The following is a 107,530-nucleotide window of genomic DNA, read 5'->3' on the forward strand; positions in this document are numbered from 1 at the left end:
CATACTACATGCTACATACATACCACATACATACTACATACATGCTACATATATACTACATGCATGCTACATACATACTACATATATACTACATGCATGCTACATACATACTACATGCTACATGCATGCTACATACATACTACATACATACTACATGCTACATACATACCACATATATACTACATACATACAATACATTCATACAATACATACATAGACATACAGTACATATAACATAGAGTAACATACTTACCAATACTTGTCACATTGTTCCCCGAAGCCATTGTCTTTTCCGGAATAAATATTAACATAACAAACCACAAAAATACTCACCCACGATCCGAAGCAGTCCACGAGTGTGTCCCACGACGATCTTGGGTAGAGAACTGCAGCATCAGATGATGCTGCCGTTCTCTACGGGCTGCAGGAATCCAATGACGGAAGGTAGGTATCCTTCCGCACTGTATTCCTCCGCCACTTAAAAAAAAAAAAGTCCCTAGTCTCACTTTATGCCATTGCTGCGTGGGAATTTCCCACACAGCAATGGCATAAAGTGAGACTAGGGACTTTTTTTTTTTTTAAGTGGCGGAGGAATACAGTGCGGAAGGATACCTACCTTCCGTCATTGGATTCCTGCAGCCCGTAGAGAACGGCAGCAACAGCTGATGCTGCAGTTCTCTACCCAAGATCGTCGTGGGACACACTCGTGGACTGCTTCGGATCATGGGTGAGTATTTTTGTGGTTTGTTATGTTAATATTTATTCCGGAAAAGACAATGGCTTCGGGGAACAATGTGACAAGTATTGGTAAGTATGTTACTCTATGTTATATGTACTGTATGTCTATGTATGTATTGTATGAATGTATTGTATGTATGTAGTATATATGTGGTATGTATGTAGCATGTAGTATGTATGTAGTATGTATGTAGCATGCATGTAGCATGCAGTATGTATGTAGCATGCATGTAGTATATATGTAGTATGTATGTGGTATGTATGTAGCATGTAGTATGTATGTAGCATGCATGTAGTATGTATGTAGCATGCATGTAGTATATATGTAGTATGTATGTAGCATGTAGTATGTAGCATGCATGTAGTATATATGTAGTATGTATGTAGCATGTAGTATGTATGTAGCATGCATGTAGTATATATGTAGTATGTATGTAGCATGTAGTATGTATGTAGCATGCATGTAGTATGTATGTAGCATGCATGTAGTATGTATATGGTATGTATGTAGCATGTAGTATGTATGTAGCATGCATGTAGTATATATGTGTTATGTATGTGGTATGTATGTAGCATGCATGTAGCATGCATGTAGTATGTATGTAGTATGTATGTAGTATATATGTAGTATGTATGTAGCATGTAGTATGTATGTAGTATGTATGTAGCATGCATGTAGCATGCAGTATGTATGTAGCATGCATGTAGTATATATGTAGTATGTATGTAGCATGTAGTATGTAGCATGCATGTAGTATATATGTAGTATGTAGCATGTAGTATGTATGTAGCATGCATGTAGTATATATGTGTTATGTATGTAGCATGTAGCATGCATGTAGCATGCATGTAGTATGTATGTAGTATATATGTGGTATGTATGTAGCATGCAGTATGTATGTAGCATGCATGTAGTATATATGTAGTATGTATGTTGCATGTAGTATTTATGTAGTATGAATGTAGCATGTATGTAGTATGTAGTATGAATGTAGCATGTATGTAGTATGCATGTTGTATGTATGTAGCATGTAATTTTTTTTTTTTTTTTTTTTTTTTTTTTACATTTAACACATTAGCCGGATGATGGGACTACTACTGTCCCATCATTGGCTAATGTGTCAATCACTGTCATGGTAGCAGGCATCGCCCGATGGGACTTGTAGTCCCATCGGACGATGCCTGCACAGACCTCCGGAGTCTGCACAGACCACCGGCAGGCCGGCACAGCCCCCCCGGCAGGCCGGCACAGCCCCCCGGAGCCTGCACAGCCCCCCGGCAGGCCGGCACAGCCCCCCGGCAGGCCGGCACAGCCCCCCGGCAGGCCGGCACAGCCCCCCGGAGCCTGCACAGACCACCGGCAGGCCGGCACAGACCACCGGAGCCTGCACAGACCCCCTGGCAGGCCGGCACAGCCCCCCGAAAGGCCCGTACAGACCCCAGAGAGGCTGTACAAGGGCAGGAAAGGGTTTTTCTTATTCCGATACCGGAAGTCCCATAGACTTGAATGGGACTTCCGGTATCGGAATCGGCGATACCGATACTTTTTTTAAAGATCGGCCGATACCATCCGATACGATACTTTGAAGTATCGGACGGTATCGCTCAACTCTAGCTAAGAGTGATCAGGACGTAGCTGTCACGTGCCCCATCCTGTGTGACACGGCCTGCAGGCCTGCAACTAATACAACAGGACACGTCACGTGTAATTGTCCAGTGTGATGCGGCTCGCAGGCCAGCAACTAATACAACAAGACACAGGGGATAGGGAAACATTTACAACGGTTGGCCCTGCGATAGGGAACGGGGGACGTGGAGACCTCCTGCACTCCCCTGAGTCAGTGTCCCTAACACTCCTAACGTTCCGTTTACAGGCTCACCTGTCGCTGATCAGGATACCTGTCACCCTAGCACACCCTACACCTATTCCTTACTAGGGAGCTGGGTGGTGCATGCACTGGCCCCACCACTGTACTAACACCAACATGAGGAAAAGTGACAAATAGGGAAACACTTAGCTTTGCTCTGATGCACTTACTCCTGGCAACAGAGTCCAACACCTGAGTGCATCTTCCTCCCACCTTGTCCAACACCTGGGTGCAGCTCCACAGCAACAGCGTCCAGCACCCGAGTGCCGCTTTGGAGCAACAGAGTCCAGCACCTGAGTGCAGCTGTCCAGCAACAGTGTCCAGCACCTGAGTGCAACTGTCCAGCAACGGAGTCCAGCACCTGAGTGCAGATTCCAGCAACAGAGTCCAGCACCTGAGTGCAGCTTCCAGCAACAGAATCCAGCAACTGAGTGCAGCTCTACACCATAGCTGCCACTCCACCAAGCTTTGCAAGGATTCTTCACTGACAACATAGCTGCCACTCCACCATGCTTTACATGAACTTCTCGCTGACACCATAGCTGCCACTCCACCATGCTTTACACGAACTCCTCGCTGACACCATAGCTGCCTCTCCAGGACTCTCCTAGCCCCTTCCTTCACCCAGGATGTTTGGAAAAGCCCAACAATATCTCCAACGTGAGTGAGCACAACTGACACACCTTTATTGAGTAAACGCACCTGTTAGTGATTCCTGTTATGAACGGGTTCGCCGAGGAGGAAATAAAAAACTACACAAGCTAAGTCCCAGAAAACCAAAGAGGTTGGTAACTATGCAGACTGCAGACCCCTGATCCTAACACGCAACTAGCAGCAGTCGTGGAGCGTTCCTACGGTGGTCCTAGACGCCTCGTCACAACCGGAGAACTAAATAAGCCTAAAGCAGGAAAAGAGGAAAACTAACTGCCCCAGAGCAGACACCAAAGGAAAGACAGCCCCCACATGTATTGACGGTGAAACAAGATGAAAACACAAAGGCAGGAAAATAGGCTGAGCAAACGATGGGGCCAAACTAACTAGAAAGGACAGGAAAGGAAAGACACTGTCTGCAATCTGCCAAAAACGCTACAAAAATGTCCAACACAACTGATAGCAAAATTAACGCTGAAGTCACTAGACTTCTCCTACTATATCAGCACTCTGAAATATTCTGAGACAGAGCAAAAAGAGGCCAATCTAATAAGGGACAAAAAAAGGCAATTTGGCAAATACAGATAAATAAGAGTGGAAATTCAGCACAGCCCAGTCGGGCTGGCTGACCACACAAAAAACTGAACTGACCAACAAGAGCAAGTGTGAACATTAGCAAAAACAAACTTAACTTGAGAAGACTGGAACAGAGCTGAGTCCAATACCTGAGAAGCAGACTGAATCACCAGCACCAGGATAGGGCATCGGCTGTCTTATATCCAGTCTGATACTCCAGAGATCCAATCGTTATCTTCCTCATCAGGTGGCAGATCACTACCAATCAAACCAACCTCACTATCTCCTGTCACCACCAAAGGGAGAACGGAAGGGGAACTCTCAACTGGTGGAGCAGAAAATGAGCTCATAACAGATTCCCATGCAATTACACTAACCACCACCGGGGGCAAAACTATCTCTAAAAACACCAGTGCAATGACCATACTGGCCACCAGGGGCAAAACTATCTCTAAGCACACCAGTGCAATGACCATACTGGCCACCGTGGGCAAAACTATCTCTAAGCACAAAGCTTAGAGAGAGAAAAAAAAAGGGTTACCAGTGCTTTTATCTGACATGATCCAGCATGGATCATGACAGTACCCTCCCCTTAATGAGGGGCCTCTGGACCCTCAAAACCGCTCCTCATCAGGAACTACCTACAGAGGGGACGCCCAGATCCAGAGTTCACCCCAGGAACCACCTGCACTTCAGGTTTATGACAAACGCACCGCTGGTATTGGCAATATAAGTTCTGGAGGCACCACACATCTCCAAAGCGCCATCCTGGGGAACGAGTTACATACAGTGGGGAAAAAAAGTATTTAGTCAGTCAGCAATAGTGCAAGTTCCACCACTTAAACAGATGAGAGGCATCTGTAATTTACATCATAGGTAGACCTCAACTATGGGAGACAAACTGAGAAAAAAAAATCCAGAAAATCACATTGTCTGTTTTTTTTTCATTTTATTTGCATATTATGGTGGAAAATAAGTATTTGGTCAGAAACAAAATTTCATCTCAATACTTTGTGATATATCCTTTGTTGGCAATGACAGAGGTCAAACGTTTTCTGTAAGTCTTCACAAGGTTGCCACACACTGTTGTTGGTATGTTGGCCCGTTCCTCCATGCAGATCTCCTCTAGAGCAGTGATGTTTTTGGCTTTTCGCTTGGCAACATGGACTTTCAACTCCCTCCAAAGGTTTTCTATAGGGTTGAGATCTGGAGACTGGCTAGGCCACTCCAGGACCTTGAAATGCTTCTTACGAAGCCACTCCTTCGTTGCCCTGGCGGTGTGCTTTGGATCATTGTCATGTTGAAAGACCCAGCCACGTTTCATCTTCAATGCCCTTGCTGATGGAAGGAGGTTTGCACACAAAATCTCACGATACATGGTCCCATTCATTCTTTCATGTATCCGGATCAGTCGTCCTGGCCCCTTTGCAGTGAAACAGCCCCAAAGCATGATGTTTCCACCACCATGCTTTACAGTAGGTATGGTGTTTGATGGATGCAACTCAGTATTCTTTTTCCTCCAAACACGACAAGTTGTGTTTCTACCAAACAGTTCCAGTTTGGTTTCATCAGACCATAGGACATTCTCCCAAAACTTCTCTGGATCATCCAAATGCTCTCTAGCAAACTTCAGATGGGCCCGGACATGTACAGGCTTAAGCAGTGGGACACGTCTGGCACTGCAGGATCTGAGTCCATGGTGGCGTAGTGTGTTACTTATGGTAGGCCTTGTTACATTGGTCCCAGCTCTCTGCAGTTCATTCACTAGGTCCCCCCGCGTGGTTCTGGGATTTTTGCTCACCGTTCTTGTGATCATTCTGACCCCACGGGGTGGGATTTTGCGTGGAGCACCAGATCGAGGGAGATTATCAGTGGTCTTGTATGTCTTCCATTTTCTAATTATTGCTCCCACAGTTGATTTCTTCACTCCAAGCTGGATGGCTATTGCAGATTCAGTCTTCCCAGCCTGGTGCAGGGCTACAATTTTGTTTCTGGTGTCCTTTGACAGCTCTTTGGTCTTCACCATAGTGGAGTTTGGAGTCAGACTGTTTGAGGGTGTGCACAGGTGTCTTTTTATACTGATAACAAGTTTAAACAGGTGCCATTACTACAGGTAATGAGTGGAGGAAAGAGGAGACTCTTAAAGAAGAAGTTACAGGTCTGTGAGAGCCAGAAATCTTGATTGCTAGTTTCTGACCAAATACTTATTTTCCACCATAATATGCAAATAAAATGAAAAAAAAACAGACAATGTGATTTTCTGGATTTTTTTTTCTCAGTTTGTCTCCCATAGTTGAGGTCTACCTATGATGTAAATTACAGACGCCTCTCATCTTTTTAAGTGGTGGAACTTGCACTATTGCTGACTGACTAAATACTTTTTTTCCCCACTGTATGTGTATGATTGATATGAGCTGGTAAGACTCCACAACACACTTCCACTAGATGTTTTTTGGTGGGACCCATACACACTCGTTCACACATAGGTCCGGACCTGAACGTTTATTGCCACACATACGTTTGTCAATAATCAGGAACTCTCTCTGGGATTGACAACAGATGCGTCCCCCTGTGTCACCACACTCACACCCCCACAGTCCACCAAGGGGTACACCACCCCCAACCCTTTCCACCACGAGGTCTGCGCCTCCAGGGTCGGCCAATGGCGAGGGCAGAGACCTGCCCCTACTCCCCCGCAGCACACCTGCTGCTCACACCGGAGAGGGAGGGACCTGGGATATGGAGGAAAAATACACTCCCTGGTCGCCTTCCTCCACACGACCAGGAGGGGGTGGCTTCTTCGGTGGTAAGGAAGATTTGGCGTGAGCCCTGTGGACCATATCACCAGTCTGCTCAATACAGGGACGCACCCCTTCACCTCGGGGAACCCCAGACAGCACCATAGGGACACCAACTCTACCCACCTGCCTGGGTACGTCCAACTGTATGAGCAAGTTCCGCTCCCCAGCAGGGACTCTAGGGGGCTTCTTTGCCAGAGCCGCGAATTGATTTTCTGGTTGAGCTAGGAGGAAGGCCCCAGACCCTGATTACTGCTGCTGGAACTGCTTCAACACACCATGCAGCTCCTCACTCACCCTAGTAAGGCCCAGCAGCAATTGCTCATATGTCTGAACATGACCAAAGGCTCACCAGAGAAAATGTATGGTTGGTGATAAAGTCACGTGCCCCATCCTGTGTGACACGGCCAGCAGGCCGGCAACTAATACAACAGGACACGGCACGTATAACTGTCCAGTGTGACACAGCCCGCAGGCCGGTAACTAATACAAGACACAGGGGATAGGGAAACATTTACAAAGGTGGGCCCTGCGATAGGGAACAGGGGACGTGGAGACCTCCTGCACTCCCCTGAGTCAGTGTCCCTAACACTCCTAACGTTCCCTTTACAGGCTCACCTGTCGCTGATCAGGATACCTGTCACCCTAGCACACCCTACACCTATTCCTTACTAGGGAGCTGGGTGGTGCAGGCACTGGCCCCACCACTGTACTAACACCAACATGAGGAAAAGTGACAAACAGGGAAACACTTAGCTTTGCTCTGATGCACTTGCTCCTGGCAACAGAGTCCAACACCTGAGTGCATCTTCCTCCCACCGTGTCCAACACCTGGGTGCAGCTCCACAGCAACAGCGTCCAGCACCCGAGTGCCGCTTTGGAGCAACAGAGTCCAGCACCTGAGTGCAACTATCCAGAAACGGAGTCCAGCACCTGAGTGCAGCTTCCAGCAACAGAGTCCAGCAAATGAGTGCAACTGTCCAGCAATGGAGTTCAGCACCTGAGCGCAGCTTCCAGCAACAGAGTCCAGAAACTGAGTGCAGTTCTACACCATAGCTGCCACTCCACCAAGCTTTGCAAGGATTCTTCACTGACACCATAGCTGCCATTCCACCATGCTTTACACGAACTCCTCGCTGACACCATAGCTGCCACTCCACCATGCTTTACACGAACTCCTCGCTGACACCATAGCTGCCACTCCAGGACTCTCCTAGCCCCTTCCTTCACCCAGGATGGTTGGAAAAGCCCAACAATATCACCAACGTGAGTGAGCACAACTGACACACCTTTATTGGGTAAACGCACCTGTTAGTGATTGCCATGCAATTACACTAACCACCACCGGGGGCAAAACTATCTTTAAGCACACCAGTGCAATGACCATACTGGCCACCGGGGGCAAAACTATCTCTAAGCACACCAGTGCAATGACCATACTGGCCACCGGGGGGGCAAAACTATCTCTAAGCACAAAGCTTAGAGAGAGAAAAAAAAAAAAAAGGTTTACCAGTGCTTTTATCTGACATGATCCAGCATGAATCATGACAGTAGCAAAAAGGTCGGGAAGCCGGAGATAGCGGTGCCGTACAAACGGGGCACAGGTGGGAAGTTAGACTACCAAGCCGAAGGTCAGAGCCCGAAACAGACAACAAGCACAGTCACAAGGCAATGCACAGAACAAGAAAACAGACCGGGTCATACACAAGAAAACAATCGGACTAAACAGTATTCAAGTACACCAGGGGATCAGACACACCGCCAAGACAGATGTATCACTGACAAGGATCCCCAGAGGAAGGCAGGTAAATATAGCCCTTCCCAAACCAAAAGGAGGCCATACAAAGTTAACCCTGAGGGGACAGGGAAGGAACCCTGTCTACAACCATGACAGGTTCTGTCTGAAATGCATTGCTCATAACATCCTCTTTGGTGGTTGTGACATTATTTGAATATCTTTTTGCACATTTATGCTTTTTATACTTACCTAATTTTAATGAAGCTCTTGACGCTGAAATCCTCATTCTTCATTTATCCCTCCTGTGGCACTGCCGGCCTCTGTGCATCGGACTTCTCATGTGGGTGAGCTGACTCTTTTTTCCAAATTTTTTACAGATTTATACAGGTTTATGGAACATAATTTTCTTGAAAGTGTTTCTTTTAAATGACTATTGCTCCACTCTGCAACTATTACACATGCATCTGTTAGAATGTTTTAGAGTATGTGCCAACAATCGAGAAGTGGCAGAGCCTTGGACGCAGTGAATGTTCCCTGCATCCAAAACACTGCCTTCTATTGAACGCAGATTAATCTGCATGTGATCATTGAACCGTGTGGATTCACCATGTACAATATATTTTATGAGTGAAATTTCTCTTGCGGAGGCTCCCGTCTCCACAATAAAAATAGACATGCTGCGGTCTGGAGTGATGGCTGCATGTCTGTCTCAGTGGATGAGCTGCGGGCATTTCTGGACACATAGTGGGCATGGGATTTCTTGAAATCCCATCCACTATGCTGTAAGAGCTGGATGCTGTGGGTTGCGGCTGCCCAAGTATGCAGCATCCAACTCGCAGCGCTTACTGATCATGTGCACATAACCCTTAGTCACATGCCCACTGCTTGTGCAATCTTGCAATACAGAGCATGTCTGTTAAATTATTTTCTTCTTATTTTGACAATGTTTCATTTGATTTGTAATTGTGAAAACAAATGGAAATTCTAAGTATGAAGGTAGTTTACATATTGACCACTAGATGTCAGAAAAATCCAAAGTTTACTTTACTCATTTGTTGTTAGAAGTAGAGATGAGCGAATTTGTTCGTATTCGATTCCCAATACGATTGAACTCGAATATTGTTTTTGCAATATTCATCGAAGACAGCCAAACATCATTAGAGTCAATGGGAGTAGGAATTACCGGAACCGATCATAAGACAAACATTTGGCACGACTGTGAGCCCTCGCGGGCAGGGTCCTCTCTCCTTCTGTACTTGTGTGTGCCTTGTTTTGCTCATGTTTATTGTACTTGTCTATATTTGACCCTTTCACATGTAAAGCGTCATGGAATAAATGGTGCTATAAAAAAGGGGAAAACACCAAAACACTTATCTTTCTCTGCTGCAGTCACTAGGCTGCAGAGTGCATCAATGGATAAACTTTCAGCAGTGGCTCGACACCTCAGAGCCAGCTGCTACCTTCACCATCTTCAGCAGTGGCTCGACACCTCAGAGCCAGCTGCTACCTTCAACATCTTTCTCTGCTGCAAACACCGGGCAGCAGAGTTCAGCACCAGTTTCAGCAGTGGCTCGACACCTCAGAGCCTGCTGCTCACTTCACCATGGTTGGAATCCACAAATGATCTGCTATCACCAACACCTGCTGATAGACCAGCTGACCTCATATAGCAAATGAGGAGCGGTCACACCAGCAGGGGCCAAAATCATGTAATAATCCCAGTGACCACCGGGGGCAAAAGGTAAAACAAAGAAACTATCAGATGTAATGACACTTATGGCCACCGGGGGGCAAAAACACATATTAAGCCCCCAGAAGCCTGAAAATAAAGGTTTTAATGAGGGAACCCAGAATATGGCACAGATCCAAGAATTGGACTGTGACAGGATCGAAATGCCTTTTTGCTGTTCAGAGGATTTTGTTTTGGGGATTCATTTTGTCCCCATCTGCTACTGAAATGGACCCGGCCAAGGTGCAGGCCAGTTATGATTGGGTTCAGCCCACTTCTCTGAAGGCTGGGTTTTGCTAATTTCTACCGTAAATTTATAAGTAATTTTTCTGTTATTGTTAAACCACTGACTGATTTGACCAAAAAGGGTGTCGATGTGGTGAATTGGCCTCCAGAGGCTGTCTCAGCATTTCAGGAGCTTAAGCGAAGATTCACTTTTGCCCCTGTTCTACAGCAACCTGATGTTTCACTTCCATTTCAGGTGGAGATAGATGCTTCTGAGATTCGTGCAGGAGCCGTTTTGTCTCAAAGAGATCCGGTAACCTCTAAGATGAATCCCTGTGCCTTCTTTTCTCGGAAATTTTCTCCATCTGATCGTAACTATGACGTGGGGAATCGGGAATTGTTGGCCATGAAGTGGGAATTTGAAGAGTGGAGACATTGGTTGGAGGGAGCTAGACATCAAGTTGTGGTCCTCACTGACCACAAGAATTTGATTTATCTTGAATCAGCTAAACACTTGAACCCTAGACAGGCTAGATGGGCCTTGTTTTTCATTTTTTAATTTTGTAGTCTCCTTTCTTCCGGCCACTAAGAATGTTAAGGCGGACGTTCTTTCGAGGAGTTTCTTTGCTGATTCTCTTGATATGATCGAGCCTACTACCATTCTAAATGAGGGTGTCGTTCTTTCCGTCATCTCACCCGATTTGAGACGTGCCCTGGAGGAAATTCAGGAGGACAAACCTGAACGAAGCCCTATGGGAAAATTGTATGTCCCAGACCAGTGGACAGGAGTAATGTCTGAAATTCATTGCTCCGCGTTAGCTGGTCATCCAGGCATTTTTGGTACAAGAGATTTGGTGAGTCGGTTTTTGGTGGCCTGCCTTATCTCGTGATGTCAGGAATTTTGTACAGTCCTGTGGGACTTGTTCTCGGTCCAAGCCCTGTTCTCATTCTAGTGGTTTGTTGATGCCCCTGCCGGTACCCAGGAGGCCATGGACCCATATCTCAATGGATTTTATTTCTGATTTCCCTGTCTCTCAGAGAATTACTGTTATCTGGGTGATCTGTGATAGATTTTCTAAAATGGTCCATCTTGTACCACTCCCAAAGTTGCCATCTTCTTCTGAGTTGGTGCCCTTGTTTTTACAACAGGTGGTTCATTTGCACGGGATTCCTGAAAACATTGTGTCGGACAGAGGAGTCCAGTTTGTTTCCAGATTTTGGAGAGCTTTTTGCTCCAAACTGGGAATTCAGTTATCTTTCTCCTCTGCATTTCATCCTCAGACCAATGGGCAGACAGAGAGGACAAACCAGACTTTGGAATCCTATTTGAGATGCTTCATATCTGCTGATCAAGATGACTGGGTCTCATTTTTGCCCTTGGCCGAATTTGCGCTAAATAGGGCTAGTTCTGCCACTTTGATGTCTCCTTTTTCTGTAATTTTGGGTTCCATCCTCGATTTTCTTCAGGGCAGGTGGAAGCTTCGGCCTGCCCAAGTGTGGATTCTGTGGTAGAGAGAATGCAGTAGATTTGGGACCAAGTAGTGGATAAGTTGTCCCACTCTCAGGAAAAGGTCCAACGGTTTTCCAACTGGCATAGGACCATTGGTCCCCGGTTTAAAGTGGGTGATATGGTTTGGTTGTCCTCAAAGAATATTCCTATGAAGGTTGCGTCTCCAAAATTTAAGCCAAGGTTCATTGGACCTTACAAGATTTTGAAAATCCTTAACCCTGTTTCTTTCCGTTTGGCTCTTCCAGTTACGTTTAAGATTCATAACGTTTTTCATAAAGCTTTGTTGAAAAGGCTTGTGGAGCCAGAAGTTCCAATGATGGCGCCCCCTGACCCTGTATTAGTTAAGGGTAATTTGGAGTACAAGGTAGAGAAGATTTTGGATTCTCGTCTGGCTAGAAGGAGACTCCAGTACTTGGTCAAGTGGAAGGGTTATGGCCAAGAGGATAATTCTTGGGTCTCTGCTTCTAACATTCATGCCGAGAGATTTGTTCGTGCTTTTCACCGGGCCCATCCTGATCGACCTGGTGGTGTGGATGAGGGTTCGGTGACCCCTCCTCAAGGGGGAGCACTGCTGAGAATTCTATGGATCTGACTTCTGAGTCGGGGCTCTCTCTGGTGGTTACTGTGGGTAGTGGAGCTGGCCGGGTTGATAGAAGTCTGCCACCTGACGATGATTGTAAATCAGGTGGTACTGATTGGAAGCATATAAGTGAGCAAGCTTCCCTCAGTTGTTGCCGGTGATTAGTTTCTTTCAGTGCATTTTGAGGTCTGCTGTCTCCTGCCTGATCCTGCATCTGCCAGTTAAGTTGTTCTTTTCTAATCCTTTGCATCTGATCTGGTTTTGCCTCTTTCTGCTTTGGTGTGAGGGTTCAGCGTGCTCCCTGCTGGGGCCATGCTGGACCCCGCTCCATATATTACAGCTTGTGTCAGTTTGTTCAGTCCCCTGTTATATTAGTCTCTTTTGCTTTGCTGCCAGTTCACACCAGAATGCTAAAATAGTGGGGGAGAGGTCTTGTGACCTCAGTGTTTTTTGTACATCAGACATGTTGGATTTTTTAGAGTTTTTGCATGATTGCAGAGAGTGTCTTTCCTTTCCTGTCCTATCTAGACAGTTTGGGCCCCACCATTTGCTCAGTCTATTTTCTGCCTGTGTCTGTGCCTCATCTTGTCTCACCATCAATATATGTTCGGGGGCTATCTATTTTTTTGGGGTTCTACTCCGGGGCAGTTTAGATTTCACCTTTCTTGTTTTAGGTTTAGTTAATTCTCCAGCTGTGCCAAGGCGCCTAGGGCAACGTAGGTACACTCCACGGCTACTGTTAGTTGTGTTGTCAGGATTAGGGGTCTGCAATCCGCTAAGTGACCAACCTTTCTGGTTTTCTGGCTGCTTGATCTATTTTGCCATCCTCCTCGGTGACCCATTCATAACATAGATAGATGATAGCTACAGTCATATGTTAAAGTTTGGGCACCCCTATTAATGTTAACCTTTTTTCTTTATAACAATTTTGGTTTTTGCAACGGCTATTTCATTTTCATATATCTAATAACTGATGGACTGTTTTATTTCTGGATTCAAATGAGGTTTATTGTACTAACAGAAAATGTGCAATCTGCATTTAAACAAAATTTGACCGGTGCAAAAGTATGGGCACCCTTATCATTTTCTTGATTTGAACACTCCTAACTACTTTTTACTGACTTCCTGAAGCATTAAATTGGTTTTGTAACCTCATTGAGCTTTGAACTTCATAGCCAGGTGTATCAAATCATGAGAAAAGGTATTTAAGGTGGCCACTTGCAAGTAGTTCTCCTATTTGATTCTCCTATGAAGAGTGGCATCATGGGCTCCTCAAAACAACTCTCAAATAATCTGAAAACAAAGATTATTCAACATAGCTTTTCAGGGGAAGGATACAAAAAGATGTCTCAGAGATTTAACCTGTCAGTTTCCACTGTGAGGAACATAGTAAGGAAATGGAAGAACACAGGTACAGTTCTTGTTAAGCCCAGAAGTGGCAGGCCAAGAAAAATATCAGAAAGGCAGAGAAGAATGGTGAGAACAGTCAAGGACAATCCACAGACCACCTCCAAAGACCTGCAGCATCATCTTGCTGCAGATGGTGTCACTGTGCATCGGTCAACAATACAGCGCACTTTGCACAAAGAGAAGCTGTATGGGAGAGTGATGCAAAAGAAGCCGTTTCTGCAAGCACGCCACAAACAGAGTCGCCTGAGGTATGCAAAAGCACATTTGGACAAGCCAGTTACATTTTGGAAGAAGGTCCTGTGGACTGATGAAACAAAGATTGAGTTGTTTGCTCATACAAAAAGGCGTTATGAATGGAGGCTAAAAAACACAGCATTCCAAGAAAAACACTTGCTACCCACAGTAAAATTTGGTGGAGGTTCCATCATGCTTTGGGGCTGTGTGGCCAATGCCGGCACCGGGAATCTTGTTAAAGTTGAGGGTCGCATGGATTCAACTCAGTATCAGCAGATTCTTGACAATAATGTGCAAGAATCAGTGACGAAGTTGAAGTTACGCAGGGGATGGATATTTCAGCAAGACAATGATCAAAAACACCGCTCCAAATCTACTCAGGCATTCATGCAGAGGAACAATTACAATGTTCTGGAATGGACATCCCAGTCCCCAGACCTGAATATCATTGAACATCTGTGGGATGATTTGAAGCGGGCTGTCCATGCTCGGTGACCATCAAACTTAACTGAACTGGAATTGTTTTGTAAACAGGAATGGTCACAAATACCTTCATCCAGGATCCAGGAACTCATTAATAGCGACAGGAAGCGACTAGAGGCTGTTATTTTTGCAAAAGGAGGATCTATGAAATATTAATGTCACTTTTATGTTGAGGTGCCCATTCTTTTGCACCAGTCAAATTTTGTTTAAATGCAGATTGCACATTTTCTGTTAGCACAATAAACCTCATTTGAATCCAGAAATATAACTGAGTCCATCAGTTATTAGATATATGAAACTGAAATAGCTGTTGCAAAAACCAAAATTGTTATAAAGAAAAAAGGTTAACATTAATAGGGGTGCCCAAACTTTAACATATGACTGTATATAGAGAGATATATTGTGATATAGATACATAGATAATAGATAGATAGAATGATGGATAGATGATAGATAGCTAGATAGATACATATTGTGATATAGATACATAGATAGTAGACAGATAGATAGATAGATAGATAGATAGATAGATAGCTGGATAGACAGATGAACAGAAAGATTGATAGATACAGGTATAGAGAGATAGTGAATTATAAAGCCAAAAGGTGACTTTATTACATATACACTACTGGACTTTTATTGAAATATAAGGGTATGTTTCCACGGTCATGATAGCATCCGGATTTGCTCATGATTTTACGCAGGTAAAATCTGCACCAAATCTGCACCAGAGGTCACTTGCAGGTCACCTGTGTTTTTGATGCGTTCTTACTTGCAGTTTTGATGCGTTTTTTCATGTGGACTTGCATGTGTTTTTTGGTAAGCTAAATGAAGATATATTATTTAACCCCCCCAAAAAAGAATTGTAAATTGCGATTTCTGGTCCAACATCCTCTCCAACCCACACTCCATTATACACACAGACAAATAAATAAATAGATAAGGGATAGATAGATAGATAGATAGATACAGTGCCTTGCGAAGGTATTCGACCCCCTGGAACTTTTCAACCTTTTCCACATATCATGCTTCAAACATAAAGATACCAAGTGTAAATTTTTGGTGAAGAATCAACAACAAGTGGGACACAATTGTGAAGTTGAAGGAAATTTATTGGTTATTTTAAATTTTTGTGGAAATTCAAAAACTGAAAAGTGGGGTGTGCAATATTATTCAGCCCCTTTAACTTCATAATTTGTTGCGTCACTTTTTGCCGCGATTACAGCTGCAAGTTGCTTGGGGTATGTCTCTATTAGTTTTGTACATCAAGAGACTGAAATTCTTGCCCATTCTTCCTTGGCAAACAGCTCGAGCTCAGAGAGGTTGGATGGAGATAGTTTGTGAACAGCAGTTTTCAGCTCTTTCCAGATTCTCAATTGGATTCAGGTCTGGACTTTGACTTGGCCATTCTAACACTTGGATATGTTTATTTGTTAACCATTCCATTGTAGATTTTGCTTTATGTTTGGGATCATTTTCTTGTTGGAAGCCAAATCTGTTGTGAATTCGCTTTCTGGCCTCCCCCTGGTTATTACTGAAGGTAGTGGAGCTGGTCAGATCGACAGAGGGGTTGCGAGTTCTCTTTCTGGGCTCCCTCTGGTGGTTACTGGAGGTAATGGAGCTGATCTGATTGACAGAGGCTTGCCACCTGATAATGATGATGACGATTGGAGATCTGGGGTTTCAGATTGGAATTTAAGACAGCCGACTCCCTCTATCCCTGCTGGTGATCTGCTTCCTGTTTCTCCTGAGGTCTGATTTCTCCAACTCTGTCCCTGCATGTTCAGCTAAGTGGTTTATTTGCTATTCTGTTTGCATTTGATCTGGTTTTGTCTATCTCTTCTTGGTGCGCATCAGCCAGCTCCGACTGGGGCTGTGCTGAATCACCGCCCATATGTTTCTGCTTGTGCCAGTTTGTTTTATCCCATTAGATTGGTCTCTTTTTGCTCTACTTTTAGAATATACCAGAGTGCTGATATAGTGGGGGGGGCGAAGTTGTGTGAATTCAGTGTTTTTTGCATCAGACGTATTGGACTTTTTCCAGGGTTTTTTGCGTGATTGCAGACAGTGTCTTTCCTTTCCTGTCTAGTCAGTGTGGGCCCCATCATTTGCTCAGCCTATTTTCCTGCCTATGTTTGTGTTTTCATCTTGTCTCACCGACAATATATTTTTGGGGGCTATCTATTCCTTTGGGGTCTGCTCTGGGGCAGTTTAGATTTCCCCTTTCATGCTTTAGGCTTAGTTAGCTCCCTGGCTGTGCCAAGGCGTCTAGGATCATCGTAGGTACGCTCCACGGCTACTGCTAGTTGTGTGGATAGGTTCAGGGGTCTGCAATCTGCTTACGTACCAACCTCTCTGGTTTTCTGTGGCTTAGCCTGGACCTGCTCTCCTCCTCAGTGAGCCATTCATAACACAAATCTCTGTCCCAGTCTCAGGTCTTTTGCAGACTCCAACAGGTTTTCTTCAAGAATAGTCCTGTATTTGGCTCCATCTTCCCATCAATTTTAACCATCTTCCCTGTTCCTGCTGAATAAAAGCAGGCCCAAACCATGATGCTGCCACCACCATGTTTGACAGTGGGGATGGTGTGTTCAGGGTGATGAGCTGTGTTGTCTTTACGCCAAACATATCGTTTGGCATTGTTACCAAAAAGTTTGATTTTGGTTTCATATGACCAGAGCACCTTCTTCCACATGTTTGGTGTGTCTCCCAGGTGGCTTGTTGCAAACTATAAACGACACTTTTTATGGATATCTTTGAGAAATGGCTTTCTTCTTGCCACTCTTACATAAAGGCCAGATTTGTGCAGTGTACGACTGATTGTTATCCTATGGACAGACTGTCCCACCTCAGCTGTAGATCTCTGCAGTTCATCCAGAGTGATCATAGGCCTCTTGGCTGCATCTCTGATCAGTGTTCTCCTTGTTTGAGATGAAAGTTTAGAGGGACGGCCGGGTCTTGGTAGATTTGCAGTGGTATGATACTTCTTCGATTTCAATATGATCACTTGCTAAGTGCTCCTTTGGATGTTTAAAGTTTTGGAAATCATTTTGTATCCAAATCCGGCTTTCAACTTCTATACAACAGTATCACGGACCTGCCTGTTGTGTTCCTTGGTCTTCATGATGCTCTCTATGCTTCAAACAGAACCCTGAGACTATCACTGAGCAGGTGCATTTATACGGAGACTTGATTACACACAGGTGGATTATATTTATCATCATTATTGCAGTATACTGATTTATCATCATTAGTCATTTAGGACAAGAAAGGATCATCCAGAGATCCACAATGAACTTCTGGAGTGAGTTTGCTGCACTGAAAGGGGCTGAATAATATTGCACGCCCCACTTTTCAATTTTTGAATTTCTACAAAAATTTAAAATAACCAATACATTTTGTTCAACCTCACAATTGTGTTCCACTTGCTGATGATTCTTCACCAAAAATTTACATTTGGTATCTTTATGTTTGAAGCATGATATGTGAGAAAAGATTGAAAAATTCCATAGGGGCGAATACTTTCGCAAGGCACTGTAGATATGGGAGTTAGATCTATCTATAGATAGAAAAAAAATATTAGGCCAGGGTCACACATTACAAGACATTTGCACGAGTCTCGCACCTCAATACCCGACACTGCTGCCGGCACTCGGACCGGAGCGTGCGACTGCATAAAAATACATGCAGCTGCACACTCCTGTCCAAGTGCCTGCAGCAGTGGCGGGTATTGATGCGAGAGATTCGTGCGAGCTTCTCGCAAGTGTGACCTCGGCCTAAAATACAATGTTTAATTTAAAAAAAAATTGCGTGGGCTCCCATGCAATTTTCAAGTCCAGAGTGGGAAAGCCAGGGACTGGAGGACGGTGTTTATAGCCTGGGAAGTGAGTAATACTCATGGATCTTCCCAGGCTATGAATATCAGCCCACAGCTAATATGTCATGATCCAGGACGGGGTCTCGCTTTGGCCTATCCTGGTCAGAAAGGGGGTTAATTGCTTCTGCCTCTCTCTGGCAGAGGGCGGCTATTTAATGCTCACTGGACCTGGGTCCGGTGTCAGTTATACTCCTGCCCTCGGCTGAGTTAAGTGACCTCTTGTGTACGTGTGCCTTGTGCCTGATAACTTGTTGCTTGTTTGGTTGTGATCTGGTTCTGTCCCTGTTACGAGTTCTGCCTGACCCTCTTGTACCGCACCGTCCTCTCGTGTATGACCCTCTGCTTGTGACTCGACTGCTCTCTGCTCGTCCCTTTTGTACCGCACCGCCCACTTGTGTATGACCTTTGGCTTCGTCTGACCTCCCATCTGCTTGTCCCTCCAGTACCTTGTTCGCCCGTATTGTGTATGATCTCTGGTTTGCCCGACTCTGAGTGTTTTTCCATCTTAGCAAGCATGATGCTAAGCCCCGCCCCCTTGTGGTCACATGACCGTAGGTCCTGTGCCTGCTTGCTAATACTTCAGCGTTCAGGTCCTGTGCGTCCGTATTTTCCAGCTGTTACTGTCCCCGGGACCCCTACAGCACTGGTGAATCCCTGCTCACCGAGGGCTGTACGCCGGCGCTTTCAGGATCCTGACATTATAACTGACCATTACCATTTTTTTTTTCTCTGCTCCCATTCACCTGTGTATGTGGTGGATCCTATGCACGCTCTTTCTGAGCAGGTTAAGCACCTAACTCTGATGTCTCAGAAACTCCTTGGAGAACGAGTCCTGGCTCAGTCTCAGCAGCTGATCGTTGACACTGTGCAGGGGTTTTTTTCATCGGGGGCTTGGGATGTTACATTAATTTCCCCGGAGTCTCCGGTTAAGTTACCAGATACCTTTTCTGGAGATAAAAAGGGATTCAGAGTTTTCAAGGAGGGATGTAAGCTTTTTTTTCTTTGAGACCACACTCATCTGGGAGTGAAAGCCACAGAGTGGGGGTCATTATATCTCTGTTAAGGGGGGCTCCACAGGCTTGGGCTTTCTCCCTTCCGACCACGGCCCCTGAGCGTATGACTGTGGATGCATTTTTTGAGGCCCTGGGGCATATTTATGATGAGCCTGATCGGATGCGTATGGCTGAGGACATGGTGATGAGTGTGTGCCAGGGGAAACACTCAGCCGAGTGGTTTTGTTCAGAGTTCAGACGCTGGGCTGCTGAGGTCTGCTGGAATGATACCGCCCTCCGTGGTTTGTTCCGTAGAGGCCTGTCTGAACATCTGAAAGACGCCTTGGCTCTCCACCCTCCGCCTGATTCCCTGGAGGAGGCTATGACACAGGCCATCCGAATGGATCGCAGGCTACGGGCGAGGGGAGTGATACAGATTGAGACACCGTTATTCTTCCAAGGAATGGGAGCCAGTCCTACATTGGAGACCATCAACCTCAAAGAGAAAGAAAGAAGACTACTCGTGGGAAAATGCTGTTTTTTCTGTGGCGATTCTGGACATTGGAAAAAAGATTGCCCCTCCTGTCCTCTGACCAACAAGCGACTGAGCCCGGGTGATTGTCGTGGAGATCACCCAGGCTCTCAGGTACCCTTTTCTGCATTTTCAAAAATGTTGTTGCAAGTGGAACTTTGTTGTGGGAGTGTCTCCACATTCACTTCTGCCTTCGTGGATTGCGGATCGTTATTAAACTTTATTGACTCTGACTTGGTATCCAGGTGTAAGTTAGGGGCAGTCAGGTTGGAGACTCCTATTCACATTGTTGCCATTGACAAAACACCACTGGTTAAAAATTTTGTTATGTTTCGTACAGAAGAGTTTCTCCTTAAAGTGAGTTCCTTGCACCAGGAACATATTTCATGTTTTGTTATGGACAACCTGCCTGCGGGACTGGTGTTGGGGTTCCCCTGGTTACAAGTGCATAATCCAGTGATTAATTGGGAATCTCGGGACATTGTTAAATGGAGTCCCTATTTTTCTGAGAAATGTCTTGTTACTGTGTCTGTGTCGTCCGTGGGTCTGGAAGGTATTCCGGAGTGCCTGAAAGACTATAAGGACGTTTTCTCCGAAAAAAAGGCCGAGGTTTTACCTCCACACTGCCCATTTGATTGTGCCATTGACCTGGTTCCAGGTGCTAAATTGCCCAAAGCCCGCTTGTATAACCTTTCAGGTCCAGAACGGGCTGCAATAAAGGAATATATTTCCGAGAGTCTCCGTAAGGGACACATTCGTCCTTCTGTTTCTCCCGTGGCGGCGGGGTTCTTTTTTGTAAAGAAAAAAGACGGTGGTTTACGCCCATGCCTCGATTTTCGTGAGTTAAATAAGATAACTGTGAGGAATACGTATCCCCTTCCATTTATTCCTGATTTATACAACCAATTGTCCGGAGCTAAGTGGTTTTCGAAACTAGATCTATGGGAAGCGTATAACCTTATCAGAGTCCGGGACGGAGATGAGTGGAAAACTGCTTTTCTCACTACAGAAGGGTTGTTTGAAAATTTGGTCATGCCTTTCGGTCTGACCAATGCGCCAGCAGTATTCCAAAATTTCATAAACTACGTGTTCTCTGATTTTATTGGACGTTTTATGGTGGTATATTTGGATGACATACTGATCTACTCTCCTGATAAACAGGCTCACATTGGTCATGTTCGGGCAGTTCTCCAAAGGCTCCGGGAGAACTGTCTCTTTGCTAAACTTGAAAAATGTCTATTTTGTGTTCAAGAACTGTCGTTTCTGGGGTTCATTGTGTCTGCAGAAGGGTATTGCATGGATCCTAATAAGGTGCAGGCCATTGTCGAGTGGGTTCAACCTTGTGATTTGAAGGCTCTGCAGCGTTTCCTAGGGTTCACCAATTATCGTAAATTTATAAGGGGGTTCTCACAGGTGGTTAAACCCCTCACAGACATGACTCAAAAGGGGGCTGATATCAAGAATTGGTTAGCCACAGCGGTAGCGACGTTTCAGTTTTTGAAAAAATGTTTCATGTCTGCCCCGGTTCTTATTCAACCGGACCCGTCTGAACCATTTATTGTCGAGGTAGACGCCTCAGAGGTGGGGGTGGGGGCGGTATTGTCCCAGGGACCCGCCACTTTGACCAATTTGAGACCTTGCGCCTTTTTCTCGAAGAAATTCTCTCCTGCGGAGAGAAGCTATGATGTTGGGAATCGAGAACTTCTGGCAGTAAAGTTGGCCTTTGAAGAATGGAGGCATTTTTTGGAGGGGGCTGTCCATCCTATAACCGTAATTACGGACCTCAAAAACCTAGCTTACATTGAGTCAGCTAAAAGGTTGACTCCCAGGCAGGCTAGATGGTCACTTTTTTTTTCCCGGTTCAACTTCTCGATCACTTTTCGGCCAGGATCCAAAAATGTCAGAGCTGATGCCTTGTCATGCAGTCTAGATCCGGTGTCCCCCCCGGAACCTCCATCCTCCGTTCTTCAGCCTGGGGTGGTGGTGGCAGGTGTTTCTAACATGTTGGAATGGGAGATTCGGGAAACCCAGTCTCTTGCACTTCCGGCTAAGCCGGTGGATAAACTTTTCGTGCCAGCTCAGTTTCGTCTCAAGGTCCTCCGAGAGTTCCATGACTCAGTTCTGGGTGGACATCCAGGGATCTCGGCTACCCGGAAGGCCATTGCTAGAGTATTCTGGTGGTCTTCTTTAGCCTCTGATGTTGGGGAATATGTGTCTGCATGTGATGTTTGTGCCCGTGCGAAAACCCCCCATAACCGGCCGGCCGGGGAATTGGTACCACTGCCAATTCCTGAGAGACCATGGACCCATTTGTCCATGGATTTCATCACCAACCTTCCCCCCTCCAAGGGTAATACCATCGTTTGGCAGCTCTACCTAATGCGGAAACATTGTCCAGATTGTTTGTTGAGCATGTGGTGCGGTTGCATGGGGTACCCTTGAATGTGGTGTCTGATAGAGGAGTGCAATTTGTTTCCAGATTTTGGAGGGCTTTTGGTAAGAGGTTGGGTATTGGTCTGTCCTTTTCATCCGCTTATCATCCAGAGTCTAATGGGCAGACCGAGCGGACCAATCAGTCTCTGGAGCAAATTCTGGGTTGCTTGACCTCAGCCCGACAGGATGATTGGTGTTCTGTGTTACTGTTAGCCGAGTTTGCATTTAACAACCGCATTAACCAGTCTACGGGTACATCTCCCTTTTTCTGCAACTATGGGTTTCATCCACATTTTGGAGAATTTTCCCGTTTGAATTCTGGGTGTCCTGGGGCGGATGAGACGATCCAGCAGTTGGAGTAGGTATGGTGGGAGGTCCAGAGTAACATTACTAAGGCTCAGGATAAATTTAAATTTTTTGCAGACAAAAAACGATCCGTGGGACCAGTGTGTTCAGGTTTGGGATAAGGTATGGTTATCCACGAAGAATATAAGGCTCAAGGTCCCCTCCGCGAAGCTTGGACCCAAGTTTATAGGTTCCTATGAAATTACCGAAGCAGTTGTGGCTTTTCGGTTGCGTCTCCCGCCATCTCTGCGGATCCCAAATGTTTTCCATAGGGCCCTTTTGAAACCTGTGAGGTCCGGCGGGGAGGGACCATCAGCTTCCCCGCCACTGGTTTTGGTAGACGGGCAGTCCGAGTATGAGGTGGAACGAATTGTCGACTCCAGGTTGATCCATCGTGCCCTTCAATATCTGGTACATTGGAAAGGCTACGGTCCGGAGGAACGCTCGTGGGTTCCTGCTCAATCGGTTCATGCGGATCGGTTGGTCCGGGCCTTTCACGCCAAGTATCCTGAGAAACCTGGGGGTCCGGTGGCCCCCCATTGAGAGGGGGGTACTGTCATGATCCAGGACGGGGTTTCGCTTTGGCCCATCCTGGTCAGAAAGGGGATTATTTGTTTCTGCCTCTCTCTGGCAGAGGGCGGCTATTTAATGCTCACTGGACCTGGGTCCGGTGTCAGTTATACTCCTGCCCTCGGCTGAGTTAAGTGACCTCTTGTATACGTGTGCCTTGTGCCTGATAACTTGTTGCTTGTTTGGTTGTGATCTGGTTCTGTCCCTGTTACGAGTTCTGCCTGACCCTCTTGTACCGCACCGTCCTCTCGTGTATGACCCTTTGCTTGTGACTCGACTGCTCTCTGCTCGTCCCTTTTGTACCGCACCGCCCTCTTGTGTATGTCCTTTGGCTTCATCTGACCTCCCATCTGCTTGTCCCTCCTGTACCTCGTTCGCCCGTATTGTGTATGTTCTCTGGTTTGCCCGACTCTGAGTGTTCTTCCATCTTAGCAAGCAGGACGCTAAGCCCCGCCCCCTTGTGGTAAATTACCGTAGGTCCCGTGCCTGCTTGCTAATACTTCAGCGTTCAGGTCCTGTGCGTCTGTACTTTCCAGCTGTTACTGTCCACGGGACCCATACAGCACTGGTGAATCCCTGCTCAGCGAGGGCTGTACGCTGGCGCGGTCAGGATCCTGACATAATAATAGTAGAAACAACAAGGCACCCAAACTAGTAAGTCTCTGATAGGTGCACAAGGAGGGTATCCAGCCCGTTTGTAGAAATAGTAATGAACTTGGCACTCAATATTTGTTGAAAAAGAAGATTCAATTTTTATTGGCATCCAGGTAAAGTTTAATTCTAAACGTTTTCGGTCCAACATAAGACCTTCATTAGAGAATCTCTTTAAGATTACTGTTCAGGCAACATACAAAGAAAAAATAAAATTAGAAAGAAAAATAAGGAAACGTAGTCGAATATCACATGATGCATAGGAACAAAAAATAGGGGGGAGGGGGGTTGTAGACAAAAAACAATCATATCAGTCAAAATGGCATGTTATAGAATACGGACATAGGAGATCGTTCCACATTAAGTGTGACCCACAGGAGTACACGTTCTACATCTCTTCACTGATTGATATGTAAAGAAACCGTGTTAAGGAGAAAAGACAAACCATTTTATATCCAATTTAGGTCAATGGTGTTCATATAGTGAAAATAAATTCAAGGTAGTGAAAGGATATAGGTGCTCCAAGACATTGAGTACATAATGTGGCACATTCAGAGAGGTTTATAGTGATGCTTATTTCATATGCAGATCGATTATTCTGGTCCTCCTGGGAGGAGAGAAAAGAGTGAACATCAGGCTGGTATACCATATGTCAAGTTGCATAGTGAAGTGAACACTCCTAATGCAGAGAAAAACCTTAGTACTAATAGTAAAGTGAATATTCCTGTCAAGAGGAAACCACATTACCGTAATAGGAGGGTTAAAAGGAGAGAGGGAGAGGGTGTCTCTATATTTACCTGGATGCTGTGTTTCATGGGTATAAGCTAAATAGTGCTAACGTAAGGCGACTATTGATTTGCGCTGAAAAAAGATTGCATAGGGTGAGCAAAAACAATGTGAGCCACAAATATGTAAGTTTGAGCCGAGCGCCATGTAAGTCATTCAAATACCTGAAATGATGGCTCCTCTGGCGTGCGGTCTGTACCGCTGGGCTAAATAGCGCTAGGAGTATGGCGACAACCGTCGCTATGGAATTGCACTGTGAAGAGGATTGCATAATGTGAGCAGTCTGTGTACGTTCAGGCCACGTGCAGTGCAAGCCATAAGCCATCTATATTACCTGAGGTGGTGGCCCTTCTGGCGTGTGGTCAGTACCGCTGTATGTGGAGGAGGCCATGTGTACAAAGGACTTCCGGGTTTATATCCCGGCAGGGATGATGCGATGTGCCGAGTCATCGCAGTCACGTGATCAAATGGATCGCGCCTGCGCTGTAAGCACAAGGACGCTAGATTGGTCTGCAGCATAGCGATTGTGTTTTTTACATTAGAGCGACTGCGTGTAAATGGAAGCACTGATTGATGTGTACATCAGTGTGCATGTATTATGTGAGAAGCACTCAGTTGATAACCTGCAGGCAAGCTCTGTAAATAAATATGGCTAGCCGTATTACTCGCCCTTGCTACGTGAGTGTTACCAGAACTGGTAGAGACACCCGTATTCATATATATCTATAGGGGAGAGTCCCTTGGTCATCTATAGGGGAAAAAGGGGTGATATAAAAAAGGAGTATCTCTGCGAAACATATATGGCATAAAAATATGGGTTGTATACTATGAGATTATTATAAATTGACCCAATATGGACAGTGAATGAACAGATTATTCTGGATAGCTCACTATAAATAACTATTTGTGAACTCTACTGTATATACTGTACCGAGTGAACAGGGGTGCCTAGTAGGAAGGTGAGAAGCAGATCTAACGGTTCTATTATGGTACTGTCACACTTAGCGATGTACCAGCGATCCCGACCAGTGATATGACGCGGTCAGGATCGCTGGTACATCGCTAAGTGGTCGCTAGTGAGCTGCCACATAGGCAGATCTCACTAGCGACATCGCTGGGGATGGGGGTCGCTACTTACCTGTCAGACGCAGCGATCCTGCGTCCTCCCGCCCGGCTCCACGCGTCGCTCGTCTTCACAGCAGGAAGCGCCGCAGGAAGCTGACGACGAGAAATGGTCCTGAACGTTCTCGCGCGATCAGCGATAACCAGCGGGGGAGCCGGTCGTAGGTAAGTATCAGACACAGCGATATCGCTAGCAATATCGCTATAACGTCACTAGTTATAGCGATATTGCTAGCGATATCTCTTAGTGTGACATGCCCTTAAGAGAGAGTAAAAAGGAGAGATCAAGTTAGTGTTTACACTTGTACTGTTAAACAATCAAAAAACAATACTGCACATGTTCTTTGGTTAAAATCCCCTTGCCTCACAGAAAACTTAGAACATCATATTCTCTGTTTAGTACTTTTGGTTCCAAGGTTTGGAGTCTGAAAATCCAGTATGCTTCCCTCCTTTTGAGGGTTTTGGTCCTATTTTGACCTCTTCTGCTGGGTTCCACTTGTTCCAAAACTTGGAATTTGATTTGAGAGATGCTATGTCCTTTCTCGAGGAAATGATGGGGTAAAGGAAGGTGTGTTCTTATACACCTAATGTTCGATTTATGTTGGGATATTCTATCCCTTACCATCTGTGTTGTTTCGCCTACGTAGGCTAGGCCACATGGGAATTTGATCAAGTAGACCACGTGTGTTGATTTACATGTATAGAAACATTTGACCGGAATGGCTTCTCCAGTCTGGGGGTGAAAGATTCGATCCCCTCTCTGTATGTTGTTACATTGCAGACAGGGAAAAGTCCCTTGTTTCTGTGTCCGGAGGAATGTCAGTCTTGGTACTAATGTACCTGAATCTGCATCAGCTCTAACTAGTTTGTCTCTCAGATTCCTGGGTCTACGATAGCACAGGAGAAAGTTTTGTTGGAATTCTGGAATTTCAGGGTAGCTACTGGATAGTATCTTCCAGTGTCTATTGATAGTAGCCTGGACTTTTCTTTAGTAGGACAGCCCGCAGCTGTCTGTGTAGCCTTTACTGGCTATTAAAATAGGGGTACCCCCCAAAAAATGAAGTGGGATCCCCATATAATTAATAGCCAAAAAGGCTATGCAGACAGCTGGGGGCTGATATTCATAGCCTAGGAAGGGGCCATGGATATTGGCCACCCCCTTGCTACAAACACCAGCCCGCAGCCGCCCCAGAAATGGCGCATCTGTAAGATGCGCCAATTCCGGCACTTAGCCTCTCTCCCACTGCAGTGTAGTGGTGGCATATGGGGTAATAAGGGGTTAATGTCACCTTTGATTGTAAGGTGACATTAAGCCCGGTTAATAACGGAGAAGCGTCAATATAAGACGCCTATCCATTGTTAATCGTATAGTATGAAAGACACAGCCAGAAAAAAGTATTGTATTGAAATAAAACACTAGTTTTCCATTTTTTTTTTTTGCATGCCCAAATCCAAGCAAAGCCCTTGATCACGACCGTGAGAACTAGCTTAGTGTGACCAGAGATAACCCCTGTCATGTGCATGGCAGTTCTCGCGATAAGCTAAGTTGTCGCGAGAACTGCAGTGGACGGGGGGACTTCAGGCTGGGGGGCAGGTAAAACTTTATGTAAATTATTAGACATGCGTAGTAAGCTGTAATTACGCCGTTACTACGCATGTGAGTAATCATTAGATGCGATTTTACCGCATCTAATGATCATCTATGGGCAATTTACGCTGTGGCGACGGAGCGTCGCCGCATCGTAAACAGACATGCTGCAGCCTGGAAAGACGCAACGCATGTCCCTTTACGCGGGTCTGCCGCCTGTGTCCATAGTGGAGACGGGATTTCATGAAATCCCCTCCACTATGCTATAACATCTGGACGCTGCGTGTTTGATGCTGTGGCTGTACTATACACTTTTATATACAAGAAACGCAGCGTTTATTGACCATGGAAACACACCCCAAAATTAACTAGCGAATTTGACTTTTAAACACCTTAGTCTGCGGCGCTGACCTGCCTGTCAATGAGATCCTGTGTTTGGGAGCTCAGCTCACTACACGCTGCATGCCAAGGGAGGAAAAAGGAGGAAGGGGGAGATGGGGACAGGCACAGAGACAGAGGCTCACTACTGCGCAGGCACCAGATACCCAGCCCCGCAGTGTGAATACATCATAACACACAGCGGGGCGGGATCTGGGGCCTCGCGGCGAGAGCATTCGATCAGCACATGATGTCAGTTCCCGGGCAGCGCGCATGGCTGAGAACTGTTGGCAGAGTGCAGGCGCCGGGCATGTAAGGAGCAGAGGAGGTGGCGAAACATAGCAACAAGGAAATGATTAACGGCTCTAAGACACTGGACACCGTGGGAGAAAAAACACCTCCCGGACTCACAAGAGGTATAGCGGGGAATTTTTAAAAAAAGTCAGTATTTCAGAGTTACTAGGGATCAGAAACATAAGAGACACCTTCACAGAATGCAGCCTTAGTGTTGCTGAAGGTGGCTCTTTTACTTAAAAACACCCTGGGGGGGGGGTGACAGGTTCCATTCAATGACCAGGCCAATTTTTACAATCCTGACCACTGTCACTTTATGAGGTTATAACTCTGAAGCGCTTTAATGGATCCCGCTGATTCTGAGATTGTTTCTTATTTTTAGTAACATATTTTACTTCATGTTAGTGGTAAAATTTCTTCGATATGACTTGCCTTTATTTATGAAAAAAATGGAAATATGGCAAAAATTTTAAACATTTTGCAATTTTCAAACTTTTAATTTACATCAGCACAATTTTGGAACCAAAATTTTTTTGGTTAGGAAGTTATAAGGGTTAAAATTTTACCAGTGATTTCTAATTTTTACAACAAAATGTACAAAACCATTCTTTTAGAGCCCACCTCTCATTTGAAGCCACTTTGAGAGGTCAATATTACAGAAAATATCAAAAAGTGATACCATTCTAAAAACTGCACCCCTCAAGGTGCTCAAAACCACATTCAAGACCCTTTACGTGCTTCACAGGAACTGAAGCAATGTGGAAGGAAAAAATTAACTTTTAACTTTTTTTTTTACAAACATTTTACGTCAGAACCAATTTTTTTTATTTTCACAAATGTAAAAAGAGAAAATGAGCACAAAATTTGTTGTGCGATTTCTCCTGAATACGCCGATATCCCATATGTGGGGGTAAACCACTGTTTGGGCGCATGGCAGGGCTTGGAAGGGAAGGAGTGCCATTTGAATTTTCTGGCTGGAATTGAGATTGGACGCCATGTCGCGTTTGGAGAGCCCCTGATGTGCCTAAACAGTGGAAACCCCCCACAAGTAACATCATTATGGAAACTAGACAACTTAAGGAACTTATCTATATGTGTGGTCAGCATTTTGAACTCCCAACTGCTTCACAGAAGTTTTTAACGCAGAGCCATGAAAATAAAAAATCAGTTTTTTTTCCTCAAAAAGGATTTTTTAGCACGCTATTTTTTATTTTCACAAGAGCAAGAGGAGAAATTGGACCACAAAAGTTGTTGTGCAATTTGTCCTGAGTACGATGACATCCCACACGTGGGGGGAACCATGGTTTGGGCTCATTGGAGAGCTCGGAAGGGAAGGAGCACCGTTTTGGAATGCAGACTTTGATGGAGTGTTCTGCGGGCATCATGTTGCTTTTGCAGAGCTCCTGATGTGCCTAAACAGTACAAACCCCCCCCACAAGTGACCCCATTTTGGAAACTAAACCCCCCAAGGAGCTTATCTAGATGTGTGGTGAGCACTTTGAACCCCCAAGTGCTTCACAGAAGTTTATAACGTAGAGCCGTGAAAATAAAAAATCATATATTTTTCCAGAAAATCTATCTTTTTCCCACCAAATTTCTATTTTCACAAGGGTATCAGGAGAAATAGGACCCCAAAAGTTGTTTTGCAATTCGTCCTGAGTACGCTGATACCCATATCTGGGGTAGAACCACTGTTTGGGCGCATGGTAGAGCTTGGAAGGAGCGCCGTTTTGGAATGCAGACTTTGATGGAATGGTCTGCAGGCGTCATGTTGCGTTTGGAGAGCCCCTGATGTGCCTAAACTGTAGAAACCCCCCACAGGTTACCCCATTTTGGAAATTAGACCCCCCAAGGAGCTTATCTAGATGTGTGGTGAGCACTTTAAACCCACAAGTGCTTCACAGAAGTTTATAACATATAGCTGTGAAAATTAAAAAGTCATATTTTTTTCCACAAAAATGATATTTTTGCCCCAAAATTTTTATTTTCACAAGGGTAACAGGAGAAATTAGACCCCAAAAGTTGTTGTGCAATTTGTCCTAAGTATGCTGATACTCCATATGTGGGGGTAAACCACTGTGATCGCCTTACTGCGACCTTTGGGAGGCAGAATGAAACAAATCCACAATAGGTGAAGAATTGGTTTTATTTTTTACGCCGTTCCTCGTGCGGTATTAGTGATTAGGTGACTTTATTCTTCAGGTCAGAGCAATTACAGAGTTACCAGACTTATATACTTTTTTCATGTTTAGCTTCTGTCACACACTAAAAGACGCTTTTTTTGGAAGAATTTTTTTATAAGAAATTTTTGCATCACCATATTTGGAGAGCTATAATTTTTCCCGATTTCGGTCGACAGTCATGTGAGGGCTTATTTTTTGCGGGACAAGCTGATGTTTTTATTGGTACCATTTTCAGGCACATAACGTTTTTTGATCGCTTTCTATTCCAATTTTTGTGGAGGCAGAATGAACAAAAACCAGCAATTCAGGATTTTTTTTTCTCCGTTCCGCATGTGGTAAAATTAGTAAGGCAGCTTTATTCTTCAGGTCACTACGATTACAACGATACCTCATTTATATCTTTTTTTTTGGCGTTTTTTACACAAGAAAACCTTTTATAGAAAAAATAATTATTTTTGCATCACTTTATTCTGAGAGCTATAACTTTTTTATTTTTCCGCTGATAGAGCTGTATGACGGCTTGTTTTTTTTGCGGGACAAGATGGCGCTTTCAGTGATACTATATTTATTACCATTTGTTTTTTATCGCGTTTTATTACCCTTTTTCAAGCGGTATAATGACACTGCTTGGAAAAAGAATAATTTGCTACTTTTTTGTTTTTTTTTCACGTCGTTCACTGAAGGGGTTATCTAGGGTGACACTTTTATAGATGGGATTTTTACAGATGCGGCGATACCAAATGTGTTTTTTTTATTTTATTTTTTTACATAAAAATGTGTATTTATAGGGGATTTTCTAATTTTTTTTACATATTTTTTTAAAAAATGTTTTTTTTTTACCTTGTCCCTTTATGTTATGGGACTTTCACTTTGATTTGCAGGCATAATACATTGCAATGCTCCAGCACTGCAATGCATTATACCTATGGAGAAAGCTGCTGAGACAATGCTGTGAGCATGGTCTCAGAGGCTTTCCGTAGCTGGATGACCCGGGGGTTGTCATGACAATCCTGGGTCATCATGGCTGAGATCGGGCCAGCGATTATATCGCGGGGACGCCGATCTGAGGCAGAGGGAGCCCCTGACCCTCTGCCTCCCCCATGAACACTTCGATCGCAGCAATCAGGACGTCACTCCTGACTGTTAGTGCAGGAAGCTCAGCAACCGGCAGCGCTGAGCTTCTGCACTTACAGGGCAGGAGATGCTAAAATTTCAGCATCTCCTGCCCGATCATGCTGCGATCGGTCAGATTGACTGATTGATCGCAGCGTTCTGGGTGCGGGGACCGACAGCATGGGTCCTTGCACCCCTTGCCGTGCCTGTCAGCACTGAACTACCACTGTGTGTTTACACGCAGTGGTAGTTCAAAGGCATGACGGGCATAGCCCGTCATGATGCGGGAACTGACATCATGCCATGACCGGCTTAATTGGATTACATTGGACACAGGGAGTATATTGTTTATTATTTAAATTTTATTTGCAGATGATCCATGGCTTTGGGGATTAGGTGTATATGGTAAGTATACTGTATGTGATTTTTTTTTAATGTTCAACATATTAGCCCAGATGATGGGACTACTACTTTCCCATCATTGGCTAATGGTGTCACTGTAGCAGGCATTGCCGGATGGGACTAGTAGTCCCATCGGTGGATCCCCCCGCACACAGATTCACGCAGACCCCACACATAGTCACCGCCCACACACTTCCCTCCTCCCGATCTGCAGCGTTTCTCGCACTCACATCCGCAGATCTTTTTTACACCTGCGGTTTTGCTGCGGATGTGCCTGACTCAAAGCAAGTTGATGGGTGCAGATACGCAAAAAGAGCCTGCTGCGGAAAATAAAACGCTGCAAATCTATACTGATTTTTCTGCAGCATGTGCACAACAAATCTCCATTTCCCATAGATTAACATTGGCTGTGCACTACACTACGGATCTGATGCGAAACCGTGCGGCCAAAAACGCAGCGGATCCACAGCTAATCTGCAACGTGTGCACACAGCAAAGAAAATCAGTGTTTCCTGTAAATCCGTCATCTCTTTAAGATCCATTCTAGGCTTTGGCTGATCAAAAGAAATGTGTGACAGAAAAGCAATAAAACTATTTGTAGTGGCTTTCTCTAAAGAAGATGCTAAAAAACTGCAAGAACAACAGTGCACGGTCCTCTAGGGTAGCTGTCGCTCCTGAGGTGACATTTGGCTGTTTCTCTCTCAGACTCCGCTCAGAGCTGTACTATCCCGTCCCGGGCTGCAGACAGATGAGCCGTTTGCTCTGTAGCCACCCCGCCCTCCTCGGTGGGCCTGGCAGCACAAAGGCGGCTCAGCCCCGCCCACAGCTCTGCCCCAGGGACTCTAATCTGTGAGAGGCCGCGTTGTGATGTCTTTTTTTAAAGGCCGCCCACAACCAATCCCCGCTCGCTTTGCTTTCCCCGGTAGCCAATCGCAGCGCGTGTTATTGTTTGGCATCCCGCTTCTTCGTCGCGCACACTGCGGCCGTTACCAGCGTGCTAGTGTTTCCGTTCCCAGCTCGGGCACAATTGCCATCCCTTTGTCAGGGAGGTGACAGGCGGCTGGCTCTGCAGCGAGCGCGGGGACTTACTAACGGCTGGGCGGTCTGCATGTGCGCGCCATGTCGGGCTATCTAGAAGACCCCTCAGTGCTCACCAAAGAGAAGCTGAAGAACGAGCTCATCGCTAATAAGGTGGTTCTCCCCAGCGGCGAGCAGCGCAAGGACGTCTACGTGCAGCTGTACCGCCTGCACCTCAGCTCCCGCAACCGCGCCACTCCAGACTTCTCCAGCGACGAGGAGAGGGAGTCCACGCCGGTACGGGGCCGAGGCCGGCCGCCGGGACGGGTGAGCACGGGGAAGGGCTGAGGGGCACGGGGAGGAATGAAAGGGGCTGCACTGCCACTACCTGCTTAGGCCTCTTCATGAATATTCCATGAGGGAGCCATGGCGGGCTCTGGCAGTAACTGATCCCAGCTGCGTGGTGTTAGGTAACGGTTCAGCAAGGGACATGCCGGCCGGATACACCGCAGCGTCTTGTGTCCGGTCTGCACATTACCTCAGGGGGTTGTGTGTGCTCAGTGCTGCCGAGCCCGCTGCAGCGCCACCTGGAGGAGCTCGCGGGACGCTTCCCGCCTTTTTTCTTAAATATTGTCATGGTTTACACACTCTCAGCATGTCACTGCTAGCCTTAAGGTACTGTCACACTTAGCGATGCACCAGCGATATGACGCGGTCAGGATCGCTGGTGCATCGCTAAGTGGTCGTTAGTGAGCTGCCACATAGGCAGAACTCACCAGCGATATCGCGGGGGTCGCTACTTACCTGTCAGACGCGGCGATCCTGCGTCCTCCCGCCCGGCTCCACACAGGAAGCTGACGACGAGAAACAGTCCTGGACGTTCTTGCGCGATCAGCGATAACCAGCGGGGGAGCGGGTCGTAGGTAAGTATCAGACAATATCGCTATAACGTCACAAGTTATAGTGATATTGCTAGCGATATCGTTCAGTGTGACAGTACCTTTAGTCTACCCTAAAGGATACAGACATTTTATAAACTACGCACTGAGCCAACATCATGGCAGAGTGTACATTGGGCTCAGAAGCTTGAGTTGGTACAGAGGGCGCTAATCATTTTTCCCCATTTAGCTACATGGGAAATAAACTGTGACAAATGCCAGCCAGGGGCATCAAGGGTTAATTATCTTGTTATCCATCCAACAGAAGATTCTCCACACAGAATGTTTTCTTCTGTTCTTAATAATGCGGGCCCATTAAAGGGAACCTGTCATTCCCCCCCGCAAGGCGTTTTCAAGTAAAAGAGCCTCCTTGTGCAGCACTAATGCTGCATTCTGTCAAGGTGGCGTTTTTAAAATTAGTCACAAACCAGAATTTTGTCCGGGGGGGGGGGGGGGGGCAAGTCTTTCCCCCTCGGACACAGACGCCTCACATCCATCAGTCATTTCCTCCTTCAGTCTTTGCTCCGCCTCCTCAGCGGTCATTTCAAATCCTACTATGCAGCGTCATAGGAATCGTCAGCTCATCACTAATTCCTATGACGCTGCACAGTAGGAAAGAGGCGGAGGGATTTGAGGGAGAGCCGCAGAGAACTACTGCGCATGCCCAAGATTCCCAGCGCCGCAGTGTGAATAAATCAGGAGACTGCGGGGCGGGATCTCTGGCCGCGCAGGCTCGATAGGAAGGACATGATGTGATGTCAGCACGGGCAGCGCTAACCGCGCCAGGATTTGAAATGACCGCTGAGGAGGCGGAGCAAAGACTGAAGGAGGAAATGACTGATGGATGTGAGGCGTCTGTGTCCGAGGGGGGGAAAGACCTGTCCACCGGACAAACTCCAGGTATGTCTGACAAATTTTAAAAACGCTTATTTCTGCTGTGGAAGGGATGCTAAATAAGAGCCACCTTGACAGAATGCAGCATTAGTGCTGCACAAGGTGGCTCTTTTACTTAAAACTGCCTGGGGGGGTGGTGACAGGTAGCAGATGTTCTGGCTGTGTGATACCCTGGTGTATCCTTTTTATTAGTTTATTTGGATGAATTTGTAGGTGTAGATCCTATAACATCCACACACTGTAGGCTAGACCATGCAGCTTAAACTTGTCACTATTTGGTGGCCATGGTTGTCATGAGTTTCAGGATCTGGCTGTTTCCTGAAGTGGCATTGTCAAGGAAATTCTTTGCGAGTCCGCCCTCGTCACTGTGTGGACATGCCCGAATACTGTCTTTTTATGTTGTGCTGGTCAGAAGCAAATAGTCCTTGGTGAGAAAATCCTCTGTATGGGAAAATATCCTAAAGTAAAGTGGACCATAAACAATATCTATGACCTATTCGCATGTTGGTGATAAGTGTATCTCTGGGATCCCCATCAATCCAAGAAATAGCCCCTGTCCTAATGACATGCGAGCACTACTGCTGTATTCATTGGTCATGTGCCTGACAGGGATAGCAGAGTCCTGTACAGGTACTGAATGGGCTGCCAATAGTGATGACCAGATGTGCGTAGATAAGGCGTTATCCCAGCATGCTTGTGTGCTCAGTGACTTTTGCTTGATCAAAAAATATGTCCGAGTCCACACGCCTGCATGTCTCGTGAATGTTCAACAGCCGCAACACATGAAGGGGACAAACCTGAAAGTACTGCAGCTGTCGGAATAGCTGAGGGGGGATTCAAACATATTTTCAAGCACGCCGAAGTCACTCGGTGAGCAAGATCGCTCATGACCACTGCTCTGTTTGAATGGGAGATGCAGAACGTCCTTCCTCATGATCGGTGGATAACCTATGGTTAGGTAATTAACGTTTGTGTTCTAACCCAATTATTTTATTTGAATGCCCATCAGTCATGTCAGTGGATTTTGCCTCATTGTGGGACAGTGGTCCCCAAACAGCTATTAAGAGTAGATCTCCAGATGGTGACTTTTGTGTGTAGCCCTGCACAGAAAAGCATATCAGGATGGTGGTAAGATGGGAAACCCTTGAACTTGGCATACTGCGTTGGTGTGATTTCAGTGGAGAAGCTTTGACTGACATTATACCGGAAACTGGGGCCTCTGGGTGTTGCTGTGAGTGGGGCAGGAGCTGTGCGACCATTTTTCATAGCTGAATGTGGCTCTGAAGGATGGGGATCTATGGTGCAAGACATTGCCTGTGTAGTTTAGACTCCTTTCGTACAGTGCTGTGGTGCTTGATTTCTATATCTACTGTTTTCAATCTTTTTCTGACCTCATAATTGCATGTGTACCCTGTTGGTCTTGGTTCACATTCCAGTTGTCACTGGCTACAGAGGCGATGTCCAAATCGGAAGAGTGCTGCCACATTCTCTTCTGGCTTTGGCAGCAGTGCTGATATTTTATCGGATAAAATTTATCCTTCTGTGGCCGTCATGGGCCATTTACAAAATGTAAAAGCAGGCAACACCTTTCATAAGCAGGCTGGGAGTTGGCACCCTCATGATATAGACCAGCGTAGAGACAGTAAGATTGACCTATACTCCACTTTTTCTGGCCTTCAATAAGGTAGAGCAGTGCATCTGTTTTGCTTTTGAGTGCACCTTTTTAGCATGTGATTAATAATCTGCTGAATTGCATTCTATGCTATCTTTCTATTTTTTAAGAAAGCGACAAAGAAGACAGATAAACCAACTGTAGAAGGAAACAATGAACAAGACATAACTTCCCTCAGTAATGAAGCTCTCAGGGAGCAACTGTTAAAATATGGAGTGAAGGCTGGTCCTATTTTGGGTATGTGTCCTCAATAAAGCATTTTAGTTTCACCGCTTTTAAATTGTATAAGATAGCCTTCGAGTGATGAGCGAGTATACTCGTTGCTCGGGTGTGCTCCGATTATTTTGGCATGCTTGGAGATTTAGTTTGTATCTAAGCAGCTGCATGTTTTGCAGCTGCTAGACAGCCTGAATACATGTGAGGAATGCCTGTTTGTTAGGGAATTCCCACATGTATTCAACCTGTCCAGCAGCCGCAAATCATGCAGCTGCGTCGACACAAACTAAATCTCGGAGCACACCAAAATATTCGTGAGGACACCTGAGCAACGAGTATACTCGCTCATGACTAACTTGCCTTACACAAAGTCACTGCAACCTAGTTTTCTTATGTTTTCTCGTTTACAGACAGTACAAGGAAAGTTTATGAACAAAGACTTTCAAAGGTGAAAGAGCAGCAAGAGGTGGTATCTATTTCACCTCCTGTAGCAGACTTGTCAACTGCAGACAACAAACAGAATGGAAACACAGATTCTGGACAGTATAGCGACAATGATGGTAAAGCTTCAATTAGAATTTCAAGTCTTCAATTCGTTGTCAGGCCGTAGGCTACACATGCCTGCAGAGAGATTATATATATATATATATATATATATATATATATATAATATTTTTATTAGCTAAAGAGCCCGGCGCTGCCCGGGCATAGTTAACTAACTGTGGTTAGTTATAGCAAACTATAATTATCCTCCATTCCATAGTCCGGTGCCGATATACCCATCATACATATCCACGATCCCATAGGCCCGTGCCCATATACCCATCATACATATCCACGATCCCATAGGCCCGTGCCCATATACCCATCATACATATCCTCCATCCCATAGTTCCGTGCCCATATACCCATCACATATCCTCCATCCCATAGTCCCGTGCCCATATACCCATCACACATCCTCCATCCCATAGTCCCATGCCCATATACCCATCATACATATTCACCATCCCATAGTCGAGTGCCCATATACCCATCACACATCCTTCATCTCATAGTCCCGTGCCCATATACCCATCATACATATCCTCCATCCCATAGTCCCATGCCCATATACCCGTCATACATATCCTCCATCCCATAGTCCAGTGCCCATTTACCCATCACACATCCTCCTTCCCATAGTCAACCATTATGACATGAGTGGCGGGGCTTGCAACCTATGCTGACATCAGCGTCGCCATGGCAACTATTATGACATCATAATGAGGGGCGGGGCTTGATACACACTTTTTTCCCTATTATGTAGATAGGGGCAAAATTGTTTGGTGAATCGGAACGCGCAGGGTTAAAATTTCACCTCACAACATATCCTAGGATGCTCTTGGGGTCGAGACGTGTGACTGCCAAATTTTGTGGCTGTAGCTGCGACGGTGCGGATGCCAATCCCGGACATACAAACATACATATACACACTTGAGCTTTATATGATATATATATTTTGTTTTACAATGTATGTGTGCACTTATGCCCCAAATAGTTTTCATACATTGTACATTTATAGCATACCATAGGTATGCTGTGGAAATATGAATTGCGGTAGACTTGCTTGATGAACATAAAAATGAAAAATTGTTGTTTGTGATAAAATGGGATTTGCCTCACTCTATAGGGAAATTCAGTCCCCATATAGGATGCCTCTCAATAAATAAGCATACAAGAAAAATCCCACACACTTTATAATGCAAGAATGTGCGTTTCATTTTGATTGCTCAAAATACCACTTCTATAAACACTTTTTTCTCATGCCTATTTATAGAACCCAGGACAGACCAGACTTTTGAGCCTAGAGAGCCAATAAGAAGTAAATCAAAGGCTCAAGTTACATCTCGGTCCAAAAGACTGGAGCAAAATGAGGTATGTGTAAAAGGTGGTTCTTACATGAATAGGTTTTGTGTTATGATTGGGTCACTGAGGAGGAAAGCAAGACCAAGCTAAGCCACAGAAAACCAGAGAGGTTGGTAACTAAGCGGATTGCAGACCCCTGATCCTATCCACACAACTAGCAGTAGCCGTGGAGTGTACCTACGATGATCCTAGATGCCTCGACACAGCCAGAGAACTAAATAAGCCTAAAGCAAGAAAGGGGAACTCTAAACTGCCCCAGAGCAGACCCCAAAGGAATAGATGGCCCCCAAACACACATTGTCGGTGAGACAAGATGAAAACACAAACGCAGGTAGGAAAATAGACTGAGCAAACGATGGGGCCCACACTACACTGTGTTCCAAATTATGCAAAAAGTTTAGGAGTGATAAGGTTAGAATTTTTTTGTTTGTCATTTAAACTCATTGATGGTGATATGTGTCAGGGCTCTTTATATCACTGAAAGCAATTGCAGATACCTGTGCAAATTAGTTTAGCAGGTGTGTCCAAATAAAGGCAAGACTACATAAGAAGGCTGTTCCACATTATGGCTGTTCCACATTATTAAGCAGTCTACATTTTTTGCCAAAATGGGAAAGAAAAAGGATGTGTCGGCTGCTGAGAAGCAACAAATTGTGCAGTATTTAGGTCAAGGCATGACTACAATCAACTTTGCCAAGACACTTCATCGTGATCATCGCACAATCAAGAAGTATGTAGCTGATTCCCAGCACACACGTGTGCGTGCTGATAAGGAAAAATTGAGGACTCTTTCCAACAGGCAATTGCATCAGGTTAAAAGAGCAGCTGCAAAAATGCCTTGTCATAGCAGCAGACAAGTTTTGAAGCTGCTGGTGCCTCCAACATCCCCCGAACAACAAGATGCAGGGTCCTTCAGAGGTTTGCAGCTGTGCGTAAGCCATCCTGTCGACCACCTCTATCCACTGCACACAAGCAGAAACGGCTCCAGTGGGCCAAACGATGCATGAAGACTGACTTCCAAACTGTTTTGTTCACCGATGAGTGCTGTGCAACGCTCGATGGTCCAGATGGATGGAGTGGAGGATGGCTGGTTGATGGACACCCCATGAAAACACGGCTAAGGCGCCAATAAGGAGGAGGTGGAGTAATGTTTTGGGCTGGAATCATAGGGAGAGAGATCATCAGCCCCTTTAGGATCCCTGAAGGGGTAAAGATGAACTCCATAATCTATGTGGAGTTTCTAAAACAGCACTTTCTGCCATGGTTCAAGAGGAAGAACCGTGCTTTCTGCAGCAATATCATTTTCATGCATGATAATGCACCGTCTCATGCTGCAAATAACACATCTGCATCTCTGGCTGCTATGGGCATAAAAGAGGACAAACTTATGGTGTGGCCACCATCTTCCCCTGACCTCAACCCCATTGGAGCATCATCAAAAGGAGTGTCTATGATGGCGGGGTGCAGTTCACATCTAAGCAACAGCTCTGTGAGGGTATTCTGTCCACATGCAAAACAATTGAAGCACAAACCATCCAAAGTTTTGACTTGAAAAATGTTTGATTTCATTTTGTAATAAGCTGATAATGCTTATAATTTCACAATTGACCATTTTTTTGTTCCAAATAAAAAGGTTGAAAACTGTGCATAATAATTTGGAACATGCATTTTGAGTGTTTCTTATTTTTAAAAATATTCTTTTTCATAGGCAGTTTGTTCAAAAACATTGCAATTATACTAGAATACTAGATAACTGGAAAATAACAATGACTGCAATTCATATAGGTAATTTAGAGAAAATATGAGGAAATATTTTTTGGATAATTTGGAACACAGTGTAACTAGACAGGAAAGGAAAGACTGTCTGCAATCACGCAAAAAACCCTGCAAAAATGCCCAACACGTCTGATCAGGGCTGTGGAGTCGGTAAGCCAAACCTGTGACTCTGACTCCGACTCCTCAATTTCTCTTACACCGACTACGACTCCGACTCCCACACATATTGCTTATATTTAAGTGAAAAATTTATTGTAGTACAATGTGAACCTCAGACATTTAATCATTTTTATGATCCAATAATCAAGATATTTAGATAGAACAGAATATATATTGGTGTACTACCCGGTTTTCATTCTTTTTGGTACAGATACGATATGGATAGACAGATATGGATAGATAGAGCAGATTTCTAATCTGCTTTTGCTATTGAAAACATTATCTATGAGCTCAAAAACCTTTCAGGTGATGCAGTTTTTTTTAAAAAGATGATCAGCTTTTGCAGCTGAAAAACGTATCCTCAAAAAACACAGGAAAAACGCTGTGTGTGAATGTAGCCTTAGATCAGGAATATAACAGCCATTTATAGGACATTTCAAAACTTTCCCAAACTCCTATGAAAAAATATTCAGCACATCCTGCATTGAATTACTGTACCCAATTTATTATATATTTTAGGAGTCTGAGTCGGTCCATTTTACACCGACTCCACCAAAATGAGCACCGACTCCGACTCCACGACTCCGACTCCACAGCCCTGCGTCTGATAGAAAAATACTGAAGTCACTAGACTTCACCCACTATATCAGCAGTGGTATATTCTGTAAGCAGAGCAAAAAGAGGCCAATCCAATAAGGGACAAAAACAAACTGGCACAAGCAGTAACATAAGGATGGAAATTCAGCCCAGCCGGAGCTGGCTGAACACACACAACTGAAATAGACAAAACCAGATCAAATGTGAACAATAGCAAAAGAACACTTGGCTGAGCATGCAGGGACTGAGCTGGAAACTAAAGGGCATGTCACACTAAGAGATATCGCTAGCAATATCGATATAACTTGTGACGTTATAGCGATATTGCTAGCGATATCTGTGTCTGATACCTACGACCCGCTCCCCCGCTGGTTATCGCTGATCGCGCGAGAACGTTCAGGACCGCTTCTCGTCGTCAGCTTCCTGCTGTGAGGACGAGCGACGCGTGGAGCCGGGCGGGAGGACGCAGGATCGCTGTGTGTGACAGGTAAGTAGCGACCCCCGTCCCCTGCGATGTCGCTGGTGAGATCTGCCTGTGTGGCAGCTCACTAGCGACCAGTTAGCGATGCACCAGCGATCCTGACCGCGTCATATCGCTGGTCGGGATCACTGGTATATCGCTAAGTGTGACAGTACCTTAAGACCCCAGGAGGCAGGAAAAAATCACCAGCAGGGATTGAGGGAGTTGGCTGTCTTAAATCCAGTCATCCTGCTCATTATTAGGTGGCAGGCCTCTGTTAATTAGATCAGCTCCATTACCTCCAGTAACCACCAGAGGGAGCCCGGAAAGAGAACTCGCGACCCCTCTGTCAATATAACCAGCTCCACTACCTTCACTAGTAACCAGAGGTAGGCCAGAAAGCGAATTCACAAGTTTTGTAAGTGTTTTATTTCAGTTTATTTTCTTTCAGCATACAGTATTGGAGATGTATTGTCCAAATGTTGAAAATTTGAGTGTAGCTACAATGCCTTAAAGGGAACCTGTCATGTTAAAATGGTGTGGGGTTAATCTGCAGGTGAATAGCGTTCTAAATCTGTCGTCACTGCACTGAAAGCCCTGCTGCCTGAAGGAAATTGATCTCCAAGATCCTATCCTAATATGTAGTAGGTGTAATAATATTAGCAATTATCTCCTATTAGAAAAGTAGTATTGTTTTTCTAATTTGCTGTCTTCCTCATGTGTAGTGCATTGCAGGACCTTGGGTATCCATGGTTACGACCACAGCAACTGGGTAACTGTCACTATATCAGTGGTCATAACCAGGGCTGTGGAGTCGGAAACCCAAACCTGTGACTTCGACTCCTCAATTTCTCTTACACCGACTCCACTACTCCGACTCCCACATATATTGTTTGTATTTAAGTGAAAAATTTATAGTAGTACAATGTGAACATCAGACATTCAATCATTTTTATGATACAATAATCAAGATATTTAGATAGAACATAGTATATATTTATTGGAATACAACTTTAGAACACAAACTGTAATAAATTGTAAATATGTAATATCTTGTGTGTGTATGTATGTGTGTATATATATATTTATATTTCACTATGTAGTAAACTATGTAAGTGGGGTTAAAAACAGTTTTCAACAAAAACATACTAAATAATATTTGTGCAGTCTGAATTTGTTCTAAGAAATAGAATTGCCTCCATCGGATCCTCCTTCATAGATGACCTCTAATCTGACCTAATAATGTTAAGGCTAGAGAACAACCTGTCTACACTAACTTGGGTTGGAGTCGAAGCTGTAACCACATGGGCAACATCTCTAACAATTTCCCGTTATAAAGGAATTGCCTCATGCACAGTCAGTTTTGATGAATGGTTGAATATTTCTTTGAGAGCAAGTGAAACATTTTGCTGAAATTTGGTCAATCTGCTTGCTATAGGAGACATAGTGAAATATTTTTCCTTGCGGCAACGCTTTGCCTGCTCCATGTCATCCAAATGCTTGTCAAAGTCAAACTCCTCATCTGATGAGGCTGAAGATATGGCAGCAGTAGCACTGTCAAAACCCAAGTCCTCTTGTGTGTGGCAGTCCTCCTGTAGGCCACTCATCCTAACTGCTACCTCAGTCAGAGCTTCTTTTCCTTTAGTAAGCTGTTGATCAAGCAGTTTACGATGACTTGGGTCCACATAAACAGCCGCCAGAAAAATTTTATTTTCCAATAGCTGTGTCTCTCTCCGTTTCATTGAGGCAGAAATGCCATCTGCGATTGAACCTCCTCTTTGGGACAGACAAAGTAGCAAGTTCCTCCACTCCCTTATGAAAATGCCAAGAGTTAAATCCTCAGCTTGTAATTTTTTTAGTCACGGTAAATGGGTGATTTAGCAATTCCTTAAATTCAGCCACCTGTGTCCATTGACCTTCATTTAGGGTTACCTGAGGGTTTGCCATATCTATAAGAAACGGTTTTAGTTCAAGCAATCGTTCAATTATTAACAAGTGCTGCCCCACCGAGTGGCTTGATGGACAATTGCCCCTTTCCCAGCACATCTCTTCAAGATAGAATCAATTTTAGGGGTTCTGGCGGCAATAACCAGTTTCCGCATGTTTCCAGTCAGATTTCCAGCATTTCCCTCTTGCAGTCTCTCTTATTGCCAGCTGCAGCGTTTGTACAACAAGCACATGTGATGAATATGAAAGTGTTTTGAAGCAGCTTCAACAAGATCATCTATTACTACAGTATAATTTTGCTTTTCTTCTGTTGTAATATCTGTTTGTTCCTCAGTTAAATGAACAGCACTGTGGACTTCCATCTGAAACATGCTGAATCCTAAATTTTCTTCTAGCTGTTGTTCATTACTCTCATTCATCAGTTTAATTGAACTTGTCATGTTTGAAGCATTGTCTATTACAATAACAAGAACCTGTTCTTTTTTGAGTTCGTAATCTTGCAGAACTTTTTCCACTAAAGGCCCTGTCACACAAAGCGATCTCGCTGCTGAGTCGCAAGGTTTGTGACGCAACAGCGATCTAACCAGCGAAATCGCTGTGTGTGACACTTATCAGTGACCGGCCCCCCCTGCTGGGTATCGCTGATTGTGCTCGAATGGCCTGGACATTTTTTTGATCATTGGACTCCCGCTGGCCAGCACACATCGCTGCGTGTTGCAGGGGGGAGATCAGCGAGCTGGAGCTGGTAACCAAGGTAAGCATCGGGTTTCTAAGCGCCGTGCGGTGCTTAGAAACCCTATGTGTACGTTAGATACCAGGGAGCTGGTAACCAAGGTAAACATCAGGTTTCTAAGCGACGCGCGGCACTTAGAAACCCGATGTTTACCTTGGTTATCGGCTCCCTGCACCAGCACGCTGTTATTAACGTACACTGCGGGTAACTAAGCGACGTGCGTCGCTTGTTACCCGCGTGTCGCTGTCCTGATTGCTGCTGAGATCTGCCTGTTTGGCAGCTCACCAGCGATCCTGACAAGTTCATATCGTTGTCGGGATCGCTGGTGAGTCGCTATGTGTGACGGGGCCCTAAGGCCTAGAGAAACTGGCTGCTGTGATGAGCTTTAGTATCTTTTACTGCCAGTGTCTTGGTAACAATTTCTTTGTTGTCACAAACATATTGAACATTGATGGCGAAATAGTTCACTCTGTGACGTGTGCAGGCATCCATTTTAAGAAACTTGAAGCGTCTTTTGAATCTTTTTAAGATCTTCCTTTTGTTTAAGGGCTTCTTCAATCACTAATTTTCTAATACATTCTCTTTCCAGAGAAACACCAAGATTGCGGGCCATTTCTCCATTAAGAGCTGTAAAAGCTTGTCGTGCAAATAATGATATTGGTACACAGTCCTTCACAACAAGCTGAATGAGCTGTCTTCTAAACAGATCTGCTGTCATTGTTACAGTAACTTTGTCACTTACAAATTATCTTGTTAATGATGTTTGAGATGCTCTTTCCTCCTCCTTTGTCTGGCAGGAAGTGCTGGGCGCGGGTTTCTTGGTGCCGCTGTTATCTTTCTCAGTCACAGCTTTAAAAACTTCTTGGTGAAAGCGTTGTAAATGTCTTTTTAGATTGGAAGCTCTTGTAGGAGCATTTTTATCACTGCCTGAGTATGCACTGATTTTGGCATCACAGCATTTGTTTTCCTCTGGGTCACTTGTCATACATTGACACAAAATATTTTTCATCTTGAGTCCCTGTGAAATGCTCAAATACAGCTGACTTCATGGGGAGCTTCTTAGACATTTTGTAATCATATAAATTCACTCTCAAAATAATTGTGTCCTATAAAATAAAATGTATTTTATAATTCAAGCAAGAATAGGGAATCATGTACAGTGGGGAACATAAGAATTTGATACACTGACAATTTTGCAAGTTTTCCCACCTACGAAGAATGGAGAGGTCTGCAATTGTACACTTCACCTGTGAGAGACAGACTAAAAAAATCCAGAAAATCACATTGTATGATTTAAATAATATGCATTTTATTGCATGAAATACATATTTGATACAATAGAAAAACAGAACTTAATATTTGGTACAGAAACCTTTGTTTGCAATTACAGAGGTCAGACATTTCCTGTAGATTCTGTTTCTCTCAGTTCAAGTGTACCTATGATTACAAATTTCAGACCTCTCCATTCTTTGTAGGTGGGAATAGACAGTGTATCAAATATACTTTCCCAACTGTATAATTTTAGATAGAAATAAAACAAACTTTGCATAAATCAATAGTACAGATGACAAATATAAAGTTTGTAAAATATGTTATTAGATAGCTTTACTTTGAATTTCCAATCTCAGGCTTTTCTTAGGGTACAGCTCACTAAATGCTTCAGTTTATGAGGAGGGGAGGGAGCAAGTTTGTTGTGTATCATACTCCAGGAACAAAGAAACATAACAGAGCTAATAACTTGATGTTTTGGCTTCTATACCTATACAAGTCCTCATATAAGTCCTCATCAATCCTGTTGCTGTATTCTCCCTGTATATTGTATAAAAGCTAACTTCCCAAAAGTATATGAACTCAAAGAAAAAACAAACAAGCATACAGAGAGAACATACTGGACTATTGATTTATGCAGTTGAAAGTTTAAATTTGCAGTAAGAAGTAATTACTTTAAGGCTCCGTCACACACAGCGAGATCGCTGATTTTGTGACGCCACGGCGATCTCTCCAGCAATCTTGCTGTGTGTGACGCATATCAGCGACTGCGCCACCACACCCCCCACCGGGTATCGCTGATCATGCAGGAACGTCCTGGGCCGTTTTTGATCATTGGTCTCCCGCTGGCCAGCACCCATCGCTGCGTGTGGCAGCAGGAGAGCAATGATCAGCGAGCTCCCAGCGCTGGAAGCTGGTATCCAATGTAAATATCGGGTAACTAATCGTGCGCGTCGCTTAGTTACCCGCTGTGTACCTTAGATACAAGTGTGCTCGCGCGAACACGCTGATATCTAAGGTACAGGGCGGGTAACTAAGCGACGCGCGCGCTTAGTTACCCGATATTTACACTGGATACCAGTGACCTCGCTGGTCCTGATCGCTGGTGAAGCTGCCTGTTTGGCAGCTTGCCAGCGATCATGTAGCGATGCACCAGCGATTCTGACCAGGTTGTATCGTTGTTGGGATCGCTGGTGCATCGTTTAGTGTGACGGCACCCTTAATCTTGTTATCCTGTTCACTCTAGCAATTCTTCTGAGATGAGTGCAGGCCTTCCTTCTTTCTGAGTATGTTTACTTTGTACCCTTGTCTGTAGAGGAGGAGCTTCACTGGTGCTGGAGTGCAGCACTGTCTTATCTCAGCTAAGACAAAGCCTAGATCCTCAAGCTACATTCACTCCATGGGCGTAGCCAGGATCAAACCTGGGGCGTGGGGGGCAGAACCTCATACTGCACACCTCAGCTGCTGCAGAACCTCATACTGCACACCGCTACACTTGAAAATAAAGCCTGCACCTTAAGAAAATGTGATGAATGCAGTCTATTTATTACAACTATCAATTGATGTTGATGTGTTACTTAAGATGAGCAATGCCTGTCCTGGGTGTCCTTTTGGGCAGCTATGAGGTGTACCTGACTGGTGCGAAAAAAAAGAGCGTGGCCTGTGTTCTACCCGGCTTTCATTCTTTTTGGTACAGATAAGATATGGATAAACAGATATGGAAAGATAGGAAAATGGAAAGGTAGGTAGAGCAGATTTCTAATCTGCTTTTGCTATTTAAAACATTATCTATGAGCTCAAAAACCTTTCAGGTAATGCGGTTTTTTAAAAAGCTGATCTGCTTTTGCAGCTGAAAAACGTATCCTCAAAAAACGCTGTGTGAATGTAGCCTTAGATCAGGAATAGAACAGCCATTTATAGGACATTTCATAAATTTCCCAAATTCCTATGAAAAAATATTCAGCACATTCTGCATTGAACTACTGTACCCAATTATATATTTTAGGAGTCGGGGTTGGTCTATTTTATTCCGACTCCACCAAAATGAGCAACGACTCCGACTCCACAGACCTGGTCGTAACCATGTATACCTAAGGTCCTGCCTTGTCTCCACATGAGGAAAGAAACATATCAGAAAAATAACTATACTACATTTTTAATTGGATGCATTTGCTAATATTATAGGATTTTGGAGATGGGAACACCCCTTTTTAACTTTAATCCTCCAGGCAGCTTTCAGTCATGGAGGCGCAGCTGGCATGTCTTCAGTCACTACTTATTACATAGTGCTCAATGACTGTAACCATGAGCTGACTGACAACTGGCTTATTTTCTGCCAGCAGAAAGGCTTTCAGTGCGACGGCTGCACAGCTTTAGAATGGGAGTAACCTGCACATTAACCCCCATATATGCACGTTGTCTCTGGCCGACGGACAAAGAATTTGACGGATCCGTCAAATGACGGATGAAACGGACGACGGGCAAATTTTCTGGATCCGTTTTTTTTTCACAAAACTACGGATTTTGACTGAAACAAAGAGACAGAAGTGTGAAAGAAGCCTTATACAGAAAAGTTGGTTTAACGATTTTAAGTAATATACAGCCTACCCTCTTTATGCATATAACTGACCCTTTGCGATTATGCTGTGCTGCAGCGCAGGTGCCACGGCTGGCACCTGCCTGCGGAAGGGGTTTTTTTTTTTTTTCATTATGTGTGGATATAATATTCATTGTTAACTAGAGGGCAGGGCACTGAGACTGACTTAATAAACCAAGGTATCATTTTAATCAGCATAATGGCGCCGACCTGACACTGTAAGGGTACCGTTACACCTAGCGATGCACCAGCGATCCCGACCAACGATATGACGCGGTCAGGATCGCTGGTGCATCGCTAGGTGGTCGCTAGTGAGCTGCCACACAGGCAGATCTCGCCAGCGACATCGCAGGGGTCGGGGGTCGCTACTTACCTGTCAGACGCGGCGATCCTGCGTCCTCCCGCCCGGCTCCATCGCTCGTTGGAGCCGCAGGAAGTGGCCGACCTGGAATGGTCCAGGAGCTTCTCGCGCGATCAGCGATAACCAGCGGGGGAGCATGTCGGAGGTAAGTATCACATGTAGCGATATCGCTAGCAATATCACTGCTGCGTCACAAAATCGGTGACTTTACAGCGATATTGCTAGCGATATCGCAGTGTGTAACGGGGCTTAAGTTACTGTGCACTATCCTGCTGACAGGTTCCCTTTAAACGAGTTGTAGATTGTATATTAAGTGCAATTTTATTCTTAAGTATGTACAGGTGTTTGTGTTTTTGGCCTTTTTGAATGTAGATAGCTGAAGATACGGAAGTCTTGTCAGAACTAAATGTCAAACGAAGTAGCAGACTGCTTCCGAAGGATTTTCTGCCTGAAATTGAGGAATTATCCATAAATCTAATTGTAAATTTTTTTTTTTCTGTCTTCTTTCCACCCAGTGTTTGCACATTGCACAAGTATTCTTTTTATGTTTTCTTCTGAGCTACTCTTCACTATTATCTCTTTCACTGACTTGCTGTTTCTGAAATAAGGGATTTGGTGGTAGAGCTCACCATATTGTATTTTGATTGTTCTGTTTTTTGTTTTGTTTTCATTGTAGTAGTGTACTTTAGGAAAGTGTCTCACCTAAATATTTGTTTAACACTTGACCAGAACATTTCCGGTGATTCATTTTCTGAACTTCCAAAGATGTTGGAGTCTGAAAAAGGTGGTCGACTGCAGGCTGTTTCTAAAGAGTCAACAACTGTATCAAGAAGAACACCAAGAAAGAGGGTGATTGCATAGTTAATGTTTACCACCATGATTTGGGGTTGGGATGGGTTTCAGTACACTGCAATGCTTAGATGTTTTTCCAGTACGTTCCTCCCTAATGCACACCAGGAAGTAGTCCTTCCTTGACCTATGACGGGACAGGATCACAGAGAAGTTAAAATGCCCCTCCCTCTTCCACCATCCAGTGCTACTCTTGTCCCTACAGGGGATAGTCGTATGAGAGGTGCTCTTACAGTGAAGATATTGTATCCTGTGGAACTTCATTGCACAGACTTGGGAGGGAGGTTCCCTGACTGATGTGAATCTTTGACAAGCAGCCCGGGGCCAAAATTTTTAGAAGTCCCTCAGCCATCAATCGTGGTATCAGTGTAAAGACTCAAGGTCTCGGCCTTCTCTTCCACTTGTCAAGAGGTCAGTGTCCAACACCTCTAGGTAGAGGTTCCTCAGCCAGTTCATCTTCTGCACTGATGCAGTATGCCAGGTTGTGACGCCGCTTCTCTCCATGGTGGGCTCTCAGCATTACCAATTCCCCCTGTTCTTCTAATAGCATCTGTAGGCAAAGGTTATGAGGATGGCAGGGGTGAAGCTACAGGATGGGTTGGAGGCAGCACAGGTAAGTGCACTGTGTAAATGTTATCTCATATGTCTAGGCCTCTGGGCTCATACTAGCCTAGTGCCCTTATGCGAAGCTGGGCCTATGGCCCAGGTACAGAAGTCAGGCCTTGGACCTTTAGGCTAAATTTAGGCCCCATGTCTGGGCCACATTTCATGATATGAATTCAGTTTGCTGCATGTCATGTCTGCACAGGGCCTCATTATTGGGCTTCAGAGTTTAACTTATGCCGAGCATGTTTGTCCTCATTCTGTGGTTTAATAACATGCAGAAGTTTTCAGTTTTGTCCACCATTCCAGTATCCGTATAACTGCTCCATCCATAGCAGGGCGCATGGTATTAATACAGCATATTATCTCTGTGAAAACTGCCCTCCAGCTGCGCCTCATTAATTAGATTCTTCAGGTGGGTCTAGTCAGACAATTGAGATGTACCACTCAAAGCAAAGGTTTATCCTGAATTCAGAGGAATTAATATATCAAATGCTAGTCTGAGCCTGGTCTTGTGTCTTGCCTCTTCAAGCCCGGCCCTAGCCTGTGCCTTGCAGGGCCTCTGGCTTTGTGCATCATGCCTGTGTCCGTGGTCTGTCTAGTCATAAGTATTCATACTTGGCCCTTAATTGCGGAGTTCATTCTATAACACGACATACTGCTGATAAGTGACAGTCCCATACTGCTGGTACTCTTAGGGTCCCGTTTCACATAGCGACGCACCAGCGATCCCGACAACGATACGACCTGGTAAGGACGTTGGTGCGTCGCTACATGATCGCTAGTAAGCTGCCAAACAGGCAGATCTCTTCAATGACGGGGCAATCCGACGGCGATCTGTATAACAACCTTGGTGGTTGTTGGTACCTTGTCACATAGCAGCCTTTCTGACGACTCCCGCTGGCGTTGCCAACGAGGTCGCTCGTTGGTGTTAAACACAGCTATGCGAGTTGGCCAGCGGGACGCCGATGATGAAAAAACGGTCCAGGACATTCAAGCACGATCAGCGATATCCGGGGGGGCGCCGCTATGTGTCACATGTAGCGAGATCGCTGTTGCGTCACAAAATCGGTGACGCTTCAGCGATCTCACTGTGAGACGGGGCCTTTACAGTGCAGAACTCACATTCTTAGGGCCCTTAACTAAAGAATCAATTGTCTGGGCTCTTACAGATAAGGATCCATAGTCTCACTGTAGATAATCACCCTCTGTGATTGGAAGAAACCTTCTTTCCTCCTAAATGTAGGGGATCGTCCTTGTCTCCCATGGAGTCCATGTGTACAATTATCATTGAAAAGATGTTGTGCAGTTCCCTCATTTATTTGCACATGGTAGTGGGATAGTCTTTTGGGCCTTTATTTTCTCCAGGCTGAGTGAGTCCAAGTTTTACCTTGTCCTGGTTACCAAAAGAAAATTTATACATAGTATGTCTGCATTAATGACTTGTAATAGAGGCAGTTTCAAAGGGGGTCTCTTGTGGGAAAGGGTTCTTCATACCTGCCCTCAAAGGTTTACCAGGTCCTGTGTTAGGAGCCAAACGTGGATATAACAAATCAGTGTTCATGATTTTCTTCCTATCTATGTATATGGCATGAATGATAGGACATTTATTTAGGCCACTTTCATCAATTCCAGAGTTCAGACTCCTTGTAATTAACATCGGCACCACAGGAAAGATGATCCACGCTACTCTGAGCAAAGGGTTGGTAATGACAGGGGATCTTATCTGTCAGACTGCATATTTCCTTAGTTTCCATTGTGCCCAGCTGCTTACTTGAGGCCTAGAGATGGATTCAGAATAAATGTCCAAGGGGCTCCTGGGTGTGTAATATAAAGTGTCACAATGCTCTGACCTTTTATCCATATACTAAATCTAATTGGCTTGCTTTTTCAGCAATCCAGTGCTCTTTGTTTTGCAGGACTCCTTGTGCTATGGTAAGCTGGTCTGAGACCAGGAGGACCGGTTAAAGAACAGTCCTGTGCACATAAGAGTTTATTATTGGCCTGCAGCAGTCCTCACTGCATTTGTGGAAGCGGCTATCGCCATACTTTTCCTGGGCAGTAAGGGTGTGTGTACACTAGGGTGACCGGGTCTCATATGGGGGGGAAAAAATGTCAGAATCTTGTTCGTCTGGACCCCACAAAAAGATTCACCTTTCCAGATATTGAGAGAGCCAAAATTTGAGCTCGATCAAACGACGTTAACCCGTGCCGCTCGTCGCTCAAAGTTTGAAAAAATCCAAATTGAGGTATTTTAAGATTTGGGTATTTTGCATAGTCTGTTAGACTATAAAGAATGTGACAACAACATTGCAGAAATAGCCCTGACCAAATTTTCGAACCATTTGTGGTATTTGAATGCAGATTTGGTGGGATTATCGTTTTTTGATCCCACCATTACAGACAATGAAAAGTTGTTAATGGCTAATAAATTGCTCAGTAGCACAGATGAACCATCAGAGCACGCTAACCTACATGAGTTGATAATTTTACATAGTTATCTAATCTATTCTAGAGCTTTTGTTAAAGTAGTTTTTGAAACGTCAGAATATAATGCTCGGCATTTGCTTACAACTTGCAGGACATATTGCTTTTGTTCTTCATCTTTTGTCAGAAGGTCGTTAAAGTCGGTTACTTCCTACCTCTTTTAATTTTTCTTTCCTAACTTTTGGATTTACAACCCTAGCGTGCTCTGATGGTTCATCTGTGCTACTGAGCAATTTATTAGCCATTAACAACTTTTCATTGTCTGTAATGGTGGGATCAAAAAACGATAATCCCACCAACTCTGCATTCAAATACCACAAATGGTTCGAAAATTTGTTCAGGGCTATTTCTGCAATGTTGTTGTCACATTCTTTATAGTCTAACAGACTATGCAAAATACCTAAATCTTAAAATACCTCAATTTGGATTTTTTCAAACTTTGAGCGACGAGCGGCACGGGTTAACGTCGTTTGATCGAGCTCAAATTTTGGCTATCTCAATATCTGGAAAGGGGAATCGTTTTGTGGGGTCCAGACGGACAAAATTCCGACATCGATTTTTTTGCGGTCACCCTAGTGTACACGCTGCGGACTTATCTGCGCAGATTTTGCAAAATCCGCAGATCAAAAGACCTGCAGCTTATCTGCGGATTAGCCTGCGGTTTGACACCTCTACAATGAAGCAGGTGTAAAACCGCTGCAGATTCCGCACAAAAGTGACATGCTGCGGTTTTGAAATCGCAGCAAATCTGCGCGGAAAAATCCACACTGCACTGCAGTTTTGGATTTCCATAGAATATAAAGGTACTGTACACCGCAGCAAAAACTGCTGCGGATCCGCAGGACCAAAACCGCTGCGGATCCGCAGTGTGTGCACACACCTTAAGGCTATGTGCCCACGTAGCGATTCTGAAGCGGAATAAACCTGAGCAGAATCGCACACCCTGCTCCCAGGAAAACGCATGCGTTTTTTACGCGCTTTTGTAAGCGTTTGTCAAGCGTTTTTGCATGCGTTTTCCTAAGCGTTTTTGCCCACATAATTGATGGTATGCGGAATCGCATGCGATAACGCAAAATTAATGAACATGCTGCGTTTTTAATCGCTAAGCATTTCCACAGCGGTTAAAAGCGCATCATTGGCACAACATGTGCGTTTTTCATTAAAAATCATTTGGATGCTTTTCTTAAGCGTTTCTGCAGCAGAATCGCTTGTTAAAAAGCGCTGCAGAAACGCTACGTGGGCACACAGCCTTAGAGTTGTTTAAGCTCTGCTTTATGGCTGCAATGTTTATAGCTATAATTTATCTAGCAATCACTTTGGTTCGTTATTGGTGTTGAGTAGAGCAGGAGAGTTCTCACTCAGTTTCGGCTGTATGTGTTTACCACATTTATACTGAATATTTGGAATTATATACATATCAGGCACTCGCTATGGTGTTTTCTCTTTGCAGATTTCTATAATTTATATTTTCGTCTGATCTTACAGATTGGTCACTCTATAAAGCCTAGTTCTTGCCTGGGACTTTGGTCCTTTTAGGGCTTCTGTACCCACCCTGGTGCCATTTCTCTGGCACTATTCTGGCTGTGCTGTCCGGAGGGACATCCTAGAAAAAGGGAACTGGACCTACCAGTAATTTTGGTTTCCAGCTATTCCCTCAGGACAGTACCCTTATTTCTCCTCCCTTATGTTCATCTTTATGCTTACACAAGATCGATCTTCCTGCAGATCGTTCATTCATCAAGTCACCATGGATCGAGATCATGCGGGGCCGTTAAAGGGTTTATCTTGAATATGAGTTTCTAGTGGCTCATATAGACCTTTTACATATAGCCTTCTGTGGTACTTTGAAAAAACCACTGGAAGTGGGAGGGGCCTTTTATCCTCTGATCCTGTCCCATCATAGGTCAAGGAAGGACTACCTCCTGGTGTCAAGTCCGGAGGGACTATTTGGAAATCAAATTACCAGTAGGTCTAATTACCTTTCTTCTCACCTTTTCTTTAAAAAAAAAAAAAATAGGTGGTAGCTACAGACCCTACTGATGAAACAGATAACTCTGAGGCTGCGCCTATATCCGAAACTATATTGGCTTCAAGCAACATAACTCTAGTATGTTTTACCTGCTTCCGGTGAAGTCTTAAATTAAAACTTAATTTGTAACTGAAAATATATTTTCTTTTTGCCCCTGATGACCTGTGTAGGCTAATGCAGAATTCTCTCAATTTAAATCCCGTCAGGTTGATTATCAAGTGATTGAAAATTTCAAGCATTCTAACGCATTGCGATCAGTCAGTGAGTTCACAGATTTGTCAAGAAGGACACCAAAGAAACAGCTGATCAGTGAAAAAGTAAATACCCCTAAGTGAATAGTAACTTGTTTTTTTAAAACACTGACTCTATTTAATGTAGTGTGAACTAAAACAATTTATCCTTTATAGTGAATGATAAATGCATATATTTTGTTTCCTCATATGTAAAACATTGGTGCCCCTATATGTGTAATGCAATATTTTTAAACTTCCTGAAGCATACTGATGAAGCTTCTTTTTTAATAAGGTCATTGATGTTCAAAGTGTTGGTCATTCAGATCCAAGTGATCTCCTGAACACAGCAGTGATTGAGGTGACGACTTAATCTCTTTCAGCTTTCCTCTTAAATGTTTGACCTCATTAGATTGTCAAATTAAAATAGTATTGCTCACATTGAAGGATACTGGAAATCTGAGTGAACATCGTCTGGAAACGCCAAACAAGACAAGACAGTTGAAAATAACAAAGTTTGTTACTCCCATTAAAAAACAGGGAAGATATTTACCTAGCACTTGTGGTGATGACTTTCCTTTAGTCACATGCCTAGTTGGGTTTCCTGGGGCCTATATTCCATTTCTTCACTATATTATAGTGAATATTTTTTTTTTCTTTGTGTAGGTTATAGAAAAGACAATTACAGAAGAAAAACGAGAAGGAAGGGATATTTTGAAGGACATGTTTCCATATGAATCTTCAACTCCTACAGGAATAAGGTGTGTGTTTTTTTTTTTTTTTGTTTGTTTTTTTTTTCTCCTCCCTTTTAGCATGTGTGCAATAAATTATATTCAAAAAGGTTTAAGCATACTGCCTAACTCATTTTTTTTTTTTTTTTTCCTTCCAACACAGTGCAAGTTGTCGCAGGCCGATAAAAGGAGCTGCTGGTCGACCTTTCACTGTCAAAGATTTTAAAGATTACAAGTTGGATGAAAGTTATTCTACTAAATATATCTCAAAATACCATCCAGTTATTGAAGAGAAACCGATTAAAGGGAAAAGTGGGCGTTCAATCCCCATTTGGATAAAGCTACTTATTCTTCTCATTTTGGCTGTGCTTTCCTTCTTGGTTTACCAAACAATGGAATCCAATGAAGGCAACCCGATTATGAAATGGTTCCAGGGCAACCAAAATTTAAGCAAAGATGAAAACTGATTTTCAGTGACTCGACATATTTTTAACAGTCCTAAGTACACAAACTGCCATTTTGTCAGGAACCTGCAAAAAATGTGACCCCCCCCCCCCCTCAAACCCATTTGTACATAAATAAATATGGTACATATGGACATCTGCAATCTCTACTGTGGAAAACTAGAAGAGGACTGTGCCATAACGAGTAATGTTATTTTTTATTAGACATCAAGCATTTTGTAGTATTTCCTATATTTTTAACAGGAATACTTTAGTTACAGTAATACTTAATTGACAGAGGAAATCATAAGGCGATGTGAATTCATTTCATAAATTCACTCAAAAACAGATCATGCTTCTAGGTGGCTTTGTGTGAAATTCTAGAGATCAGCTAATCTATTGTTAAATCATGAAGAGGAAATGTTTTACTATAGCTATGTAGTTTAGCCTGCTACAATTATGCTGATAAAATGACTGCAATATTTTTTTAATAACGTTGCACATTCTGTGTTTCAGAGTAACTCTTAAGTATTCCTTCCTGCCGCAAAAATTTATTTTCTACTGTATCTTACACTTGCCAATCTATTGGACATATGATCTTTCAAAATATCATGCAATTAAATAAATTGTTAGATGTACTGTGTAATATACTCTTCAAATGAAGTTCTGAGCAAATAATTAGAGACAATATTTTGGGTAATATATGGCTTGCTGCAGGAATATTATGTTTGCTGTTTAAACAGTCTTTTCACCTATACGGTGAATATTGTCACTGACTAGTTGTTGGCTTTTATGTCAATGTTTTCATAGATAAAGCAAAGCATTCATGTAGCAGTCTTCTCTTTATTAATACATTAATAATCCCCAATGTGCCTTTTTACGGTGGTCATTAAGGGGCTTCTTACAACAGTGCAGAATGAGTAATTGCCACTACCATGAAAGCACAGTTGGTATCTGCTGTATAGGATAGTGAAAATCTGCTGCATTGGCCACTATTGGTGTTAGAATCGATTCTACTCGTTTAACCCCCTAGATGCTGATTTTATCAGATTGGGGCAGTACTCTGATAGGGGGTCCTATTGGTTAACATGGCAACCCAAGGCCAAGCAATAGGCTCATTACAGAGGCCTGATAGGCACTGCGGTTTCACACCTCTACTATGTTAAAGGTGTGAAACCGCAGCGGAATCTGCAGAAACAATTGACATGCTGCGGTTTATAAACCGCAGAAAAAACGGCAGCGTGAGCACTGCGGTTCTGAAAACCCATAGGGTTACATGGTACTGTACCATGTCTGCGGAACTGCTGCGGTTCCGCAGGGCCAAAACTGCAGCGGAACCGCAGCAAAAAAACGCAGCATGTGCACATAGCCTAACAGACCAGTTATCAATATGAAACTGACAGGTCTCATGCAACATAATATAGTATTGCAGAAAATGAAACCAGTGATCAGACCACTGCAAGTACAAGTCCAAAAGTGAGACTAAGGAAAAAGAAAAAAACAAAAATATGGAAAACTAAAAACACAGCTTTTATGTAAAAATACACACATAATTGGCATTGAAGTGTCTGGAACAACCCAAAATATGAAAATGTTGTATTTACCCAGTATAATAAACACCGTAAATGGAAAAAAAAAAAAAGTTCTAAAAATCGAGGTTTTTCCTCACTCGCACTAAAAAGTGATCAAAAACCATATACAAGTATCACTGAAACGGTCAACCTGTCCAGCAAAAAAGCAAGCCCTCATCTGTCTGTCAGCAGAGAAATAAAGTTGGTTATTTTATTTTTTTTTTGTTCATTCTGTATCATAAAAAAACCTTGGAAAAAAAGTGTACCAATAAAAACTTAACTTGTGCTGCAAATAAAAGAACTCGTACTGCGCTGCCAGCTTTAAAACCATTTTAGTTTGGAATATGGCAACAGGAAAACGAGCTCGTTTAATGAGCAAAAGTAGCAAAAAAGCTATAATTCTTGTATTGCGGAACTACCAATTACTCTTGCTTGCTGTAAATATGTGTTCTAGTTGCATCTTTGTGCCCCAAATTTGGGGCACAAAGAAATATTTAGTAGAAAATATATATAGATAGACATATCTATCTCTGGCTAAAATTAAGAGACCAGTGCACAGTTATATAAAAATCAGCCCCTCCATTCCAGTGTCAGTTGAATTCCAACCAGAGTACACCTCATTCTGCTTAATATGCTTCTGATTAGGTGATCACCTGAACCAAATCTTATTTAATGAAAAAGTATAAAAAACCCTGCTGTGGTGTTCACAATCCTCTTGCAATAGGCCAGGTTGGATGGCAAAACAAGTGCTAGTAATATCCTGAAAAATATGAATGAAAAAATAACTTTTAACCATGCCAAAGGAGTTGAAAAGTCTTGAGTAGGGAAAAGAAGGGTTCAATTCTGGCTTTACTAGCAGAGGGATACAGTGAGCGTTGTGTTGCCTCCATCCTTAACCCTCAACTGGTGAGGTGAGGTTTGCCACACTCCAGGGAATTTTCGTTCGGCTGCCATTCATTGAAAAATGCTGGTATGAGGATACGTGTCTCACTAGCTTCCATCCATTTCCTTGTCAATAGGATGTCGTCAAGGCCTCTCTCTTCTGGCCACGCATAGCCGAGCTAGCTGTCGCTAAGTGCTGTCTTGGCCTTGCTGAACCCCACATCACCACTCATGTAATTCTTTTTCACACATTTTCAAATTTTGAAAACTTTATTTTTGCACAAATTTATGACTGAGTTTCTGTTTGTGGGTGTCAAAAATTTGTTATACTCATGTGTAATCAATCGCCAATAAGAAAACGATTAAAACAAACATGATCTTTGCACTTTCTGTAAATATAAGAGATTTTAAACACTGGGGTATAGGAAACCCCATATCACCAGTTGCACGACAAAAACCCCACCTCACCAGTTCAGGGTTAAAATTTCTAAGACGGCAATCCATTACATCAAGCTCAAGCAGCAGACATTGGGGGCAACAAAGATACGGACCGGCAGAGGGTGAAAGCAACTCTTGACTGACTGGAATGGCCGTCATCTTATTCAAATGTCACTCAGCAACCGCACGATGACATCAAGTGACCTACAAAAGGAATGGCAGCTGGGGTGAAGTACACAGCCAGAACAGTGTGTAACAGGCTCCTAGTGGCAGGGCTCAAGTCATGTAAAGCCTTTCATTAATGAGAAGCAAAGGAGAGCCAGGCTGAAGTTTGCCAAAGACCATAAGGATTGGACCATAGAGGACTGTAGTAAGGTAATCTCCGAGTCTAATTTTCAACTTTGCTCAACACCTGGTCGTCTAATGGTTAGACGGAGACCTGGAGAGGCGTACAAGCCACAGTGTCTTGCACCCATTGTGAAATTTGGTGGAGGATCGGTGATGATCTGGAAATGCTTCAGCAAGGCTGGAATTGGGCAGGTTATTCTTTGTGAAGGACATATGAATCAAGCCGCATACAAGGGTTATCCTGGAAAAACAGTCGATTCCTTCTGCTCAGGCAATGTTCCCCAACTCTGAGGACTAGTTTTTCCAGCAGGACAATGCACCATGCCACAAAGCTAGGTCAATCAAGGTGTGGATGAAGGACCACCACATCAAATTCCTGTCATGGCCAGCCCAATCTCCAGACCTGAACCCCATTGAAAACCTCTGGAATGTAATGAAGAGGAAGATGGATAGTCACAAGCCATCAAGCAAAGAACAACTGCTTAAATTTTTGTACCAGGAGTGGCATAAGCTCACCCAAAAGCAGTGTGAAAGACTGGTGAAAAGCATGCCAAGACGCATGAAAGCTGTGATTAAAAATCATGGTTATTCCACAAAATATTGATTTTTGAACTCTTCCTGAGTTAAAACATTAGTATTGTTGTTTCTAAATGATTATGAACTTGTTTTCTTAACATTATTAGAGGTGTTAGGCATCAGGTTCCTGCCTCTGCACAGGAGGAATCCCGAGCCTTGCCTTCTGCAGTCTCCCATTCAGTCCTGACCGCAGAGGAGGCTGTTCAGCAAAGGCGTTGTTACCGACATCTTGCTCAAGCTAGTGCTGTCAGGTTGGTTGTTGCTGCCACCTCTGGTTCAGCTCTAGCAATCCGCACTAGCCAGCAGTGAGCAGCTCCAGAGGTTGTCCTCTTTGCAGCCTACTGAGCATGCCCATGGGACGAACTCATTGGAGGTCAGAGGTCACATGCTCAGGTCCTCGAGCGGCTCGGATTGGATCATCAGGAAGGTCATGGAAGGACGCTGCTATAAAAGTTTAGACTTTTTATGGTATTTTGTGTGAATGATGATGGATGCATGAAACTGGTGACTGACTCATTTTAACACCTCTCCATTGTATACGCATGTTTGTAGGGTGTAGAGTCAGCGCCTAGTAGTGGCATTGTCTATGCGCCACTGCACCAGTAGTCTGCACACACTAGCGTCCGATGGTGTCGCCCACTGCAGGGCACTATCGTACTGCGGCAAATGACAGTTACCGCCTGCGCAGCGCCGTGTACAAACCTGTGCGCTTATCTGGCCCAACCCTGGGCGATTAGTGGGGGTCTGCCTGAGCGGCACTGTTCACACTTGCACGCTTGTCTGCAATTGTATCCCTTGCTGGCACCGCAGTCATGGTGCCGAACGCTGATGGTGTAGAGGGACTCTATCCATTGTCTCTGGGGCAGAGGCCTGTGACCGTTTAGCAGCGCTCCCTCTGCCGGGTCCTGTGAAGTTAACAGGCTCCGGCGTTTATTTCTTTGGCTCTGTGAGGTAACAGTTCATTCCTGTACACACCGGGTCAGTGGTTACTCCGCCTGGTGTTCAGTTAGTGCTGCGCCCTTACTGAGCAGCAGTTTTCCATCTCTGCATGGTGGACCCCGGGTTGCGATCGCACTTCCTTATATTTTACATTTAGTGCGATCCGCAACCCTAACATGAGGTCTGCAAGCACTGCATTTTTTTTGTTATTTTGACCATTTCTCATTTTCTATAAATAAATGCAAAATTTAGTGCTTGGAAATGTGAAGATATGTAAGTAGTTTATAGAATAAAAGAGCAATTTACATTTTACTCAAAAATATACCTATGAGAAAAATCAGGCAAACTGAAAATTCTGCAGTGGTCTATTAATTTTTGCCAGAGCTGTATGTGCGTATATGTATGTATGTATGTGTGTGTGTGTGTGTATATATATATATATATATATATATATATATATATATATATATATATAATATAATGACACATATGCATGCAATCTCAATATCTGACATGAAATCAGAATAAACCTTTCCCGTTTTAGGTCAATTAGGATTACCATAATTATTTGCCGAATGAGAGAATGTTTTAAGGCATTTTTATTACTGCAAAGTGAAACGTTTACATACATTTCATTAGTATTTGGTGCAATTGCCCTTAAACTGAATGTCTTTTGGGATAGCCTTCCACAAGCTTCTAACAATAGTTGGTCGGAATGTGGGCCCATTCCTCCTGACAAAACTGATGTAAGGCTAGTTTCACATTTGCGTTTGGAGGCTCAGCGGACGCTCGCCGTGAAGCTCCGCCCAGCCACGCCTCCTTCGGTCAGCTCCGCCTACGGGTGCAGGCCGCTGCATGCGGCCTGCGTACCCTATCTTTAGCATTGGGTACGCCGGCCATGCGCAGGTATGCTTTTGCCGCCGCATGCGTCCTTTTGACGGTGTGGCGACAGCACCAAAATGCAATATGTTGCAAAACGCAACGGTGAAGCCAGTCTAACTGATCCAAGTTGGTAGGTTGCCTTGCTCACACCTGCCATTTCAGCTTTGCCCATAAATTTTCAATAGGATTGAGATCAGGTTTTTGTGACCGCCTCTCCAAAACATTGATTTTGTTATCCTTAAGCCACTTTAACATTTTGGCAGTTTGACAATTTGTCGATTTGGAAGACCCGTTTCCACCCAAGCTTTAACTTTCTGGCTGATGTCTTGAGACGTTGCTTCAGTATTGCCACATAACCTTCTTTTCTCACGATGCCATCTATTTTGTGAAGTGTACCAGTCCCTCCTATAGCAAAACAACCCCAAAATATGATGCTGCCACCCCCATGTTTCACAGTTGGGATGGTGTTCTTAGGCTTCCAAGCGTCTCCCTTTTCCTACAAATATAACAATAGTCATTATGCCCAAAGAGTTCAATTATAGTTTCATCAGACCATAGGACATCTCTCCAAAAATTAAGGTCTTTATTCCTGTGTGCATTTGCAAACCTTAATCTGGCTTATTATGTTTCTTTTGGCGTAATGGCTTCTTCCTGGAAGAGTGGTCTTTCAGCCCATGTTGAAGCAGTACTCTTTTCATTGTGGATATTGACACAATCTTACCAACATCCACCATCACCTTCACAAGGTCTTTTGCGTTTGACCTGGGTTGATATGCACGTCGGACCAAAGCATGTTCATCTCTGTACACAGAACCCGTCTCCTTCCTGAGCAGTATGATGGCTGGACATTCCCATCTTGTTTGTACTTGCATATAAATTGTTTGTACAGATCAACGAGACACATTCAGGTATCTTGAAATTGTACCCAAGGATGAGCCAGACGTGCATGTCCACAATTCTCTTCCTGATGTCGTGTCTGATTTCTCTAGACTATACTATGACGCTACACAAAGAAGCATTGTGTTTCAGGTGTGCATTAACCCCTTTCCGACATCAGACGTAATAGTACACCGATGTCGGACTCCCTCCCATTGATGTGAACTCTGGTGGTGAGCCCACATTTTTCCCGGGACATGTCAGCTGTTTTGAACAGAGATCCACTCGTGGCTATTAACCAGTTAAATGGTGCTGTCAAACTATGACAGCGGCATTTAACAAGCGCTTTCGGCATTCGCACCCGAAATACGCTCACCGGTGACCCCCGTCACGTGATTGCGGGTCATGAGTGTATTGGCATGACCACTGAAGGTCGGCACTCATAGCAAGTCAGTAAATCTGCTATGTAGAGGCAATCTGATCATCGCCTCTATGTAGCAGAGCCAATCTGGTTGTGGCAGCTTCTAGTCTCCCATGGAGACTATCGAAGCATGCCAAAAGTTCAAGAAAAATGTTTTTAAAAATTAAAAAAAAAAAAAAAAGTTCAAATCACCCCCCTTTTGCCCGATTCAAAATAAAACAATAAAATCAAACATACACAGATTTGGTAGTGTCACGGTCAGAATTGCCTGATCTGTCAATAAAAAAAGGATTAACCTGATCGCTAAACAGCGTAGTGACAAAAAAAGGTAAAATGCCAAAAGATTGTATCTGCACCAAAATGGTATCATTAAAAATGTGAGCTCGGCATGCAAAAAATCACCCAACCCGAGATGACAAAAAATGGAGACCCTAAGGGTATCGAAAAATGGTGCAATTTTTTTTTTTAACAAAGTTTGGAATTTTTTTCATCATTTAGATGGAATTTTTTTTCACCACTTAGATAAAAAAAAAGAACCTAGGCATGTTTGGTGCCTATGAACTCGGAATGGCCTGGAGAATCGTAGTGGCAGGTCAGTTTTAGCATTTAGTGAACCTAGTAAAAAAAAGTAAACAAAAAACAAGTGTGGGATTGCACTTTTTTTTTGCAATTTCACCGCACATGGTCTTTTTTCTAGTTTTCTAGTACACGACATGGTAAAAACAATGGTGTTGTTCAAAAGTACAACTCGTTCCACAAAAAACAAGCCCTCACATGGCCATATTGATGGAAAAATAAAAAAGTTATGGCTCTAGGAAGAAGGAGAGCGAAAACACAAAACTGAAAAAAGGTTCGAGCGTTAAGGGATTAAAATAGATCCACAGGTGTCATTAATTAACTCAAATATTGCCAAACATATGTCATCATATGTGCAATGCAGAATTGTTTAAAGGTATAGTAATCTTACTGTATGTAAACTGTTGACTTTGCCGTAAGTAATAAAAATGCCTTAAAACCTCTCATTCTGGCAATTGGCAAATATTAATAGTTATTGTAATCCTAATTGACCTAAAATGGGAAAGTATTATTCTGATGTCATGTCAGATACTAAGAAAAACATGTATAGGTGTCTTTTTATATAGTGTATGTAAACTTCTGGTTTCAACTGATATATACTGCTCAAAAAAAATAAAGAACGCTTAAACAACAAAATGTAACTCCAAGTCAGTCACACTTCTGTGAAATCAACACTGATTGTGATTCAATTTCTCCTGCTGTTGTACCAATGGAATAAATAACAGGTAGAAATGATAGGAAGGTCATAGAATCATAGAATCGTAGAGTTGGAAGGGACCTCCTGGGCCATCTGGTCCAACCCCCTGCTCAAAGCAGGATTCGCTAAATCATCCCAGTTAGATGTCTGTCCAGCCTCTGTTTGAAGACTTCCATTGAAGGAGCACTCACCACTTCTCGTGGCAGCCTGTTCCACTCATTGATCACTCTAACTGTCAAAAAGTTTTTTCTAATATCTAATCTGTGTCTCCTCCCATTCAGCTTCATCCCATTGCTTCTAGTCTTTCCTTGTGCAAATGAGAATAAAGTTGATCCTTCTACAATGTGACAGCCCTTAAGATATTTGTAGACAGCTATTAAGTCTCCTCTCAGTCTTCTCTTTTGCAAACTAAACATTCCCAAATCCTGCAACCTTTCCTCATAAGACAGGGTTTGCAGACCGGTCACCATTCTGGTCACTCTTTTCTGAACTTGCTCCAGTTTGTTGATGTCTTTTTTAAAATGTGGTGCCCAAAATTGGACACAATATTCCAGATGAGGTCTGACCAAAGAGGAGTAGAGGGAAATAATTACTTCACGTGATCTAGACTGTATGCTTCTGTTAATACATCCTAGAATTGCATTTGCCTTTTTTGCTGCTGCATCACACTGTTGACTCATATTCAGTCTGTGATCTATTAGTATACCCAAGTCTTTTTCACATGTGCTGTCACTTAGCCCTATTCCTCCCATTCTATATATGCTTTTTTCATTTTTATTGCCCAGATGTAGTACTTTGCATTTCTCCCTGTTAAAAACCATTCTGTTAGTTGCTGCCCACTTCTCCAGTTTATTTAAATCTTTTTGAATCCCCTCTCTCTCTTCTCTAGTATTAGCTATCCCTCCTAGCTTTGTGTCATCAGCAAATTTAATCAGTTTACCCTCAATTCCTTCATCTAAATCGTTGATAAAGATGTTGAACAATACAGGGCCCAGGACAGAGCCCTGTGGTACCCCACTTGAGACATTCTTCCAACTGGATGTGCAGCCATTTACGACCACTCTTTGGGTCCGATCACTAAGCCAGTTATGAATCCACCTAACAGTTGCCTTGTCCATTCCATACTTAGTCATTTTTTCAATAAGGATTGTATGAGAGACTTTGTCAAATGCTTTGCTGAAGTCAAGATATAGTATATCTACAGCATTTCCTTGATCCACCCAATCAGTAATACCATCATAGAAGGAAATTAAATTAGTCTGACATGACTTATTAGTTACAAACCCATGCTGACTCTGTTTAATCACTTCATTCTTATCCAGGTACTGACATACATATTGTTTAATAATTTGTTCAAAGATCTTTCCTGGTATAGAAGTCAGACTCACCGGCCTATAGTTGCCTGGGTCCACCTTCTTCCCCTTTTTGAAGATAGGAACAACATTTGCTCTTCTCCAGTCTTCTGGCAATTCTCCTGTTCTCCAAGAATTTTCAAAGATTATGGAGAGGGGTTCAAAAATTTCTTCTGCTATCTCCTTCAGTACTCTGGGGTGTAATTCATCTGGACCTGGAGACTTGAATACATTTAGGTTAGCTAAGTGTTTCCTCACTATCTTTCTGTTTATAGATATCCTGGATTCTTCTATTCCCTTAATAGGACAGTGAATAACAGTTGATGTTACATTTCCTTTCTGAGAGAAAACAGATGCAAAATAGGAATTTAAAAGTTCAGCCTTCTCAACATCCTGTCTTACCATTTCATCATTTTCATCCTGTAAAAATCCTATAGCATCTTTGACTTTTCTTTTACTTTTGACATATCCCCAAAATCCTTTATTATTGCTTTTGACATCTCTTGCAAGCCTCAATTCATTTTCAGCTTTAGATAATCTGATTTGTGCCTTGCAGGTTCTGCAGACAGCATTATATTCTTCTTTAGATATGCCTCCTTCTTTCCATTTTATAAACATTTTTTGCTTCCTTTTTAGCATGTGCTTAAGTTCTGTGTTCATCCATCCTGGTTTCCTTAAATGCTTCCTATTCTTCCCTCTTTTCGGAATTGTTAACAACTGGGCTTTGAGAATTTCATTTTTCAAGATTTCCCATCCTTCCTGGACATTTTTGTCTTTAAGGATATCCAGCCATTGGATCCCTCCAATTCTCTTTCTGAATCCCTTAAAATCTGCCTTTCTGAAATCTAACCTTGACGTCTGAGTCTTCACAGGTCTTCCGCCTCTAGTTATCCAAAATTCTAAAATAGCATGGTCGCTACCTCCTAGGGTCCCAGCCACTTTTACCTCCTCAACCATTTCCTCCCTGTTTATAAGGATTAGATCCAAGGTAGCAGTTCCCCTTGTTTTCTCCTTTACCTTTTGGAAGATAAAGTTGTCAGCAAGAGAGGATAAGAATTTCCTTGACCTGTTAGTTTTGCCTGAGAGAGATTCCCAACAAATGTCTGGATAGTTGAAATCTCCCATGACAACTATGTCATATTTTTTGGAGAACTTGGCCATTTGATGCATAAAGAGTTCATCCATATCTTCAGCTTGCACAGGCGGCCTGTAGTAAATGCCTACAATGGTGTCCTTTCCATTGTTCTGTCCTTGTATTCTTACCCAAACAGTTTCCACAGAACTCCCAGTCTCTGAAGCTTCAATCTCTGTGCAGATATACGCATTTCTAACATACAATGCGACACCCCCTCCTCGTTTATCAAGTCTGTTTCTTGCAAATAAGTTGTATCCTTCTAGTCTTGTATTCCAATCATGTGTATTGTCCCACCAAGTTTCAGTGATTCCAATGACATCATATTTCTTTTCCTGTGTTAGTAGTTCCAATTCTCCTTGTTTGTTGCCCATGCTTTGTGCATTAGTATAGAAACATTTTAGTTTGTGATTGGTTTCTCTTTCTCCAATATTTTTATTAATTAGATTCTTTCGTCTTTGTTCTTCCTTTCCACTTCTAATAGCAGAGTTCTCAGTAGCATTTGTCAGGTGTATGGCTTTTTCTGGTCTTTTGCTTCCCTTCCCATGTTGTTCTAGTTTAAAGCTCTCCTTACAAGTGTAGCAAGGCGACTTCCAAATACATGCTTTCCAGTCTTCGTAAGGTGCACCCCATCTCTAGCAAGTAGTCCATCGTATAAGTAGTTCACTCCGTGATCCAGAAATCCAAATCGTTGCTGACGGCACCATCGACGTAGCCAGTTGTTCACCTGCAGAATCTTATTCCACCTCCTTGTTCCATGGCCATCCACTGGGAGGATGGAAGAGAAGACCACCTGCGCTCCCAGTTCTTTCACTTTCTTGCCTAAGTCTTCAAAGTCTCTGCAGATGGTTTCCAGGTCGTTTCTTGCGGTGTCATTTGTCCCCACATGTAGTAGCAGGAATGGGTAGTCATCTGTAGGTCTGAAGAGTCCTGATATCCTGTCAGACACATCTTTAACATCCATGTGCCTGCTCAGTAAGAGTAATGTTCCCTTCATTTTTTTTTGAGCAGTGTATATACACACAGGGTGGGCCATTTATATGGATACACCTAAATAAAATGGGAATGGTTGGTGATATCACTGTTTGTGGCACATTAGTATATGGGTGGGGGGGAAACTTTTCAAGATGGGTGGCAATTTTAAAGTCGGCCATTTTGGATTCAACTTTATTTCTTACAATGGGAAGAGGGGCATGTGACACATCAAACTTATTGAGAATTTCACAAGAAAAACAATGGCGTGCTTGGTTTTAACGCAACTTTGTTCTTTCATGAGTTAATTACAAGTTTATGACCACTTACAAAATGTGTTCAAAGTGCTGCCCATTTTGTTGGATTGTCAATGCAACCCTCTTCTCCCACTCTTGATACACTGATAGCAACACCACAGAAGAAATGCTAGCACAGGCTTCCAGTACCATTGTTTCAGATGCTGCACATCTGAATGGATAGCACATTGGACTTCTAAAGCTTACAATAACCATTCTGCCACCTCACCACTGCCCGAGCTGCCATGTCATCATCACCAGAGCTGCTGCACCCCCAACCTTCTGTCTCTTCCCCACTATCCCGTAGAATGTAAGTCTACAAGGACAGGGTCCTATCCCCTCTGTCATTGTAAATTTGTTTACTGTTAACGATATCTATAACTTTGTATGTAACCCCCCTTCTTATGTACAGCACCACGGAATTGTTAGGCGTCGGGTTCCTGTCGCACAGCAGGAATCCCGAGCCTTGCATTCAGCAGTCTCCCATTCCTCTCCGGCCACAGAGGAGGCTGCTTAGCAGACTCATCGATCCAGGTTCTCTCCTTAGACCAGCTCTGTAGGTTTGGTTGCTGCTGTCACCTCTGGTCCAGCTATAGCAACGCATGCTGGTCAGCAGCGAGCTACTTCAGGGACTAAGTCCTTTCGGTCCACTGAGCATGCCCGTGGGACGATCTCATTGAAGATCGGAGGTCACATGCTCAGGTCCTCCAGCTCGGATTGGACCATCAGGAAGGTCCCGGAAGGATGCGGCTATAAAAGCTTCGCATGGCCGCTCGGCCATGCGATAATATAGAAAAAGATTAGACCATGTGGAGTGAGTGTTGTATGCATGTATGAATGTCTCTGGTGAATGACTCATTATGAAACCCCTACCCTTGGTACACATGTGTTGTGTAGCCTAGCCTGCTAGTGCCCAGGCTGAGGTCCAGGCAGAGTCAGAGACTGGCATCAGCATCCATCGGTGGCTTTGTACACCACGGTGCACAAAGTCTGCACTCCATTGTGGTCAGTCTTCATTAGAGGCGTCCGCAGGTGCGACGCTGCACGCTCAGTAGGTCTAGAGGGACTCAGACTTCGTGTCTGGGGCTGAGTTCTGTGACTGTTTGCTGAGCGCTCTCTTGCCCAGTGTTGTGTGTCTTAACAGGCTTTGGCATTTATGTTCCGCGGTACTGCGGCTCTGTGACGAAACAGAGTCTGCGCCTGTTCACACCGGGTGATGTTAACCCACGTGTGACCTTTTGTATACCGCTATATCCATCCGCCATTACTAAGCAGCAGTTTACCACCTCTGAACGGTGGACCCCGGGCTGCCAACACACCTTACTATTATTTTATTATTTGGTGCATTCCACCAGCCCTAACAGGAATTAATGGTGCTATATAAATAAATAATAATAAAAAATAATCTCATATTTTCACAGAATAGACAAATTGCCTTCACATGACCACAAAGATAAGTCTAAGGGGGTTAGATCGGGAGACCTTGATGGTATGGTGTGGTATATGGGGTACAAAGATAGTGGGATCTTCATCAATGGAAACCTCAATGCCACTGGATATCTGAAATTGCTACATGATGATGTGCTGCCGTCTTTATGCACTGAAGATGGCACGTTCCCTGAGTTTTTCCAGCAAGATGGTGCACCACCACATTATGGGTGTCAGGTCCAAGCATTCCTACAAGGAGTCTGACCCCCTTAGACTAGCATTTCTTCTGCGGTGTTGCTATCAGTGAGTCAAGAGTGGAAGAAGAGGGTTGCATTGCATTGAGGGTTGGATCCAAAATGGCCGACTTCAAAATGGCTGCTATGGTCACCACCCATCTTGAAAATTTTCCCCATCACATATACTAATGTGCCACAAACAGGAAGTTGATATCACCAACCATTCCCATTTTATTTAGGTGTACCCATATAAATGTCCCACCCTGTGTATATAACTAATACATTATATAGAGTTATTATAAACAGAGTCATGTATTTCAAGTGGTTATTTCGGTTAATGTTGATTATTATGGCTTACAGCCAATGAAAACCTAAAAGTCATTATCTCAGTAAATTAGAATACTTTATAACACCAGCTTGAAAAATTATTTTAAAATCTGAAATGTTGGCCTACTGAAATGTATGTTTAGTAAATGTATCTATACTTGGTTGGGGCTCCTTTTGCATCAATTACTGCATCAATGCAGCGTCTGGTGTCTCATCTTCCTCTTGAAAATACCCCATAGATTCTCTATGGGGTAAGGTCAGGCGAGTTTGCTGGCCAATCAATCACTGATACTGTTGTTTTTAAACCAGGTATTGGTACTTTTGGCAGTGTGGTGCCAAGTCCTGCTGGAAAATAAAATGTCCATCTCTAAAAAGCTTGTCGGCAGAGGGAAGCATGAGGTGCTCTAAAATTTCCTGGTAGACGGTTATGCTGACTTTGGTCTTGATAAAACACAGTGGACCTACACCAGCAGATGACATGGCTCCCGAAACCATCACTGATTGTGGAAACTTCACACTAGACCTCAAGCAGCTTGGTTTGTGTGTCTCTTCACTCTTCCTCCACACTCTGGGACCTTGATTTCCAAATGAAAAGGAAAATTTACTTTCATCTCAAAACAACACCCTGGACCACTGAGCAACAGTCCAGTTCTTTTTCTCCTTGACCCAGGTAAGATGCTTCTGGCTTAAAAACACATGGGACATGCACAAAAATGAACAGGTCAGTAAGACAATGTTCACACCGCCCAAAGACTGAGACACAAGTGCATGTTCCACAAGAGAGAGGCGGGGATCTCCAAAAGCTTGCATGAGCAAGAAATTAATACATTAAAAACGCATGGGACATGTACAGTACATAAAGAGCCATTTTGCCCAGCGTGCCCATACCGGGCAGCGCCTTTCTGAATCCTGCTCATGTAGGTATTGTTCACATGATCAGGTTTAAATACTTTAGATAGGACTGCTCCGAGAAGGGTATACCGTGACGTGGTGGAGTGACTTCGTATACATTTTTTGCAAAAAACATCAACTAAATACCCTGTTTTTGTTATCTTTTACTAGCACTTGCTGCTTACTGTTACATATATTTTACAACAGAGTATTCATGCACGTTTGTCATACTGTGTGTTTTTTCTGTGTCTAAGATGCTTCTGGCGTTGTCTATTAGTCATGAGTGGCTTGACACAAGGAATGCGACACTTGTAGCCCATGTCCTGGATACGTCTGTGTGTGGTGGCTCTTGAAGCAATGACTCCAGCAGCATTCCACTTCTTGTGACTCTCCCCTAAATTTTTGAATGGCCTTTTCTACCACACTTTTTCCTTCCACTCAACTTTCTATTAATATACTTGGATATAGCACTCTGTGAGCAGCCAGCTTCTTTAGCAATGAATTTTTGTGGCTTATCTTCCTTGTGGAGTGTGTCAATGAGTTCTTGATATCTGTCAAGTCAGCAGGCTTCCCCATTATTTTAAACGCTTAGGAAGCCTTTGCAGGTGTTTTTTGTTAATTATTTTAATTTACTGAGATGACTTTTGGGTTTTCATTGGCTGTAAGCCATAATCATCAACATTAACAAATAAACACTTGAAATAGATCACTGTAATAACTCTATATAATATATGAGCTTCACTTTTTTGTATTGAAGAACTGAAATAAATTAACTTTTTGATGATAATCTAGTTTTAGGAGAAGCACCTCTGTGTGTGTGTGTGTATATATATATATATATATATATATATACACACAGTTGTGCTAAAAGTTTACATACCCCGGCAGAATTTTTGCTCTCTTGGCCTTTTTTCAGAGAATATGAATAACCCCAAAACTTTTTCTCCACTGATGGTTAGTGGTTGGGTGAAGCCATTTGTCAAATTACTGTGTTTTCTCTTTTTACATCATAATGACAACCCAAAACATCCAAATGACCCTGATCAAAAGTTTACATACCCTGGTGATTTTGGCCTGATAACATGCACAGAAGTTGACACAAATGGATTTGAATGGCTACTAAAGGCAATATCCTCAACTGTGACCTGTTTGCTTGTAGTCAGTGTGTGTGTGTGTGTGTGTGTGTGTGTATACATAATATCTGAGTGAGTTTCTGGGATTCAGGCAGACTCTTGCATCTTTCATCCAGTCACAGACGTTTCTGGATTGTGAGTCATGGGGAAAGCAAAAGAATTGTCAACAGATCTATGGAAAAAGGTAGTTGAACTGTATAAAACATGACAGGGATACAAAAAGATATCTAAGGAATTGATAATGCCAGTCAGCAGCATTCAAACTGTGATTAACAAATGGAAAATCAGGGGCTCGGTAAAAACAAATCCACACTCGGGTAGACCAACAAAAATTTTGTCCACAACTGCCAGGAAAACTGTTTGGGATGCAAAGAAAAACCCATGAATAACAGCTGAAATACTGGACTCTCTGAAAACTAGCGGTGTGGCTGTTTCAAGATGCACAATAAGGAGGCACTACAATACAATGGGCTACATGGTCGAGTCACCACAAGAAAGCCATTACTGCGCAAATGCCACAAAGTATCTCACCTACAATACGCACAGAGACAAGCCTCAAAACTTCTGGAACAAGGTAATTTGAAGTGTTAAGACCAAAATTAAACTTTTTGGCCACAACCATAAACGTTACATTTGGAGAGAGGTCAAAAAGGCCTATGATGAAAGGAACACCATTCCTACTGTAAACCACGGAAGTGGATTGCTGATGTTTTGATGATGTTTGAGTTACAAAGGTGCAGGAAACTTGGTCGAAGATGAAGGAAAGATGAATGCAGCACGTTATCAGCAAATACAGGAGGCAAATTTGCAATCATCAGCTGGGAAGCTGCGCATGGGACGTATTTGGACATTCCAATATGACAACGATCCAAAACACAAGGCCAAGTCAACCTGTTATTGGCTACAGCAGAACAAAGTGAAGGTTCTGGAGTGGCCATCTCGGTCTCCTGACCTCAATATCATTGAGCTACTTTGGGGAGATCTCAAGCACGCAGCTCATGCTAGACAGCCCAGCAATTTACAGGAACTGGAGGATTTTTGCCAAGAAGAGTGGACAGCTTTACCATCTGAGAAAATAAAGAACCTCATCCACAACTACCACAAAAGACGTCAAGCTGTCATTGATGTTAGAGGGGCAATACATGGCATTAAGTAATGGGGTATGTAAACTTTTGATCAGGGTCATTTGGGTGTTTTGGATTGTCATTATGATTTAAAAAGAGAAAACACAATAGTTTGACAATAAGTGGCTTCACCCAACCACTAACCATGAGTGGAGAAAGTGTTGGTGTTATCATTCATGTTCTCTTAAAAAAGGCCAAGGAAGCAAAAATTCTGCTGGGGTATGAAAAGTTAGTACAGCAACCAACTGTAATGTGAAGTCAGGCCCATATACATTTGTATCTTATGAACCTACAACTCTCAGTATGTCCTTAATGGTAAGGAGATGCTGAGAGTTGTTATCAGTATTTATCAGACTGTGTCAGTGGCTGGAGAGGAGTGAATATTAATTTCTCTTTAATTGCAAGCACAGTGTTAGCCGCAGCTGCCCGGCGATCGAGTATGATGGCTACTTAAGGCAATGAATATTCACTGCATTCTACTCCCATAGGCATGGAATGAAATAAATATTCCATCCCTTTAGTAGCGGCACACGTGAAAGCCCTGCAGGCGCAGGAACCCGGCGTCTGTGGCTGACACTGTGCTCACTAAAGAGTAATGAATACTCACTGCACTCCACACACACAGTCCCAGCATGAAGAACAGTGAGTATTCAGGCAGCTGTCCTCGGCGGCTTGTAAGCAGAGCATGTCACTGCCATGCACTGCTTCCAAGCATAAAGCAGCTGCTGGCACCAGAGCAGGATGCTGCAAGGGCGTGCAGGGAAGGTAAGAATGTTTTCGTTGTTCTGCTGGGGGCCATGCATACCAGGATAATGATGGGGCCATGCATACCAGGACAGAGATGGGGGACAATCATACCAGGATAAGGATGGGGCCATGCATATGGGGATGGGGGCCATTCATACCAGGATAAGGATGGGGCCATGCATACCAGGACGGAGATGGGGGCCAGTCATACCAGGATAAGGATGGGGCCATGCATACCAGGATCGGGATGGGGGCCAATCATACCAGGATAAGGATGGGTCCCTGCATACCAGGATGAGGATGGGGGCCAATCATACCAGGGTAAGGATGGGGCCATTTGTACATGGACGGAGATGTGATCCCTGCATACCAGGATAGGGATTGGGGCCATGCATACCAGGATAAGGATGGGTCCCTGCATACCAGGATGAGGATGGGGGCCAATCAGACCAGGGTAAGGATGGGGTCATGTATACCAGGACGGAGATGTGGTCCCTGCATACCAGGATAGGGATTGGGGCCATGCAAACCAGGACAGAAATGGAGGCCCTGCATACCAGGATAAGGATCGGGGCCAATCATTCCAGGATAAGGATGGGGCCATGCATACCAGGATGGGGGCCAATCATACTAGGATAAGGATGGGGCCATGCATACCAGGATGGGGGCCAATCATACCAGGATAAGGATGGGGTCATGTATACCAGGACGGAGATGTGGTCCCTGCATACCATGATAGAGATTGGGGGCATGTGCATACCAGGATGGAAATGAAGGCCCTGCATACCAGGATAAGGATGGGTCCCTGCATACCAGGATGAGGATGGGGGCCAATCATACAAGGGTAAGGATGGGGCCATGCATACCAGGACAGAGATGGAGGCTCTTCACACCAGGATGGGGATGAGGGGGCCATGCATACCAGGACAGAGATGTGGGCCCTGTATACCAGGATAGAGATTAGGGAGCCATGCATACTAGAATGGTGGATATTAAGTATAGAATTAACCACATTGTTTGCTTCATTTTTTTTCTAATTGCCTCATCTAAAACCTAGGTGCGTCTTATGGTCCGATGCATCTTACAGTCCAAAAAATACAGTAATCGCCATACCGTCTGCCTTTATGAACCACTAGATGGTGGCCCAATTCTAACGCATCGGGTATTCTAGAATATGTAGCGCTAGTGTATCCACTCGTCTTAAATTATTTTAGCAGCCAATGGATAGGAATAATTATAAAATATAACTTTTATTCAATTAGTATAAAATCTTAAAGTGCAAGGTGCTCAGGTTATACAAACAAACAAATGGAGAAAAAGAAGAGAAGCTGGTGGCTTCAATACTGCCCATCACTTCTAATGCATCCCAGATATATAGTTATTCATTGGGTGCCATAAATCAATCCTGTGCGGCCAAACCACTCCAAAGACATAGGATACACCAATCTCAAAATTATCTCTATGCTTTACATTCAATATTGTAATTAGCCATCACAGTTTATATGGTTATCTCTTATTGAGAGTGCATGCCCAACCGTCTTATAATATCAGCAATACATTTCTAGACTTAGCACACCGATGCTACCCTCCTCCTAAAGAGTACCGTTTGATTTTTTGGGCAGAGCATATCCAAACTACTGCCACGTAGTATCAACCAATTTTCCACCACACAGCTTCGATTACCGCATTTGCTGCAGGTTCTAATTATGATACAGTACACAGAATGTTATTAACATATTATTTAGTATAAGTGTGTCATCATTGAGATATACAATTCCGCATACCATATGTGCTCCCTAATTCAGGGTCTGAGTCCAACACGTATGCATATATCAGTATATCTTTCCTCAAATGCCTCCTATTTACAATGAGCACTATTCTGACACTAAAACAATTGACATAAAACGGAACAGTCTCACCAAAATATCAGGGGCACGTTCTGATTTGTTACCATCCCCATGATTGGTGAGCGCGATACCCCTGTCTCCCGACGCGTTTCGTCAAATCTCATCAGGGGAGTCGACTGGGGTCATCTCTGGTGTATCACGAGTGGCCGTTATATGTTTAAACCGAGATCATGTGTAAGTATACTCATGCATACCTCCTTTTGTATGTTCGCGCCATGGCGTCCCGGGAAGCCGACACTTCCGGTCCCTCGTTTACCTCACATCCTGTGGCTGGGCCGCAAACGTCATCAGCGTGTTCGCTCTGTAGAGCGCGTCACACGCTGGAGGCGCGCCTAGCAGCCACTGGGCATGAGCTTCATAGCGCCGCCCTCTCTGGAAGGACAATGACGTTCTATATGTTATAGTTACGCTCGTTACTAAGGACATCAGACGACCACCATGTCCTACCCTAAACATGCGCCTATTCCTGTCATTCATATAGCAGGAATACATATTCCTGCTCATTGTAGGGATCCTGCTGGAGTCCTTCCAATGTTTATTGCTAGAGATATTCCGTTTACCTAATGGGACTATCCCACACCTTAAATCATGTACAGATATTCAAACACAGGGGATTTATTCCAATTTTCGGGAGTTTCAGCGAGTACACCTACAGAAATCGACACACCCCCTCAAAAATGCTTAACACTTATTATAGGAAAACGGACAGTTATTTTAAACCATATCTTGCTATGAAAATACCGACTCTCTTTAACTGGAAGGGCCTTATAACCACCGAAAAGTGAAGAAAATACCACTGCATTATCCCTAGAGAAACCCCTAAACTACCTCCTTCCTACCTATTGCGAAGATTGGCACCCTAGGACCTGCGCAGATGGCGTCCCCACTCAACGGCGGCTGTCCCTCTCTACTGACCCTATTAGTCCCTCTGCTAAATAAAGGATACAAAGGATAGTTGATCATTAAGGCCCTTTGGATATGTGGTTTTCAGCCAGAAGATCCATTTTGTCTCTTTTTGAAGGATCATCTGGTCCCAATTACCACCACGCATCGGTGGTTTGATTTTGTCAATACCCATAAACGTGATTATCTTGGAATTACCTTGATGGCACCTATTCACATGGTTGGCAATAGATGTGTCTCTTTCATTTCTGATGTCACGTATGTGTTCCCCTATCCTCCTCCGAAACTCTCTCCTAGTTTTTCCTACGTACTCCATACCACACTCGCATGTCGCTTTATATATCACTCCTGTGCTCTGACAGTTAATAAATTGTCTAATAGAGTACACTCTTCCAGTGTTATTGCTTGTAAACGTTTTACCAGGGGAGACAGATACACACGCTTTACATTTCCCACATCCATAACATCCCAGTGGAGGTGACCCGAACCATGTTCGATTCTGTGGACTCTGAAAATGGCTGTGGACCAATCTATCCCTCAGTGATCTACCTCGACGGAAGGTGACCTGAGGTATAGGGCCCACTGTATCCTTGACATCCATGTCCATGCATAGTACTGACCAGTGACGTTCTAGAATTTTCCGTATCTCTTTCGCCCCATTCGAAAATTTCGTTATAAACCTTGAGACATTATTCTCCGGTTTTGGAGGTGTGGGGTTCAACAAGTCTCTTCTATTTTTTATCAAAGAATTCTTGTAGGCTTCTGTCAACACATTATTTGGATACCCTCTATCCAGAAACCTTTGTTTTAAATCATCAGCTTGTTCTTTATAGTTGACTGCATTTGAGCAATTCCGACGGATCCTTAAATATTGTCCCTTCGGAATGCCTCTTTTAAGGGACTCTGGATGACCACTTTCCCATCTTAAAAGGGAATTTGTGGCTGTGGGCTTACGGTGATTTTTGGTTGTAAGCTCACTGTTATCATTTTTTTGGACTAGGATGTCAAGGAATGCCAAACTGTGTTCATTAACCTCATAGGTGAAATGTAGTCCTATTTGATTGTCATTCAGTCCTCTTACAAGCAGACCAAAGTCAACTTCTGTACCCCTCCATATGATGAACACATCGTCTATATAGCGTAACCACATCACTATCTTCTCGCTGAGATCAATGGATGTATCATTGAATATAATATTCTCCCCCCACCAGCCGAGGAGCAAATTTGCATACGTAGGGGCACAAGATTGGTGTATCCTATGTCTTTGGAGTGGTTTGGCTGCACAGGATTGATTTATGGCACCCAATGAATAACTATATATCTGGGATGCATTAGAAGTGATGGGCAGTATTGAAGCCACCAGCTTCTCTTCTTTTTCTCTATTTGTTTGTTTGTATAACCCGAGCACCTTGCACTTTAAGATTTTATACTAATTGAATAAAAGTTATATTTTATAATTATTCCTATTCATTGGCTGCTAAAATAATTTAAGAGGAGTGGATACACTAGCGCTATTGATTTTGATGTAAGATTATGGCAGGATTTCTATCAACAGGGATTGATACTAAGTAAAGTACTGCAGTGAGCAGGCGCCGGGAAAGGTCAGGGAGGTCCGGCGCCTGCGCACTGCAGTACTCTGCTCTGCCCTCAACATGGCCGATAAAGTACGAGTGCGCAGGAGCCGATGGAGAAGCAAGGAGGAGGACGTCATCGTATGAAGATGGGAGGTGCCGGACAGGACTGAACGCCGGGGTGAGTATAATCTAACTCTTTTTTCTTATCTTTCAGGTTTCATCGGAGGCTTATCTACAGCATTACAGAATGCTGTAGATAAGTCCCTGATGGCGGTGGCTGCAGCTGATAGGCCAAAAATGGGGTGACAGATCTCCCGACGGTAGCAGTGGCGTGCGTCGTTTGAATTCTGCGCCAATTCGCGGCTGGACTGCGCCTGTCGCTGATTGGTCGCGGCCGGCCGGGCGCGACCAATCAGTGACGCCGGATTTCCGTTACAAACAGACAGACATAATTAGATGATTATATAGTAGATGGCCTATACCATGGTTGTCCCTTCACCACTGTTTTCCCTTACACTCTCTATATCTCCAAACTGCCTGCTAACCTCTATCCATACTGTGCTCCCATTTCAGTTTGCATCTTCTCCATGTCCATTCTATGCTCCCTTTTCACATTATGCCTTTATACTGCCCAACTTGTCCTCTCCAGGCTGTACCCTCTCATCACATTGTCCCCCTACCCAGTATGATATCCACAACAGCCCCAAATATACAGTATGATGTCCACAACAGTCACTGTGAAATATGGACACCACAATCCCCAACACAGTATGGTCATCAGAGCCCCTTTACAGTATGTACACTGACACTATATACAGAGCTCCAGTGTATGTCAATGGTGATCATTGTATTACCTGTACAATTACAATATAGAGCACCTGTGTATAATGTCACCGGTGATCCCTGTATTGCATGTACACTATATAGAGAGCTCCTGTGTATCATGTCATCAGTGATCACTGTATTACCTGCTTCTGTCAGAGACACCGCACTGCACTTGCTCATAGAGCCAGTGCGCGTGTCCTGAGTACAGAAGCAGTGCTAAAAGATACCTGTGGAGCAGGGCAGCAGAGGTGACCATGCGTGCTTCAGGCTAATAGTGTCAGGGTCCAGTCAGCGCTGGAAAGTAAAGAGGCATAGGACCTGCGGACACTGAAACTGAATAATCTGCATGGGACCTATGGTCATGTGACTGCAAGGGGGCGGGGCTTAGCGTCCTGTTTTCAGATAGGACAGGACACCATACAACAACTTAGAGTCAGGCAAAACAGAGGTCACAGCAGTACGGGCAAACGAGGTACAGGAGGGACAAACAGACGGGTAGTCAGACAGAGCCAAAGGTCATACACAAGAGCGCGATGTGGTACCAAGGGGACAAGCAGAGAGGAGTCGGGTCACAAGCAGAGAGTCATACACGAGAGGTAGCGCAGTACAAGAGGGTCAGGCAGAACTCGTAACAGGGACAGAACCAGATCACAACCGAACAAGCAAGCAAGATATCAGGCACAAGGCACACGTATACAATAGGTCACTTAACTCAGCCGAGGGCAGGAGTATAACTGACACCGGACCCAGGTCCAGTGAGCACTAAATAGCCTCCTGCAGCCAGAGAGAGGCAGCACAATTAACCCATAGTCTAACCAGGATGGGTCAAAGCGAAATCCCGCCCTGGATCATGACAGTACCCTCCTCTCAATGGGGGGCCACCGGACCCCCAGGTCTCTCAGGGTACTTGGAAGGCTCGGATCAACCGATCCGCATGAACTGATCGAGCAGGAACCCACGAGCGTTCCTCAGGACCGTAGCTCTTCCAATGTATCAGATACTGAAGGGCGCAACGGACCAACCTGGAGTCGACAATTCGTTCCACCTCGTACTCAGCCTGCCCATCTACCAGAACCGGTGTCGGGGAAGATGATGATCCCTCCCCACTGGACCTCACAGGTTTCAAAAGGGCCTTATGGAAAACATTAGGGATCCTTAGAGATGGCGGAAGACTCAACCGAAAAGCCACCGGGTTAACTGCTTCGGTAATTACATAGGGACCTATAAACTTGGGTCCAAGCTTCGCAGAGGGGACCTTGAGCCTTATATTTTTGGTGGATAACCATACCTTATCTCCGACTTGAAACACTGGACCCATGGATCGTTTTTTGTCCGCAAAAAATTTAAATTTGTCCTGGGCCTTCGTAATGTTATTCTGGACCTCCCGCCATACCTCCCCCAACCGCTGGATCGTCTCGTCCGCCCCAGGACACCCAGAATTCAAGTGGGAAAATTCTCCAAAATGAGGATGAAACCCATAATTGCAAAAAAAAGGAGATGTACCCGTAGACTGGTTAGTGCGGTTGTTAAATGCAAACTCAGCCAATGGTAACACAGAACACCAATCATCCTGTCGGGCTGAGGTCAAACAACGCAGAATTTGCTCCAGAGACTGATTGGTCCGCTCAGTCTGCCCATTAGTCTCTGGATGGTAGGCGGATGAAAAGGACAGACCAATACCCAACCTCCTACAAAAAGCTCTCCAAAATCTGGACACAAATTGCACTCCCCTATCAGACACCACATTCAGGGGTACCCCATGCAACCGCACCACATGCTCCACAAACAATCTGGACAATGTTTCCGCATTAGGTAGAGCTGCCAAAGGTACAAAATGTGCCTGCTTACTAAACCTGTCCACTACGACCCAGACCACGGTATTACCCTTGGAAGGGGGAAGGTTGGTGATGAAATCCATGGACAGATGAGTCCATGGTCTCTCAGGAATTGGCAGTGGTACCAATTCCCCGGCCGGCCGGTTATGGGGAGTTTTCGCACGGGCACAAACCTCACACGCAGACACATACTCCCCAACATCAGAGGCTAAAGAAGACCACCAGAATATTCTAGCAATGGCCTTCCGGGTCGCTGAGATCCCTGGATGTCCACCCAGAACTGAGTCATGGAACTCCTGGAGGACCTTGAGATGAAACTGAGCTGGCACAAAAAGTTTATCCACCGGCTTAGCTGGAGGTGCAAGAGCCTGGGCTTCTCGAATCTCCCGTTCCAACACATTAGAAACCTCTGCCACCACCACCCCAGGTTGAAGAATGGAGGATGGAGGTTCCGGGGGGGACACCGGATCAAGACTGCGTGACAACGCATCCGCTCTGATATTCTTGGATCCTGGTCGAAAAGTGATCGAGAAGTTGAATCGGGAAAAAAAAAGTGACCATCTAGCCTGTCTGGGAGTCAACCTTTTAGCTGACTCAATGTAAGCAAGGTTTTTGTGGTCCGTGATTACCGTTATAGGATGAACAGCCCCCTCCAAAAAATGCCTCCATTCTGCAAAAGCCAATTTTACGGCCAGAAGTTCCCGATTCCCCACATCATAGTTTCTCTCCGCAGGGGAGAACTTCTTTGAGAAAAAGGCGCAAGGTCTTAAATTGGTCAAAGTGGCGGGTCCCTGGGACAATACCGCCCCCACCCCCACCTCTGAGGCATCTACCTCAACAATAAATGGTTCAGAGGGGTCCGGTTGGATAAGAACCGGGGCCGACATGAAACATTTTTTCAAAAACTGAAATGCCGCTACCGCTGCGGTTGACCAATTCTTGATATCGGCCCCCTTTTGAGTCATGTCTGTGAGGGGTTTAACCACATGTGAGAACCCCCTTATAAATTTCCGATAATAATTAGCGAACCCTAGGAAACGTTGCAGACCCTTCAAATCACACGGTTGAACCCACTCGAGAATGGCCTTCACCTTATTAGGATCCATGCGATACCCTTCTGCAGACACGATGAACCCCAGAAAGGACAGTTCCTGAACAAAAAATAAACATTTTTCAAGTTTAGCAAACAGACAGTTCTCCCTGAGCCTTTGGAGAACTGCCCGAACATGACCAATGTGAGTCTGTTTATCAGGCGAGTAGATTAAAATGTCATCCAAATACACCACCATAAAACGTCCAATCAAATCGGAGAACACATGATTTATGAAATTTTGGAAGACCGCTGGAGCGTTGGTCAGGCCGAAGGGCATGACCAAATTTTCAAACAACCCTTCAGTAGTGAGAAAAGCGGTCTTCCATTCATCTCCGTCCCGGACTCGGATAAGGTTATACGCTCCCCGTAGATCTAATTTCGAAAACCACTTAGCTCCGGACAACTGATTGTATAAATCAGAAATAAGTGGAAGGGGATAAGTATTCCTCACAGTTATTTTATTTAACTCGTGAAAATCAAGGCATGGGCGCAAACCACCATCTTTTTTTTTTTTACAAAAAAGAACCCTGCCGCCACAGGAGAAACAGAAGGACGAATATGTCCCTTACGGAGGCTCTCGGAAATATATTCCTTCATTGCAGCCCGTTCCGGACCCGAGAGGTTATACAGGCGGGCTTTGGGCAATTTAGCACCTGGAACCAGGTCAATGGCACAATCAAATGGGCGGTGTGGTGGTAAAACCTCAGCCTCTTTTTCGGAGAAAACGTCAATATAATCTATCAGGCACTCCGGAATGCCTTCTAGACCCACGGACGACACAGAAACAAGACATTTCTCAGAGCAATAGGGACCCCATTTAACAATATCCCGAGATTCCCAATTAATCACAGGATTATGCAGCTGTAACCAGGGGAACCCCAACACCAGTCCCGCAGGCAGGTTGTTCATTACAAAACATGAAATACGTTCCTGGTGTAAGGAACTCACTTTAAGGAGAAACTCTACAGTACAAAACACAATGTCATTCTTAACCAGTGGTGTTTTGTCAATAGCAACAAGGTGAATCGGAGTTTCCAACCTAACTGTCCCTAACTTACACCTGGCCACCAAGTCAGAGTCAATAAAGTTCAATGATGAACCGCAATCCACGAAGGCAGAAGTGGATGTGGAGACACCCCCACAACAAAGTTCCACTTGAAATGACATTTTAGAAAATGCAGAAAAGGGTACCTGAGAGCCTGGGTGACCTCCACGATAATCACCCGGGCTCAGTCGCTTGTTGGTTAGTGGCCGGGAGGGGCAATCCTTTTTCCAATGTCCAGACTCGCCACTGTGAACACAGCATTTTCTCACGTGCCGTTGTCTCCTTTCTTCCTCCTTAAGGTTGATGGTTCCCATCTCCGTGATTTTCAATGAAGAACTGGCTCCCCTTCCTTTGGAGAATAATGATGTCTCGGTTTGTATCACTCCCCTTGCCCGTAACCTGCGATCCATTCGGACGGCCTGTGTCATAGCTTCCTCCAGGGCATCAGGTGAGGGGTGGAGAGCCAAGGCGTCTTTCAGATGCTCAGACAGGCCTCTACGGAACAACCCCCGGAGAGCGGCGTCATTCCAGCAGACCTCAGCAGCCCAGCGTCTGAACTCTGAGCAAAACCACTCGGCTGAGTGTTTCCCCTGGCAAACATTCATCAGCCTGTCCTCAGCCATACGCACCCGATCAGACTCATCATAAATATGCCCCAGGGCCTCAAAAAATGCATCCACAGTCATACGCCCAAGCTTGGGGGGCTCCCCTTAACAGAGACATAATGACCCCCACTCTCTGTCTTTCATCCCCAGAAGAGTGTGGTCTTAAGGAAAAAAAAAGCTTACAGCCCTCCTTGAAAACTCTGAAGTCATTTTTATCTCCAGAAAAGGTATCTGGTAACTTCACTGGAGACTCAGGGGAAATTAATGCAACATCCCGAGCCCCCAATGAAAGAACCCCCTGCACAGTGTCGGCGATCAGCTGCTGAGACTGAGCCAGGACTCTTTGTTCTCCAAAGAGTTTCTGAGACATCTGCGTCAGATGCTTAACCTGCTCAGAAAGAGTGTGCACAGGATCCATCACACGCACAGGTGAATGGGAGCAGAGAAAAAAAAATGGTATGGGTCAGTTATAATGTCAGAGACACCGCACTGTACTTGCTCATAGAGCCAGTGCGCGTGTCCTGAGTACAGAAGCAGTGCTAAAAGATACCTGTGGAGCAGGGCAGCAGAGGTGACCATGCGTGCTTCAGGCTAATAGTGTCAGGGTCCAGTCAGCGCTGGAAAGTAAAGAGGCATAGGACCTGCGGACACTGAAACTGAATAATCTGCACGGGACCTATGGTCATGTGACTGCAAGGGGGTGGGGCTTAGCATCCTGTTTTCAGATAGGACAGGACACCATACAACAACTCAGAGTCAGGCAAAACAGAGGTCACAGCAGTACGGGCAAACGAGGTACAGGAGGGACAAACAGACGGGTAGTCAGACAGAGCCAAAGGTCATACACAAGAGGGCGACGTGGTACCAAGGGGACAAGCAGAGAGGAGTCGGGTCACAAGCAGAGAGTCATACACGAGAGGTAGCGCAGTACAAGAGGGTCAGGCAGAACTCGTAACAGGGACAGAACCAGATCACAACCGAACAAGCAAGCAAGATATCAGGCACAAGGCACACGTATACAAGAGGTCACTTAACTCAGCCGAGGGCAGGAGTATAACTGACACCGGACCCAGGTCCAGTGAGCACTAAATAGCCTCCTGCTGCCAGAGAGAGGCAGCACAATTAACCCATAGTCTAACCAGGACGGGTCAAAGCGAAATCCCGTCCTGGATCATGACACTTCTGTGTATAATGACACTGGCAATCACTGTATTACCTGTACACTGACACTATATACAAAGCTTCTGTGTATAATGTCACCGGTGATAACTGTATTACCTGTACACTATATACAGAGCTTCTGTGTACTTTCACTGGTGATGACTGTATTACCTGCACATTAAACGCTATATACAGAGGTCCTGTGTATAATGTCACTGGTGATCACTAGTGATGAGTGAGTATACTCGTTGCTCGGGTTTCTCCAAGCATGCTCGGGTGGTCTCCGAGTATTTTGGCGTGCTCGGAGATTTAGTTTCTGTCGCCGGAGCTGCATGATTTGCAGCTACTTGACAGCCTGACTACATGTAGGGATTGCATGTTTGTTAGGGAATTCCACATGAATTCAGCCTGTCAAGTAGCCGCAAATCACGCAGCTGCAGCAACAGAAACTAAATCTCCGAGCACTTCCAAATACTCGGAGATCACTTGAGCATACTCGCTCATCACTAGCGATCACTGTATTACCTGTACACTGACACTATACACACAGCTCCTGTGTACAATGTGACTGTGATCACTGCATTACCTATACCCTTACATTATATAGTATCTCCAGAGCTCCTGTGTATAATGTCACCAGTGATGATCACTGGTAATGTTATATGGTAATATTAGTGCTACTAGTATTGTGGTTTTTATTCATGATCGGTATTGTATTATTATTCAGGCCACTATGGGGTGGTAATATGTGATCTGGTCATGGTATAGCGGTATTTGTCCCTTCCATATGGTATTATTCGGTCACGTGACCTGGTAATGGTGTAATAGTAATTGTTGCCTGTATGTGGTATGAAGAAAGCACTATCATGTAATCCAAACGCTGCTAACTTATTATAGTGCTTTGAAAAAAGCACTATCATGTAATCCGAACGCTGCTATCTTATTCTTCTTTTTATTATTATTATTATAGTGCTTTGAAAAAAGCACTCTCTTGTAATCCGAACGCTGCTAACTTATTCTTTTCTAATTATTATTCAGTTGATTTCCACAATTAATGTGGCCCGAACCGCAACACGCACAAACTCCGTTGAGGCGTTGTTTCGAAGCCAGCGTCCACGAGTGGTGTGCTAAGTATTTTTCGTGTCGATCGGATTTGTAGTTTTTGCGCACTTTGCGTTTGAAAAATGTTTTTCCGTCATTGGAATGCATTGTCTCAATGCATTTCAATGGGAAAATTTTGCCATAGGAATACATGGGGCAGACTTGAGGCGATTCAAATCGGAGGCTGAGCCACCTCGGCCTCCAAATCAGACCCAGAGTGGCCCTGCCCACCAAATCATACCCTATGGGGCCCCGCCTACCAAATCAGACCCAGGGTGGCGCCGCCTACCAAATTGTACTCTGTGGGGCCCCGCCCACAAAATTGGATCCAGAGTGGCCCCGCCCACCAAATCAGACCCTATGGAGCCCCCCCACGAAATCAGACCTAGAGTGGCCCCGCCCGCCAATTCGGACCCAGAGTGGCCCCGCCCACCAAATCGGACCCTAAGGGGCCCCGTCGACCAATCGGACTCAGAGTGACTCCGCCCACAAAATCAGACCCAGAGTGGCCCCGCCCACCAAATCGGACACTATGGGGCCCTGCCCAACAAATCGGACCTAGAGTGGCCCCGCCCACCAAATTGGACTCTGTGGGGCCCCGCCCACCAAATCGGACCTAGAGTGGCCCCGCCCACCAAATCTGACTCTGAGGGGCCCTGCCCACCAAACCGGACCTAGAGGGGCTCCGCCCACAAAATCAGACCCTAAGGGGCCCCACCCACAAAATCATACCCTGAGGGATCCCGTCCACCAATTCAAGCCCTGAGGAGCCCAGGCCACCGAATCGGATCCACTGGGATCCACCGGGATAATTTAACTTATGGGATCCACTGGGATCCTTTAACTTATGGGATCCACTGGATACTTTAACTTATGGGATCCACTGGGAACTCTAGGGAAACTTTAAGTTATGGGATCCACTGGGGTCCACTTGGATCTCCAGGGAAACTTTAACTTATGGGATCCACTTGGATCCACTGGGATCTCCAGGGAAACTTTAACTTATGGGATCCACTGGAATCCCAAGGGAAACATTAACTTCTGGGATCCAGTGGGATCTTTTGTGATCCACTGGGATAAAAATTGTTATGTTCTGCAATGTTTTGGGCTAATTATTATTATTCAGTTGATTTCCACAATTAATGCGGCCCGAACCGCTACACTCACAGACTCCTTTGAGGCGTCGTTTCGAAGCCAGCGTCCACGAGTGGTGTGCTAAGTATTTTTCGTGTCGATCGGATTTGTATTTTTTGTGCAATTTGCATTTGAAAATTTTTTTTCCCATCATTGAAATGCATTGTCTCAATGCATTTCAATGGGAAAATTTTGCCATAGGAATACATGGGGCAGTCGTGAGGCAATTCAAATTTGAGGACAAGTTGCGGCAGTTAAGCTCATTGATATGCGCAGGCAGACCCAGTTGCTATGCCAACACCTCCGAACTTTACATGACCCCACCAGGACACACTTTCTGCCAGATAATATCAGCTCTTAGGCTATGTGCACACAGTGCAGATTTATCTGCGGATTTTTTCTGACCAAAAACCGCAGCTCTTGGCAGAAACCGCAGGTCTCTCCTTTTTGTGGTTTTGCTGCGGTTTTTCCTGCGGTTTTCTCAGCGGTTTTTGAAGGAATGAAGAGCTATAAAGTTTATACAAACTAGACTGGAGAAAAAAAAATATGATGTCACTTCCTTGTCCAGCCCCTTCTTCTTCCAATCTCCATCTTGACTTATTAACACAATGAGTGGATGGGAAAATCATCAGCAGAGCGCCCAGCGCACTGAACAGCAGAGCAGCCAGCAGAGCGCCCAGCGCACTGAACAGCAGAGCATCCAGCAGAGTGCCCAGCGCACTGAACAGCAGAGCAGCCAGCAGAGCGCCCAGCGCACTGAACAGCAGAGCAGCCAGCAGAGTGCACATTAGAGCACAGTGCCCTTCTACGGCTCCGCAGGCCTGATAGAATTCGGATTCTTGAGTCCCTGCTGAATATCTCCAATCGCCACACACAGCAAGTAAGCAAAAGTAGATTTCAAAAAGTACTGACATGTCTTTGGCTAGGTTCACATTACCTTTCAGCAGCCTGATCAATCCATGCAAATGGACTGCGCTAACGCAAATTATTTTTGATTGCGTTATGTGATTCCACTAGTGCAGATGCAGCATCTGCAACAGTAATGACAGACGGACCCTCGGATGCTGCAGACCGCGGGTGAGGGTTTCGGCACAGAATGACATTGCAAATGCTGGGTTCACATTGCGTCGTGTGTTTAACGCATCAGTTACATTGTGACATATACGTTAACGCACAGATAGACTGCCGTAGACAAGCGCATTGCTAACGCATGTCATAATTGGCATGCGTTAGCGATGTGCTGTCATTCTGTCACGGATCCTTGGATGTGGGCTGCAACGTTCAATGTGCCGTCACTGCTAGCGCGATCGCATAATGCAATCATAAAGAAGTTGCGTTAGGGCAGTCAGTATAACGCATGTGCTGAAAGGACTGCCATAATGCAATGTGAACCTAGCCTAATTATGTCATGTGTTAGCTATGCGCTTGTCTATAGCAGCATATTGGTGCTTAAACGCATCCGTAACATAGCGGTAATGCCGCTATGTAATGGATGCGTTACATGCACACCTTTAATGCAATGTGAACACAGCCTTTGGTTTATCACTGTGTTTTGTACTAAAAGCTATATTTTTTTTAGGTGCAGCAGCAGAGAAGAATAAGAGCAAGAAAAATGTGGGTTCACCCAATACAGAAAAGGGCCATTTTTATGTGCTCTACAATGATTTGAGGAGGTAAGTAGCCACATTTCTACATATATTATCCACATTATAATGTGTATGTAAAACACTAATCCTTATTTTTTTTTTTCCTGTACAATTTCCAGATTTCCGCACAAATTCATATCCTTCTGCAGACTAAGCATCCCGGCATTTGACCGACTCCAGGAAATATTAGGACCTAAGCTTACGTTGTCACATACGGTTATGAGGAAGGCCATCACTGCTGAAGAAAGGCTGCTCATCACCTTGCGGTAAGTACATTTTTTTTGTTTTGTATGTCATTCATTAGGCCTCTTTCACACGTCAGTGTGTCTGGTATGTGTCATGACAGTTTTCACATGAACTGCTGACACTAGTGAAGACGCACTACAGGAAGCGCTGTTACCGGCGGCAGGTGCTGAAGATGGTGGCTTCATTCTCCCCTGGTTTGCTGGATTTAACCACCATCAGGGAAGAATGGGTTTTGTTTTCACCACCTGCCACCGTGTAACTTCACTTTCTTGAGCGCTTTTTCCCAGCAAACCATTCGTGTGTGAATGGTGCAGCACATTTCTGAGACACATACGTGCCGTACAGACACACTGACATGGATATCCTTGGTACAGTGTTTTGCTGTACTGGACATATCCTGGTGTTTTTGAGAAATATAACCTGTCTGCATTTTTGGCAGCTATAAGATAACACAAGGTGTTGGCCACATCGTCTAGCGCCCATAAATGCTGCCAGGTTACATTACATGTTTGTGTGACATTTCTAATATTTTTTTTTTGTTTCTTTGCAGATTTTTGGCCACAGGATAGAGCTACACATCCCTACACCTCCAATTTAGAGTTTGTAAATCTACCATCTCTCAAACTGTGAGGTGCACATGTGCCGTCATCTGGCAGAAGTTGTAGCCCATGGTGATGCCTTCCCCAACCGAGGAGACTTGGCTGCAGGTTGCAGCAGGCTTTCAGTTTGTGGCCAATTTCCAAAACTGCATAGGTGCAGTTGATGGTAAACATGTGAGAGTGCTGAAGCCACCACGATCAGGATCACGCTTCTTTAATTATAAGAAGTATTTTTCGGTGGTCCTGATGGCGGTGGCTGATGCACATTACAAATTTGTTGCCATTGACGTTGGTGCCTATGGCAGTACTGGGGACTCTCGGGTGTTGCGAACATCACAGATTGGTCAGCAAATTCTTCGAGATGGCGGAACGCTCCCAGCCCCAAGACCTTTGCCGGGTTCCACACATCCAGTGCCCTTTGTGATGGTATCGGATGAGGTGTTTCCCTTAATGACAACCCTGCTGCGCCCATACCCACGAAGAGGACTGGATGATCGGCGGAGGATTTTTAATTATCGGCTGAGTCGTGCACAAAGATATGTGGAATGCACCTTTGGGATCATGACTAGTCAGTGGAGGATCTTTCACACTGCCATCCAGTTGGATCCTGACACCATTGACACTGTGATTAAGGCCTGCTGTGTACTCCACAACTACACTCGTGAGTACAGTAGTGACGTAGATGTGGAGTACCAGCAGCCACAATTTAATCCAGTGCGCAATGCGGCAAGGCCATTCAACTTGGGTGTGCGTGTGAGAGAAACTTTTGCTGACTATTTTATGAGTCCTGAAGGTGCTGTGCACTGGCAATACTCCTGTGCTGGTGTTGAGCGGCCTGAACAGCAGTGAAGGATGGAAAAAGATGGAGCAACACCAAAGAAGTACCCTTCATTTTGTTGAATTTGGTTTTAAAATTGAATCTCGCTTTGTTTTTTGTTGTAATAAAAAAATTTACATTTTAATTTCAGGTGTGTTACGTTTTTAATGTACTGGGTTGGTTCCATTTTTAAACTTTACATAGTGCAGGGGCACGACTAGGTCCAAGGCATGGTACGTGCCAGGTGGCACACAAGTGTTTCAACAAGGGCTATATGGCATTTGTTTCCGGACATCTGGCAACTATCTTCAGTATCTGGACATCAGATTGAGGCCAACAGCTCCGGACATCAGGCTGCAGTCATCAGGCTTGGGAGCTCTGGCAGCGAACAGCAGGCTCCGGGCATCCATAAGGCAATCCAGGGTTGAGGCAAGGAGGCACGACATATTTCAACACAGGGTGAGTGTTACAATACACGCCAAGGTACAAGGCAAGCTTCCAGGCAGGGTGCGTGGTAGGGGTTACACCATGGTCCAAGTAAAGGAGAGGGATACGCCAGTGTTCTGGCTATGGCAAGGGCCTGCGCATGCTAGGCGGCAAGCCAGGGTACAGGCGAGGGCCTATGCCTAACAAGAGGGCACGCAATGCACAGTGCTGAGACAGCGTGGGTTCAGCGAAGCACAAAGCACGGATGGGGCACTGGCCAGATGGTCAGGCTGAGGCTCAGAAAGGAGGGAAACACTTTAGGCGAGCACGGCTGAGGCACTACAGGCGGGCACAGCTAAGTCAATGCCATGACACATATCCTCCATTACATAGTCACTTGCACATATACAATCACACATATCCAACATAATATAGTCATGCACTCATATAGACCTGACAAGAATGTAGAACATATCAAAAAATGTTAATAACAAGCTATAAAGCATGACAAGCATAGTTATTTATTCAAAATGGATAAATAAATTATGGGACAAAAATTTGATATTTGTGAATATCACAAATTTGTAGAGGACAATCATACAATAGATTTATATTTTGATACATAACGTGCATTTAAGAGAGTTGGGAGACCTCTTTAGCATTGTCATTGTAAGCAAGTATTTTCTCTTGTTGGAGCATTCAACATTCTCAGCGCTCCTGCCAAAGAGCTGAGCGAGCTTTGAAAATATGGCTATTTTTCATAGAACAGAAGTAGAAAGGTTAACATTTAAACTAGAACCAACAGGGTGTCTACAAAACATAAGATTATAAGTACTGATACTCTGGACAGTATCCGTACGCATATGATGACGGCTCTGAATTTAATGGGGCAGGTGTTGATGGTCCATTCCTTTGGGTTGGTCCAAAGTTTGAGGGCTGCTGGGGTGCTTGTGTGGGCCGGAAGAGTCCGAAAAGACCCATGAGTATGTTATTGTATGGTGCGATTGGGGCAGGGTCCTCCAAAGCTGTCAGACTCATCTGTGCCAGGCTCATAGAAATGGACTGCCTATCCGGCGTCAGTGAGGAAGCCTTATTTGCTATCATTAAGGCAAAAAAGTCAAAGACATCCTCTGAAGTAGTTTTTTTGAGCAACTCCAGTGTCTCGGTTGCGGCTTTGACCGTTTTATCCTCAATTTGTTTTTTTTGTTTTTTCTTGTTTGGCTCACCTCTCACCGGATAGGCAGTCCTTTCGGTAGCAACCGCTTCTGCGGAGACAGATGCTACAGATGGGCAAACAGCTGATGAAGAATTTGCCCCAGCAGAAGCGGTTGCTACTGATGGTGAAGATCTGTCAACAGCTCCAGAGGAACCGGCCCCATCTTCGGACTCTTCCTCTGCAGGACAAATGTTCCCGTCAGTCCTGTTGAAAGAAACAAAAAAAAAATGTTTCAACGCTGTGTATCACCAACAGTTTATAAGCCTAAAAAAAGAAATAGTTTCCTCCGCAATGTACGGCTGGTGACAAGGAACTGCAGCTCCTCAAAGAAAGGGAAATTGTGCCTCCTAGGTGGTGAAGATCCACTTTTATGCAAGGTTGCCATGTATTTATTAAATCGATCCCTAACGGACCGCCACCTCTGCTTCAAATCTTTCTCTACAAAAAGAGAAAAAGAAAACATAAATTAATTCACTATCCCTTTCTTAACAAATGGAATCATATGTGTACAATGACATTATAATTACCAATTTGCAACTGCTTGGAACTTGGGAATGAATGCCATTCCGGGTACAGGTCCACAAAGATCTTGTTCCAGCAGATTTCTTTAAAGTACCGATCTTTAACCCCTTACCTACAATGGACGTAATATTCCGTCCATGTGACCCTGGACCTAACTACCATGGACGGAATATTACGTCCCAGGGATCAGCGGCGCCCACGTGGTGAGCGCCGCTGATCGCGGCCGGGTGTCAGCTGATTATCACAGCTGACACCCGACACGTTAACCCCTTGTACACCGCGATCAAACGCGATCGCGGTGTACCGGGGGTTAAAGGGAAGCATCGGCAGGGAGGGGGCTCCCTCCTTGCTTCCCTGAGCCCCCCACGGCAGCGCAATGTGCAGCGCTGCTGCGGGGGGCTCTTTCCCTACAGGCCCCCGGATCCAAGATGGCGATGGGGGCCTTCGGGGGCCTGCAGGGAGCTGACTTCCTCACTGCTTGCAAAGCGCAGGCATGAGGAAGTCTGCAGCAGTGCCTGTGACAGATCGCTGATCTGTCACAGTGATCTGTGATGTGACAGATCAGCAATCTGTCACAGGACAGTGATGTCCCACCTGGGACAAGGTCATAAAGTAAAAAAAAAAAAAAAAAAAAGTGTTAAAAATAATTTTAAAAAAATCGCTAAATAAATTAGTAAAAAAAAAAAAAATATTCCCCAATAAATCCATTTTTTCAAAATAAAAAAAAACAAAAACAATAAAAGTACACATATTTGGTATCGCCGCGTCCGTAGCGACCCGCCCTATAAAACTTTCCCATTAGTTAACCCCTTTAGCGAGCCCCTTAAAAAATAAAAATAAAAAACGAAGCAAAAAATAATGATTTATTATCATACCACCGAACAAAAAGTGCAATAACGCGCGATCAAAAAAACGCATATAAATATCCATGGTACCGCTGAAAACGTCATCTTGTCTCGCAAAAAACGAGCCACCACACAGCGTCATTCGCAAAAAAATAAAAAAGTTATAGCTCGCAGAATAAAGCGATACAAAAATAATTATTTTTTATATAAAATTGTTTTCATTGCAAAAAACCGACAAAACATAAAAAAACGACCTAAATGAGGTATCGCTGTAACCATACTGACCCGAAGAATAAAACCGCTTTATCAATTTTACCGCACGCGGAACGGTGTAAACGCACCCCCCAAAAGAAATTCATGAAACACTGGTTTTTGTTCATTCTGCGTCCCAAAAATCGGAATAAAAAGCGATCAAAACATGTCACGTGCCCAAAAATGGTGCCAATGAAAACATCAACTCGTCCCGCAAAAAATAAGACCTCACATGACTCAGTGGGTCAAGATACGGAAAAATTATAGCTCACAATATGTGGTGATGCAAAAACTATTTTTACAATAAAAAGCGTCTTTTAGCGTCTGACAGCTGCCAAACATAAAAACCGCCATAAATAGTAAATCAAACCCCCCGTTATCACCCCCTTAGTTAGGGAAAAATAATAAAACTAAAAGAAAATGTATTTATTTCCATTTTCCCGCTAGGGTTAGGGTTAGGGCTAGGGTTAGGGTTAGGGCTAGGGTTAGGGCTAGGGTTAGGGCTAGGGTTAGGGTTAGAGCTAGAGTTAGGGCTAGGGTTAGGTCAGATTAGGGTTAGGGGTGTGTTGAGGTTAGGCCTCTTTCACACTTCCGTTTTTTACAATCAGTCACAATCCGCCAGGTTTTGAAAAAAAATGGATCCGTTTTTTTCCCATTGACTTGCATTAATGGCGGATTGTGACGGATTGCTGTCCATTGCATCCGTTTTTTGTGAGGATCCGCCAAAAGTTGCTGTCCGTCACCATCCTCAAAGATTTCAGAACGGAGCTTGCGCCCAAACAGTGTTTTACCCCCACATGTAGGGTATCAGCCTACTCAGGACAAATTACAAAATAACTTCTGGGGTCCAATTTCTCCTGTTACCCTTAGGAAAATAAAAAATTGGGGGCAAAAATATAATTTTGCGGAAAAAAATGTTTTTTTTATTTTCACGCCCAGGCGTTATAAACTTCTGTGAAGCACTTGGGGGTTCAAAGTGCTCTCCACACATCTAGATAAGTTCCGTGGGGGGTCTAGTTTCCAAAATGGGGTCACTTGTGGGGAGTTTCAATAGTTTAGGTACATCAGGGGCTCTCCAAACGCACATGACACCCGCAGACCAATCCATCAAAGTCTGCATTCCAAAACGTCACTACTTACCTTCCGAGCCCCAACGTGTGCCCATACAGTAGTTTTCTCCCACATATGAGGTATCAGCTTATTCATGACAAATTGGACAACAACTTTTGGGGTCCAATTTCTCCTGTTACCCTTAGGAAAATAAAAAATTGGGGGCAAAAATATAATTTTGCGGAAAAAAATGTTTTTTTTATTTTCACGCCTAGGCGTTATAAACTTCTGTGAAGCACTAAGGGGTTCAAAGTGCTCTCCACACATCTAGATAAGTTCCGTGGGGGGTCTAGTTTCCAAAATGGGGTCACTTGTGGGGAGTTTCAATAGTTTAGGTACATCAGGGGCTCTCCAAACGCACATGACACCCGCAGACCAATCCATCAAAGTCTGCATTCCAAAACGTCACTACTTACCTTCCGAGCCCCGACGTGTGCCCATACAGTAGTTTTCTCCCACATATGAGGTATCAGCGTACTCATGACAAATTGGACAACAACTTTTGGGGTCCAATTTCTCCTGTTACCCTTGGGAAAATAAAAAAATTGGAGACTAATTGATCATGTTTGTGGAAAAAATACGATTTTTTTATTTTCATGCCTGGGCATTATAAACTTCTGTGAAGCCCTTGGGGGTTCAAAGTGCTCACCACACATCTAGATAAGTTCCTCAGGGGGTCTAGTTTCCAAAATGGGGTCATTTGTGGGGGGTTTCCACTGTTTAGGTACATTAGGGGCTCTCCAAAGGCAACATGACACCCGCAGACCATTCCATCAAAGTCTGCATTCCAAAACGTCACTACTTCCCTTCCGAGCCCCGACGTGTCCCCATACAGTAGTTTTCTCCCACATATGGGGTGTCAGCGTACTCAGGACAAATTGGACAACAACTTTTGGGGTCCAATTTCTCCTGTTACCCTTGGGAAAATAAAAAAAATGGGGACTAAAAGATGATGTTTGTGGAAAAAATACGATTTTTTTATTTTCACGCCCGGGCGTTATAAACTTCTGTGAAGCCCTTGGGGGTTCAAAGTTCTCACCACACATCTAGATAAGTTCCTTGGGGGGTCTAGATTCCAAAATGGTGTCATTTGTGGGGGGTTTCCACTGTTTTGGTACATCAGGGGTTTTCCAATCGCGACATGGTGTCCGATCTCAATTCTAGCCAAAAACGTCAAATGGCGCTGCTTCCCTTCCGAGCTCTGCTATGCGCCCAAATAGTCATTTACACCCACATATGAGGTATCAGCGTACTCAGGACAAATTGCACAATAACTTTTAGGGTCCTGTTACCCTTGGAAAAATAAAAATTGGGGGTGAAAAGATCATTTTTGTGGAAAAAATATGATTTTTTAATTGTACCGCTGTACGTTATAAACTTCTGTGAAGCCCTTGTGGGTTCAAAGTTCTCACCACATATCTAGATAAGTTCCTTGGGGGGGTCTAGTTTCCAAAATGGGGTCACTTGGGGGGGTTTCCACTGTTTAGGTACATCAGGGGCTCTCCAAACGCGACATGGCGTCCGATCTGAATTCCAGCCAATTTTGCATTGAAAAAGTCAAACGGCGCTCCTTCCCTACTGAGGTCTGCCATGCGCCGAAACAGTGGTTCCCCCCCACATATCAGGTATCAGCGTACTCAGGACAAATTGCACAATAACTTTTGCAGTCCAATTTCTCCTGTTACCCTTGGTAAAATAAAGAAAATTGAACTTGAAGTATTTTTTTTGTGAAAAAAAGTTAAATGTTCATTTTTTTTAAATATTCAAAAAATTCCTGTGACGCACCTAAAGGGTTAATAAACTTCTTGAATGTGGTTTTGAGCACCTTGAGGGGTGCAGTTTTTAGAATGGTGTCACTTTTGGGTATTTTCTATCATATAGACCCCTCAAAGTGGCTTCAAATGTGATGTGGTCCCTAAAAATAAAATGGTGTTGCAAAAATGAGAAATCGCTGGTCAATTTTTAACCCTTATAACTTCCTAATAAAAAAAAATTTTGGTTCCAAAATTGTGCTGATGTAAAGTAAACATGTGGGAAATGTTATGTATTAAGTTTTTTGTGTGCCGTATCGCTGTGATTTAAGGGCATAAAAATTCAAAGTTGGAAAATTGCAAAATTTTCAAAATTTTCGCCAAATTTCGGTTTTTTTCACAAATAAACGCAAGTTATTTGAATGCAATTTTACCACTAACATGAAGTACAATATGTCTCGAGAAAACAATGTCAGAATCACCGGGATCCATGGAAGCGTTCCAGAGTTATGACCTCATAAAGGTACAGTGGTCAGAATTGTAAAAATTGGCCCGGGAGTTAACGTGCAAACCACCCTTGGTAGTGAAGGGGTTAAAACTATCCTCGGCCTGGTCCCATATTGTGGGATAGCCACGGACTTAACATGTATAGAATTATGTTATTACATGCTATACCAAACCGCAATTTATTTAATAAACCTATTTCAAAATCTTTTTATCTTAAACCCCTAATCATAATACAGCCATAAACCATACAAGCCATTTATAGCCCAAAAGTAACCCTAATGGCCACACATCATGGTTCGGGAGGGAAGTAGTGACATTTTTTAATGCAATGTTATGCAGGTGTTAGGTTTGCGTTTGTGCAAACCTGATGTTCGTAAACATTACAAACACAAAAGGGACAATTTAGCCAACCAATTGTTTGGGTAATTTGCATGGAGTACACGAATACCTCATATATGGTAAATCACTATATGGGAGAAATGCAGAGGTCAGAAAGGAAAGAGCCCAGTTTGATTATCAATGGCAAAATTGGTTGGTGAATTGGAACTTGAGGGGTTTAAATTTGAGATTATAGCATAGCCTATGACGCTCTCAGGGTCCAGACGTGTGACTGTGCTAAATTTTGTGGCTGTGGCTGTAGCTGCGACGGTGCAGATGGCAATCCCGGACATACACACATACATACAAACATACACACACATTGAGCTTGATAAAGTTAAAGTGTAGGCCAAAAAAAAATTATTTTGACGAGGGTTCCCCCAATATTTTAGGGCCAGAAAGGCTATGCAGAAAGCTGCGGCCTACTATCCCTAGCCTGGGAAAGGGGACCTGGATATTAACCCCATTTCCCAGGTTGTACAAATCATGCTGCAGCGGTCTGCATAGGCTTTCTGGCCCTAAAATATGGGGGGACCCCCACGTCATTATTTTGTTTTTTGAGGCCCTCGTTTTTACAGCCAGATAAGCTACGCATACAGCTGAGGCCTGATATGTACAACCTGGGAAGGGGTTAATATCCAGGTCCCCTTTCCCGAACCTTATCTGGCTCTAAAAGGCCACAAAAAACAAAATAATGACGTGGGGGTCCCCCATATTTTAGGGCCAGAAAGCCTATTCAGACCACTGCAGCATGATTTGTACAACCTGGGAAATGGGGTTAATATCCAGGTCCCCTTTCCCAGGTGGTACATATCAGGCCGCAGCTGTCTGTGTAGGCTTTCTGCCTTTAAATAAAAGGGGGACCCCCCAAAAAAATTGACGTGGGGGTCTCCTATATTTTAGGGCCAGAAAGGCTAAGCAGACAAGTGCGAGCTGATATTTCCAACCTGGGAAGGGTTAATATCCATGTCCCCTTTCCCAGGCTCAGAATATCAGCCCACAGCTGTCTGCGTAGCCTTTCTGGCTCTAAAGAAAAAGGGGGACCCACGAAAAAAAAATTGACGTGGGGATCCCCCACATTTTAGGGCCAGAAAGGCTACGCAGACAGCTGCGGGCTGATATAGCCTAGGAAGGGGTCATGGATATTGCCCCCCGGCTACAAATATCAGACCGCAGCCGCCCCAAAAATGGCGCATCTATGAGGTGCGCCAATTCCGGCGGCGGGATGAGGGGTAATAAAGGGGTTAATGCCACCTTTGATTGACAGGTGACATTAACTCCGGTTAATAATGGAAAGGCGTCGATAAGAAATAACACAATAAAAAAAGGTTTTTAATGAAATAAAAAACAGTCTTTTTGACAAAAATTTTTATTGCACGCTCAATCCAATTCGATGCCTTCGATCACCTACCGAAAAAAAAATAAATAAACCAATTATATACCTACCGTTCCGTCGCAGTCCATTAAACAAGTGTCCCACGACGATCTGCCATGGAGAACAGTCACATCAGGTGATGTGACCATTCTCCATGGCTGCAGAAACACACTGACAGGAGCTCTGCTCCTGCAGTGTTACTGCGCATGCGCCAGAGTTTACCTGAGTTCAGTGACTCCGGTAACCGCCTTTACGGCACTGCTGCGTGGGAAAGGTCACACACAGCAATAGAGCCATAAAGAGAGGTCCCGGAGCCGCCGAACACAGGGAAACTCGGCGATACACAGCAGGAGTGCTAGTGTATCGCCCGAGGACTGCTGAGATCGCCGCGGGACACTCGTTTTTTTGATTTCTGCGGACAGGGAGTTTTTTTTTTTCCCCAGGGTGATCGAGGGCTTCGGGGAACAAGATGTGCTGTATGTGGTGAGTATGTATTCTATGTCGTATGTCATGTCTGTCATGTATACATGTATTCTATGTTGTATGTCATGTTTGTGTTTTGTTACGTTTTAACACTTTGTGCTCGGACGCCCCAGGGACTACTCTCCCATCCTATAGGCGGATGGGAGCAGCAGTCCCATGCGGCGATTGAGCACAATAGGGGGCCTACCGTCGCATGGACACTCAGGACGCACACAGACCGACGCACACACAAACATACATACTAAATCTATCAGACGGCCTACATCAATGTCCATGCGACGGTATTCCATGGCGACGTCTTCCCTACACTACACTCCACCCACACACTTCCTCTTCCTCCTGCTCACTTCCTTCTACAGCGGTTTTGACACCCAAATCGCAGCAAAAACCGCAGATCTTTTTTCATCTGCAGTTTTGCTGCGGAATACAGTGACTCAATGCAAGTCAATGGGTGCAAAACCGCTGCAGAACCGCTAAAATAATTGACATGCTGCGGAAAATAAATGGTGCTTTTGCACATGTTTTTTTCCGCAGCGTGTGTACAGCGGCTTTGCAAACCCATAGGCATACATGGCAATGTACACTGTCTGTGGAACTGCTGCGGTTCCGCAGGACCAAAACCGCTGCGGAACCGCAGCAAAAACCGCAGCGTGTGCACATAGCCTTAAAGCGAAACCCAAAGCACAAATGCAAATCTAGCTTCATCACGACGCATGCCCCTGAGAGAAAATGTGCGCCAAAGTGGATTTAGAAGCCCAGTGCGCCAAACTGGCTCTTAAAGTGCCGACGCACCAAAGTGATTCTTAAAGGGCCGGCGCACCAAAATGAGTCTTAAAGGGCCGGCGCTCCAAATCGGAGGCTGAGCCACCCCGGCCTCCAAATCGGAGGCTGAGCCACCCCGGCCTCCAAATCGGAGGCTGATCAACTTCGCCCATCAATTCGGACCCAGAGTGGCCTTGTCCACGAAATCAGACCCAGAGTGGGCCAGCCCACCAAATTGGACACTATGGGGCCCTGCCCAACAAATTGGACCTAGAGTGGTCCCGCCCACCAAATTGGACTCTCTGGGGTCCCGCCCACCAAATCGGACCCAGAGTGGCCCCGCCCACCAAATCAGACTCAGAGTGGCCCCGCCTACCAAATCAGACCCTGAGGGGCCCCGCCCACCAAACCAGGCCCTGAGGGGCCTCACCCACCAAATCGAACACAGAGGGGCCCAGCCCACCAAATCAGACACAGAGTGGCTCCGCCCACCAAACCGGACTCTGAGGGGCTCTGCCCACCAAACCGGACCCTGAGGGGCCCCGCCCACCAAATTGGACCAGAGGGGCCCCAGCCACAAAATCAGACCCTGAGGGATCCTGTCCACCAATTCAAGCCCTGAGGAGCCCAGGCCACCGAATCGGATCCTCAGGGGCCCCACCCACCGAATCAGACCCAGAGGAGCCCCACAGGCCAAAGTGGCCCCTGAGAGGCACCCACAGTTAAAACGGATAATGAGCTGAAAGTCTTGCAGGGGCAGCAGGCAAGTCTCTCTTAAAGGAGCAGCCCAGGCACCATTTCAAAGCACTATCTATACTTCCTTCAGGAAATACACATCTAGTTATAGTGGTTTGAAACAACCACTATATTGTAATCCGAACGCTGCTAACTTATTCTTCTTCTTCTTATTTTCCAGTTGATTTCAGCAATTAATGCGGCCCGAACCGCTACACGCACAGACTCCGTTGAGGTGTCGTTTCGAAGCCAGCGTCCATGAGAGGTGTGCTAAGTATTTTTCGTGTCGATCGGATTTGTAGTGTTTGCGCAATTTGCGTTTGAAAATTTTTTTTCCCGTCATTGGAATGCACTGTCTCCAATGCTTTTCAATGGGAAATGGCATAACGTGCCCTGAGGCGATTGAAATGGCAGTTGAGCTCATTGATATGCGCAGGCAGACCCAGTTACTATGCCAACGCCTACGAACGTCACATGACGCCCCGAGGACAGAGCTTCTGCCACATAATATCAGCTCTTAAAGCGAAACCCACAGCACAAATGCAAATCTAGCTTCATCACATGACGCATGCCCCTGAGAGAGAATATGCGCCAAAGTGGATTTAGAAGCCCAGTGAGCCACCCTGGCTCTTAAAGGGCCGACGTGCCAAAGTGATTCTTAAAGGGCCGGCGCACCGAAATGAGTCTTAAAGGGCCGGCGCGCCAAATCGAAAGCTGAGTGACCCCAGGCTCCAAATCGGAGGCTGAGCCACCCCGGCCTCCAAATCAGAGGCTGAGCCACCCTGGCCTCCAAATCGGACCCAGTGTGGCCCCGCTAAAAAAAATCAGACCCAGAGTGGCACAGCCCACCAAATCGGACCCTGAGGAGCCCCGCCCACCAAATCGGACCCTGAGGAGCCCCGCCCACCAAATCGGACCCAGAGTGGCCCCGCCCACCATATTGGACCCTTAAGGGCCCCGCCCACCAAATTGGACCCAGAGGGGCCCCGCCCACCAAATCGGACCCAGAGGGGCCCCGCCCACCAAATCTGACCCAGAGTGACCCCGCCCACCAAATCGGACCCTGAAGGGCCCCGTCCACCAAATCGGACCCTGAAGGGCCCCGCCCACCAAATCGGACCCAGAGGGGCCCCGCCCACCAAATCGGACCCTGAAGGGCCCCGCCCACCAAATCGGACCCAGAGGGGCCCCGCCCACTAAATCGGACCCAGAGTGGCCCCGCCCACCAAAATGGACACGGGGGCTCCACCCACAAAATCGGACCCTGAGTGGGCCCGGCCACAAAATCAGACCCTGAGGGGCCCCAACCACAAAATCAGACCCTGAGAGACCCCGGCCACAAAATCAAACCTAGAGGGGCCCCAGTCACAAAATAGGACCCTGAGGGGCCCCAACCACAAAATCAGACCCTGAGGTGACCCGGTCACAAAATCGGACCCTGAGGGGCCTCACCCACAAAATCAGACCCTGAGGGGCCCCACCCACAAAATCGGACCCTGAGGGGCCCCGGTCACAAAATCAGACCCTGAGGGACCCCAGCCACAAAATCAGACCCTGAGAGACCCCGGCCACAAAATCGAACCCAGAGGGGGCCCAGTCACAAAATCAGACCCTAAGGGGCCCCGCCCACCAAATCGGACCCAGAGTGACCCCGCCCACCAAATCGGACCCTGAGGGGCCCCGCCCACCAAATCAGACCCTGAGGGGCCCCGCCCACCAAATCGGACCCAGAGGGGCCCCGCCCACCAAATCGGACCCAGAGGGGCCCCGCCCACCAAATCGGACCCAGAGGGGCCCCGCCCATCAAATCGGACCCTGAGGAGCTCCGCCCACCAAATCGGACCCAGAGTGACCCCGCCCACCAAATCGGACACTGAAGGGCCCCGCCCACCAAATCGGACCCAGAGGGGCCCCGCCCACCAAATCGGACCATGAGGGGCACCGCCCACTAAATCGGACCCAGAGTGGCCCCACCCACCAAAATGGACCCAGGGGGCTCCACCCACAAAATCAGACCCTAAGGGGCCCCACCCACAAAATCGAACCCTGAGTGGGCCAGGCCACAAAATCAGACCCTGAGGGGCCCCAACCACAAAATCGGACCCTGAGAGACCCCGGCCACAAAATCGAACCTAGAGGGGCCCCAGTCACAAAATAGGACGCTGAGGGGCCCCAACCACAAAATCAGAACCTGAGGTGCCCCGGTCACAAAATCGGACCCTGAGGGGCCTCACCCACAAAATCAGACCCTGAGGGGCCCCACCCACAAAATCAGACCCTGAGGGGCCCCACCCACAAAATCAGACCCTGAGGGGCCCCAGCCACAAAATCAGACCCTGAGGGGCCCCAGCCACAAAATCAGACCCTGAGGGGCCCCAGTCACAAAATCAGACCCTAAGGGTCCCCGGTCACAAAATCGGACCCTGAGGGGCCCCACCCACAAAATCAGACCCTGAGGGACCCCAGCCACAAAATCAGACCCTGAGGGGCCCCACCCACAAAATCGGACCCTAAGGGGACCCACCCACAAATTCAGACCGTGAGGGGCCCCGGCCACAAAATCGGACCCTGAGAGACCCCAGCCACAAAATCGGACCCTGAGGGGCCCCAACCATAAAATCAGACCCTGAGGGTCCCCGGTCACAAAATCGGACCCTGAGGGGCCCCACCCACAAATCCAGACCCTGAGGGGCCCCGGCCACAAAATCGAACCCTGAGAGATCCCGGCCACAAAATCGGACCCTGAGGGGCCCCAACCACAAAATCGGACCCTGAGGGTCCCCGGTCACAAAATCGGACCCTGAGGGGCCCCACCCACAAAATCAGACCCTGAGGGGCCCCAGCCACAAAATCGGACCCTGAGGGGCCCCAACCACAAAATCAGACCCTGAGGTGCCCCGGTCACAAAATCGGACCCTGAGGGGCCCCACCCACAAAATCTGACCCTGAGGGGCCCCACCCACAAAATCTGACCCTGAGGGGCCCCACCCACAAAATCTGACCCTGAGGGGCCCCAGCCACAAAATCAGACCCTGAGGGGCCCCAGCCACAAAATCGGACCCTGAGGGGCCCCACCCACAAAATCAGACCCTGAGGGGCCCCACCCACAAAATCAGACCCTGAGGGGCCCCAGCCACAAAATCGAACCCTGAGAGACCCCGGCCACAAAATCGAACCCTGAGAGACCCCGGCCACAAAATCGGACCCTGAGGGGCCCCACCCACAAAATCGGGCCCTGAGGGGCCACACCCACAAAATCAGACCCTGAGGCCAAAGTGGCCCCTGAGAGGCACCAACAGTTAAAACGGATCCTGAGTTGAAAGTCTTGCAGTGGCAGCAGGCAAGTTTCTATTAAAGGGGCAGCCCAGGCACCATTTCAAACGACTATCTGTACTTCCTTCAGGAAATACACATCTAGTTATTATTATTAAGTTGATTTCCGCAATTAATACGGCCCGAACCGCTACACGCACAGACTCCGTTGAGGTGTCGTTTCGAAGCCAGCGTCCATGAGAGGTGTGCTAAGTATTTTTCGTGTCGATCGGATTTGTAGTTTTTGCACAATTTGCGTTTGAAATTTTTTTCCCGTCATTGGAATGCATTGTCTCCAATGCTTTTCAATGGGAAATGGCAAAACGTGCCCTGAGGCGATTGAAATGGCAGTTAAGCTCATTGATAAGCGCAGGCAGACCCAGTTACTATGCCAACGCTTATGAACGTCACATGACGCCCCCAGGACAGAGCTTCTGCCACATAATATCAGCTCTTAAAGCGAAACCCACAGCACTAATGCAAATCTAGCTTCATCACATGACACATGCCCCTGAGAGAGAATGTCCGCCAAAGCTGATTTAGAAGAAGCCCAGTGAGCCAAACTAGCTCTTAAAGAGCCGACGCACCAAAGTGATTGTTAAAGGGCCGGCGCACCGAAATGAGTCTTAAAGGGCCGACCCCAGCCTCCAAATCGGAGGCTGATCGACCCCGGCCTCCAAATCGGAGGCTGATCGACCCCGGCCTCCAAATCTAAAGCTGATCGACCCCAGCCTCCAAATTGGAGGCTGAGCCACCCTGGCCTCCAAATCGGGAGGCTGATCGAGCCCGGCCTCCAGATCGGAGGCTGATCGACCCCGGCCTCCAGATCGGAGGCTGATCGACCCCGGCCTCCAAATCGGAGGCTGAGCCACCCCGGCCTCCAGATCGGAGGCTGATCGACCCCGGCCTCCAGATCGGAGGCTGATCGACCCCGGCCTCCAAATCGGAGGCTGAGCCACCCCAGCCTCCAAATCGGAGGCTGATCGACCACGGCCTCCAAATCGGAGTCTGAGCCACCCCGGCCTCCAAATCGGAGTCTGAGCCACCCCGGCCTCCAAATCGGAGTCTGAGCCACCCCGGCCTCCAAATCGGAGTCTGAGCCACCCCGGCCTCCAAATCGGAGTCTGAGCCACCCCGGCCTCCAAATCGGAGGCTGAGCCACCCCGGCCTCCAAATCGGAGGCTGAGCCACCCCGGCCTCCAAATCGGAGGCTGAGCCACCCCGGCCTCGAAAATCGGAGGCTGAGCCACCCCGGCCTCCAAATCGGAGGCTGAGCCACCCCGGCCTCCAAATCGGAGGCTGAGCCACCCCGGCCTCCAAATCGGAAGCTCATCGACCCCAACATCCAAATCGGAGGCTCTTTGACCTCGGCCTCCAAATTGGAAGCTCATCGACCCCGGCCTCCAAATCGGAGGCTGAGCGACCCCAGCCTCCAAATCTTACCCAGAGTGGCCCCACCCAGCAAATCGGACCTAGAGAGGCCCTGCCCACCAAACCGGACCCTGAGAGGCCCCGCCCACCTAATCAGACCCTGAGAGGCCCCGCCCACCAAATTGGACCCAGAGTGGTCCCACCCACCAAATCGGACCCAGAGTGGTCCCGCCCACCAAATTGGACCCAGAGTGGTCCCGCCCACAAAATCAGACCCTAAGGGGCCCCACCCACAAAATCGGACCCTGATGAGCCCCGGCTACAAAATCGGGCCCTGAAGGGCCCCACCCACAAAATTGGACCCTAAGGGGCCCGGCCACAAAATCTGACCCTGAAGGGCCCCACTCACAAAATCGGACCCTGAGGGGCCCTACCCACAAAATCAGACCCTGAGGGGCTACACCCACAAAATCGGACCCTGAGGGGCCACACCCACAAAATCGGAGCCTGAGGGATCCCCGCCAACAATTCAAGCCCTGAGGAGCCCAGGCAAAGGAATCAGATCCTGAGGGGCCCCACCCACCAAATCAGACCCTGAGGCCAAAGTGGCCCCTGAGAGGCACTCACAGTTAAAACGGATCCTGAGTTGAAAGTCTTGCAGGGGCAGCAGGCAAGTCTCTCTTAAAGGGGCAGCCCAGGCACCATTTCAAACCACTATCTGTACTTCCTTCAGGAAATACACATCTAGTATTATTATTATTCAGTTGATTTCCGCAATTAATGCGGCCCGAACCGCTGCACGCACAGACTCCGTTGCGGTGTCGTTTCGAAGCCAGCGTTCACGAGAGGTGTGCTAATTATTTTTCATATTACATACACATTCCCCTACCAATAGGAAATAGCACAACTCACAGAACTATGAGCACACAAGAATCCCACAATTCAATTAAGAAGTGGAAAACAGAGAGTTTTTGAAGCTAAATTCACATAAATTTTATTGAATCAAAAATTAAAATACAAAGTGTATACACATAAATGGCCCGGGGTGTACAAAAACAACATTAGTCAGAATTTTTATGTGACTTAATCAACATAGGTCAGCAGCATCTGACCTATGTTGATTAAGTCACATAAAAATTCTGACTAATGTTGTTTTTGTACACCCCGGGCCATTTATGTGTATACACTTTGTATTTTAATTTTTGATTCAATAAAATTTATGTGAATTTAGCTTCAAAAACTCTCTGTTTTCCACTTCTTAATTGAATTGTGGGATTCTTGTGTGCTAATTATTTTTCATGTCAATCAGATTTATAGTTTTTGCGCAATTTGCGTTTGAAAAAACATTTTCCTGTCATTGGAATGCATTTTCTCAATGCATTTCAATTGGAAAATTTTGCCATAGGGAAAACATGGGGCAGTCGATTCGAATAGCAGTTAAGCTCATTGATATGCACAGGCACACCCAGTTACTATGCCAACGCCTACGAACTTTTCATGACCCCTCCAGGACAGAGTTTCTGGCAGATAATATCAGCTCTTAAAGCGAAACCCAGAGCACAAATGCATATCTAGCTTCAACACATGACGCATTCCCCTGAGAGAGAATGTGCGCCAAAGCGGATTTAGAAGCCCAGTGCGCCAAACCGGCTCTCAACCCCTTCACCCCCAAGGGTGGTTTGCACGTTCATGACCGGGCCAATTTTTACAATTCTGACCACTGTACCTTTATGAGGTCATAACTCTGGAACGCTTCCATGGATCCCGGTGATTCTGACATTGTTTTCTCGTGACATATTGTACTTCATGTTAGTGGTAAAATTTCATTCAAATAACTTGCATTTATTTGTGAAAAAAATGGAAATTTGGCAAAAATTTTGAAAATTTTGCAATTTTCCAACTTTGAATTTTTATGCCCTTAAATCACAGAGATACGGCACACAAAAAACTTGATAACTAACATTTCCCACATGTTTACTTTACATCAGCACAATTTTGGAACCAAAATTTTTTTTTGTTAGAAAGTTATAAGGGTTAAAAGTTGACCAGCGATTTCTCATTTTTACAACACCATTTTATTTTTAGGACCACATCACATTTGAAGCCACTTTGAGGGGTCTATAGAATAGAAAATACCCAAAAGTGACACCATTCTAAAAACTGCACCCCTTAAGGTGCTCAAAACCACATTCAAGAAGTTTATTAACCCTTTAGGTGCGTCACAGGAATTTTTTTGAATATTTAAAAAAAAATGAACATCTAATTTTTTTCACAAAAAAAATACTTCAGGTTCAATTTTTTTTATTTTACCAAGGGTAACAGGAGAAATTGGACTGCAAAAGTTATTGTGCAATTTGTCCTGAGTACGCTGATACCTGATTTGTGGGGGGAAACGACTGTTTCGGCGCATGGCAGAGCTCAGAATGGAA

At 45.0% G+C, this 107,530-nt stretch overlaps 1 protein-coding gene and 1 long non-coding RNA gene across 5 annotated transcripts; one reads left to right on the forward strand and one right to left on the reverse strand.

Annotated features, from left to right (window-relative positions):
- Window positions 1-24,017: 24,017 nt before the first annotated feature.
- Window positions 24,018-33,400, reverse strand: LOC141060635 (uncharacterized). Its single transcript, XR_012222734.1, has 2 exons — window positions 33,212-33,400; window positions 24,018-24,547 (listed from the first exon to the last, which is right to left on the reverse strand). It is a non-coding gene; the product is annotated as an uncharacterized lncRNA (long non-coding RNA).
- TMPO (thymopoietin) lies at window positions 32,722-56,552 on the forward strand. Of its 4 annotated transcripts, XM_073556948.1 has the most exons (12): window positions 32,722-33,150; window positions 36,438-36,564; window positions 36,954-37,103; window positions 38,363-38,460; window positions 48,722-48,829; window positions 49,079-49,198; window positions 54,306-54,395; window positions 54,524-54,634; window positions 54,843-54,908; window positions 54,995-55,085; window positions 55,212-55,308; window positions 55,442-56,552. In XM_073556948.1, exons 1-12 carry the CDS (start codon window positions 32,926-32,928, stop codon window positions 55,743-55,745), a joined length of 1,587 nt encoding a protein of 528 aa, XP_073413049.1. In that variant the 5' UTR covers window positions 32,722-32,925; the 3' UTR covers window positions 55,746-56,552. The 4 variants fall into 4 exon arrangements, with proteins under 4 accessions (XP_073413049.1, XP_073413050.1, XP_073413051.1 ...); XM_073556949.1 differs by lacking the exon at window positions 48,722-48,829; XM_073556950.1 differs by lacking the exons at window positions 54,843-54,908; window positions 54,995-55,085 and having other exon boundaries at window positions 55,214-55,308.
- Window positions 56,553-107,530: the final 50,978 nt, after the last annotated feature.

This window comes from Dendrobates tinctorius, unplaced genomic scaffold (assembly GCF_039654945.1).
Source record: "Dendrobates tinctorius isolate UK_male_01 unplaced genomic scaffold, ASM3965494v1 ptg000241l, whole genome shotgun sequence".
Taxonomy (NCBI): domain Eukaryota; kingdom Metazoa; phylum Chordata; class Amphibia; order Anura; family Dendrobatidae; genus Dendrobates; species Dendrobates tinctorius.

What these genes read in the sequence shown, in the direction of transcription:
- TMPO (XM_073556948.1), top strand. Translation starts at nt 32,926, where the DNA reads ATGTCGGGCTATCTAGAAGACCCCTCAGTGCTCACCAAAGAGAAGCTG. An exon ending in CTTCAAGCAACATAACTCTA is followed by an intron (nt 54,396 to 54,523) that starts GTATGTTTTACC and finishes AAATCCCGTCAG; the next exon opens with GTTGATTATCAAGTGATTGA. An exon ending in TGTTACTCCCATTAAAAAAC is followed by an intron (nt 55,086 to 55,211) that starts AGGGAAGATATT and finishes TTTTCTTTGTGT; the next exon opens with AGGTTATAGAAAAGACAATT.